The sequence below is a fragment of the Mobula birostris genome, chromosome 8 (genome assembly GCF_030028105.1).
Source record: "Mobula birostris isolate sMobBir1 chromosome 8, sMobBir1.hap1, whole genome shotgun sequence".
Taxonomy (NCBI): Eukaryota; Metazoa; Chordata; class Chondrichthyes; order Myliobatiformes; family Myliobatidae; genus Mobula; species Mobula birostris.
The window spans coordinates 70,504,178-70,627,356 of NC_092377.1; the positions used below are offsets into that span (position 1 = coordinate 70,504,178).

Consider the following 123,179-nt stretch of genomic DNA (forward strand, 5'->3'; position numbering starts at 1 on the left):
GAAGAAATAAAGGCATAGACTATTTTCTAACCGGAGAGAAAATTCACAAAATCTGAAGTGCAAAGGGACTTGGGAGTCCTTGTGCAGGATTCCCTAAAAGTTAATTTGCAGGTTGAGTTAATGGTGAGGAAGACCAATGCAATCTTACTATTTGTTTTGAGAGGACTAGAACATAAAAGCAAGGATGTAATCTTGAGCCTTTATAAGCCAGTTTTGGGCCCCTTATCGAAGAAAGAGTGTGCTGACATTGGAGAGGATTCAAAGGAGGTTCACAAAGATGATCCTGGGATTGAAAGGCTTATCATACGAGAAGGTTTTGATGGCTCTACGACAGTACTCAATGGGATTCAGAAGAATGAGTGAGGATCTCACTGAACCCTCTTGAATGTTGAAAGACCTCAGTAGAGTGTATGTGGAGAGGATGTTTCCTATGGCGAGGGAGTCTAGGACCAGAGGACACAGCCTCAAAATACAGGAATGTCCATTTAGAACAGATATGACAAGGGAGTTCTTTAGCCAGAGAGTGGTGAATCTGTGGAATTTGTTGCCACAGACAGCTGTGGAAGCCAAGCCACTGGCAGAGGTTGATAAATTCTTGACTAATCAGAGCATGAAGGGATACGAGGAGAGGGCAGGAGATTGGGGCTGAGAGGGAAAATGGATCAGCCATGGTGAAATGATGGAGCAGACTCGATGGGCCAAATGGCTGAATTCTGCTCCTTTATCTTATGGACTTAGTTTATCCTGTTCTGATTGCATTCTTTCTTATATAATTTTAATTTATATTTTCCTTATAAACATTATATCTTCAATGCTTGTGATGCTCTTGTAAGTTTTTTATTGTGCTGGTGTATATGTGCATGGCATGTGAAAATAAACTTGACTTTGACCTGTGTTTTTGCCTTCAGGTCAAAGGGACATGTACACCAAGTCCCTTTGTTTTTCAATACTTAGGGTCCTAGCATTTATTGTGCATATTCTAGCCCTACTATTTGTCCAAAATGCATGTCCTCACATTATTTAGAATTAAACCGCATCTGCCATTGCTGCCTATTTTACCAACTCATTAATATCATTATGTATTGAAAGACTACCCTCCTCAGCTTCAACAGTGCCATCAAGTTTTATGCCATCTGCAAACTTACGAACTATACCTGTTGCATTAACATTCAGAATGTTAAGACATAAAATAGAAAGGTCTCTTCATTAATCCCTGCCTCTAATCACCAAGCCAGAGTCAGATCTAATTTAGCAATTGACCTTGATCCCATGGGTACTAAACTTTTTAATCATTGTCAAAAGCCTGGCTGAAGTCCATGTAGATTACCTCAACTGCAGCATATACATTAACAAGCTTAGTTTCCTCTTCCAAAAAAATCAGTAGTGTATCACTAGGTATGTATATACTGTATATTGTCAGAGTGCGTGAAGGAAGAGTATGTGGAAATTGTTTTACTTAATGTAAATGTAGGTCACCTACAAATTAATATTTTCTTTACCAGACTGCAATGGTTTTTCCAGTGTCACTATTTGTCCTTCAATAGTGGCTTTTGAGAAAAGCATTAGTCAAAGATATGAAGAATTGTTACAAATTCATAACTATAGAACCTAAATTGTAACATTACTACATGCATTATTTTCATTCTATCTAACGATTGTAAGCAAGAAGGAATCTGGTGAATGTGAAAAATCTAAAGCTGTTTTCAAATCTTATAACAAAATGCAAAGAAAATATAATGAGGAAATTCAATTATTGATAGGCTCATTTCAGAAGAATGCTTTTCAACCATAGAAGAGTCTATATCTCAAACGATTCCTAATGAGAGCGTGAGTGGAATTTCCAAGGAAAATTCAGTCCAGTGCTTAATACAATACTCGGCACCCTTTATCCTGTCAATACACCCAGTCTTTGATCAAATAACTAATCACTGCCCATTGACTTGACACATTTTTCAGTAATTTAGAGGTGTTGGGACTTTGGGAGTAATTAGGTGTCTTTCTCTCTGTAGGGGGAATGCTTACATCTCTTAAAAGACTGCTATAATTTTTGATTTTCTGCATTTTGCTTTTTTTTTAATCAGCATTAGTTTTGGTTAAAGGCACAGTTCATACATTTAATTAACAAAATGTTGTGGTGCTTTTTTCTTTATTAACAAAAATGCAATTAAGTAACACTTTAGGTGGCACAGTAGTTCAGGTAGCAGAGCTTCTAGCTCACAGCATCAAGGACATGGGTTGAACCCTGACCCGTGGTGGAGTTTGAACTTCCTCTCTAAGATGCTGTGGATTTGAGGGTCTGTAGATCCGCCTGTATCACCTGTGGATGCCAGGTACTCCACTTTCCTCTTACCCCAAAGACTTGTGGTTTGGGATGTTGATAGCAACTCTGTGTGTAGGTGAGTGATAGAATCTGGGGGGAGGGGTCAATGGGATTGTGAAGAGAATAGTATAGGATAGTGTAAATGGGTGCTCCATAGCCAACATAGTCCTGTGACTAGAGAGGTCCTTTCTCTGGAAGGTCTCGATCTTAAACAATGACAGTCCAATTTCCCTCCACAGAGATGCTGCCTGACCCAATTTCTCCAGCATGTGCAGTTTCTTACAGCATCCATTTCTCCAGCCTGTGTATGTCTCCTTGGAGTTTATTACCAATTTTCTTATAATTTATTGCAGCTCCAGGTTTTGAATCATCTGCAAACTCGAGAATTGTGTCCTGTACACCCAACTCTCGGTTTGTTTTAAACCTAATTTACAAGGATGTTGCCTGGATTGGGGGACATGTCTTATGAGAATAGGTTGAGTGAACTCGGCCTTTTCTCCTTGGAGCGCCGGAGGATGAGAGGTGACCTGATAGGGATGTATAAGATGATGAGAGGCATTGGTCGTGTGGATAGTTAGAGGCTTTTTTCCCCAGGACTGAAATGGCTAACACGAGAGGGCACAGTTTTAAGGTGCTTGGAAGTAGGTGCAGAGGAGATGTCAGGGGTTAAGTTTTTTTACGCAGCGAGTGGCGAGTGCGTGGAATGGGCTGCCGGCGACGGTGGTGGAGGCAGAAACGATAGAGTCTTATAGGTACATGGAGCTTAGAAAAATAGAGGGCTTTGGGTAAGCCTAGGTAATTTCTAAAGTACGTATGTGTTCCGCACAACATTGTGGGCCGAAGGGCCTGTATTGTGCTGTAGGTTTTCTATGTAATGTCCATGTATGGACACTGGGGAATCCCACTGCACACTGCAGTCCAATTTTATCTTTCGCTCTCTATTGTCCCTTCGCTTATCTTCCGACCCTTCTGCTGTAGATTTTTTTTATTTCTCAGGCTTCAGTCATGGTGATAAATCCAATAAGCGGCACCTTATCAAGCGCATGTGTCCACTGATTTCCGGCAAGGACAGATGCTGGATCAGTTACGTCTGGTGTACTTGGTTTACTAACAACCAAGACCAGCCCCTGGCCTTCACGTGTGATTTAGAGAGCAACCGTTTCTACTGATAGGAGAAAGGGCAAAGGTGGGTTACTGGCGCCTTAGAAGAGTCGCTTCAGGCAGATGGGGCTCGTCAGCCGTGGTTGGCAGCTCATTTGGGAGAAGGAAAACTCTGATCTCAAACCTCGGCTGCCTTGCGGCTATTTCCACTTACGGGGAAGGTTTCGAGGGTCAACCCCACTAAAACTCCGGGGCTGGAGTCCCTTTGAGTTCCACGCAGACTGGCAGCTCCTGTCACGCCGCTGGTGCCGGACGGTCTCTGCCGTTCATTCGGATTTATCGGCTGCATGCTCTCCATATCGAACTGCCCTAGCTGGAGTGTCACGTCGACCCCGACATAACTCGCTCACAGACTCTGCTACAACCACCCTCCGGTCGGAATGAGCATGCGCCAACGAGCCCTCACCCTGAAAGGGTCGCGGCGCAACAGTTTGAAGCGAGTGCTCTGATTGGCCGTTACCATGACCCGCTTTCTGCACTCCAATTGGTTGAAACTTGTGCTCGGCCCACCTCCTGCTCTTTGTTACATTTTGCTCGAGCGGCCGGGGCTGGCCCGGAAGCGATCGGGGCACCGGAGCCCAGCCGGGTGGGTGGGGACCGAAGACCAGCGCCCTGAGCACTGGACAGCGGCGATGCACTGGGGAAATTGGAGGGACTGACCATCAGACCAACGGAGCACTAGATCGTTACACCGGAAAGCCCAGTATCAGGATTGGCCTCCATTTGTGTGGGTGAGTACGGATCACAGTTTTCACCAGAGCGGTATGTAAATCGTGGTGAAAACTCCGTCTCTGTAAAATGCATGAACCTTCCTCTTTTTATATTTATGTTTTACTTTTTATCGCTGCTATTTTGTGTATGGAGGTGAGATTTAATGGTTCATACTTCTTGTTTTGATTGCTACGAACACAACCACTGTACTTACGTTGCACCTAATTTGAAAAGAGAATAGTTCAGACTGGACATCTAGATTGATGTATTTTTTCTATTCCTTGACTTGTAAACTTGACTTCCTCCATAGTCATTCAAATGAAACATACTTAAAAGATCTGAACTGTGATTTAAGTTTGGACTTTGGGTTTCTGAGGTACTTATGGAGATAAACTTTTCTTCTTTAGTTTTCTGCAAAGGGAAAAGTTGTCCAGTAATTTAATGTAAATGCCACTTAGAGTTCAGAACATTTGCAGCCACTGGCAGGAATATATGATGTTTTATAGCAGCCCATTATGTCTTGTTGAGCTAATGGTTTGAAAACAGATGATTGTTTCTGAATCATGTTAACTGTAACTAACTGATTTAAATAGCCCTTTTTTAATGGAATGAAGTATTTCCAGGATCTGATTGAATATTGTCTAACTAATTGGCCTCTTTCCACTCAAGGTGCTTTTTTTGGACAGAGACTGGAAGCTTGATCAAGAAGTTAGGCTGTATGAAACAGCTAGAGAGTGGAGACAGGAAACTAGAGGGTTGAGGAGAAAATTCCAGAACTTGGAGCTTAAGTAGCAATGATTAAATAGCAACAAAAAAGCAATTCTGGGTTTGGTGTTGCTCAGTGAACCAGATTTAATTAGGGAGCTTAAGGTAAAGGAACCCCCTAGGAGCCAGTGAGTGATCATAATATGATAGAATCCACAATCTATTCAGCCACCTCTTTCACAGTTCCAGGGTGTAGTCCATAATTTTTTATTCTTGCCTTTATATTCTTTGTTGTCAAATCCCTGCTGACCCCCTATGAATTCCTCTCATCTCTTCTGGTCCTACAAATTCCAGGATATCTGCACTCTGAGGAGTGGTCAGTGGTGTCTTGATTTAAGTTGCTGTGTTATTGACAGTGGTGCCTTCACCTAAGGTTCAAGGTCTGGAGTTTTCTGAACTTCAGTCACTATTTCATATATATGTGTTGCACAGTGTTGGATTTTTGCCTTCATATATAAATCTTTATGTATAAATGTTACTCTAATGCACAAATGCTGAGGAGACTCTCCCTGAATGGAGAATATAGAATGCCAGTTTTCAGTCTCACCTCTTTGGAACGCTGGGTGGTGGTGTGGAGGAGGTAAAGTTCCTTTCCAAGTTGTTGCAAAGCTTCTTTCCAAGAAAACAGTGGGAGCTTGGGAAGAGAATGCTGATGTTTTACCAGCAGCTGCCCACTTTGAGGCTCGAATGCAGACCCTTAGTAAAATTGACACACAATGAGTCTGAGTGAGGCAGCCAACCAAAAGGTCTTACATTTATGGACAGGCAGTGATGGAAATTAAGTCACAATGAAGGAGGACTTTGAGTAAAGACCATTAACCAGGTTACCCACAAGTCTTTTCTGTGGTTTCCCCCACTTGAGTGGAACAGTGGAAAAGCAGGTTGCCACTTTGCTGACTGTGACCAGTTGCCCTGTTCACCACGGTGACTGTAGTCAGCCTTTTTGCCCAAGGCCAGAATTCTGACTGCCAGGAATGGTTTTGCCACATCACCATTAATATGCAGTGTGGGATCTGTACTTGCTGCACTGAAGGGTGCTCTGACGTGGACTAACGGCACTATGGTTCTCTCTGTATATGCAGGGTGCGTGCCAGTCATTCTTATCAGGTAGGAATGACCACACTGACAGACAGGAACACAAGGAAGTGTGTTGTCTTTTTTTAAAGTTGTGCATTTGATTTAAATTGTATTTGTTTAAAAAAAAACATGGAGGAGCTTTCCATCTGTGTGTAGCCCTGTACTTCATCTGCTGAAAGAAATCGCCTAAGGAAAGTTTATAAGATGCTGATGTTTATGGGAGTCCTCTGGAAGTTCAAAGTTTTTGATAAGTAACTCAAGTATAAGAAGAGCCAATATATAGTCAATGGATAAGAATGCAGTTTCAGTAGGCACCTAAGATCGATCAGACTAACTTTGTAACCATTTTCTCAATGAAATTTCTTCAGGGAAAGGTAAGTGATGCAGATGCTGGAATCTGGAGCAACAATGAGCTGCAGGTCAACACACACAAAATGCTGGAAGAACTCAGCTGGTCATGCAGCATCTGCGGAAATGAATAGACAGTCGCCATTTCAGGCCGTGATCCTTTGTCAGGATCGATAGGCTGGAGGTGCTGCCTGGCTTGCTGACTTCCTCCAGTATATTGTTTGCTGTTTCATCATCCTTGTCTGTCTGGCCTTTGATTACATTTCCTTTGCCTATAAACTAGTCACTTATTTAAAGTGCCTGCTGATTTTCTTCAAGGCAAAAGCCTACCGGTGAAGTAGTCCTATTTTCTTTGAGTAAAATGGGAGCCAGCAGTTCATTGTACTGTTTCAATCTGTATGCAGCAGAGTGGACCCCTTCATTGGGTGCAAATGAGTGTGATGATATAGTCAAGGAGGTCAACATTTTGCAGAACCTTTTGAAGTTGGGAAAGAGGTATAACTAGATGGAGACATTGTGAATTCCTGTGGGATGTTATTTGGAAAGGAGAGACGAGCGTGACATTTTTCTGAGTTGTTTGGTATGATGGGAGAAAGAGTTGAGGGAGAGCTTTAAGGGCAGGAGGGAAAACCAATCTGGAGGTGACAAAAGAGTCAGTGTGAAGCTTTCAGTGGCCATAATGGCAAAGAGGGAGATGGGTGAAGTTAGAGGTGAAAGTTGTTGAACTTCTGGCCCAGCACTATTTCGTGTACTAAAATAATGCTCTCTTGGACAACACTGTAACTTCCACCATCCCAAAGTCTGCAGTTTGTAACTTAACTTGCATCTAAATCCTCTGCCTATCACCATTTGTACTCATTGGAAGGTTTTATCCTTTTGTTTCAAATCCCTCATTGGTTTCTTATCTCTATCCCCAAAAGCAAAAGATTTTTGCTCATGCAAACTCTGATTTCTTGTGTTTCTGTGACTTCCATTGCCAATTTAGCTACTTGGCCATTGTATTGGGATTCTCAGATTCTCCACCTGTAACATTGCCTGTGGGCAAACCTTTAATTGTCTGGTCCGATATCTTTAGAAACTTTGTATATGACTACTCCAGGGAGTTGCTTTAGATTTTCTTTTTGCTTAAGTGAAAGTGATTGTGTGCAACCTGTGGAATTTGGGTTAATTCTGAAAGGATTCGTGCCTGTAATTGAGCCGAGGAAATCAATAATCCTAGAGCCAAATGGGGATCAGTAATCCTAGAGCTAAAAGCATATTGATGAGAGTGTAAAACAGTATGGTTAGTAGGATTTGTGATAACACTCCATTGTTGGGGAACATGTCACTGCATGTTTCCACTGGCACTGGGTGAGTGAAATTGTCCTTAAATAATTCATCTAAGAGGCAGGAAAATGGACGTTTGACGAGAGAATTCTTCTTCTCATTTTGTACAAATCATTACCCAGCTGGTGACGATGCTGGGAAATGGGGCTACCCATTGTGGTTGGATGTATATCTGGAGCTGTCAATGTAAGATCTGTTCCTGTTATTTCCCCTTTCATTGGATTCCTGACATGCCCAGACTGGCATGTAGCTTATCCATGTCCATTTTCTGTTCCTTAACAAATTGGAAGTGTTCTGATGGGTCAGACTGAGTCATAGGGTTATACAGTATGGAAACAGGCCCTTCAGCCCGACTCAGCAATGCTGACCCAGTTGCCTGCCTGAGCTAATCTTATTTTACCCATACCCCTCTAAATATTCTCCATTTCTGTACTGTCTAAATGTCTCTAAAGGCTGTAATTTTATATCTGCCTCCAACACTTCCATCAGCAGCTCATTCCACATACGTTGCCCTCTGTAGGAAATGTTGAACTTCCAGCACGGCTTTGTGAGGGTCAGCTCGTGCCTCATGAGCCTGATTGAATTTGTTGAAGAAGTGACAAGACAAATTGATGAAGGTGGAGTGGTGAATCTGGTGTATATCGGTTTCAGTAAGCCGTTTGACAAGGTTCCTCATGGTATGCTCATTCAGGAGGTTTGGAGGCATGGGATCTAGGGAAACCTGGTTGCCTGGATTCAGAATTGGCATGCCCTCAGAAAGCAGAGGTTGTAGTAGATGGAGGTATTCTGCCTGGAGGTTGATAACCCATGGTATTCCATAGGGATCTGTTCTGGGACCCCTGCTCTTTGTGATTCTTACTCATGATTTGGATGATGTAGTGGTAAGGTGAGGTAGTAAGTTTGCAGGTTACACAAAGGTTGATGGTGCTGTGGATAGTGTAGAAAGTTGTCGTAGGTTGCAGTGGTACCTTCATAGGATGCAGAGCTGGGCTGAGAGGTGGCAGATGGAGCTCAAACTGGAAATGTGTGAGGTGATACACTGTGGAAGGTGAAGCTTGAAGGCAGAGTTCGAGGTTGATGGTAGGGTTCTTATCTGTGTGGAGGAACAGAGGGATCTTGGGGTTCATGTCCATTGATCCCTCAGAGTTGCTGTGCAAGTTGACAGGGTGGTTAAAAAGGCCTGTGGTGTTGTGGCTTTCATGAGTCAGGGGATTGAGTTCAAGAGCCACGAGGTGACGTTGCAGCTCTGTAAAACCCTAGCTCGACTACACTTGGAATATTGTGTTCATTTCTGGTCTCTTCGTTATTGGAAGGATGTGGAAGTTTTCAGTTGGGTGCAGAGGAGATTTGCCAGGATGCTGCCTGCATTAGAGAGCATGTCTTACAAGATAGATTTAGCAAACTGGGGCTTTTCTCTTTGGAGCGAATTAGGATGAGGGGTGACTTCATAGAGGTGTTTAAAATGATAAGAGGCATAGATAGAGTGGACAGCTGAAGACCTTTTCCTGTGATGGAAATGGCTAATATGAGGGGGCTTAGTTTAGGGTGATTGAAGGAAAGCATACGAGGATATCTGAGGTAGTTTTTCTTTAGAGTGTGCAGGACGAGCTGCCAGAAGTGTTATTAGAGGTATTTAAAAGACTCTTAGATAGGTACATGGATGAAAGAAAAAATGGAGGGCTATTTAGGAGGGAAATGTTAGACTGATCTTAGTAGGTTAATAGGTCAGCACAACATTGTGGGCCTAAGGTCCTGTACTGTGCTCCACTGTTTTTTGTTCTATATTTGTTTCAGGTCATCTGTAAATCTTTTCCCTTTCACCTTAAATCTATGCCCTCTGGTTTTGTACTCCCCTACTCGAAAAAGTGTGACCTTTCACCTTCTCTCTGTCCTTTCCTCTATATCAGGTCATTACTCGGCCTCCTCTGCCGCAGGGAGAATAATCCCGTTCTATCTTGCCTCTCCTTAAATCATGAGCCCCCTGGTCCTGGTATCCTTGTGAATTTTTTTTCTGCTCTCTTTCCAATTTAAGGACATCCTCTAGCTGGATGTCCACAACAGTGTACAATTTTCCAAGTGTGTTGTTACCAATGACGTACAGTTGTAATGTGATATCACAACTCCTGTAATCAGTTCCCTGACTAATGAAGGGACACATGCCTCACACCACCTTCAATGTCCTGTCTATTTCTGCCACTACATAGGAACTATGTACCTGTATCCCTAGGTTTCTCTGACCTGCAACACTCTCCAGGGCCCAGCCACTTATTGAGTAAATGATTTAACTTTCCAAAGTGCAACATTTCACATCTGTACAAGCTAAATTCTGTCTGCCATTCCTTTGTCCACTATATCACCAGTTTTGGTGTCATCCACAAATACTAACCATGCCGACTATATTCCCATCCAAATTGTTAATATGAATTAGAAACAGTGGACCCCGCACCAATACCTGTGACAACACTGCACACAGGCCTGCAATCTGAACAACACCACCCCACCACCACACTCTGACTCCCACCAGCTAGCCAGTTTTGTGTCCAATTGTCTAGCTCATTCTGGATTCCATGTGATCTGATCTTCCAGACATGCAGGACTTTAGTCTCTAAGCTCTGCTCTCATTAATCTTCTTGGTCTCCTCTTCAAAACAAGCCCCTTAATCAAATTTGTGAGATGTGTTTTTCCAAACACAAAGCAATGCTGACTGCCCCTAATCAGTCTTTGCCTTTTCAAATACAGGTAGATTCTTCTAAACTCCAGTGAGTACAGGCCTGGAGCCATTAAATCCTCCTCATACGTTAACGCTTTCATTCCCAGAATCATTATCGTGAACCTCCTCTGGACCCGCTTGAAGGCTATCTTTTCTTAGCTAAGGGGCCCAAAACTGCTCCCATTACTGCAAGTGAGGACTGACCAATACCTCATAAAACCTCACCATAGCATAGCATCCTTGCTTTTGTATTCTAGTTCTTTCAAAATGAGTGCTAATATTGCATTTGGCTTCCTTACTACCAACTCAACCTGCATGTTAACCTTTAGGGAATCCTGCAGAAGGATTCCCAAGTCCCTTTGCACCTCTGATTTTTGAATTTTCTCCCTGTTTAGAAAATTGTCTGCACTTTTTACTACTTCAACCAAAATGCATTACCACACACTATATTCCAATTGCCATTTCGCCCATTCTCCCAATCTGTCCATGTCGTTCTGCAGACTCTCTGCTTCCTCAACACTACCTACTCCTCCACCTCCCTTTGCATTGTCTGCAAAATTGGCCACAAAACCATCAATTCTGTCATCCAAATCATTATATTGACATATAACATGAAACGTGGTCTCAATACTGCCCTCTGCAGAAAACCGCTGATCACCGGCGGCCATCCAGAATTTAATGGCAGTCTAGCAAGGACCCTTCATTTTCAGTATTGTTCATGGGTAAATTTCATACAATGAAGTAATGGTTTGAGGTTCTCAGGGTCAAGTAATTTGAGAGTAGGATTAGCCTCTGCTTGATGGACTTGGTGACTATTTTACCATCGTTGTCTTGGGCAGATGTCAACTGACGAGTGAAAATTAAACTTTTAATCTTTACTTGGATGAGGCGTGGTTTGCTTTGGTCTTTATTTCAGGACATTATTGAACGTTGCACTACTTAAATCGATATATGATCAACACGGCCTGTTACTGGCCTCGCTCACCTGGCTGCTGGCATTCTGAGAATTCTTGATGTTTCTCAGTGGTCACCCTGAATGGTGGCAGGCGAGTCTCAACTTGTTCTAGAAGGATCCCTGCAAAGGAAAAGTCATTGTCCTGCTGTTGCGAAAAGAAAATCTTTTGTGACCACTGGTATTCACATAAGCATTAGAACTTTTTTCTTTGCCGATTTAAGAGCACAACAGTTCTTTCTGCTAAAGCTGAAGAAAATATATATGGAACTGCTTTGGCATGTGGCTGCTTGGCAACAGAATCCTCCGTAACACAACAGCTTTGTGTCTTGCCAGTAGCCTACCAATTTATCTGCAGGTTTCTATGCCTTCCTCCTCTAAGTCAACAGTTGGGGTTGACTCTGAGCTATCTCAGTTCATGGGCTGCACACACAAAATGCTGCAGGAACTCAGCAGGCAACGTGGCATCTGTGGAAATGGAGAGATAGTCAATGTTTCGGGCTGAGACACCTCATCAGGACTGGAAAGGAAGGGGGAAGATGCCAGAGTAAGGAGTTGGGGTGGGGAAAGAGTACAAGCTGGAAGGTGATAGGTGAAGCCAAGTGGGTGGGGGGGGGAATGAAGCTGGGAGATGATAGGTGGAAAAGATAAAGGGCTGGTGAGGAAGGAATCTGCTAGGAAAGGAGAGTTCCCCATGGGAGAAAGGGAAGGGGGGGTACTAACAGGAAGTGATAGGCAGGTGAGGAGAAGAGGGAAAAAGTCAGAGTGGGGAATTGAAGAAGAGGGAAGGGGAGGGAAAATTACTAGAATTTGGAGAAATCGATGTTCATGCGGTCAGGTTGGAGGCTACCTAGATAGAATATGACATGTTGCTCCTCCAACCTAGGGAGTGGTGTCACCGTGGCAGAAGAGGAGGCCACGGACTGACATGTCAGAACAGGAATGGGGATTAGAATTAAAATGGTTGACCATTGGGAAATCCCGCTTGATGCAGGTGTCACCAATGTAGATGAGGCTGCTTCGGGAGCACAGGATACAGTAGACCACCCAGCAGATTTGCAGATGAAGTGTGGCCTTGCCTGGAAGGTCTGTTTGGGGCCCTGAACGCAGGTAAATGGGCAGGTGTAGCATTTCTGTTGCTTGCAGGGATGTGTGCCAGGAGGGAGGATAGTGGAGAATGGACAAGGGAATCACGGAGGGAACGATCCCTGCTATTGTGTATTTAATATTTCAGTAGTATTTGAGTAAATGTATTGTTTGATTAAGCATTCTTAATTTAAATAATTAATTACAGGGTCATATTTTAAAAATATGTGAATTGCATACATCATGACGCTACCATGTCATACACGTGCACCTTGCTTTAAAGTTATAAAACAAAACTCAGACCAGTTACCTCCAGGCTCCTGTCTTTTACTTTCAATTAAGTTTGTTTTGGAGTTACAAAAAATAACAGTGGTGACGGATAAGTTTTAAACAAGCCCAAGATGGCTACCTATGTGTTGAAGCTCAGCAAGGCGTTCAAGTTTTTAAAAAAGAAAGAGCAGCACATGTTTCTTGAGAAAAGGAGGTCGGAGATGACCAAGGTTTATTTTCAAAAAAGCAGAAATTGGACAAATTCATGAGTTCATAAACAGTGAGTACTGAGTGATGATAATCATTAAAAAAAAGAGCAGGAAAGATTGGCGTGTTCAGTTGCACAACAGAAAACTGGAATTTGTGTACTGAGTAAATTGAGCAAGTGAAATAGCCAATGAGAAATGAGTAGCAGTTTGAGTGCATTGGATTTAAAGGCATACAGTTTGCTTAGAAGTTTAAATGCTTCAACTAAACAAGCGAAAATCAATCCTGCCGAAGGGTTTCGGCCCAAAACATCGACTGTACTCTTTTCCATGGATGCTGCCTGGCCTGCTGAGTTTCTCCAGCATTTTGTGTGTGTTGCTCAGAGTTCCAGCATCTGCAAATTTTCTCTTGTTTGAAGTTAGCTTTGTTAATATTGTGAAAATAATGCAGGAGCATTTAGAACTGAAACCATTGTTGATTGCAGAACTCTTTTGGTTTCATAAGCAGAATCTAAAGGAAAGGGAATCCATTTCAGTGTAGATGGTTGAAATGAAGAGATTGACCCTGGGCATTGTCAGTTCAGTAATGGACTTAATGATACACTGAGAGATCATTTCGTTTGTGGAATCTTAAAAGAAAGCATTCAAAAATGGCACCTAACTGAAGCACAACTTGCAGTTAAAAGAGATGTGTTGGGTGCAGAGCATCATGGGGTGCTTGATGAGGACAAGAACAACTTTATCCCTGTTATGGTGGCGAGAAGATGGAATAAGTGCAGATGTCCAGGAAACGGGTGGGATCAGCGTCAATAGTGGAGGAAAGAAGACCCCATCCTTTGAGTATCTTCAATGTCCTGGAAAGGAAAGACTTATCCTGGGAACAGATATGGCAGAGATAAAGGAACTGAGAAAAGGGAATGGTATTTTTACACGAGACAAGGTGTGAAGAGCTATAGTCAAGATGGCCATTGGAACCAGCAGGTTTATGAAAGATGTAAGTAGACAGCTTTTCTCCAGAGATGAGGACAGAGATAGAGAAAGGAGAGAGGAGTGTCAGAAATGGACCACATGAACTTAAGGGCAGGGTGGAAGTTAGAGGCAGAGTTAATGAAAGTGACAAGCTCAGCATAGGAGCATGAAGCAGCACCAATGCAGTCTTCAGTGTAGTGCAGGAAGTTAGGGAACATTATCAGGGAAGGCTTGGAACGTGGACTGTGCACGTATCCAACTAAAAGGCAGGCATAGGTGGGGTCGAGGTGGGTGCCCATGAGTTTGGAGAAAGTGGGAGGAGCTGAAAGAGAAATTGTTGAGGGTGAGGACCTGTTCTGCCAGACGGAGGAGAGGGCTGGTGGAGGGGTATTGGTTAAGTCTGCTGTTGAGAAAGAAGCAGAGAGCTTTAAGGCATTTTTGATGGGGGATAGAAGTGTGTAGGGACTGGACATGGTAAAAATGAAGCGATCAGGGCCATCGAATGGAGTGTTATTGAGGAGAGCAAGTGCGTGTGCAGTGTGGTGGATGTAGGTGGGAAGGGACTGAACCAAGCGGGATAAAGTGGAGTCGAGGTGTACAGACACGAGCTCAGCGGGGCAGGAGCAAGAAGGAGCAATGGGCTTTCCCAGACAGTCAGGTTCTTGGATCTTGGAGTAGGAAGTAGAGACGAGCAGTGTGGGATAAGGGAATTATGAGGTTGGTGGCAGTGGATGGGTGATCTCCAAAGTCTTGGTTGGTAATGGTGAGGGAAACAATAGCCTCATGGTCCTTTTCAAGGGCTGAGTAAGAGGAGATATCTGTGAGATGCTGCCTGGCCTCAGCGAGGTAGAGGTCAGCCCACACCCCTTTCGTCTGCGGGTTGGGTTGGTGAGGTTGGAATTGGTATGGAGAAAGTTGAGGTCAGTGCATTCAGAGGTGGTAAGCTTCGAAGAGGAACATTCAAACATTACTCCGAGCATCTGCAGAATCTCTTGTGTTCAGTTCACGGGCTGTTGGGAACAGACAGTAAATTACTAGTGATGTCTTGTGCAGTAAAGTTGGGCTGGGTAATGCTGATTGGAGTGGAAGGCCTGTGAAAGTTATTCCACAGATCACAGTCCAAAGCAGGCAAATGGCCTATAATGTGTTTCCTGTGAATGACAGCATTATTTGAACTGGCATCTGAGGAGGGAGTATTTGAGACAGGAATCGAAACTAAGCAAGCCTTCTCATTGTTACACTCCTTCAACCTCTGTCAGTAACACAGAAGCACACAAGATTCTTGGATCATAATACAATGTATTGTTGCATATCAGTAAAAGAAATTCTTATGAGATACTAATTCACTGCCATACATTAAGTATTACGTGTTTTAAAAATAAGCTCTCTCAGTCATCCTGGAGAATATTTATCTCTTGGTCTATGGTAGCAGTTTTAACATTTCATCCAGATGTCATCGCCTCGGTCTATCTCCAGTGTCTCAGTACTGGAGATGTCTGCTTAGGCTTTGTGCTGGCAGTGAAATCACTGTGATGTTTATAATTCCTTCATGAAGTAGGACAGGATATGGTGCTGGATTGGGTACAAAGCTATGAGATGGTGCACCAGGCAGCGTTACGGATAACTCTGGACACCACATTAAGGATATTTTATCTTTGGAGAGTCAGTAAGAACGTAGAAAGAATTTTTTGAAGTGATGTGGGGTTAGTGTACATGGTTTGTGTTGATGGTTGCTGTGGACTTGATGAGCCAAATTGCCTATTTCTGTGCCGTATCTCTATATGACTTTGAAATCAAAGTTCAAAGTACATTTATTGTCAACGTATTTATACTATCTGCAACCTTGAAATCCCTCTCCTTACAGGCAGCCAGAAAAATAAAGAAACGCAATAGAACCCATTGAACCCGTGGGAACCCATGAGCCCAATATAACCCATTTAAAAAGGACTGTCGGGCACCCAATGTGCGGGGAAAAAAGAACACATTGTGGCAACAATAAAAGTGTATGCCCCTCTAGAAACAGTCAAATTTAAACACCAGTGAATTCCCTTGGGTCTTGGCATAAAATGTGGGGGAGGGGTGGAATAGACATTGTATCACGCACATCAAAATGCATGCATCTCAGAACTTCAAGCAGTTGCAAATCATTGCACTTTCCAAACAGTGTCTCGGTGTAGTATGTTACGATGACAGAATTGTCAGCTTGTATTATCTAGTTCATGGGCAGTTCCAGCTCCTCAGAAGAGTATGGCAATCTTGGGTCTGTGCCCTAGTCTTAAGGGCTTGCTTAGACCTTGCATCCAGAAGTCCTTTACTTGTTCCAGCTGGAAAATTGACCTCTGAATGGGATCACAGCTTCTGTCTTTCCCAGATCCAATGGCAGGCGTCACGTTGCTCTGATCAGCTCCAATCAGTGGCTGCTCAGCAATGAGACAGAGACTTGTGTTGCAGAAGGAAATATGAAGCCTGTTTGATAAAAGGGAAAGAATGGCCTATCACTGATCCGTTGTATTGTTCAGTCAAAGTTTCACAGTCATTTTGTTACCCTGTTTAGTTTCCTGGCAACCAAAGCAAATGAGCCCTGTTAAAGTTCAGAAATTTTGCTCCTGGGGTTGTGTATGGATTCTTACCAATGTTGCTTAGCGAGCTTATGGTCCTTGCACTGGCTTTCTTTGAAATAATAATGCGTAAGTGAGTAATGGGATAGCTGGAAGGATATTCTGGCTTCTAATGTTCTATGGCATGGATACTCTGGAATTTTCTAATCAGGAGGATTGTGGAGGCTTGATTGCTGGAGATATTTTAGAAGAGAGGTCAATTTTTGTGTGATTAGGGAACTGGCACAGAAGAGGAGCTGAGCCTTTGAGCACATCAATCATCATATTGAGTGATGGGACAGGCTTGATGGGCTGAGTAGCCTACTTCTGTTTTGATGGTTACAAAACACAGCGATCATTTGCACAATCCTTTCCAATTTCACAGTATTTGCTTAGGACGGTGAGATCTCGGCTTCTGATCAGTGACTCCAATATTAATTTAGAATTTTGTTTCTACCTCTTCAGAAGTGTTGGTCATTTTTGCTGGAAAGGTCTCTTCATGACCTCAGTCTTTGAACATTGCTGTCCACTCTCTTCTCTTTCTGCTAGGATGATTGCAAACTGAGGAATTTTGCTCTGAATTAATCTTGCCTTTGTCCAAGTCTGCTTCCCTTGTCTGTCTTTTCATCCATCACGGTTTGAATCTTTCCCCCGTATCTCAGAGTTGATTAGTGCTTCTAGTCTGTTCCAGATGTTGCTTTGGTTTTACATGACAGTTTTTGACTTGATTCCCCCAGATGACAATTAAAATGTGTTTCTTTTAATTTAGCGGTGTCAACCTCCAAATAAAGTATTAAGTTTGGCCCTGTCTTCCCTCCTGGTGAACATGGAGGATTCCATAGCATGGATTTGAAGAGAAGAGGGCCATTTCTGGCATCCTGGCCAATATCTATCCCTCAGTCACATCAAACAAAGCCTTGGTCAAATTTCCTGTTGCATTGCTATTTGTGGGAGCTTGCTGCACAGTGATAGGCTGCACTGTTCCAGTAACGACTTGGATGTGAAAGTGCTGGACAAAAGCAGAATTTGTTTTCGTTTATTGATTTGCTTCTTCCAAGTCCTGCCTGCCTCATATTTGCTGTGTCCACTAGATCCCAAATCTGTGACCTTCCACTTCTGCCCACATCTCAAATATGATAACAAGTAGTTCCCTTTCAAGTAGCTGTATTGAATGCTAAAACACTTTTGATGGAGCAATCCGTGACTAATCTCTGTGATGGGCATTTCCCCCATTAACCCCCCTCTCCCCCCACGTGGGTCATATTCCAGCTTTCAATATCTTTCTCTGGGGGAGGGGAGTCTTTCAAGCTCTGTATTGAAAATTATTTATTAATGTCCCCATACCACTGACATATTATGAGAAAATAGTTCCTCTTCACTACTTAAAATCTTTCATTGTTTCAAAAAAGAGATCCTATTAAAAGTTCAAAATAAATTTATTGTCCAAGTATCACCATATACTACCCTGAGATTCATTTTCTTGCAGGCATTCACGTAGAATGAGGAAATACAATAGAAACAACTAAAAACCAAACATAAGGACTGACAACCAGTGTGCAAAAGAAGACAATCAGTGCAAATATTTTTTTTAAAAGTAAATTAATAATACTGAGGACGTGAGTTGTAGAGTTCTTGAAAGTGAGTTTCATAGGTTGTGGAATCAGTTCTGAGTTGAGGTGAGTGGAGTTATTCAGGAGCCTGAAATTGGTGGTGTGGAACCTAAGGCTTCTGTATCACCACCTTGGTGACCGCAGTGAGAAGAGAGCATGGCCTGGATGGTGGGTGTCCTTGATGAATGCTGCTTTCTTATGGCAGTGTTCCTTGTAGATATGCTCAGTGGTGGGTCAAGCTTTTCCTGCGGTGGACTGGGCTGGTCAGTGAAATTTCTTCTCCACTGCTGCAGGAAGAAGCTTCAGTTTGTGCTATTTCACTCTGACTCTGACTTCTCAAGCATAGGTTTTTAAGTGCCTGTTACTCAAGCCCCTGCTCCCTCTTTTCTGTGATCAGTAACTTCTGCATTGTGTCCCCCTACTTCAAGTTCCAGTGATCTCCAGCTCAGTTCGATTTCTTGTTGTTCTGATTTAGTCCTAATTGGTGCTATATCTAGTATTTCTCAAACTAAATCCATCTATTGGGAATATACGTTTCCTTGCTGTCAGCTATGTAATATGTCCCAAGTTATATCCTTAAGTTTAAAAGAAAGCTTTGTCATTTTATCTTGTATAACTTGTTTATGTTCGAGCTTAACGTAACAATTAGACAACTTGATACCTTAATTTTGCTCCTCAGTTTAGATCATTTGGCCCATCGAATCTGCTCTACCATTTCAACATGGCTGATTCATTTTCCCTCTCAACCCCAGTCTCCTGCCTTCTCCTATCCTTTCATGCTCTGACAAATCAGGAGTCTGTCACTTCTGCCTTAACTATACCCAATGACTTGGCCTCCACAAGCACCTGTGGCAACAAATTCCACGGATCCACTCATCTCTGGCTAAAGAAATTCCTCATCATCTCCATTCTAAAAGGGTGCCCCTCTATTCTGAGGCTGTGTCCTCTTGGTCTTAGACTCCCCCAAAATAGGAAACATCCTCTCCACATCCACTCTACTGAGGTCTTCCAACATTCGATAGGTTTCAGTGAGGTCACCCCTCATCCTTCTGAGTTCCTGTGAGTAGATTAAATCATTGCTGATATTTTGCTCAATAGATACTTTACTCTGCCTTTGTCTTGTGATTCCATTAATATTTAAAAATCTGTCAATCTGTTACAAATAGACTCAGTGACTCAGCCTTCACAATTGTTTTTGGTAGAGAATTCCAAGAATTCCCCACCCTCTGGATGAGTTAATTTCTTCTCTCTCGACCCTGAAAAACCAGCTCCTTATTTTGAGGGGACAGCCTGGTTTCTGGAATCCACCACCAAGCTAAATGTCATTATTGTGCTCATTATTCACTCAGAATGTGGAGAAGCTTAAACCATTTGGGGAGAATGGCTCAGCTAGGTGCTGTAAACTTGTTAGTTTACAAATTGTGCTCTTCAGAAATATTCCTGACTTGTATACATATTTGTTTAATGAGTTCATGGGTTGAAAGTTTCAGATTTTTTTCCCCTCTGACAATTAGGCCAGAAATATAGTAGATGGAATTGTACTGGGTGGGAAGAAGATTGCACAGAATTAATTTATTGGAGCTGTCTGTGACTGTTTTGACTGTGACAACCTTGATTCATCCCAAAGGAAAGCATTAAATGCTTCAATCTCACCAACAGGCACCAGGACCTCGCCTGGCTGGCGGTGAGAGGGGCCCTCCCAGTCAGATCTCTCCTGTACGCCCGGAACGTCGTCTCCGCACCCCACTGCCCACGGGAGGACTGCAGTGAGGAGGAGTCTGTGACCCACCTCTTTGCACACTGTCAGTTCGCAGAGAGGGTGTGGAGGAGGATGGACGGGCTGGTGTCACGTTTCATCCCCAGCAGCTGCGTAACAGAGGACTCTCTGATCTACGGGCTGTTCCCGGGGACGCACACGAAGACCAGCATCCGGTGCTGCTGGCAAATCATCAACTCGGTGAAAGACGCTCTTTGGTCGGTCCGAAACTTAATGATCTACCAGCACATGGAGATGTCCGTGGGAGAATGCTGCCGACTGGCACATTCTCGGCTGCAGGAGTACGTGCTGAGGGACGCACTGAAACTCGGTGCAGCCACCGCAAGGGCCCGGTGGGGAAGGACCATGGTATAGGTTTTCTCCACCCGCGGGAATGGGGGGGATCGGGTGGCGGGGAGTATACCCCTCAACAATGATGTGGTAAGGTGAACAACTGGAGTGCCACGTGGGTGGCCATAAATATGGATATGTACTGACTATAATGGAAACTTATGTAAAGGATGGAAAGCTGTTGAATGGTTTATTGTATATAATTTTATTTTTGAATAAAGTATATTTTGAAATTTAAAAAACAACTGTGAAAGATAGCAGAAGCTACCAGTACTTAAATGATGGGACGTTGGAGCAAATCTGAAAGAAAGATGTCTGAATTGCATTTGCTCACAAAAAAAATATGTCTAGGACAAATCTGCAGATGATCAAAACATGTCTGTCGGCCAATGGCAGGTGCCCAATCAGTTTAGGAGCCACAGTTTAACCTCGAGATCTGAATGGGTGAGAAATATGAAGGTTGTATAAATTAACTGTTGTGCTACAGTGGTGCTTAAACTTGTTATTAAATTCAATATAGGACAAGTCAAGGGGGCTTATTGACTGTCTAAAGATCAAAATCCCACATTAACTTGCTGCTGTTTAATTTCAAAAAGTTTTGTTTTAATGAAGTGTTCCATGTACCATTCAGAACATCTCAGAGCAGTTTGTAGCCACTGTTTGAAATCACTATGCTTATGTGAATCTCTCTGTCTCTGTCTCTCCTCATTTGTTTCTTTTTTCCTCGTGTTCACTTTGTTTTTAAATGGCCAAAAATGCTTGTTATCTTTTAACCCTTGTTGCTCTTCCATTGCCTCCCTCCCCAGCATGTTTCTTTTGTGTTCATGATGTTCCTTAAGAAAACTGTGATTCAATGAACAATATGAGACTTTATTTCTTTTTTGGCAGTCTGTATTTAATAACTATTTCAACATTTCAGTTTGTTGACATGCAGGAGAAGAATAGAAGATATTCCATTCCAGCCTCTGGTAACCTGTCCAAAGTGCTACAGCCACAAAGACTGAATGCCAGAGGAGCCGACTCCCTGGCTAATGAGCCAGTCCGGCCTTTCTTGCCATCTTCAGTTTCTCAAACGAACGGACCTACGGCTAAGTTTGATCTGCCGGTGACGAGACACAACTTTGTAGCCATGCCACTTCCCAAGAGCAATGAGAATGAAGGACTGAACAGAGGAAGGGACCTGTCCACACCAAAATACCATACTCGTTTGGATACTTCCACTCTCTCTCGATATATGCCAAAAACAAAGATCGCATTGAGCACTGAAGATGTACAATTGTACAAACATGCTTCATCAGACCAACTTTCTAATGGATGCCACACCTCTACTGACCTTAATACTGAACCACTACATGGAAAAGAAATGTTGCCTTGCATATCAGAAAGCTGGGAATCCAGAATTCCTGATTATTTTAAAACATTTAGAGATCGGACTTTGCCAGATTGGGATCCTGATGAGGAATATCAGGCCTTGCTTGACTTCACCTATCCCTTAAGACCATTGAATTTTACCTCGAAGGACTTGTCAGATGGTGAGGATCTGTCTAGTGGGTCATATTTTAAGGATTCTGGCATTATAATTGATGGTCCTTTGCTGCCCACTGACAATACGCTAACGTCAAAGAGTACGTTGCCATTTCCTGCTTACCAGACAAGCAGAAGCGATGCTGCTAATCGAAGCCGAGCTGACAGCAACCTCGGAGAATCTATTGCAGCCCCTCGACGTTCCTCCAGTCCTTTGCCTTCGTATAACCAGCCTTCCTATTTGACATCAGCTCCGGCCTTAAAAGCACAACCATCTCCCAGATCTTTCACTGAGCAGTCCAGAATCAATAAAGGACAACTTTCAGACAGTTTGATCAACAGTACAATCACATCTGATTGCATGCTGACGAGTTCTATTACCGATTCTGGTTTTCTGTCCAAGAATTCAAGCGAAGACATTGTCGACCACTTAATATCTGGAGATGATGCAAGCAGCTTCTTATCCACGGCACAGATTCTTCCCCTGAGTCAAGAGTGGGAAAGTGATGAAGAATACCTGAGGCTTCCACATAAGCTAAAAGAGCTGGAAGATTTAGCTCGGCAACTGGAGAATCTCACTGCTCGCTTGGGTGAGTCTGCTGATATGTCGGAAGGAAATGTAGTGACCACGAGTGATCTGGACATTCTTGATGGAGGCGTTCAAGACAGCTTCCCGAATTTTGGTAGCAGCTGTGACTTCCCTCATTTGCATTGCCAACAAGGAAGCGAGCTCATTAACACCCTCGACTCTACAGAGAGTGAAGATGTAATCATGGAATTGAGAAAGGTCACTGAATTTATAAGGAAGCTTAGCCTGTGCCCTGGTTCACAGTTAACTAATCAGCAGTTCCCAGAGGTCACAGAGGAGAATCAGAACAGTGACTGCCTTCTCGCTCAGATACAGGTAAAACTTTACACTTTTCAACAGCTTCGTACTTTGGTCACCAGCTGACAAAGGTTACTTTGTACTTAGGTGTCCTCAAAGTTATTCATGGCCTTAAATATGGAATGAATATAAAGCTTGAACAGAGGGTCTGGAACAGTTTGAATGCTTCTGATACAGGGGTTCTACATAAAATGTTGAAGATCCCTTTTCCCACTACCACCCCCCCGCCCGCCCCCACCACCACCACATGGATACTGCTCAACCTGCAGATTGTTGGTTTTGATGGGCAGAGTCGAACATATGGACCAACAGTGGTCTAACAGGGATCTAACTGGCAAGTATTGCTTTGGTGCACAATTTTGCTCTGTCAAAGGGCTGAATAGGTTTATGAAAGGGAGGCTTTAGCAGAATATAGCTACTTCTGAGTGAAACTTTGATACCATGGGTTTTATTTTTAACCATTGAAATTGATTCTAATAATTTTAAACTCGCCTTGGTTTACCCTTTCCTCTTTTAAGTTATAGCTCTTTTTCAGAGTGTTATTACTTTTGCTGCTTATTCCATTCAATAATTTGCACTAGTTATTAACACAGCATTGGCATTGCACCCTCTTTTGTGAAGACAGCTCTAAAGAACCTTGCTGACATCCTGTGGGTTGCATGTCTTCAATCCGTTACCCCTGCTTGTCCTCATGACATGTCTCATCCATGAGCGGTCGGACTCTGAGGTGGACCACGCTGATGCCAGCTGAAGCTCTGCAAATTGAGTTTGGTCTTATCCAGCTCATGAAGTTGCTCCTGTGGTTGTGCAGGCCTTGGGGAATACCCTAAAGTTCCCAAGTGTCACACGACCTGCTTTCCAGGACACTCTCTGTCATCATGTTAGATTCACTCTGTAAGCAGAATGAAGCGCCAGGGCAACACCTCTTCCTCTTGCTGCAATGACTCTCCCCGACCCCTCACCAAAACCCCAGATTTCTCAATGTGTGGAGCCAGACTTCATGTTGTTTGTATTGGCGGGCTGTCCTGCAGTTGTACTAACAGGCATTCCAAATAAATGAGTTAGCCCCTGCTGGCACTTACCTGGAAAGCATTTCATGCCAAGCAGCTCATTAATTACAAGCACTTGTTTACCACTGGTCAACAATGTGAACATAGCTATGTGCTAAATACTGCAGAATGAAACATCTCCACTGAACAAAGTCGCGAAAGCTACTAATAAATCCAGTGAAGTATTAAGAAGCAATACAATTGGAATGGAGAACTCACTGCCACAACAGTCTTGATGCAGATAGCTTGGTCAGCGACCTGCAACGTTCGTTCTTTCTCTCTCTCTGCAGACTGTGTCTGATGTACTGTGTATCTCCAGCATTTTGTTTATTCAGAATTACAATGTGCAGTTTTTTTTGTCAGTTCTCGATATACATCTTCTGATGTTTGTTCAAGCAGAACTTCAGCAACAAACTGGAAGAAATGGTGCAGTGGCTGCTTAAGGTGGCGGAGACCACGGACAACTGGATCCCACCACAGCCGGAGGTGGAAAGCATAAAGTTCTCTCTAGGTGTGTGTATGGTAAGTATGTCCTTGATAGTAGCTTTTACTGTTGAAAGCTAGTTTTCTAAACTTCACCCTAAATCAATACTTGTGTCTTGAGCAGTTCAGTTTGTCTTCATTGGCTGTAGATCTTGGGGTAGTTCTTTGTGTCTGCTCTGCTATTCAACACAATTTCGGCTGATCATCGTCTTCCTTTGTTCCTTTGTAATAAATCTGTCTACCACCTTGAATGTATTTACTGTATTGGCCTCCACTGTCTCTTCAGTGGGAGAAATGTCCTCTCAGTGAAGACATTTCTTCTACTTTAGTTCTGAAAGGTATGCCCCATATTCTGAGGCTGTGATACCTGTTGTTGGATTGTCCAACCATCAGAAACATTCTCACTACATCTACTCTATTTGCATTTCATAGGTTTGTTTTAAACGATATGCCCCCTTGTATTACCCTTCGATATTCTGGTCCTACTGATGTTAGTCATACATCAGTCCCACCATCCCAGGACTGGTCTTGCAAACTTCTGTTGCATTCTCTCCAAACAGTAATGTTTTTCCTCAGATAAGCAAAGCGAAGTGTCAGAGTTCCAGATGGGATGTTGCAAGTGCTGGACAGCACGGGTGCAGATCCCATTGTGATGACCAGCAATGGGTGCTTTCAGCAGATGGGCTACAAGCACTGATTATTTGCAGCTTTTCTTGCCAATTTTGTGTCATAGTCATTAAGTGAAACAGCACAGAAACGGGTTCTTCATGCTAACCTTCCCCACCCCCCTGCCATCTACACGAATCCTATTTGCCCACACTAGGCCTGAATCCTTCTGCGCATTGCTTATTAAGTGTACGCCTGAATGTCTCTTAAACATGAGCGATGGTATGTGATTCCAGTGCCCACTCTGAGAGCAAGTTCCAGATATAAGCCACTTTCTCTGTGTGTGTCTTTAAAACAAAGACGATCCCATTAAATCCCTCCTTAAGCTTGTGTCTTGTTGTGGATGCCCCCTTCAATGGTTATAAGATCCTCTCAACACACTTGTACATCTATCAAGTTGCTATTCAGTTTCCTTTGCTTCACGGATAATGAGCCTGTTTTGTCTTTAGAGCTAATAGTATCTCCAGAATGCTATGATGCCAGAGACATTTAAAATTTTATTAATACATACATTAAAGTAAGTACCAGAACTTAATTTTAAAAAAAGCAAAGTAAATAATAGTCGATTGCCACCTACCCCAATGAGTTCAGAATCAAGATCAGTAATCCCTTTGAAATGAATATGCTAGTATTACTTGCTACTGGCATGAATGGTTCCTGGGTGTCAATATCTCTGAGGCTCTATCCTGGGCCCAACATATTGATGTAATTACGAAGAAGGTACAACCGTGGCTATATTTAGTTAGAAGTTTAAGGAGAATTGTTATGTCACCAAAGACACTTGGAAATTTCTACAGATGTACTGTGAAGCGCATTCTACATGTCTGCATCACTGTCTGGTATGGAGGGGCCGCTGCACAGGATGGGAAAAAGCTGCAGAAAGTTGCGAACTCCGCCAATTCCATCTTGGGCCCGAGCCTCCCCAGCATAGAGGACACCTTCAAAAGTCAATGCCATAAAAAGGTGGCATTCATCATTAACAATCCCCTTCGCCTATGCTCTCTTCTCATTGCTTCCATTAAGGGGGAGGTACAGGAGCTTGAAGAAACACACACTGTTTCAGGAATAGCTTCTTCCCCGGAATGGACAATGAACCCATGAATACTACCTCACTATTTTCCCTCTCCTTTTGCACCACTTATTTAATTTGATATTTTTCATATGTATACTTAACTAATGTATATTTTTACTATTATGTGTTGCAATGTCTTGCTGTTGCAAAACAATGCATTTCATGACATATGCCAGTGACATTAAACCTAGTTTTGATACTGGTGTAAAATGGATTGGAGTGTACCTGGTCCCTGAATTCTGTGTATCTGAGCACACGTGGCAATCTGTATAGATTTCTGCCATTAAAATTGTGGATGGCTGCAAGGCAGCAGAAAATAATGATAGCATTATAAGCCATAAGGGGTTCGGATGCAGAGGATGGGGGGAGTTAAAGGGGCATACAGGTGGTTGGAGATACTCACCTTGGATCCAGAGTCTGCAAAGATTCAGACAGGCCGGGATGGAAATTGCCAAGGGAACAGATTTGGATTGCTTCAGAGTGATAAGTTGATATGCTGCCTTTTGTTAAGTCATAATTTTGAGTTTCTTGTCTATGCTGTTCTCAGAATGTATGTTTTTGGGGTTTTCTGTTTGCAGGCTTTTAAGAATGATATTAATGATCACAGAGAGCTGACCGAATCCGTGTTAAACTCTGGAGAAATTCTGCTCAAGTCAGTGATCGATACCACCCCAGGTATAATTATGAGTACATTATTTATTGCTTTGCCTTTAACTGCATCCTGTATTCATGGAACAATCACTTGTGTTTGACTTCTGTCAAATGTGTTAATTACTTTTCTCTCTTGGGGAAATACAAATTACTTTTATCACTCTTGTTACTGCTGTTGCCCATTGGTTCAAATTGTGTAGAGGGCAGGCAAGGCTGATCAGCATCTTTGGCCTATACTGCTGTTAAAAGCAGTTTATTTTGTAAACCTAGTTGAGAACTATCTCCAGAACTGGCAGACTCGGGACTCCAGAGTACCCATGGAACGAGTGCAGCAGCTGGAAACATGGCTGCCGGACAGGACTACAGGTTGTACTGAAGGACAGGACCCCAAACCTTCTCTCCTCCCTGCCATCCTCCTGGCTAAGGTACAATCTCTGGAAAATAAAATTGAAGACCTCTGAGCAAGATTGCAGTACCAGAGGGAGACCTGGGTCTGTTGTATACTCTTAGATATGTCTCACCTCCAACAATTTGGACTCGGTGCTCCAGTCTGAGGGCTTCACCTTACTTAGCTTGGACTGGACAGTGACATTGGATAAAGGCAGATACGGTGATGTTTACTTCACGATTAACTAACTCATCTTGGTGCACAGAACCAGAGGAGCTGACAATTGATCACTGTTACAACACAGTCAAAAACACCTACCATACCATCCCACACCTTTGGCAAGTCCAATCGCCTGGCTGTACTTCTCCTGGCATATATGCAGTGACTGAGCACCACAGTGATTGTGGGCTGCAGAGCTTTGGTCAAGGGGGGCAGAGAAGCGTTTTCAGGTGGACTGGGCAATGTTTACAAATTCATCTTTGAAAGTAAATAAATGTACCGTGCCTGTCACTGACTTCACGCTAGATGAGTGTCTGCCTTCAACAACGTACCACGTTTTCCGAAACTAGAAACTCTGGATGAATCAGGCGTCTCACAGTTACTAAGGGCTCAGTCTGTGGTATTCAAGGCTGCCGATTCACAGGAGTACAAGGAGTCCAGGTACAACCTACAGGAAGTCATTATGAGAGTGACAAGGCAATTCCGTGTGAAATTAGATACACTCGATGCACTGCAGCAGTGGCAGGGTCTGCATGCCAGTACTTCTAAAGTGAAACCTAACAGTTTGAATGGCTCTGATTTGGTCAAAGCATTTTATACATGCTTTGAAAGGGAGAATAACACTACACCTGTGTAAACCCTGTGTCCATTGTCTTGAGGCAGACATCAGAACTCTTGCAAGGCTTTGGCCCACAATGGTGGATCTGGCTGACTACTGAAACCCTGCGCTGGAGTGTTCAAGGGCATATTCAGCTGCTGTGCTCTGTGGCCCCCACCTGCTTTAAAATGACCCGTAGTCATATTGGTGCCCAAAAAGAGCGGGATGAGCTGTTTCAATGACTAATAACCAGTAGCACTCGCATCTATTGTGATGAAGTACTTTGAAAGTTTGGTTATGGCTAGAATTACCTTCTGCCTGAGCAAGGACCTGGATCCACTGTAGTTAGCCGATGGTCACACCAGGTATTCAGCGGACACAATCTCACTAGCTGTCCACTCTGCTTTGGGGCATCTGAACAATAACAAAACATGCGTCAAACTGTTTATCAATAGCACTTATCCCTGCAGTATTAATCACTAAACTCCTAAACCTGAACATCTGTACCTCCCTCTGCACTGGATCCTCGCCTTCCTCACTGGGAGCCCATTGGAGGTAAGGACACTGACAAAAGGCAACTAAAATGCTGCAGGAAAGAAAAAGATGAAACATGAGGGCAAACTGGCCGATAATATAAAGCAGGATACCAGAAGATTTTTCAGTTATATAAAGCGTGAGGTGAGAGTTGATATTGGACCGCTGGAAAATGATGTTGGTGAGGTAGTAATGGGGGACAAAGAAATGGCACAGATCAACTTAATAAATATTTTGTTTCAGTCTGTATTGTGGAAGACACTAGCTGTATGCCAGAGGTTGGTGAGTGTCAGGGAGCAGGAGTGAGTGCCATTGCTATTACAAAGGGAAAAGTGCTAGGCAAACTGAAAGGTCTTAAGGTGGATAAGTCTGGGACTACATCACAGATTCCTAAGAGAGGTTGCTGAAGAGATAACAGATGCATTGGTCATGATCTTTCATGAATCAGTTGATTCTGGCATGGTCCTGGAGGACTAGAAATTTACAAATATCACTCTGCTCTTTTAAGAAGGGAGGAAGACAAAAGAGAGGAAATTATAGGCCAGTTAGCCTAACCTCAATGGTTGGGAAAGTGTTCTTTTCTTTTTCAATCTTTTTATTAATTTCAAAATATAGAAACAAAACATAGCAATAATACAGATAATATGAGATGCATTGTTACATTTAAAAAAGAGTAATTGCAAAACCAAATAGTGAAAATTACCAAAACTCCCATACATGTAGAACTGATCACGGATAATATAAAGCAAAAAAAAAGGAAAAAGAAAGAAAAAGAGAAAAAAAAACAAGGAAAAAAAAAACAACTAAACTAAACTAAAAGACTTGGGCAAAACTAACAACTTAAAAATGGAAAAGGAGTAAACCTCAGTGTCGACGATTCCATTTCCCTCCAACAACAGTACAGGGAAATAAAACAAGTTTGGAAATGATCAAATTACATCAAATGAAAATGCTGAATAAATGGCCTCCAAATTTTTTCAAACTTAATAGAAGGGTCATAAACTGCACTTCTAATTTTCTCCAGATTCAAACACACCATAGTTTGTGAAAACCAATGAAATACAGTAGGAGGGTTGATCTCTTTCCAATTCAACAAAATGGACCTTCTAGCTATTAAAGTAAGAAATGCAATCATCCTTTGTGATAAAGAGGTTAAATTATTTAAGTCTATCATTGGTAGTCCAAAGATAGCAGTAATTGGATGAGGTTGTAAGTCTATATTTAGGACCGTTGAAATAATATCAAAAATATCTTTCCAATATCTCTCCAACAAGGGACATGACCAAAACACGTGAGTTAAAGAAGCAATCTCAGACTGGCATCTGTCACAGGGAAAGTGTTGAAGTCTATTATTAAGGATGAAGTTTCGGGTACTTGGAGACTAATGATAAAATAAGTCAAAGTCAGCATGGTTTCTGAAAAGGAAGAATCTTGCCTGACAAATCTGTTGGAAACCTTCAAAGTAGTAGCAAGCAGGGTGGACAAAGGAGAGGCAGTGGATATTATTTACTTAGATTTTCAGAAGTCATTTGTTAAGGTGCTTTACATGAGGCTACTTAGCAAGATAAAATCCTATGGTGTTACAGAAAAGATACTGGCATGGATAGAGGAATGGTTGACAGACAGGAATCAGCAAGTGGGAATAAAGGGGGCCTTTTCTGGCAGGCTGTCAGTGACTAGTGGTGTTCCTTGAGTCAAGTATTGGGATCGCTGCTTTTCACATTGTTAGTCAATAATTTAGATAGCAGAATTGATGGCTTTGTGCCAACATTTATGGATTATAGGAAGATAGGTGAAGGGATGGGTAGTGCTGAGGAAGCAATGTGATTGCAGCAGGACTTAGAAAAATTGGAAGAATGGGCAAAAGGGTGGCAGATGGAATACAGTGTTGGGAAATGTATGATGATGCATTTTTGGTAATATGACAATAGTGCAAACTATTGTTTAAATGGAGAGAAAATTCAGGCATCAGAACTGCAGGGGGACTTGGGAGTCCTTGTGCAAGACACTCAGAAGGTTAGTTTATACGTTGAATCTGTGGTAAAGAAGGCAAATGCAATGTTAGTATTAATTTCAAGGGGGATAGAATAGAAAAAACAAGGAGATAATGGTGAACCTTATAAGACACTAGACAATACTCCCAAGTGTGGCCTTACAACAGTTTTGGGCCCCTTATTTAAGAAAAGATGTATTATCATTGGAGAGAGTCCCGAGGAGGTTCACGAGGATGATTCCAGGAATGAAGGGATTAACATATGAGGAGCGTTTGGCAGCTTTGGACCTGTGTTCATTGGAATTTAGAAGAATGCATGGGGATCTCTTTGAAACCTAGTAAATGTTGAAAGGACTGGATATGATGGATGTGGAGAGGATGTTTCCTATGGTGGGGGTGTCCAGAACTAGAGGGCACAGCCTCAAAATTGAGGGGTGACCTTTTAGAACAAAAATGAGGATTTTTTTTAGCCAAAGAGTGGTGAACCTGTGAAATGCTCAGCCACAGACTATGGTGGAGACCAAGTCTGTGGGTATATTTAAAATGGAGGTTGATAAATTGGTCGGGGCATTGAGGGATATGGTGAGGGCAGGTGTATGGGGTTGAGTGGGAAAGGGGATCAGCTATCAGAAATGGTGGACTTGATTGGCTGAATGCTCTAATTCTGCTCCTGTGTCCTATGGTCCTTATTGACAGTCAACACAAGTGTGCCTCAAGGATGCTGGCTTAGCCCATTACTCTACTCTGTCCATAGACCATAAGATGCAAGAGCGGAATTGGGCTATTAGGCCAGTTGAGTCTGCTCTGCCATTTAGTCATGGCTGATTTATTTTCCTCCAACCCGACTCTCCTGCTTTCTCCATGTTATTATTTGATGTCCTCACTACTCAAAAACATATTGACCTTTACTTTAAGTATACCTAATGACTTGGCCTCCACAGCTGTCTGTGGTATTGAATTCCACAAATTCTCCTCCCTGGTTTTAAAAAAAATTACTCTTCATCTCTAGTCTAAAGGGACATCCTTTTTTCTGAGGCTGTGACTTCTGGTCATAGACTGCCCTAGCCAACCTTAGCAAATAATATAAAAGAGAATAACAATTCTAGGCCTTTCAATATTTGTTATGTTTCAGTGCAATTTTTTCCCCCTTCATTTTTCTTAATTCCAGGTACAGGCCCAGACCATCAAATGTACCTCATATGTACTCCTTTCATTCCTGGATTAATTCTCGTAAACCTCCTCTGGAGCCTCTCCAATGCCAGCACATCTTTTCTTAGATATGGGGCCCAAAACTGCTCAGAATACTCCCAACAGGGTCTAACCAATGCCTTTTAGACCCTCAACATAACATCCTCGCATTTAAACTCTAATCCTCTTGAAATGAATGCTAACGTTGTATTTTCTTATTTACTACAACTCAAGCTGCTAGTTAACTTTTAGGGAATTCTTCACTAGGATTCCCAAGTCCCTTTGCACCTCCAATGTCTGAATTCTCTCTCTGTTTAGAAAGTAGTCTACACCTTTATTCCTTCTGCTAAAGTACATGACCATACACTTCCCAACACTGCATTCCACCTGCCACTTCCTTCCCCATTTCCATAGCACAAACAAGAAAAAATCTGCAGATGCTGGGAATCTGAGCAACACACACAAAAAGCTGGAGGAACTCAGCAGGCCAGGCAGCATCTAGGAAAAGAATACAGTCGATGTTTCAGGCCGAAGCATCGACTGTACTCTTTTCTTAGATGCTGACCAGCCTGCTGAGTTCCTCCAGCATTTCTGTGCGTTGCTCCCATTCCCCTCAATCTGCCCAAGTGCTTCTGCAGAATCTCTGCTTCCTTAACACTACATACCCCTACACCTATCCTCAATTCTGTCATCCAGATCATTAACATATACGTGAAAAGTAGTGGACCCAACACCAGCCCTTGTGGAACACCACTAGACACCACAGCCAAACGGAAAAGGCCCTGTTTATTCCCATACTCTGCCTTCTACCAGTCAGGCAATCTGCCCGTGCTAGTATATTTCCTGTAATACCGTGGACTCTTATCTTGTTCAGCAGCCTCATGTGGTACCTTGTCAAAGGCCTCTTAAAAAATCTAAGTAAACAACATCCAGTGGCTCTCCTTTGTGTATTCTGCCTGGTATTTCCACAGAGAATTCCAACAGATTTGTCAGCAAGATTTCCCCTTAAGGAAACATTGCTAACTTGTAGATTTTATCATGTGCCTCTAAGTACCCTGAAATCTCATCCTTTATAATGGACTGCAATATCTTGCCAACCACTGAAGTCAGGCTGACTGGTCTATAGTTCTGACTTTTGCTCCTTCGCTTCTTAAAGCATCGTCCAAAATCTACTCTTCCCTCTCTTCTACACTTTGTATATCTGAAAAACACTTTTGGTATCTTCTTTGATATCATTGGCTAGCTTGTCTTCTTATTTTATCTTTTCTCTTCTTATTGCATTTTTGGTTGCCTTCCGTTTTTAAAAGTTGCAAGAATTCTTCATCTTCCCATTAATTTTTGCTATATTGTGTGCCCTCTCTTTTGCTTTTATGCTATCATTGACTTCTCTTGTCCACCACGGTTGCCTCATGCTGCCTTTTAGAATTCTTCTGAATTACTCCCAAAAACCTCGGCCTTTGTCATCATCCCTGCTAGTGTCCCCTTCCAATCAACATTGGCCAGCTCCTCTCTTGGGCATCTGTAGTTCCCTTTACTACACTTTAATACCAATACATCAACTTTTACCTTCTCACTCTCAAACTGCTAGGTGAATCCTATTGCAGCTCAAAGGCCATCTCTCAATTTGCAGATGACACTACTGTTGATTAAATCTCAGATGGTGACGAGGAGTAGTAAAGGAATGAGATAGCTCGGCTGGTTGAGTGGTGTTGCAACAACAACCTCGCACTCAATATCAGCAAGACCAAGGAATTGATTTTGGACTCCAGAAAGGGAAACTCAGAAGAACGGACACCCGTCTACATTGAGGGGACTGCGGTAGAAAGGGCAAGCAGCTTTAAGATTCCTGGGCATCAGCATCTTGGAGGATGTGTGCTGGGTTGTAACACATCGATGCAATCATGAAGGCATGCCAGTGCTTCTACTTCATTAGAAGTTGAGGAGATTTGGTACGTCACCAAATACTCATGCAGATTTCTGTCCGTGTATGGTGGAGAGTTGACTGGTTGCACCTCCGCCTGGTATAGAGCCTCTAACGTTCAGGAGCAACGAGGCTGCAAGGAATTGCAGACTCAGCCAGCTTCATCACGGATACACCCCTCCCCACCATCGAGGACGCCTCCCCGCCGTCGAGGACGTCTTCAAGAGGCGGTGCCTCAAGAAATCAGCATCCTTTGTTCAGAACCCTTCTCATCTGCGATATACCCTCTTCTCGTTGCTAACATCAGGGAAGGAGAAACAGGAACCTGAAGACCCAAACTCAATCAGAAATGGCTTCTTCCCCTCTGCCATCTGATTTTTGAATGGCCTATAAATAATACCTCTCTATTCCTTTTTTGTACAATTTATTTTGTAATTTATAGCAATTTATGTACGAGGGGTGATTGATAAGTTCGTGGCCTCGGGTAGAAGGAGTCAATTTTAGAAACCTAGCACATTTGTTTTTCAACATAGTCCCCTCCTACATGTACACACTTAGTCCAGCGGTCGTGAAGCATATAGGTCCTTCTTTGTAGAAGTGGTCCACAGCAGGGGTGATTGATAAGTTTGTGGCCTAAGGTAGAAGGAGATGAGTTATTAACTTCAAATTTTCTGCATTATCATTCAAAAGAGTTGAACTGCACGTGCATGTAAGAAGAGCATCTTGGACCTCCAGGTGGTCCACAGCAGGGGTGATACGAGGGGTAATTGATAAGTCTGTGGCCTAAGGTAGAAGGAGATGAGTTATACAGCTCTCGTTAGGTGCATGTGGAGTTCAACTCTGAGTGAAAATGCAGAAAGTTTGAATATAATAACTCATCCCCTTCTACCTGAGGCCACAAACTTATCAATTACCCCTGCCGTGGGCCACTTCTGGAGGTCCAAGACACTGACTCCTACAAAGAAGGGATCCGTATGCTCCACGACCGCTGGACTAAGTGTGTAAATGTAGGAAAAATAAATGTGCCAGGTTTTCTAAAATTGACTCCTTCTACCGTATGCCACAAACTTATCAATCACCCCTCGTATTTGCACTACTGCTGCGACAAAGCAGTACACTTCAGGCATGAGAAAATCTGCAGATGCTGGAAATCCAAAGCAACACACACAAAATGCTGGAGGAACTCAGCAGGCCAGGAAAAGAGTAAACAGTCGACGTTTTGGGCTGAGACCCTTCATCAGGACTAGGAAGGAAGGAGAAGTCAGACCAAGAAGTTGGGAGTGGGGAGGGGAGGAAGAAGTACAAAATGGTAAATGATAGGTGAAACCAAGAGAGGGCGAGGAAATGAAGTAAAGAGCTGGGAACAACACACATCAAAGTTGCTGGTGAACGCAGCAGGCCAGGCAGCATCTCTAGGCAGAGGTGCAGTCGACGTTTCAGGCCGAGACCCTTCGTCAGGTCTGAAGGGTCTCGGCCTGAAACGTCGACTGCACCTCTTCCTAAAGATGCTGCCTGGCCTGCTGCGTTCACCAGCAACTTTGATGTGTGTTGCTTGAATTTCCAGCATCTGCAGAATTCCTGTTGTAAAGAGCTGGGAAGTTGATTGGTGACGGAGATACAGGGCTGCAGGAGGGGGAATCTGATAGGAAAAGACAAAAGACCATGGAAGAAAGGGAAGGGGAAGGAGCACCAGAGGGAGATGATGGGTAGATGAGGAGATGAGGTGAGAAAGGGAAACAGGAATGGGGAATGGTGAAGGAGAGGAGGTGTTCATGCCATCAGGTTGGAAGCTACCCAGATGGAATATAAGGTATTGCACCTCCAGCCTGAGTGTGGCCTCATCCTGGCAGTTGAGGAGGCAAGGACTGACAAGTTGGAATGGGAAGTAGAATTGCAATGGGTGGCCACTAGGAGATTCTGCTTTTTCTGGCAAACAGCATGAAGGTGCTTGGCGAAGTGGTCTCCCAAACTTCTCACTGGTATACAGGAGGCCACACCGGGAGTACTGGATATAGTAAATGACCGCAACAGACTCACAGGTGAAGTGTCACCTCATCTGGAAGGACTGTTTGGGGCCCTGAATGGTAGTGAGGGAGGTGATGTAGGGGCAGGTGAAGCACTTGTTCTGCTTGCAAGGATAAGTACCAGGAGGGAGATCAGTGGTGAGGGACGAGTAGACAAAGGAGTTGAATAGGGAGTGATCTGTGTGGAAATCAGAAAGTGGGGAGAGGGACGTGTTTGATGGTGGGATCCCACTGGAGATGGCCGAAGTTACAGAGGATTCTGTGCTGGACACAGAGGGTAGTGGGGTGGCAGGTGAGGTCCAAAAGAACTCTGTCCTTGGGTTGGTGGGGTGAGGGCAGACGTGTGTGAAATGGAAAAGATGTAGGTGATGTCAGTGTTGATGGTGGAGGAGGGGAAGCCCCTTTTTTTTGAAGAAGGAGGACATCTTAGTTCTGGGATGAAAAGCTTGTCCTGAGAGCAGATGCAGTGGAGGCAGAAGAACTGAGAGAAAGAGATGGCATTTTTATAAGTGACAGGGTGGGAAGAGGTATAATCCAGATAGCTCTGAGAGTCAGTGGGTTTAAAAAAGATTTCAATAGATAGACTATCTCCAGAGATGGAAACAGATCGAGAAAGGGGAGAGAGGTGTTGGAAATGGACCAAGTAAATTCGAGGAAAGGTTGGAAGTAAGAGGCAAAGTTGATGAAATTGATGAGCTCAGCATGGGTGCAGAAAGCAGCTCCAGTGCAGTCGTCAGTGTAGCGTAGGAAGAGTTGGGGAGCGATACCAACATAGACTGTTCCACGTAGCTGACAAAAGGCAGGCAGAGCTGGGACCAATGTGGCTACACCTTTTGATTGAAGGACATCGGCAGAGCTGGAGGAGAAATTATTGAGGGTGAGGACAAGTTCCACCAGATGGAGGAGAGTGGTTCTGGTTCGGCCTGTTGTCCAGACACATTTCCAGTTAGAAGATGGTATTAATAAACCTGATTCTGAAAGCTAAGAGATGTAGAGGGCTTTGCACAAGAATGCGGAGTCAGTATTTCCTCTTGTGAGAGAATGTAGAATTTGCTGAGAGGATGTCAACCATGTAAAAGATTTTTGTTGTTGTGAACTTTTGGAAAAGTCTTCCTGATAGGGCAGTGGAAGCAGAGCCGTTACTGTTTTTCGGACCGGTAGATAAATTCTAGATGAGCAAGAGTGAGTTGTTGTGAGGGTTTGATGGGAATATTGAAGTTGCTTTTGGATAACCCATGATCATATCGAATGACAGAGCAGGTTTAGTGGGCCTTTTCCTTCCTCAGTAGGATCATGGTTGGTATATATTCTAACTCCATTCACCTGGCACAGATTTGTAAACTTAGCATTACGTCCACTGTGTACAATTGTGCAAAGATTGAGATAGAGTCAAATCCTTTTTGAGGGAGTGATATTACAGTAGGATCTTGCTGGCAGAGATTTTGAAATCCTGAAAATATGATGAATGGAAAAATTGGGAAAAATGGCCAGATTTTTACTCTTTAGTAACAAATCCATTTGAAAGCTAGTGGAATTCACTGACCTCTGCCCCAAAATAATGCACTTTAATGTGTCAATACATTCCATGGTACTTCAAAAGCATAATTAAGTGCAGTGAACTCTGAAGCAAATAGGAAGTGTTAAACTAAAAATATTTTCAGAAGGATCTTTAGGCAAGCTGGTGTTATGAGAGAGACTGCAAAATGAACAGTTTTTGGGGAGATACAGGGAATGAAGTGGTAAAATATTTTGTTAGCTCTTTGTATCCTGAAGTTTAGACCATAAGACAAAGGAGCAGAAGTCGGTCATTCGACCCATTGAGTCTGCTCCGCCATTTTATCATGAGCTGATCCATTCTCCCATTTAGTCCCACTCCCCCGCCTTCTCACCATAACCTTTGATGCCCTGAGGCTACTCAGATACCTATCAATCTCTGCCTTAAATACATTCAATGACTTGACCTCCACTGCCGCCCATGCCAACAAATTCCATAGATTCACCACCCTCTGACTAAAAAAATTTCTTCACATCTCTGTTCTGAATGGGTGCTCTTCAATCCTTAAGTCATGCCCTCTCATACTAGACTCCCCCATCATGGGAAACACTTTGCCACATCCATTCTGTCCATCCCTTTCAACATTCGAAATGTTTCTATGAGGTCCCCCCCCATTCTTCTAAACTCTAAGTAGTGCAGTCCAAGAGCAGTCAGATGTTCCTCATATGTTAACCCTTTCATTCCCAGAATCATTCTAGTGAATCTTCTCCTTTCTTAAATAAGGAGACCAAAACTGCCCACAGTACTCCAACTGAGGTCTTACCAGCACCTTATAGAGCCTCAACACCACACCCCTGCTCCTATACTCTATTCCTCTAGAGACGAATGCCAACATTGCATTCGCCTTCTTCACTACCGACTCAACCTGGAGGTTAACTTTAAGGGAATCCTGTACGAGGACTCCCAAGTCCCGTTGCATCTCAGAACTTTGAATTCTCTCCCCATTTAAATAATAGTCTGCCAGTTTATTTCTTCTGCCAAAGTGCATAACCATACACTTTCCAACATTGTATTTTGTTTACCACTTCTGTGCCCATTCTCCCAATCTATCCAAGTCTCTCTGCAGACTCTGTTTCCTCAGCACTACCGGCCCCTCCACCTATTTTTGTATCATCAGCAAACTTAGCCACAAAGCCATCTATTCCATAATCCAAATCGTTGATGTACAAAGTAAAAAGAAGCAGCCCCAACAGGGAGCCCTGTGGAACACCACTGGTAACCAGAAGCCAACCAGAATAGGATCCCTTTATTCCCACTCTCTGTTTCCTGTCAATCAGCCAACGCTGTATCCACGTATGTAACTTTCCCGTAATTCCATGGGCTCTTATCTTGTTTAGCAGCCTCATGTGCGGCACCTTGTCAAAGGCTTTCTGAAAATCCAAATACACAACATCCACTGCATCTCCCTTGTCTAGCCTACTTGTAATTTCCTCAAAAAATTGCAATAGGTTTGTCAGGCAGGATTTTCCTTTAAGGAATCCATGCTGAGTTCTGCCTAACTTGTCATATGCCTCCAGGTACTCTGTAACCTCATCCTTGAAAATCGACTCCAACAACTTCCCAACCACCGATGTCAAGCTAACAGGTCTATAATTTCCTTTTTGCTTCCTTGCCCCCTTCTTAAATAGCGGAGTGACATTTGCAATCTTCCAGTCCTCCGGAACCATGCCAGAATCTATCGACTTTTGAAAGATGCCTCTGCAATCTCCACAGCTAATTCCTTCAGAACATGAGGGTGCATTCCATCTGGTCTGGGAGATTTATCTACCCTTAGACTATTCAGCTTCCTGAGTACTTTCTCTGTCGTAATTGTGACTGCGCACACTTCTCTTCCCTGCCACCCTTGAGTGTCCGGTGTACTGCTGATGTCTTCCTCAGTGAAGACTGATGCAAAATACTCATTCAGTTCCTCTGCCATCTCCTTATCTCCCATTACAATTTCTCCAGCATCATTTTCTGTTGGTCCTATATCTACTCTCACCTGTCTTTTACTCTTTATAAAAGCTGTTAGTTTCCTCTTTGATATTATTTGCTAGCTTCATTACAGCCAATGGAATACTTTTGAACTAAAATACTGTTGCAGTCGGGAGGCATTGCAATCAATTACATTACAGTATTGTTTTTAATTGATGGTGTTATAATCTGCATAATATTTTTCCATGTAATTAAATAATCCCCAAAAAATGTGCTGGGTATTTGGAGTCTAGTAGCTATTCCAACATGCACATTTTAACATTGTTTTATAGCAATAAGGGCTATTATTTTACCCCTGATCATTCTGCTGTCATTTTAGTTCTTAAGGACACACTCGAATTGATAGCAGGACAATCCAAGCAACTCAATGGACATGCTGCACGTCTGTACTCATCTGTTCTCACAGCCATGAATATGGTCAAAGATGACTTGGAGACCAAGCAACATGATCTTGAAGCTGCTGGCTTGGAGAGGCAGTTGTTAATGGTAAGGAAATGTCTAACTACAATTTGAAAGTTGTCCCATATATTGTGGGATTGTGGCAAATCTCTTTTATAATGTCAGTGTATCAGTTGAGCTGAAGTCCCTAGGAGAAAAGTTGAGGACTAGGATATATGCATTTTAAAATACAATATTTTGGATTAGAGATGTAAGAATCTGGGGAATTAGCTTAACTTTAAAGAGGTATTTTTTTTATTTATGTTTGTCTCCTGATGATGCGTTTGTAATGCTTTGTAACTTATAATTCCTTTGGTGATTGGATTGCATTTCTGGGAAGTTCATGCAATGAGTATGTTTGAGATTGAGATTTTTGGATAGAGTATCAGAAAATGTGGATGGGTTGCATATGTTGAATCAATGCAGCTAATGATCTGCCTTGAAGGGTTGTTGGCTAACTTCTACTCTGGCTGTGTTGGTGACTAGACTTTTCAAGTGGAGGAAAATGAGCTCTTATTACAAACAGTGCTGTGCGCTTTATGGCTAGTCCACATCACAGCTTGTAACGTGCACTGAATGTACCCAGTGAATGGGGAACATCTATCAATTTTGTCTCTAGGACATCTTGGTATTTTTCTGTCGTGAGGAGTCACTGAAGAGTGCAAAGCTGCACTGAGCTTTGCTCAGAAGCAGAAAATCCTGAAAATAATTAAGACAACCACAACCCACTGCAATTTGCCTGCAGCCAAAAGGGGTTTGGGGTGGATGCCATCTCCCTGGACCTACACTTCTTTCTGGACTACCCGGCCCTTGTGGCTACGGGGGTCAGGGGGTATGGAGGGAAGGCTGGGGCAGTGTTCTGAGTTGGATGATCAGCCATGATCATAATAAATGGCGGTGCAGGCTCGAAGGGCCGAATGGCCTACTCCTGCACCTATTTTCTATGTTTCTATGTTTCTAAAGGCACCTTCTTCAAACTTTTGACTATGTTTCTGCCGTCAATGCTGTTACTCCAAGCAAGTTTATCACCAAATCCCAGACTCTGGGAGTTACTGCCTCCCTCTGCAACTGGATCCTTGACTTTTTGACTTCCTGACTGATGGATGGATGGATTTATTTATAATTTTATTTTCTTCTATATCATGTATTGCGTTGAACTACTGCTGCTGCTAAACATAGAAAACCTACAGCACAATACAGGCCCTTCAGCCCACAAAGCTGTGCCGAACATGTCCTTACCTTAGAGATTACCTAGGGTTACCCACAGCCCTCTATTTTTCTAAGCTTCATCTACCTATCCAGGAGTCTCTTAAAAGATCCTATCGGTTCCGCCTCCACCATCATCGCCGGCAGCCCATTCCACGCACTCATCACTCTCTGCATAAAAACTTACCCCTGACATCTCCTCTGTACCTACCTCCAAGCACCTTAAAACTGTGCCCTCTCGTGCTAGCCATTTCAGCCCTGGGAAAAAGCCTCTGATATCTACACAATCAATGCCTCTCATCATCTTATACACCTCTCTTAGGCCACCTCTCATCCTCTGTCGCTCCAAGGAGAAAAGGCCGAGTTCACTCAGTCTATTCTCATAAGATATGCTCCCCAAACCAGGCAACTTCCTTGTAAATCTCCTCTGCACCCTTTCTATGGTTTCCACATCCTTTCTGTAGTGAGGAGACCAGAACTGAGCACAGTACTCCAAGTGGGGTCTGACCAGGGCCCTATATAGCTGCAACATTACCTCTCGGCTCTTAAACTCAATCCCACAATTGATGAAGGCCAATGCACCGTATGTCTTCTTAACCACAGAGTCAACCTGCGTAGCAGCTTTGAGTGTCCTATGGACTTGGACCCCAAGATCCCTCTGATCCTCCACACTGCCGAGAGTCTTACCATTAATACTATATTCTGCCATCATATTTGACCTTCCAAAATGAACCACCTCACACTTATCTGGGTTGAACTCCATCTGTCACTCCTCAGCCCAGTTTTGCATCCTGCTGTAAACTCTGACAGCCCTCCAAACTATCCACAACACCCCCAACTTTTGTGTCATCAGCAAATTTACTATCCCAACCCTCCACTTCCTCATCCAGGTCATTTATAAAAATCACGAAGAGTAGGGGTCTCAGAACAGATCCCTGAGGCAGACCACTGATCACCAGTTTCCATGCAGAATATGACCTGTCTACAACCACTCTTTGCCTTGTGTGGGTATGCCAGTTCTGGGTCCACAAAGCAGTGTCCCCTTGGATCACATGCCTTCTTACTTTCTCTCATGCATGGGGTACCTTATCACTGCCTTGCTGAAATCCATATACACTGCATCTACTGCTCTACCTTCATCAATGTGCTTAGTCACATCCTCACAAAATTCAATCAGGCTCGTAAGGCATGACCTGCCCTTGACAAAGCCATGCTGACTATTCCTAATCATATTATACCTCTCCAAATGTTCATAAATCCTGCCTCTCAGGATGTTCTCCATCAACTTACCAACCACTGAAGTGAGACTCACTGGTCTATAATTTCCTGGGCTATCTCTACTCCCTTTCTGGAATAAGGGAACAACATCTGCAACCCTCCAATCCTCTGGAACCTCTCCCGTCCTCATTGATGATTCAAAGATCATCGCCAGAGGCTCAGCAATCTCCTCCCTTGCCTCCCACAGTAGCCTGGGGTACATCTTGTCCGGTCCAGGTGACTTATCCAACTTACGCTTTCCAAAAGCTCCAGCACATCCTCTTCCTTAATACAGGTTTCCCCCGCCATCCGAAGGTAGAGCATTCCTACGAAACGGTTCGTAAGCCAGAATAATGTACTAAATCATGCCAAATAACACATAAAATCTAAAATAACAAACATATAGTAAAAGCAGGAATGATATAATGAATACACAGCCTATATAAAGTAGAAATACTTTTCCGCAATCATTGCCGCACTGTTCTCCATAGCAAAAATCTCACGCAAGTGCTCTCGGCAAAAACACAGCGCAAGTGCCGTCAGCAAAAACACAGCGCCAGCGCTCTCCAGTAACCTTTAAGCTATGAAGCTGCCAAATCATACCAAGTAACACGTAAAAATACACAGCCTATATAAAGTAGAAATAATGTATGTACAGTGTAGTATCACTTACCGGAATCGGGAAGACAGCACTGAGCACACTGATGATGGTGTGTTAGGCTGAGTTGTCGCAGGTTGGGGTGGTGCAGTGGCCCCCACCCTCCAGGCAGCGAACCAATCCCGATCCATGAAGCATGCAGGGGTACAGCAGTAGCCGGGAGGCACACAGCACATCTTCAAGAAAAAAGCCGAAATAAACATGCTAATTAATTACGTGCCGGGCGGCACCTAATTAATGTTTATTTCGGCTTTTTTCTTAAAGATGTGCTGAGTGCCTCCCAGCTATTGCTGCATTCTCCGCGAATCGGTATCTGTCCGCGGTCTGGGAGTTGGGGTGGTGGGACACCGGGGTGTCATCTCATCGTCATCTGTTTCCATTGGGGCAGGCAGCTCATCTTCTCCTATGACTGCCCACCTTGATGTCGAAGGCCGAGGTTCGTCGTCTGATGTGGAAGGCTTGAAAAACGACAGTACAGTATGCTTGACTGCTGAGCCTCGCGCACTTTTAGATCATACAGTTCTTTGTAAGGACTCAAACCATCTTGCAAATATGCCCTAAACTGACGTACCCTTTCAAAATTAAAGTCGTACTTTATTAATACTCATTCGATTTAGATTGTTATCCTTCCCTCTTCCAATTGCATCAGCTCTTCATCTATCAGTGATTGGTCATGGGATGCCAAAATCTCTTCAACATCATCTTCGTCAACTTCCACAAGCCAAACTCACTTTGTCCTTACTTCGTTCAGCACAATCAAAACGCTTAATTATGTCTAGTTTTATGCAAAGTGTAACACCCTTACAAGCTCTTTTAGGCTTTTCCGATACCTTAGAACTCATCTCGCAAACGGCTGCTCACAGGCACGTGTTTAAGCAATGCCGGTGAGAATGCCGTTCCGAATCCGGGGGAGAGCGGCTGCTCGGGGCGTGCGCTGATTTTTTTCACGCGCTGCTTTTTCCACGCACTGCCTTTTACCGTAACAGTGAAAACACTTTCTGTTAGCGAAAACAGGGAACTAATCTTTTGTAACAGTGAGGTTTCGTAAAGTGAACATTCGAAAAGCAGGGGACACCTGTATCTACATGCTCAAGCTTTTCAGTCTGCTGTAAGTCATCCCTACAATCGCCAAGATCCTTCTCCATAGTGAATACTCAGTAAAGTACTCATTAAGTACTTCTGCTATCCTCTGGATCCATTCACACTTTGCCACTGTCACACTTGATTCGTCCTATTCTCTCACATCTTATCCTCTTGCTCTTCACATACATGTAGAATGCCTTAGGGTTTTCCTTAATCCTGTCCGCCAAAGCCTTCTCGTGGCCCCTTCTGGCTCACCTAATTTCTTTTTTAAGCGCCTTCCTGCTACCCTTATAACCTTCTAGATCTCTATCATTACTTAGTTTTTTGAACCTTTCATAAGCTTTTCTTCTTGACTAGACTTACAACAGCCTGTGTACACCATGGTACCTGTGCCCTACCATCCTTTCCCTGTCTCATTGGAACGTACCTATGCAGAACTCCATGCAAATATCCCCTGAACATTTGCCACATTTCTTCCGTACGTTTCCCTGAGAACATCTGTTTCCAATTTATGCTTCCAAGTTCCTGCCTGATAGCCTCTTATTTCCCCTTACTCCAATTAGACACTTTCCTAACTTGTCTGTTCCTATCCCTCTCCAAAGCTATGGTAAAGGAGATAGAATTGTGATCACAGGTTAACAAATTTCACGACACATAGAAACATAGAAAATAGGTGCAGGAGTAGGCCATTCAGTATGATCATGGCTGATCATCCAACTCAGAACCCTGTACCAGCCTTCCCTCCATACCCCCGATCCCTTTAGCCACAAGGGCCATATCTAACTCCCTCTTAAATATAGCCAATGAACTGGCCTCAACTGTTTCCTGTGGCAGAGAATTCCACAGATTCACCACTCTCTGTGTGAAGAAGTTTTCCCTAATCTCCATCCTAAAAGGTTTCCCCTTTATCCTCAAACTGTGACCCCTCGTTCTGGACTTTCCCAACATCGGGAACAATCTTCCTGCATCTAGCCTGTCCAATCCCTTTAGGATTTTATACGTTTCAATAAGATCCCCCCTCAGTCTTCTCAATTCCAATGAGTATAAGCCTAGTTGATCCAGTCTTTCATCATATGAAAGTCCTACCATCCCAGGAATCAATCTGGTGAACCTTCTTTGTACTCCCTCTATGGCAAGGATGTCTTTCCTCAGATTAGGGGACCAAAACTGCACACAATACTCCAGGTGTGGTCTCACCAAGGCCTTGTACAACTGCAGTAGTACCTCCCTGCTCCTGTACTCGAATCCTCTGGCTGTAAGTGCCAGCATACCATTCGCCTTTTTCACCGCCTGCTGTACCTGCATGCCCACTTTCAATGACTGTTGTATAATGACACCCAGGTCTCGTTGCACCTCCCCTTTTCCTAATCGGCCACCATTCAGATAATAATCTGTTTTCCTGTTTTTGCCACCAAAGTGGATAACCTCACATTTATCCACATTAAATTGCATCTGCCATGAATTTGCCCACTCACTTAACCTATCCAAGTCACCCTGCATCCTCTTAGCATCCTCCTCACAGCTAACACTGCCGCCCAGCTTCGTGTCATCCACAAACTTGGACACATGCCAGTGATAATAAACCTGATTCTGATTCTGACAAACAGATCACAATCAGTAAGGAGAGGCATCGACGACTCCACCATGATTATTGTAAACACTGGTGATCCATAAAGCTGAGTCCTCAGCCCCCTACTCTACTCCCTGCACATTCATGGCTGCATGGCCAGATTCTGCTCTAACCATTTACAAGTTTGTAGTGGCCTGCATCTTAAATAACAATGAGCTGGACTAACACACACACAATTCTGGAGGAACTCAGCAGGTCAGGCAACATCTATGGAAATGAATAAACAGTCGATGTTTCGGGCTGAGACCCTTCTTCAGGACTGAGAAGGGAGGGAAAAACACCAGAATAATAGCTGAAAGTTGAGAGGTGGAGCCAGGTGGGTGGGAAAAATCAAGAGCTGGAGAAGAAGGAATCTGAAAGGAGAGGAGAGTGGACCATAAGGGAAAGGGAAGGAGGGGATCCAGGGATAGTGAAAGGTAGGTGAGAAGAGGTTAAGAAGTCAGTGGGGAATAGGGGAAGACGGGGGAACCTTTCTACCGAAAGGGGAATTTAATATTTATGCCATCTGTTTGGAGGCTACCCAGATAGAATATAAAGTGTAGCTCCCCCCACACTGAGGGTGGCACAATAGGAGGCCATGGACCAACGTGTCGGAATGGGAATCGGAATTAAAATGTTTTGGCCACTGGGAAGTTCCGCTTGTGGCGGATGGAGCAGAGGTGCTCGATGAAGCAGTCCCCCAATTTAGGATCTCACCAATGGAGAGGAGGCCACATCAGGAGCACTGGACACAATAGACAACTCCAGCTGATTCATGAGTGAAGTGTTGCCTCATCTGAAAGGACTGTTTGAGGCCCTGAATGGAGGTGAGGGAGGAGGTGTAAGGGCAGGTGTAGCACTTGGGGATAAGTGCCTGGAGGAAGACTAGTAGGGAAGGACGAATGGACAAGGGAATCACAGAATGAGCAATCCCTACAGAAAACAGAGAGGGATGGGGAGGTAAGGTTGTATTTGGTGGTGGGATCCCTTCGGAGATGGTGTAAGTTGTGGAGAGTGGTGTGTTGGATGCGGAGGCCGAAAGGGTGGTAGGTAAGGACAAGTGGAACTGTTTCCCTGTTAAGGCAGTGGAAAGTTGGGGGTGAGCTTGTATGTTTGGGAAATGGAGGAGATGTGGGTGAGGGCAGCATCAATAGTGGAGGGATGGAAACCCCGTTTTTTGAAGGAGGACATCTCTCGTATCCTGGAATGGAAAGCCACGTGCAGTGGAAGCTAAGGAACTGAGAAAAGGGAATAGGAATTTTACAGGAGATTGGTTGGGGACCAGCTGGCTGTCTATAGATTCTGTCTACACTTCTTGCCCTTAGTAAAGCAGCTAGCGTAATCAAAGGCTCCAGTCACCCAGGACATTCCTTTGCCCCTCTCCCACTGGGCAGAAGCTAAAAAACCTGAAAGCACTTGCCACCAGGTTCAAACAGTGTTTCTCCCACTGTTATCAGACTCTTGTAAACAGATCTCTTGTACTGTAAGATGGACTCTTGGCTTCACAACCTACTTCGTTAGAATCTTGCTGTTTATCATTTACCTGCCCTGTACTCTTTCAGTAGCTTTTACCCGATTTTTGATGTTTTATGCTATTATAGCTCAATGCACTGTGGAATGATTTGATCTGTAAAAACAGTATGCAAAACATATATCCTGGTTAACCAATAACGAACCAATACTAAATAGTCATTGGTTAGCTAACTTTCATGGAAAGAGGAATGGTTGATAAAGACCTATCAACAAATGTCTTGATTAAAAATTTTTGACCAACAGCCTTAATGGAAAGAGAGGCTACCCTTGATTGTGTCCAAGATTTTGTTTGTTTTTCATTTGATTTTCCTCTTTTGCCTTGGTTTATGATGTACACTGTCTGTTTCCTTTAAGAAATCAAAACCTCCATATAGATTGATCTGGCTTTGCATTATTATGTTGATAGTGACATTATGCAAAACCTCCAGATGAGCTGGTATAGTTTTGCATTGTCATTAGATCTAAAGCAAGTAAGTTCTACAATTGCAGTGGCAACTTAAAAATTTTGAATACAGAACATTAAAGCACAGTACAGCCCCTTCAGCCCACAATGTTATACTAACCTTTTAACCCACTCTAAAATCAGTCTAACCCTTCTCTCCTCCATAACCCTCCATTTTTCTGTCATCCATGTTGTACCTATGGCTTTATTTTAGTTTTGGGTTTACAAGTTTTCACCTGTCTTCCTTCAGTGTAAAATTCACCACAAGGTGGCTGCTTTGATAATGGAGTCAAATTCCACGATGTTGATTATAAACTGAAATGATGATTCAGCTGGTTGTAGCTTGCTTACTGTGTGTTATTACTGGAATGCTTCTCCCTGCTGCCTTCTCTGGGAAGTAGGGAGGTAGAACATACTACAATAATAATCAGTAGGAAAGCTACAACAAAGAAAATCAGGCAGGTCAAAATAATTGAGATAACAACATTAATCCCTTTGATTTTTACTTAAACTCTGTGCAGTGCATGTGCATGTGGTTAGGAAAGGATATCCTGTTTGCTCAAAAAGGAAAGAGCACACTTCCATTGTGACTTCCAAACTAACATCCAAGTGAAAGCCCCAAAGGGTCTCAGCCCAAATCATCAACTGATAATTTCCCTCCATAGATGCTGCCTGCCATGGAGTGCCTCCAGCATTTTGTGTGTTGCTAGATAAAGCCCTAGCCTGCTTCTCAGCAAATCCTTGTAATGAAAATGCATTTCAAATTTGATGTCATTGAATCCCCTTGGTTAAAGAACGAGTGGACAAATAATTCTTCGGAACTCCTGCCTCAGTAAGGACCTGGACCCATTGCAATTTGCCTGTCGTCACAATAGGTCAACGGCAGACAGAATCTCCATGGTTGCTTCGCACAGCTTTAGATCACCTAGACAACACAATCACCTATGTCAGGATGCTGTTCATTGACTGTAGCTCAGCATTTAATACCATCATTCCCACAATCCTGATTGAGAAGTTGCAGAACTTGGGCCTCTGTACCTCCCTCTGCAATTGGATCCTTGACTTCCTAACCGGAAGACCACAATCTGTGTGGATTGGTGATAACATATCCTCCTCACTGACAATCAACACTGGCGCACCTTAGGGGTGTCTGCTTAGCCCACTGCTGCACTCTCGGTATACACATGACTGTGTGTCTGGGCATGGCTCAAATACCATTTACAAATTTGCTAACGATACAACCATTGTTGGTAGAATCTCAAGTGGTGACAAGAGGGTGTACAGGAGTGAGATATGCCAACTGGTGGAGTGGCGCTGCAGCAACAACCTGGCACTCAACGTCAGTAAGACGAAAGAGCTGATTGTGGACTTCAGGAAGGGTAAGATGAAGGAACACATACCAATCCTCATAGAGGGATCAGAAGTGCAGAGAGTGAGCAGGTTCAAGTTCCTGGGTGTCAAGATCTCTGAGGATCTAACCTGGTCCCAACATATTGATGTAGTCATAAAGAAGGCAAGACAGCAGCTATACTCCATTAGGCATGTCAACAAATACACTCAAAAACTTCTATAGTTGTACTGTGGAGAGCATTCTGACAGGCTGCATCACTGTCTGGTATGGAGGGGCTACTGTACAGGACCAAAAGAAGCTGCAGAAGGTTGTAAATCTAGTCAGCTCCAAAGTACCCAGGACATCTTTAGGGAGCGGTGTCTCAGAAAGGCGGCATCTATTATTAAAGACCTCCAGCACCCAGTGAATGCCCTTTTCTCACTGTTACCATCAGGTAGGAGCTACAGAAGCCTGAAGGCACACACTCAGCAATTTAGGAACAGCTTCTTCCACTCTGCCATCCCATTCCTAAATGGACTTTGAAGATTTGGATACTACCTCACTTTTTTAATATACAGTATTTGTTTTTGCACATTTTTAATAATCTATTCAATATATGTAATTGATCCACTCGTTTATTTATTGTCTTATTTATTATTACCTTTCTCCCTGCTATATTATGTATTGCATTGAACTGCTGCTGCTAAGTTAACAAATTTCACGTCATGATAATAAACCTGATTCTGAAAGGAATTCCACTGGAGGGCAGCATAGAGTACAAGTCTATGATTCACAAACTTTTTTCACCTTCCTTGAAAACCTAGATAGAATGCTTTTGGCAATTGAAAAGCTCTATTCAATAGTGCCTTGGGGCATTAAATAATTTTACGATATAGTAAATTACTTTTCTGACGTACTCAATTTGCTAAAAGATTTTTTTAAAAAATTAGTTTTGAAGATTCTCCAAAACATTGAAAAAACATCAGTATATTTGCTTCTATTCTGAAGCAATATGATAACCTATATGAACTGCTTCATTCCACAGCAAAACAGTTTAACATTTCTAAACTTGTAATTCAACAAGACTGGGGATTCAGAACTTTAATTACTGAATAATTTAAACTTTTTTTTGGCTTAAATGATGGTGTGTTTGAAATTGCAATCTATAAGAGTGGTGTGTCTGAATAGCTTCATTGGAACTAGATTTTTTTTTACAGCTGTTGTACCAGTGGAAAAGCAAGATGTTGAGATCAGTTTACCAACATTCCCTTTTGCTATTCATTTCATCATGTGAATTAATGTTTATCATTTTCAAAGCCTCATTGCCAGTGTATTTATAGATGTGTACTTCATTTCAGACTGGTTTATGTTTTTACTTTCTATGACAAATGGAATACTATGCCAGAGTGATTATTGGTCTTTAAATTATGATTCATTTACAGGATATGCTATCAGTCACTAAATTAGGTATAATTTTATTTTTCAGACTGAAGATTGCAAGTGGCCTTGAGGAATATTATGTCTGAAATCACATGAACTTAGATCATCCAAATTAAAATCGTGAGCAATGGAATGTTGAAGCTCAAGTTTGAGATGTTTTGCATTTATACATAACACTTCCTGCAATTAACTTCCGCTTTTTATGCAGGCAAGTGCTCTGTTAACTATCAATGCTATAATTTTATTTAAAACTTCTGAAATTTGTCAAATTCATGTTGACCAGAGGTAAAACATTAAAAAATTAAGTCATTTAAGTACTAACAGTAACACATCCTATTGGTAGCCAACACTATGTAAAACAGAGTGAATTTCTAGATGCTTGCTACTGCGAATTCCATATGATGCACCACCCCCTATTTGTTCTGAAAAGTTTTCTGTTGGAAACTTAAAAATCAATAGTGTTCAGTAAGTCTGGTTTACATAAGTTTAAAAACCAGTTCTCCTCTGCCAGAATTCCACGGGAGATGGACAAGAATGAAAGTGGCAAAGGATTGCTGCTTGTCTTTGCTTCAAACCTTTTTCCTACAAAGAAAAATCTATGGCATGGTTATCAGATCACTGTTTGATGCAGTAACCAAATAACACCATTTTTCACCACAAAGTGGAAGGTGTTGACAGTTTGCGGTAACTTTAATATTTGATCTTGTACAATTTCCTGCAGCATCCACATTTTCTGCATTTGTTTCAACACAATTTGCAACTTCAGTTTTGTATGGTTATGCAGGTAGTCTTTTTTTTAAATGATCAGTTTGCTATGTAGTGTGGTTCATTGTAACATTTAAATTTGCAGTGCTGTTTATTAAAATATTTTCTTTCTAATCCAATAGTCTGAATAGATTTTAAAAGGAAGAGAACATATATTTCCATCTTTATGAAACAAAGAAAAACTAATGGAACTACATGAAGTTGGTTTTCCCCAAATAGATTTCTATAATGATTTAGCAATTTAGAATTAAGCAGTGAAGTCTTGACATTCTCTAAAGACATCTACCTATCAAAAGAATCAGAATAAGATTAGTACAGCAAACTACAAGAGTAGTTATTTTCCTAAAGTGATAAAGCAGGTTGGAGAGAGCGAGTGGTTTATTATTTTGGTAATGTTACCTATAATCTCCAAAAATGAGCTGAACCTGGACCTGTGTACAAACTTAACATGGGAATTGTGAAAGTGGTTTAGTACAAAATAAGATGTAAAGTAGGCACTTGTAGGTGAGTGAACGAGCAGATCTTAGGCTTAATGCACTCAGTTAGTTATCCCTACTATTAGGGAAACGGTTGCAGTTCAAAGATTTTTTTAGCAGCTTCCTTGTGTTTCTATCATGTAAATGTTTCCAACTGCAAATACAAGTAGAAAATGTATGGAATCAAAGATGAACACCTACCAAGGTTTACAACAAATGTTTACAAATAAATCCAGAAATATAGAAGAAAGTGCCATTATGCATTTTATTTAGAATGAGTAAAAATAAATTTGAATTAAATCACCCTTCACCATGCTTAAAATATTTTAAATTATATGGGTCCCTAAACTAGTTCTAAAATGAAATGGTTAACATGCCTGATACAGTAACTTCCTGCAGAAAACCTAGTATCCAGATAGTTTCCAAAATTGCACAAGATTAAATGAAATTCACTTGTAAAGTGTGATCTGGTTGGAGCACCTTTTCAATGAGCAAATGTCCCAATGCTCACAATGCCATTTATAAATACAAGCCATTTTTCAAGGCAAATGGGAATCATAACCAGTGATCTACAGACCAAAAACTATCATCCACAACCAAAAATCTACAGTGAGATACAAATGAAATATGCAGAATAAATTAAGACAGTTAAAGCTCTGCAGCAATTGAGCTCATTGTCTTGCAGATCTTGAAGCTTTGTGGACCATTCTATGCCACCACGTTAGTTCTAAATTAAGTATAAGTACAATATTATTAAACATTTCAGTTGTTTAATGTTATACATGTGCAACAAATTACAATATCCTGCAGCCACAAGTTATATGCAGAGAATATGAAGGTAATGCAGTGTAATTTTTGTATCTCTACAGAAAGTACTAGCAAAAATCAGATCTGACATTACATTACTAAATTTTATTGATGGCAATAAGACAAAAACACTGTGCTGCTTGATGAGCAATGGCTAAACTTCATCTTCAGAGATCCATCCAATGCTGACATTTAAAACATGCCATTATAAACAAAATCATTTTTTATAATATAAACCAACTGCATGAAAATCTGCTAACATGAGATTTATGCACATTATTTATTAATGACCTGCACACTTTAAAGTTTAAAACAGTTCTGAAAATGAAGTTAGACTTGAGTTGGAAATTCCAGCCAATACTGGCTTCTCAGTGCCTGATTGTGTGTCTTGAGAGGGAGCAGGGAAGAGGAAAGGGAGCAAGTCTGCAGTAGTGTGGCTACATACAGTACAATTCAGGCAATATTTCTTACTTTTGGGCCTTTTACATCAAATTTGGAGATTGTGAAAATTCTTAGCAGCAACCCCCGCTAGACGACTTGACTGGTGTGCTTTGGATATTTACGTTTGACTTTTCAGAACCACCAGATGTAGCTCCAGGCCCCATTCGTTTTTTAATCTCAGCAGCCATCGTCATGAAGGCTTGTTCTACATTTGTTGCATTCTTTGCGCTGGTTTCCAAAAATGGGATCCCAAGGGAGTCTGCAAATTCCTGTTAACCAAGGGAAGAGATCCATAAATTTACTATTAAGTTTGTCTATTTCACCACTGCTGAGTTGATCAAATTAATTTTGTGACTTAATTTTGTTAGCATGCCTCTTTTCACAGCATTAATAACCATGTACTAACATACAAAACAGCCAGATTTTACTTTTACATTTCCAAGGCGTACTCACCAGGCAACATTTCACAATACAAATTTACTCCATTTGATAATGCCAAACAACAGTGTGGGTTCTTTGGTGAGCTACTGCAATATACCAATGTGGCTATTTCATAAATTATGCCTTGCTTCTATAAAATGGATGTAATGCTCAATGGGAACAGTGGATGTTTCAATAGATGTCAGTCACAAGGTGCTTTCAATATAAAAGACATCCCACTCACAGGGGCTTTAACAATCTTGATATTTGTGGTACTGGAGGACTACCTCAGGTAAATAATGCAAATTGAAGGCAAGTTTTAAGGAACAGCCTGAAGTAAAGAGGTGGAAAGTTCATGAGATTTGAGAAAATGCCAGAGTGGGCCAAATAACTAGCTTCAAATAGGACAGCAATTAAGATCATTTTGTGCTTCACGGATCAGGGAAGGTTTAGACTAGGAAAGTCCGAGAAAGATTCTATGTGAGATGATTGAGAATGGATAGTTGACTGCAAGTTAACATATGACAGTTTTAGATTAATTCAAGTGCTTACATTGGACTATTCCATGAATCATCCTATTAAACACTAATGCAGAAGTAATCATTAAATTACTAGAATCATATTTCTGCATTTAATTGACTGTATTTAAGCACATTAGTTACTCATCCAGAACATTTTTGCAAGGGGAAAAATAAATACTTTAGTTTGAGAGCAAATTATTCTGCCCCCCCCAATCAAATTAAATGGTATGTATGTTATGTTTCCAGAGGATACTTTCTACACTTTTCAAAAAAAAACTCTTTTCTCTTGCCTGTAATTCTCAGTAAGTCAGGGTAGTTTTAACTGTTGCAGAAACATTAGTACTTGTTTAACTAAGCACCTTCTATCTGAAGGCAGATAAGTATTTTCACAGGTTTATATAGAGATAGAGAAGTGTTTTTTTTATTTTTAAAAAAACATTCAAGGCCCAAAGGACAAATGCTACAACACAGATCACTCTGCAAATAATCTGCAAGTCTCCCTGCATACATGCACAGAGCAGTAGTCTAGTTAGTTATCAAAGTGTGAAAAGAGTCGTGGTCATACAGCACAGAAACATGTTCTTTGACCCGCTGAGTAAACAATGGGCAACATCTATTTATGCTGATCCTATAGTTACCTCATTTTGTTCCTGCCATGTTCCCACCATCTCCTGAGATTTCCCCACTATCCTATACACTGGGGGAATTTATATTGGAACCAGTAAGCCCATCAATCAGCATATTGGAAGCAGAGAAAATCCCATGCAGTTACAGGGAGACCTAAAAACTCTACAGGAGCATCACAGGAGGTCAGCACTGAACCCAAGTTGGCATATCTCACTAACTTCAAAAAGTCAATAAGCTACCCTATTCATATTTAAATTTAGCAATGTACTGCCATTTAATTCTCCAAGATACAATGTGGAGAAAAAATCTTGAGCATATTTATATTCTCAGGCATTCAAGTTAGATTCTCAGGTGCAGCTGCAGCTTGTGAATTCTCCATTTTTCCCCTTAACCTTTAACATGAATTTCTTCAACATATTTAAATAGACAATGCTGGAAACAATGTAAAATTGGAAAGCAAGGTTGGTTTTACAATCATATCAGAGATTAACTTTACACAACATACCTTTGCTGTTGTATAATCCACCACCTTTTTTGTTGTCAGATCGCATTTGTTTCCTACCAATAACTTGTTAACATTTTCACTGGCATAACGATCTATTTCCTGAAGCCATTGTTTTACATTGTTAAAAGACTCCTATAAAACAAAGGAACAAGATCACTGAAACTGCAATATTGATTCTTGGGCACAATGATAGACCAAAGCATCCTCTCACCTCTCTCAGGTAATCACAAAAGTTTCTGAACAGCAGAGTAACTATATTCTGGTTAATATTTCTTCAAGCAGAATGACTAAAAGCAGGTTATTAAATTGTTAGCTGTGAAGTGTCCTGTACGCAAAATAATGATGCAATTCCACATAGAATACATATGGGCTACTGGAGAGCACAACAGATATGTTTAGATATGAACACTTATGCGATCCGTTTTGGCAAGATGGAATGTGCCACCTGTTTTTCCTTCTAATCCAGAAAATTACACTGCAGGGATCCAGGCCAATTTGGTAATTTGCATTCCAATTAGGCTTCCCCATAGATGTGTGAGGGTAGTGGTGGAAGGGTGATTCTCTGTGACAGGTGCTGCTCTTCAGGAATGGATATTAGGAGGACCTATTGTTTGTGATACACATACATGGAAGGTGGGCGGTTAGTAAGCTTGCAGGTTATGGAAGAAAATATTGGAGTTGTGGACAATGTAGAAGGCAAAGGTTACAGCAAAATATAGATTAGTTACAGATATGGGCAGAGAAGTCACAGATGGAGTTTAATTTGTACAAATTTGATCAAATGTAAGTGGACAGTATACAGAAAAAGGTAGGACACTTAATAGAATTGATCTTGAGGTCTGTATTCATAGCTCACTGAAAGTGGCTATGTGAGTCAATGGTGTATGGAATGCTGCCTTCACTGGTTGAAGCATTGAGTATAAAAGTAAAGGAGTTATGCTGCAGCTATATAAACATCCAGCTGCACATGGAGCACTGTGTGCAGTTCTGGTCACCCTATTACAGCAATGATGGCACAGCTTTGGAAAAGGTATAGCAGAGGTTTACCAGGATGCTGCCTGGATTAGAGGGTATGAACTGTAAGGAAAGGTTAGACAAATTTTCTCTGAATTGGAGGCTAACGGGAGGACTGACAGAGGTTTATAAAGTAGTGAAGTGAGAGGTACAGATAGGGTACACGGTCAGAGTCCTTTAACCAAGGTTGCAATGTCACGTACTGGAGGACATGCATTTAAGGTGAGAGTAGAAAGTTCAAAGAAGATGAAATGGCATTTTTTATTTAACTATGCAGTGGGTGTTGCCAGAATTAGTTGTTGGAATATGATGTGAAGGTAGTGCTCAAGAGGCAGTTATTCATGTGCATCTTAAAAGGGTATGTAGCTATGTGGATCACATTAATGTAGAAGAGATTTGGTTTAACTTGGCAGTTTTGTGCTGACATAACCAAATAAAAGAAGTGCTTAAAACTTCAACTATATTATACCCAATTCCTCAAGTGGAATTTAAATGCACAACATTGGATTGAAAATACATCATCAAGAAGCCAAGCTGACATTTACTCCTGTAGTGGTTCTCAAGTAGCAAGTGGATGTCTGCAACTGAAGCCACAAATCTGCTGGAAATTGGGCTTCATTCACAACTACTAGTGATTAAAATGAGAAATATTAAAACATCTACCAAGAATATAAATCTGCCTGTATATATTTGTACAGCCGGCCAATTTATCATCTGACTCCAAGATTATTTGCTCAAAATGATACTGATTTTGCAGAGGTATTTTCTGTTCACTATGCTGAAAGTTTTCAGACTATTCTACAGTGGTATTGTTATTTATTCTAACAAATTATCAACAGCAAGACTTAGTTTAGCACATGTTCCCGATCAAATTTTACAGTTCTGATGAATACATTTACACTTAGAAACTACATTACTTTAACTCGTCAATTTGTAATTTCACACCCCAGTGTGTCCCTTCGTTTTAAAACTCCCAGTTCAACCTATGCTCTAAAAACCTATATGAACCAAAAAGGTAATGAAAATGGACTTAAATTATTACATTTCATAGAGTACAGCAGTTAAATTTCAGGAACAACATAATCACAACCCAAATTGGGCAATTAAATATATGGGAAGGGTGGTGGAAGAAAAATGGGAGAAGTTTGTTTCTACTTTTCCATCAACACCTATTGAGATTTCAGAACAGAAATAACACATTTTAGCACCAAAAAAGGTCTGGAACTGTATTTGCCACCTTAATTATGTTTGTTCTTTAAATCATTAGTTACACTGTACCTGGTCTGTAACATCATACACAACTATGATGCCATGTGCCCCTCTGTAGTAACTGGATGTGATTGTTCGAAACCGCTCCTGACCAGCTGTGTCCCACTAGAAGCAACGGAGGAAAAAAATTCACTTCAACTTTGGGTAGTGGCTTGTACACTCTACAAATTTCATTAACATTGGTTATTTTGAAACAATCTATAACAAAAACAAGAAGTTTATTGTATGTATCAGTTGGCATCTTTAAGCTGAATCCTCAGATCTTACCCATCATTTGACTAACTATGTGAGCTAAAACATGTGGATCTGTGTTTCCAAAGTTGGCATATTTGAACCAGTGTTTATATTAATTTACAGCAGGCAAGTTCCTAAATTATTTTAATAAAGATAGTAAAACAATAAAGCCCATGCATCTTAGAAATATCTAGTCTTTTTAATTTATGCCTGAGTATTTCAATGCTCCAATAGGTAAAATTACTTACAATTTGAAGTTTGATGGTCTTGCCGTCTAACTCTATTGTTCTGATTTTAAAGTCCACACCAATTGTACTGATATAACTTTCTGTGTATGTATCATCCTGTAAATGAACACAATATTCAATACAAAAACTATTGCAATTTTAAGTACACTACTTCCAGAATACAACAATTTACTTTTGAAATCTCCATTTAGCTATTAATTTCTTTTGTGATTTGGTGCTTGTATTATTTTTCTAGGTGAAGACATTTTAGAGTACAATTTTCATTTCTTGAAATGTGTAATAACAAGGACTTTGACCCTGTCCCTGAGAATATTCAACAGCAATGCTTAGCTGAATACAAGTCAGTGAACACTGGAGAGGAAACAATTTTGATAATGTTCATTTAAAGGAAAGATTTTTCTTGATGTTCAAATTTAAAATACATATTTTTGTAGGGAGATAAATAATTGATCAAGAATTGAGATTAAGGTTCATTTTCAAGGTACAATCAATGTACCAGTTATTATCAATATACCAGAAATGTCCCTATGCTTATGTTGAAAATAGTTAATAATCATATGTAAACAAAATACAGACTTCACATCATTCACTCCATTTGTAAAACCACTACCATTATAGAAACACAAACACACACACACCACCAAAAGCTTTTGCTGTTCTACTGCTTTAAATTTCTATAGCGTATTATACAAGACCATGAGGCAGTGGAGAAGTGATCTGTGGAGGTAGAAAGAATGTACATTGGAGAAAAGGGGGTTCAAAGTTACAAATTTCAGTTTATAAACAATACCCTATGAGGCCTACCTTACAGAAGCACGAGTTTTAACTGCTCATACATTTGAATACAGGCCATTCAATGCTGAGGCTAAGAAAGCTGAATGTAATTTCTGAAAATGCACTCAGTGGCTACTTTAAGGTACTCTCCTACTCCTTGTTAATGCAAATATCTAATTAGCCTATCATGTGGCAGCAACTCAATGCATGAAAACATGCAGACATGGTTAAGAGGTTCCAGTGTTGTTCAGACCAAAGGAATGTGATCTAAGTGACTTTGACTGTGGAATGACTAATGGTACCAGAAGGGATGGTTTGGAGTATCTCAGAAACTGCCAACCTCCTGGGATTTTCATGCACAACAATCTTTAAAGTTTATGGAGAATGATGCAAAAAAATCAAAAAAAATCCAGTGAGTGACAGTTCTGTGGACGAAAATGCCTTGTTAATGAGAGAGATCAGAGAAGAATGCCCAGACTTGTTCAAGCTGACAGGAAGGCGAGAATAACTAAAAGTAACCATGCATTACCACAGTGGTGTGCAAAAGAGCATCACTGAACACACAACACATCAAATCTTGAAGTGAATAGGCTACAGCAGCTGAAGACCCACAGCAGGTTCCACTCCTCTACCTAATAAAGTGGCCACTGAGTGTATTTCTTCATTTCCATCCATTGGGAAGACAATATATAAGCAATAAATAATTAGCACAGTGAAGGGTTATCACTTATCAAGTGCTTCACAAAATTAAGTGGAGACACCAACCCATTCTGAACCAGCTACTCTCAGATTGAGCAGCTTTATGGAAGGAAATAAAGTCAACAGCACGTAAAACACAACTATAGAAATTGTTGCTAGATTGGGTTGGGGGGGAACGGGCAAGAGGAGGCAATAACTGCATTTGGTTTCTGTGAGTTTGCTTGAGAGCAGATGATACCTGTTTCCACAAGCCAAAACAAATAGTGCAGATACTTTTGGATGTAGACTTTAGCAACAAGGTTTGGTCATGCAAAGTTATTTATCACTTATGCTTTTTGGTATTTAATGCAATTGCACACACTATTTTGAGACTTTAAGGTACATTTGAATACTGTTTTCTAAATAAATTCAGCCAACTGTATTCAGTAATAATGTTCTTCAATTGACATACTACTGTTGATTGCAGAATGAATTTCTCTGAAACTATTTTGCAGATATGGGATCTCTTCCCCAGTCTGTCTGTTGGGTTTATTCTATCAAATTGATTGAAATCAGCTTCTGTGTTGGGAATCTCTGGCACTTCTGGGTGAGTGTGGCTGAAAATGTCTTTACCACTCAAATGCTAGCTAGGAATGGACATTTCATTAGTGCCTTTTACTTCCCGTTAAATGTGTCTGCCAGCATTCATCACTTGGTATAGCAGGCCTGAGCAACTGACCGTGGGATCACTTTGCTCCATCATTTGTGCAGTTTTTGCTGCTTGGTTTTCTGTAGCAGTGCTGCTTTAGGCATGTCCTTCTACACTCTGAGCTCCTGGCTTAGACCGAGGGAAATGCTGGACAATGAGGTTACTGATTATATAGCGCTTCGATTTCAACTTCTGCTGATGATCCTTAACACCTGATGAATACCCAGGTTTGAACTGACAGATCTGTTCAGAGTTTATCCTTTTTGGCACAATGGTCATGTCACAGAATAGAATGGAGGTTGTCCTCATTGCAAAGATGACTGTGCGGTGCTCAGTCCTACCAATGTTGTGATAGACAAATGAATCTGTAACAACGAGATTAGTGAAGACAATGTCAGGTAGATATTCCTTTGTGCTGCTTCCTTCACACCTGCGGCAGATGAAGTCTGAAAACCATGCCCTTCAAGATTCAACCAGCTCAGTCACTGCTCATGCTACCAAACTACTCACTGCAATCATCTTGACACCCCTCACCACACAACATTCTATGCCTATGTTGCATTCAGTTAATCTTCCAGTTGTCTGAAGTGGAGCAGCGAGCACTAGTTCATAAACAGAGGGAGAATGGAAAGTAGTAATCAGGACATGCTTTCCTTGCCCATCATTGGCCTTGTTCTCTGAGGGATTGGGTAAACAAGTCTGCTTCCTTTAACATGCATATAACCACCTGTGCTGAGTCTGCTCTCCCAGTGTTCTGGACAACAGGACTCAGGGTACTGAACAAATTAGGCCACTTATAAAGACAGCTCTACAAATTTCTGATTTAGCAGCAATTCCACTGTATCCAGATTTGGTGCCTCTAATCTCCAGTATTATCCTCTGTTTTAACATGGTAGTAATGATACAACTGAATAGTTTGCTGAATTATTTCATGGGATAGTTAAACATTACATTTTGGATCTTAAGTCACATACAGGACAGGCCACAATGGCAAATTTCTCCTCCAAAAGACATCAGTGGATTTTTGAAGGCATCTTCATCATTTTACCGAATTCCATATTACAACTAAATTTAAATTCTATTGCTGCTCTGGAATTTCAACTCACTTCTCTGGCCTATCAGTACTGTAACAACCATCCTGTCACTGTTACGTCCAAATATTTTGGTCATTAAACAGACAAGTATTTACTTATTTAGTGATACAGTGTAGAGTAGGCCCTTCTGGCCCTATGAGTAGCGCTGTCCCAGCAAACCCCCCCCCCCCCCAGACAACCCCAGTTTAACCTTAGCCTAATCACCAGACCAGGTCATTGGGTGTATTTAAGGCAGAGATGATAGATTCTTGATTGGACATGGCATCAAAGGTTTTGGGGAGAAGGCCAGGAAATGGGGTTGAGAAGGAGATTTTAAAAAAGGATCAGCCGTGATTGAACGGTGGAGCAGACTCGATAGGCTAGATACCCTAATTCTGCTCCTATGTCCTATGGTCTAATCATAGGACAATTTACAAGGGCCAATTAACGTAGCTGGTATGCCTTTAGACTGTGGAAGGAAACCTGAGCACCCAGGAAAAACCCATGCATTCCACAGGGAGGACGTGAGACTCCTGACAGAGGACACCAAGATTGAACTCTGAAGCCCCAATCTGTAATAGTATCGTGCGAACGGCAATGCTACCGTGGTGCCCATTATCAGATGATAACCACCTCCAACAAGACAGCATAATAACCTACCCTTGCATTCATAGAAACATAGAAAATAGGTGCAGGAGCAGGCCATTCGGCCCTTCGAGCTGCACCGCCATTTATTATGATCATGGCTGATCATCCAACTCAGAACCCTGCACCAGCCTTCCCTCCATACCCCCGATCCCCATAGCCACAAGGGCCATATCTAACTCCCTCTTAAATATAGCCAATGAACTGGCCTCAACTGTTTCCTGTGGCAGAGAATTCCACAGATTCACCAAAAGGCTTCCCCCTTATCCTCAAACTGTGACCCCTCGTTCTGGACTTCCCCAACATCGGGAACAATCTTCCTGCATCTAGCCTGTCCAATCCTTTTAGGATTTTATACGTTTCAATCAGATCCCCCCTCAATTTTCTAAATTCCAACGAGTACAAGCCTAGTTCATCCAGTCTTTCTTCATATGAAAGTCCTGCCATCCCAGGAATCAATCTGGTGAACCTTCTTTGTACTCCCTCTATGGCAAGGATGTCTTTCCTCAGATTAGGGGACCAAAACTGCACACAATAGCATTTCCATCACTGAGTGCTCTATCAATAAGCTAGGAGTCACCACTGAATAGAAACTCCACTGGACAACCCATATAAATACTAAGAGTCTTAAGTACAGATCAAAGATTTAGATATACCGCAGCAAGTCATTTAACTGGCACTCTGAAGTTTCAGGCAGCTTCCTTTATTCTGTATCAAAGCTGGGTCCACCTGCTATGGGCTGTTCTTCTGTAATATTAAGCAAGTTTTTCTTCTCATTACTGAGAATTTCTGATCTGCTGGGATTTCAGTGAGCCATAGAAATAGGAAGGAAACAGACCCTTCAGCCCACCATCTCCATCAGTCATTACATCCCCCTATGTGGGGGGGGGGTAATTACAGTGGCTAATTAATCTACTACTGAGCAAGTTTTTGGGACTTGGAGAACCATGGCACATGGAAGAAACCAAATTAGTCACAGAAAGGAAGTGCAAACTGCATTAAGACAACACTGAGCCAGGAATGAAGCTGGGTCTCTGGCAGGTGAGACAACTGCTTTACTAGCTGCACCATCTGCAGTTCAGTGCCTTGTTTGTTTTCTCTCTTCTTTTCTCTAACTGTTCCCAATAACCTATCAAACAGATGGCTTCACCAGCAGTTAATCATCATGACAATCCTAGCCCCAATCTGTCTGATATTCTCCGTCTTTTCTGCTCCTCCCCTTACCCTTCACAACTTTTTTTCCCTTTTTTGTAGTTCTGATGTTGCAAGTCTTCAACCTACAACATTAACTCCATTTCTCTTTCCACCAATGCTGCCTAATCTGCTGTGTATTTTCCTGCATTTTTTATTTTATCCCAAAGCTTTACCATTATCTACACACACAAGTGAGAAGCATGGAGTTCTCGCTATTTGTCTGGATGAGTACAGGTTTAACAATGCTGAAGGACCTCAACAATCCAGGATAAAGCAGTCTGCTTTACTGACACCACTCTGTCAACCTATGCATTCCTCCCTTCCACTACTGGTGCACCGTGTATACAACATGTCACTTCTACAAAACAGACTGCAGACACTCAGCTTCGCTAATACACCACCACCTCCAAAATCCATAACTTCTGCCATGAAGAATGAGACAAGAAGCTCATGAGAACTCTGCTATCTGTAGATTCAAGAAGCACACCATCTCAACTTGGAAATATATTGAGATCATAGTCTTTGGGTCCATACCCTGGAATGCTGCTCAGAATAAAACTACAGGAGAACTTTTGTCGGAAGGACTGCAGAAGTTCACAACAGTGGCTCACCATCATCATCTTCATGATAATTGAGATGGACAATATATATTGGTTATAGCTCGCAATGCCCAAATACTGAAAAATGAATAAAAGCATAACAGCACATGCATATGTGGGCACCAACCACAAATTCTCTAATGAATTTGTTTATTTTATTCAGGGAGATACAGCATAGAACAGGCCCTTTTGAGCTGCACTGCCCAGCAACCCCCAATTTAACCCTAGCCTAATCATGGGACAATTTACAATGACCAATTAACCCCACGTAGCGGTACATCTTTGGACTGTTGCAGGAAACCAGAGGACCCGGAGGAAGCCCACGCATCTCACAGGGAGAACACACAGACTCCTTACAGATGACGTCAGAATTAAACTCTGAACGCTGACACTGTAATAGTGTCGCACCAACCATATTTCCAGTGAAATCAGAATTCAGTGAGAGCACTTGGTCACAAGTGCAACCCTTACACAAAAGCATTGCTATGGTTATCAGAATTAATATTTTAAATTTACCCTAACAACCAAAATATACAATTCTTAGATTCATGCATTATAAGAAGTGAATAGGTTCACCTTCTCCATATCAAACAGCAACAAAAACAGTAAAATAACGACACTTTCATAGAACTATAGTCTACTGAAATTAATTTGCTTAGTCGTATGGTGAAGGTTCTTACACAGGATTTGTAAGTCATCCAACCATTCATGACTATTTAAATTTGAGTAGAAGTGGCTGACCCTTGTATGAAACTAAGTAACATGATTGTGCAATATTCGGAAATAACTCTCTGCCATCATTTTGAAATGAGAGGCAAAGTTTCCTGTTTTGAAAAGCAAATTGAACACACATGAAATCTTTTGATTAAATTCAAAAATATGCAAAATAAAACTAGCAGGAATAAGTAAATAATAAATGAACACACTAAAATGAAAATAAACTGTAATTCAGTAGTGCCTGAGAGAGGAGTCAGGGGGTGGGGCTAAGGAGAAAGAGTTAGAAAAAGAACAAGGAGGTTATCTAGAGTAGAGTATACCATTTAAGAATAGAAGGTATTCAAATAAACCTGGAATTTACTTTGACCACATTACAAAACCACAGTATACCATTCACAAATTTGGTAATTCATGAATTACCAAATCATTTTAATATCCTCCAGGTTCTAGTTCCAGCTTCTATCCTCCAGTCTAATAGCTTTTCTGAATAACATTATGAAACTCAACGCACCAGGACATCGTTGTGCTAACCTAGGGCCATGTGGTTGTGGATATTCAGGCTGTATTCTCTACGGAGGCTGAATTCATCAAAGACAGCAGTTTATGATTTGCAGTGATAAGATGTTCTGGGCATATTCTTATCCAAACCCTAGAGAAGAGATTTCAGGAGGGCAAGTAAAGTGGTTCATTCATCATATGCATACTACCAAGATCCTTGAATGAAGTACATTTACACTCCAAGTGAGAAAGTAGGAATTCTCTCAGCAAAATATTGTTCCTAGGCTTAATCAACATACAAGCTCCAGTAAGACGATGCACTTTATAATTACTTTTTTTTTTAACCATTTTTCCTTTTTGGTGGTAAAATGCCACATTAAATTAATTAGTCAGTTTTTTTTTATAGAGCTTATATAAAACCTAGAGCGTGGTCAACATGCTAACTGAAAATTACTTACTGCAAATCTGAGGAGGAGGCAAGATTTTCCAACACCAGAGTCTCCAATCAGCAGCAGCTTGAATAAATAGTCACTAGGATAGATAAATGCAAAAAAAAATTATTCAAAGACTGTATCGTACACTTAACATTTGTTACTAACATTGAACAAGGTTAAATTAATGTAATTATGGTAATATAAAATATAGCTGCATGAACATATTGCATGCTTCCGTGGACACCAGCAAGCCACTATTACTTAAGGTGACTATATTTCACATGAAAACCTGGAAACTTGTGTGAATTGCTTTCACTTGAAATGCTACTGGATGTACTGAAATAACTGTGTTTGAAACCTGTCTGAAGCATTCAAGTCAATTCTGTAATAGGGAGAATGCACAATGGCTGACTAAAACTGGGAACAAATTAGATGCCAAAGTTGCAAACTGTCTCGTTCAACAGGAAAGTGACCAGAAGCACAAATAAAACTGAAGGCAATACTTAAAAAGAAAACTTCCCATTGGCTGGAATCAAACCTCACACAATAGAAGATGGCTGTGGATATGGAAGTCAATCTCAGCCTTAAGACACATCTCCGTCCAGAAGATCCTAGAGGGTTCGTACATTATGCCCAACCATCTTCAACCATTGCAAGACCTACCCTCCATCATAAGGTCAGAAATACAAAGTATACCAAACAATGCAATGTTAAAGTTCATTCACAACTCGTGAGTAAAAGCACCTGCAGCTACATGGAGCAAGACCTAGACAGCATTCAGGCAAAGCCGGCTAGGTGTCAGTCAATGGACATCCCCAACAGAGAAAACTGTTTACTCTTGTCATTTACACAGCATCACTGATAACACTCAATACCCAAAAATCAACATCATAGAAATCATCATTGACCAGAAACTAATTAGACCAAGTATATAATAAAGTGGTTTCAAGACAAATCAAACCTAGAAATCCTGCAGTGTGACTCTTTCTTTAAAAAAACTACAGGTCAGGTGTATGGTGGAAATTCTACTTGCCTCCAACAACAACCAAAAACCTCAACACCACCCAGGAGAAACAAATCATTGATAGACACCTCATCTCACACTATAGTATCACACTGCCATACCTTATCTGCAATGTGTATCATTTAAAAAATAACTTTGTCTTTTTAACAGCTACTGTCAAACCTACAACCCTCACTACCTGAAAGGGAAGAAGACACACAGCAATGCCATCACATTCAAGTTCTCACCAAACTACATATCAGTCTGACCTAGAAATATATTCATCATTGCTATATCTAAATTCTGGAATTCCCCATCAAATAGCACCACATGGGAGCAACTACAACAGGCAGACTGCAATATCTCAAAGTAACAACTCAAGGGCAGTTGGAGATCAGCAATAAATCCTGGCATTGGCATATCCCGCAAATGAACAGAATCCACCTGATAGAAGTTTAGCACCCTCTGTAAATGAAGACTGATACCATTGATCAGTTATTAGTTTTAAATCAAAGATTGAAAGATGCTAATCAAAGGCATTAAAAGACAAACTTGGGGCATATTGATCCCATCAAATGGCAGTACAGAGTCAGTGAATGGGATGACAATCATAATCATTTTTAGTCCTGCCCTAAGCTCTATTCCTTAGTAAATAACTGTTCTTTCCTGTTTCAGGAGAAGAAGCAGATCATAATCTGGTGACCTATTAGAATAACCTGAATTTCTGATTTCATCACAATGATTGCTTACTTTCAGTTCCAAAACATCAGCAGTCTCAATGTTGCCTCGGCTCACCGAGTGCCAAAACCCTCATACATGGGTACCACGGTAGTGTTGCAGTTAGTGCTATTACAGCTCAGGGCGTCCTGGAGTTCCCCGTTCAATTCTGGCACTGTTCTGCAAGGAGTCTTTGTGGTCCTCCCCAAGGAATGTATGGGTTTTCCCTGGGTACTCTGGTTTCCTCCCACAGTCCAAAGACATACCAGTAAGTTAATTGGTCATTGTAAATTAACCCATGGGACAATCGAGTTTGTCAGAGGTTGCTGGAGCAGCAAAGCTCAGAGGGCCAGAAGAGCCTACTTCATGCTGTATCGCTAAACAAAATAAATGCACTTGTTATATCTGGACTTTGTTATACTCTCCTGGCCCCTTCAAGTTGGTTTTTATACCTCAGTACTTTTATAGTTTACATTATTAAATATTGCCTTATTTCCTAAGCTGGAACGTCACAAATTTCCTTTGAGGCATTTCTTGCATATTCGGCTTTATGGAAAAATAAAATCAGCAACTGAGTTACTTAAGCGTATTATCTGAATAATGAGGCACCAACGTCAAAAATGAAAAGAATCAAAAAATATTTTGAAAGCCTCATTGTAGAACTGTATTTTGTCTCCCAAGTTTTATCACTGTTAAAATGTCCTATAACTGCATTTGAATCAATATTCTTTTGGGCTTGGTATATCACTGCTCAGATTATCAAGAAAAATGCTTCAGTATTATATCGTTGATAATTCATACATCAGTTTCGTTTTGTTTGCGAATCATTCTCACAGATCTTCAACAGCCTTGTATTTCCCTTCCTAATATTTTATCTGCTAATGCTTGGCATCAATGTCAAAAATGGGCTGCCACTTGATACAATGGATGTGGAGAGGACGTTGCATCTTGTGGTGAATCTACAACTAGGACCATTGTTTAAAAATAAGGGCTTGTTACTTCAGGCAGAGTTGAGGCAATTATCTGCACTAGGGTGCTAATTGTGTTTATTTACAGTCAGTCAAAAGAACACAGCAGTGTGTTGGTTGTCTATCATATCTGACGATGACAGTGAAACCTGGTCAGGAGAGTTTTTAAAGTGGAAAAGCTGTTGCACTGTGACAGTTTCACTCTCTCAACCTCGGAAGTCCGTGTCCAGTGAAACAAGTAGTTGTCACAGTCTGTAGTCTTCCTTGATTGCAGTGGATAACCATGGCACCTTCTGTGCCTCGTCATGCCCTTCGCTTTCCACAAAGCATTGCAGAACTACATGCTTGGCTGTTGGATCTCACTGTAGATCACATCTGCTCAGTGACTTCTCACACTAGGACAGTAACATCCCAATTTCACTGGGGCGTGAGGCCTACCAGCTACCTTCAGTTGGTTTAGCCCGCCTGTCAAAGCAGTGTACAGGGTTGTGGCCGCTGTCACATGCAAGCAGCTACTTGGAGCCACAGGTGAGCCAAGTGTCTAGTGGAGACCAAAGGTGAGTGAGCTGTCCCAAAATGGGCACAATAAGCCTTTCAGAGGTACTAACTGTCACTGGTCTCCCCTTACACAGCAGCGTACATTGGACGAATTACTCCGTCAATAACGATTAGGAACTAATACCGTTTCACAGTACTGTTGTAGTATTGGTAGTGTTCTAATTTGTTTAAGTTCATGGTTTGTTACTCAGTTAAATGGTAGTTTGTCTTTTTTAATATCTTGTAACCATTTTCATATAACTTCGGCTAATTGGGATAGCTCTTTAATTAGGTCAAAATTTACTGATCTCAATGTGTCCTAATTAACCAAAATCCACTGTATTTGATTATACCCCTGATTGGTATCTTGCAGATAATGGAAGCCTTTGTATAGCTGGAAGGTGGAGAATTTGCCAAAGATTAACTGGTCTCGGTTGTTTCAATTAAACCTCCAGTCAGTGCCTTCTTCTAAGGGTGAACTTGGGATCGATGCCGAGAAATAGACACCAGAAATAACCTCCATACTTCAGATCCAGGGAAGCTAAAACAGAAGTTATTTTTTGTTTCTATTGCAAACTGTTAATTCTACCGTCAGCCATTGGTGGTGATACGATGACAGGCTCTGGTGTGCAATCCCCATTCCTTGAGCTGTTCATATTTGTTGTCAGAAGAATAGGGACTGGAATAGATGGAGTCTCATGCAGACGTTAGGAGAGGGTGAAATTGGAGTTGGAAGGAGATCAGCAGTTTGCACTTACCTCAGTGAAGTTTACCTGCAGTAACTCAATTTAATGGACATAAGGACGCACAAGAAAGTTCATGGCAGGACATTTCCTAATGTATCCCTTGTCTATAGAACCACTGAATAGTTATCCTGTTTAAAGTAGGAAAGATCTATGATTTGCTGTTAAATTTGTACATGTATTATTCAGTTTTCTGTATGAAAAAATACATTCTCGATACTGTATACTTGTGTATGGTCTGGATCAAGAAAGTATGCAATGTAATACTTCAAGATGTTTGTGAAATTGGTATTCTGTTAATCTATATACTAAAACTCTCATGCTCTGTCTGTCTGTTTGTGACCTCCAATTAGTGCAAATGGTGCATTACAGTGGCACTTTTTTTGGCTGAATCAAATTAAAATGCACTAACTTACAAAATGCAGGCAAAGTTCAGGGTTATATATTCGTATAAAATTGCTCATTCGCCAAAATCAACAGGCTCGCTTTCACCTGGACCCGATTGGCCATCATGGAAATCGGGACCCGACAGCCCGACACATGCGCACGGCCAGCCTCAGCAGCAACACCTACTGGAACAAAAGGGCAGGGCAACTCTATTTTGAGGTGTCACGTTCTGCTAATCACCATCAGCAAGTGCAGGATTGGGACAGATCTAACTCCCACCCATCAATAAGAGATAATTAAAACTTATTGTAATGATGTACTTCGAGACACCCATAAAACCCTTTGCTGCAGTCAAAGGACAGCAGTGTCTATATCACGTCCATTAAGGAGAGTGCCAACCACATCATCAAGAATAATCAGCATCCTTTGGTGTTACTGCTTCGTATCTTCTATCTAGCATTTGGGTAAAAAAAAAAGGTCAGCCTAATTATGCCACATGGAAACGGAAGGGGGACATTATGGTCAAGAGTTGATACCAAACGTTGTCGGGAAGCGGTAAGGAGAGGGAGAGAACAAGAATCAGATGCTGCACGACTCCAGAATCAGACAGACCGGACGAAAAAGATGAGAGAAGAAGAGACAGAGGAGGAGAGGCATGCACGTCTCCAGAATGACAATGAGAGGCACAAGAGTGGCAGGTAAACCAGAAATGACGCCATCAAAAGTTTCCTTCGTTAAACGAAGAGGAGCTATATTTGCTTTGCCACGCGTCGTTCTTCTTTAATAAACTGAGATTTTCTACTTCAGTTTCCAAAGCAAAGCGATACCAATAGCATTCAGGAAAACTTAATGTTCATTCTGGTCACATCAGACTGCACTACCCTTCTCTCAAAGGGTGCCCCAACGGGTCACCCCCGTTGTCTAGTAGTATCTTAATCCTTGGCTCTGGTGATGAATCTGTGATGTTAGCCACTGTATTTTTGTGCCTCAATCCGTGTGAATTCGAGATTAGCTGGCATGGTATCATTCTAAATGTGTTTCTGTGAAAGGCAACAAAATGGTTCTCTTAGAAAAATAGAGGGCAATGGGTAGCCCTAGGTAATTTCTAAGGTAAGGACACATTAGGCACAGCTTTGTGGGCCTAAGGGCTGTATTGTGCTGTAGGTTTTCTATGTTTCCAAATCCTACATGAGGACTATGAGTCTTAAGAACTCTATTCCTCCAAACACAGTAGAGGCAAAGTCTTTGAATAATCTTCAAATCAGATTCTCGAAAAAGCGAAGGGGTAAAAGGTTATTGGTATAAGACAAATGACCTTCCCAAGCACTTAATTCACACATGTGTATATAATTATTAACAACTAAATAACAAACTGTAGATATCCAGAACTCGCTATTACCTCCTTCATATACTGTGCTGTTGCAAGGTCCACAGATGCAGCCAATGCAGAAACAACGAGAACTTTATTGTTTTAATCTACCGTTCTTGTTAAACTAGATTGGATAAGGTTTTATTGAGTAACTAAACCACACTAAATATATGATCACTTACTTTGGCCCTGAAATGCTAAATGAGGTGAGAAAGTGTGTTACTAGAACAAATTATACACCTTCAGGTAACTCATTTTCATCACCTTTATCCATACTAGCCAGCCCATCTGTAAAACTGGCTGAGTTTTTTTTCTATTAGCACAGACTGGGCACTTTCTACAGCTATGGACTGATAAATCTGAGTTCCACTTCGGAATTGTCCTAAATTTCATAATTTATATTCCTTTGTATTGTTCAGATTCCCTCTAACAACTCCCATTAACCCATAGATCAGATTACTTAAGCAAAACACACAAGATGCTGGAGGAATTTAGCAGGCCAGGCAGCATTGTGTGTATGTTGCTTGGATTCCAGCATCTGCAGATTTTCTCTTGTTTGTGATCAGATTACCTATATTACAGATTACTCAGAAAGCAGCCTGACTATTTATTGTCTTAGAAATTCTGTCTATCCCTCCAATTTTTCTGCAACTTAATCATTCCAATGTTTTTTATTTCACATTTATAACATCTACAGTTTTTCTTTTATCTTCAGAAAACCTATTTCTACTGACCTATGGAATGTAAAATCAGGATAGTCAGGCTAGCTCTGCCCAGGTAGCAGGGTAATGGAACAGCAGCCCTCATCAGATTGGGAATGAAGATTTCCAATGACGTTAAGTGTATTATTTTTCAGTCAAACATTTCAAAGTATAATGCTTTCAAAGCATATTTTTATTTTTTCTTTAAAAACCTGCACAGTTTGTACTTTTACTTTCATTTCCCACTTAAATTCTATTTACAAAGAATTTAAAAGATGAAAGAAAATTTGTATCTTAAATTACAAAATTTTCCCCTCCACCATCAGATTTCTGAATGGTCCTTGAACTTTCTATGCCTTGAACTTTGCTGCCACAAAACAACAAATTTCATTACCTATGTCGGTGATAACAAACCTGATTCTGATTCGTTATGAACTTTCCATGTGATTGGCAAACTAGTTTGATGGCATTACTATACCAGGATTTATATGAGCTATTGCAGAACTACAAGCAAAATCAGAAGAAGGGAACTTCACAGCTCAGATCTCACTATGTCCTTGCTGACAATCTTCTTCAAGCTAATATATTGGAATCTACTTGAGCAAATACAATATGCAGCAGGAGTAGTAAAGATACACCAAACCCTAAGTCTAGAAATAGGATCGGAGTAGTCACCTAGGTCCTCAGGCCTGTCCATTAACACAATCATGGCTGATCTGTCCCAGGCCTCATCTCCTTCACTATGCCAGTTCTACAAAGACCTCAATTTTCCAATCTTTCAAAACAAAATATCCACCTCTTTAAATATGTATAGTGATCTAGCCTTCATAAACCTCCAGGATAGAGACTTCTAGACACCTCAGTTTTACATGACTGTCACCCTGCCTTAAAGCTCACAAGTGTAAACAACTCCAGATCTACCCTGTAATGCCTTTATAGAATCTTTCAATAAGAATAGTCCTCATTCTTAAGTTAAAAGAACATAAATCTACCTTTTTTTTAAATGCTATTTGTGACAGGACAACACTCTCATCCCAAGAATTGGTCTAGTGAATATCTTCTGAAATGCCTTCAGTCCTTTCTTAAAGAGATCACAACTATACATAGTACTCTATACCTGCTGCTCGTGCAGCTACATTTCATCTTAATGTTTTATTTCTAAACTTTACCATCCCTTATAATAAGGATTAATATGCTAATAAGGAATAGATTTCAAAGTCTAGAAATAGAATCTGTTGAAGATGATAACAATCATGTAGAAATGAAGTTTAACTCTCTAAAGGATGCCCTGGTAGAATCAGCAAAGTCAGTGATTCCTAAAAAAGCAAAAAGCACAAAGAATAAATGGATGACAGATGAAATCAAAAATCTAATGGAAGAAAGGAGACGGAAGAAAGCAAAGCCTATAGAATACAAGTCCTTAGATAAAAATGTTAAAAGCTTATGTCAAAAAGCCAAAGAAGAATGGTTAAACCAGGAATGTGAACAAGTAGAAAGAATCCCTATTACTGATCCAAAAAGGTTACATCAACAAATCAAGAATATCACTGGTAAAAAGCCCCTGTTCTTCAGGTGGATGTTTGAAAGCAAAGGACAGTACCATTATCATGGAAAAAGATGAGATTACGAACAGATGGACTGAGTATATTCAGGAATTGTTTGAAGACGATCGAGGCGAAAAACCAGAAATTAAGAACATGGAAGGTCCAAGTATTTTAAAATCTAAAGTTCGTAGTGCAATAAATAAGATGAAGAAAGGAAAGGCAGCAGGTCCTAATGAATTAGTAATAGAACAAATTATCGTCCTTGAAGATTATGGAATTGAAAAACTTACCGATTTAATCAATGATATTTATGAGACTGGAATAATACCAGAAGAGATGAAAAAAAATCAGTATTTATCACTCTTCTTAAGAAACCCGGAGCAACAGAATGTGAATTACATAGGGCCGAAAGTTTAATGTCATATCACCAAGATACTTCTAAGAATTTTGTTGACAAGAGCTAAAAGTAAGATACAGGCTGAAATAGGTAAAGAACAACGTGGTTTTGTGAAAGACAAAGGTACAAGAAATGCATTATTGATGTTAAGGGTACTATCAGAACAAGCTATTCAAGTGCAAAAAGATTTGTTTGTTTTATTGACTACACAAAAGCATTTGATAAAGTAAAGCACAAATAAGTTATTTGAAATATTACAGGAAACTCAAGATCTAGATTCCAAAGACCTCCGCCTAATCAGGAATCTGTGCTGGGAACAAACTGCCGCTGTAAGAATAGATGGAGAAGTGAGTCAGTTTACGAAAATCAAGAGAGGCATTAGACAAGGGTGTGTTTTCTCCCCTGATTTGTTTAATGTGTACAGTGAAACAATATTACAAAAAAATCAGAGACATCTTGGGAATCAAAGTTGGCGGTGAAAACATCAATAATTTCAGATATGCGGATGACACTGTGTTAATTGCAAGTACGGAGGAAGCACTACAAAACTTAATTGATATAGTTGTTGAAGAAAGTGCAAAAATGGGTCTATCTATCAATTGCAAAAAGACAGAATGTATGGTGATATCCAAAAAGAAGGAGAATCCTATCTGCAGGCTCAGAATAAACGGTACAGAACTTTTGCTACTTAGGAAGCTGGGTGACATCAGATGGCAGGTGCAACGTGGACATCAAACGAAGAATAGGGATGGCAAAAGACACCTTTACTGACCAACACTAAACTAGGCATGACAACCCACCTTAGAGTACTGAAATGTTCTGTTTATCCAGTTATGTTACATGGCTCAGAATGTTGGACAATATCTAGTAACATGAGGAAACGAATTGAAGCAACAGAGATGCGGTTTTTGAGGAGGATGCAAAGAATATCATGGACAAAATGAATACCTAACAAGGATGTCATGAACAGAGCAAGCACAAAAAGAGAAATAATGTATAAGATCATGAAAAGGCAACGTGACTTCATTGGACATGTGATTAGGAAAGAGGAGTTAGAATGCACAGTAATTATGGGAAAAATTGAAGGGAAGAAAGCAAGAGGAAGGCAAGGACAAGTGATGAACTGGAAATGAATACCAATGAATTGATCCACTTGACCTGAAACAGGAGTGTGTGGGCCATGGCAGTCAAAGCTCAAACTGGGCACGGCACCTGATCAGGATGATGCTATTTGCCATGCTAAATACTTGCTGCACCTGCATGTTAACTGCCTGGGACATTGTCCTACCTAACTCTCATCTCCGAATCATAATTTTCAAAAATGTATCAATTTCAACTTAATTGAAGTATTTAATTCAAGTTATTTTCATATTCACATTCAATTACTTCTGCAGAAGGTAGTTCAACACCAAATGTACTAAACATTTTTAAATGGCACAGAATTTATATTTCAGTCATTTCCAGTGCTTTTTAAATTTTCATAAATACATAGTGTTTGTACTTCCCAGTAAAAAAAATCTTCACTTTACCAGCTAACTTCAATCTAACATTTTTTAAAATTCTATTACATATGCCTAAGATTAGTAGTTTTCCACAACAGGCCATTCTAATAAATTCCAACAAATTAGCTTTGTCTTCGAGACACAACTAATATTTGCAAAATTAAACAAATAATCTGACATTCCTGAACAAGGAACTTGTAACATACATTGAAATGTTAACAGCTGCACAAGACCAAACATCAAAATAGTATTTTTCTGCTAATACATTCTTTGTGCCATTTGTTTCTGATTTAGTACTTCTCACTCGCCATAGGTTTCAAGATTCAAAATTAAACTTTCAGATAATAGAAGCATCCAGAAATCTAGCAAATACATCTGAACAGTTTGTTTTGTCTAAAGAACAAAATTATGACAATATATCCCAGAAGAACTCTTGAAAACACTTTACAACGTAATTAGATTTAATGCCAATTTTGTTGTACTTAATCACAAACTTGTAAGTTAATTGAATAGCATGTACAGCACATGACAACAATTTCACACGATGTTTCAATACCAGTGGAAGAGCAAGGCATTCATTAGTTGAAAGGAAAGTAAAAATGCAATAGTAGCCAATTAGGCCACTCATGTCTGTGTCACTATTCTGTAAGAATATGGTAGCTCTTGTGACTCAAGCCCACGTTCCCATCTGATTGCCCCATTTCCCTGATATCCAAGTAGGTATTCTCAAAAATCAATCACTAGCCTTTATGTGATTTGTGTATGGAAAGGATTATATTCCTCTCTACAAAGAAATCACTTATCTCAGTCCTAAATTACTGCATCCTCATACTAAGACAATACCCATAGATCTTTATGTTTTATGGAGAGTAAACTGCCTCTCTGTACTAATTGGTCAATTTTTTCTTACAATCATATATGGTTCTCCAAATGTGGTATCAACAAAAATCCCGCAAAATCTTAGCAAAAATTGCTTCATTTATTGACTTCAATTTCCTTGCAATAAAGGCCCATAGACTCTACCTTTCCAACGTTTGCATGCTTACTTTGTTTCCTGAATCAACACACCCATATCAGTGTACAAAAGGTAACCAGTTACTTGACATTTAAAAATTTGCTGAGACACAAGAAATTATGTAGGTGCCGGATATCTTCAGCAAAACAGAGTCCTGATGAATGCTATCAGAGCAAAACATTGACTGTTCACTTTTCTCCATGAATGCTGCCTGACCTACTGAGTTCCTTTGCATACGTGTGTTGCAAAATTTATTCTGCCTTTTTAATCTTGTCACAACCTCATATTTCCCACTGCATACTCCTCCTGCCCATCTGGTTAACCCATCCTCATTATTTGCAGCTTTTGTACATTTTCCTCACTTTAATTGAGCAGGAAATTTGAATATGTTACACCGTTACTTTATCCAAATCATTAATTGCAAATAACCAACAAACAAGTTCTTACCCTGATAGCACCACACAAATAAGACCATGTCAATATGAAAGAGGCTGTTAATTCCTTCTCTTTCTTTACTGTCCTCTAAGCAATCCTTTATTAATAAAATATTTTACCCCATGGGCTCTCGCTTTATCTAGAGTATCTTATCAAATGTCATTTGAAAATCCTGATCTGCTACATTGACTCAATTATCCTGCAAGTAATCCTTTAAAATCTAATAAATTTGTTAAACAGGAAATCATGCCAACATCATGAATTGAGATTTTTAAATGCCCAATTTGTGACAGACTACAAAAACAGCAAGGTCTTGTTATAAATATAGCAAGCAATGATGAGGACACATTTGGAGCACAGCATAAAGTCTCAAGCTGGTTATTTCAGGAAAGATATACTTAGATGTGCAGAGGAGTTGTCCAATGAGGGAAGAATAAACTCACACATTTTGGAGGTGAAATAAAGTCAGTCACTACAATCTTACTGAAAGGCAGAGGAGGCTCAAGGGGCCAAATGAACAACTCTTGTTCCTAATTTCAGCAATTCTCAGACACTTAATTATCCATGATTCTGTATTTTGCTTCTACCTCTTTTCTTCAGCAGCAATATTACCTTTGTTACCACAAATTCCACTGGAATTTATCCAGAATTAAAGCAAATAAAAGGAGACAACCAATGTAAGGACTTCTAGACAGGTGTGTGAGTAAAGCATGTAAAATAGGTTCCAAGTCCCCATCTGAGCTACAGAAGATGAAAACCTTATTTAGATTCTTAAGATGACAGGATGCGGCCACGTAATTATCTTTCAGCTTCTTTGTAATTGGCACGCAACAAGCTAAATACATTGCATTTCCAGTTGTTAAAAAGTAATACTGCTGAACATTGCAAAATATACACTGAACCAGGTGAAACCTGGGGTAGAAAATAAAAATAAGTTGCTGTCAGAAAGGGTTTGGGAAATTCATGCAGGCAAGTCAATATCTTAGGAGTTACCAACCTTGAGAGTGATTACTAAGGACAAGCATCACTTACAACCTGCAGAATTCAAAGAATATGCTTCATTGAAGTAAATAGATGAATGAAAAACTTAAGTGATGACAGATTTGGTATTTGCTTTTTGACAGCTCAGGTCCATCCAATGTACTGTATAGTTTAGGTTCACAAGGATACAGAAAGCAAATGCAAAAGGAAAAGGCAAAGAAAACAGATCAAATGTAGGCAAGGTCCTCAATGAATAGCTCTCTATATGCACCAAGAAGATGGAGTTCAGAGAGGGGTACATGGCTACTCTGGAGCAAATCAGTATTAATGAGGTGTTAGGTATCAATAAGCATTGATAAATCCCTAGCATCACGAGATCTATCCCAAGTTGCACTGGGAAGCAAGAACCACTACAGCCCTGATCAAAACGTTTGCGTCTTTATTACCCTTAGTTGAGGTGCCAAAAGACTCAAGAGCTAATGCTATACCTTTATTTAACAAATACAGCTTGGATAAAACACTTACAAGTGAGCCGAGATTGAGAATCAGAGATAGGTAAGTTATTGGAGAAAACCCTAATGGGTTGAGTTTATGCATATTTGGAAAGGCAGGGAGGGATAAGGAATAGTCAGCATGCCTTGTGAAGGGGAAATTCTAATTTGACCTCTTTTTAGCTAACCAAGAAGCCTAGTAAAGGTGGGGCAGAGATATAGACTTTGATAAGACATTTGCCAACATCACATGTGTTAAGTTGGTCCAAAAGTTTTAGGCACAAGGGACCCAAGGCAAACTGTCAAATTCAATCCAAAACTAGCTTAAAATAGGACATGAAGGATGGTATTGTAAGGATGATTTTTTGATTACAAGTCTGTTGCCAGTGGTGTACCACAGGGATCTATGCTGGCTTCTTTGTTGTTTGTGATATATCAATATTTTGGGTGAGAAATGCAGAAGGTATTTTGAACAAGTTTATGACAAGTTTTTGGATAGTGAGGAAGGTTGCCTAAAGCTAAAGCAAGATATAGATCAGATGGAAAGGTGGGCAGAAGGAATTTGTTCCTAACACAAACAAGGAAGTAAAAAGAAGAGGACATACACACTGACTGTCTCATCAACAATAGGACTTTGGGGTTCAGGTCCCTATTTCCCTGAAAACAACACGGTTAGGGTAAAATAGAAAATAACATCACAGGATTAGATCCTTTGGCCGTGGTCTCTGTGCGAATGTGATGACAGATTAGTCTAAATGTATCTGCCTGCAAATGACTCATATCCCTCTACTCCATGCATGTTCATGTACCTGTCTAAGCGCCTCTTTAACCTAAGTTTTATATAGCTGAAACACTACTTCCTAACTCTTACATTCAATTCCCTGACAGATGAAGACAAGCATACCATATGCCTCTGGGTGGCAAAGGCAGTATATGGCATGGCTGTTTGCATGGAATGGAAAAGTTGTCAGTGGTCAGATCCCTCTTGTGCCATACAACAGAAAGGATGTGACTGGACTGCAGAGAGGGCACAGGAGGTATTTCCACAGCCTCTTAAATATTCCACATGTAGAAGGATATGAACCTGGTGCAAGAAAATGGGATTAATGTCCAGATGGGCAAAAAGGATTGCACTGACTTGGTGGGCTAAAAGACTCATTTCTGTGCAGCACAAGTTCAAGTTTGTCATGTGACTGTACATATATAACCAAACGAAACGACATTCTTCCAGACCGCAGTGCACCCACAAAACATATAACACACACAGCATATAAACCACAATATTGGAAAAATTAAGTTAATAAAATAGATTTCAAAATACATGCAGCACAGGTAAACAGTAAGAAGGACAGTATACAGTAAACAGTATGCTGACCTCGTACTGAGATCCAGTGGTGGCAGGGTATTCATTAATCTCACAGCCTGAGGGAATAAACTAACCCAGTCGGGCAGTCCTAGTCTTGATGGCTATGAATTCTATGATTACAATTCTCAATCTATTAGGGATTTTAGACAGACATGAAACCAACTGCCTTTCTGCTTTTCTCAAAACAAAGCACCACTTTTCAACAGAAAGAAATAAGGAAATGTACCTTGACTCGATTCAAGAGATATTTATCCTAAGTGTGAGAATAAAGTTCCAACATAGTTAATCTTAAAGCAACAAACAATACCAGTTATCTGTGAACCAAGAGAATGAATAAAAATTTCCTTCAATATTAACTAAGTTGAAACAATTCCAGTTCTTAACTACGTAATCTAACTCATGGAAACAATTTACCAACTTAGTAAAAATGGAAATATAATTCTTATTTCTGTCCATTCTGAAGGGAGCCATTTTCTGCTTCCAATTTCAGGTTATGCAATTGTGTAATTCAATAACCTGCTCAAACATTAGATTGCACTTTATTCTGGTTACAATCCATTCATCCATATCGCTTTAAGTTCCAGTTTTAAAACTAAGTCACATATTCATTTGCTTGCTTGAACCCATAGCAATGCCATTTGGAAGTGCAATGTTCAAAATAGTTCAAATACTGCCTGTTGGTACACAGTTAAAACAAATTGGTTTAAACTCATCAAATATCCTTGCTCTCCATCCAAGCAACTGATACATTCAGTCAACATTTTTGCCTGACATTGTCAAAAGACATTGATCTAGTGTGCAGAGGTTTCAAATGCCTTTATTATAATAACACTCAATCCTGACAGCTCCCCCCCAGTTCGAAATAAAGTTATATCCACTCATCCTCTTGGAGAAGGTGGATCTTACAAACAATCTAACAAAGTCACAAGGACGCGCTGTGAAAGAAATTTTAAAAAATATATAGGAGTCAGTGTCATGAGTTAATATTACATCATCTCCCAGATCCAAGGTTTTACTTCAAGCAGGAAAACACATTCAATTTTAGAAGACAAACTAGTATTAATTCCTACAAGATTATATAGCAATGATTACTCCAATTACATACTGTACAATGTCACATCAGCTGTATTGTTTTCACCTTAAATAAAAAAATCTGCAACCTACATACCAAACATAAACAAATCCAAAAGTGACCCCATATTCTTGAGTATTTGCCGTACAGCATTTACACAAATTATACTTAAAGTTGTAAGGTGTTCCAAGTAATTACCATGGGATATGATCTGAAAAATAAAGACACTAACCAAATGTCAACCCAAAAAGAGGCAATTTTTCAGGAGCATTAAAAACATTTCAAAGAATATTGGAAAGATGTAGGATGATGTCTCCAAAGTTAAGGCCTAGACAATCAAACTCACAAATAATGAACAATGGGGAAGAATAGGAAGATGTACAAGTGACCAGATCTGAAGTGCAAACTTCTGAGACTTGCAGTGTAACAAGAGGTTAATGAAAATAAAAAGGAAGATTGGGGTGGGGGGAGGTTAAAAATGAGGGTGAGGATTTTAAAACTGAGGCATTGTAGTTTCTAATGGTGTTTAATAATTAGGTGAATAACATTTGTTTCAGATTAGATTACACAGCTTCGGTACACTCTTTCAATGGTGACCATTCAGTAACCATCTATGTAAAAAAAAAGTCAAAAATTATAGATAATGGAAATCAAAAATAAAATTAATAACTGCTTGAAATAACCAGGAGGTCAAGCAGCATCTGTGGGAAGAGAAACAGAGTTAAATGTTCCTTCCCTCAGATGCACCCTGAGCTGCTGAGTATTTACAGAATTATTTGCTTTTCTTTTAGTTCCATTCACACTAATCTCGAGTACCAGGACTTGATTTAGAACCAGCAATTCAAGTGCTCTAGATACAGCTTACATGTTGTAAGGGTACCTACCTCCAACACTCACTTATGCAGTGTGTGCCAGATTCCAATCACCCACTATGTGCAGAACATACTTGCTCAGACCTCTTCTAAGTCTTTCCTCTCTAGCTTTAGATACTCCTGCTCTGCAGAAAAGATTCCTATTCTTTACTCCACTCTCTCCAGTGCATCAGGTTCCTCCGATATTGTGACTTTTGAACCGAAGAACGTGGAGTGAGAAATGAGAAGCCAAGTGAACACAGGAATATTTCAATCTGGAAGTAACATAGGGTGGCAGCTGCACCAACCTGGTTACACTGAAGTTAGTGTAAAACCTTTCATAACTTCCATCCAAATGCATGTCAAATTTACCGCCAAAAGTTTCCATACTTCCAAATGTGAGAGGAGGCCATGTAGTCCCCTGAACATATGCTGAGACTCAGAGCAAACATCCATTTTTTCTCTCTTCCATACGCAATAACAACCTCCTGAATTACCCCCAGTGCACGTGTAACGTTTATTTAATCCCAGGAACCAATCTGGAAAACTTTCACTGCACTCTCTGTGGCGAATATATTAAACGCCCTATGGAAATGCAATAAGGCATCTTTACTTCTGTGTGAAAATCTGTTTGAAAGATCAAGGTGCTTCTAGCTTTCCAAATTACTTGCTGCACCTGCAAGCTGGCTTCTAGGGACTTGTACACACGGACACACAGGTCCATTAGAAAATTAACAATGACAGAACAGGAAATGTTAATAAATACTCTGTTCCAAATGACTCCTTTCAAGGAACCTCCAAAAGTTAAATGAAGGAGTCATTCTAAACAAGCCTTGACATGAAGCAACTAAATTGCCATTAGAAGGAAGGCAGAGATGAGCCAACTTCTTGCCATCACTTCATGTAAATTTGCAATGTTTATCACTCCACAAATTTGCAACATTAATAAAAGTGACAAATTTTAATTGACTGATAATTAACAGTTTGACAAGTTCTTAGTTATTCAACTACCGTATTCCTGTTCAATTCCACCTGACCTGATTGCTCAATTTGAACTGAGCATGTGATTTACACCCGACATCCTGTGTGGATCAAATTGAAGTGGGCCAGGAAGAACAAGCCAAAAACATTCAAGGATCTCATACAAGTGTGCATGTAGAAAAAAGATACTCTGTTAATTACAGTAATCAACTGCTATGCAATTATACAGTTTCTCAGACTGCAGCTCTATCTTTGTACCTTGGAAAATTTTCTAAATAAACTTAGATTTTACCATTCATTTCATTCAGGGGTACAATTAAATTACATTTATTCACTTATTTTTTTTTACTTATATATGTAAGTAATTTTCACTAAAAATTACTTTGCACTTCAATTCCTTTTCATTTTCCACTAAAGCAGTAAATTTATGATGGCCCATTCAGAAACTCCTGTGGCTCCCAGTTTCTTGTTTTTTACTTCTGGCCCTTATAAAATCCGGTAAGAGCCCACATTGAGAACCACTGCATTAACACACTCTTAAAGTAACTGTACTTCACAAAGGAAAACAAAGAATTTAAAATGTACTATACTAGCTTTAACTCAGCCCTGAGTATCTGGAGGTAACTTTAGCTAAACAAATACATAACAATTCAGCATTAGCAACTATTTTCATTACTTTTTTTCTTTTACAAACTGTACAGAATCATTAGGAATCAATTTTAAACATAAAAAGCTCTGGAACAGAATTTACACAGAATCTGGATCTATGTGGCAAAAAGCATGGCAGCTGGATCCACACGAGCCCTGACCACAACAGAAGGAAGTCAGCAGCTAACAAACAGATAAAGTTACAATATGATCTTAAGAAGGACAGAAAATACTGTCCCATTCCAAGTGTATGTTCTGAGAGAAAATGGGGGTGGGGTGCCACTCAGCCCTGGTTAAAAAGGAAACCGGCGGGAGAACCCAGTCAAATTAACGAGTTGTGGGCTGGGAGGGGCAGTTACAGTGAACAGAATGGGGGGGGGGGGTTACAGCCCCAGTCAACAGGATGGGGGGTGGGGTGGAGCTCATAATCCCAGTCTACAGGATGTATGGGGGGGGGGCTTCGCAGTCTATCAACACGGTGGGGGTTACAGCCCCGGTCAACACAACAAGGGTAGGTCACTCAGCACCAGTCTACAGGATGGGGGGGGGGGGGTCACAGCACCAGTCTACAGGATGGGGGGGGGTCACAGCACCAGTCTACAGGATGGGGGCGGTGTCACAGCACCAGTCTACAGGATGGGGGGAGTCACAGCACCAGTCTACAGGATGGGGGCGGTGTCACAGCACCAGTCCACAGGATGGAGGTGGTGGGGGGTGAGAAGTTCTCATTTTACATGGAAGGGTGGGTAAAGGTAAAGAGTGGAGGAGGAGGCCATTCAGCCTCTGTATTTTGTTCTTTCAAAGCTCGGCTGCTCGGCATATTAACTCCATCCAGCATCTTGGTTCGACGTCCTTTTAAGAAACAGAATGATGTCACACTCAATATTGAAACTTTCACGCTTACCAACCGGCATCCAGCCGATTTCACACACCCCACTCCTCTCCATCACAATTACCTCCAGGTCGAAAAGCTTCCAGAGGCAGAGCTGCTGATTTCTATCTATCTTTCTGAGAAAGTCTTCTTCCTGACATCAGACCCAAGTGCCCAGGCTCTAATTTGATGCCAATGTGTCCCTGTTCTGGGCTCTCTTAGCGAGTGTCACCGGCAACTGGGACAAGGCCTACAGCCACCTTGCATTTCCCTTGGCAGTCCAGCCTCTGATTAGACTCTAGAGATTAGCGAACACGTAATTACCCCTTTGGGCCTTAAAAGTCCAACTCTACTCTATCTAACCAGGTTCATTCCTGGGTGGATTTCACTCGCGGAGAGAAAGAAGAAAGAAACTCTTACTTACTATTCGGGATTCATGGTTGACATCTCACTTTCAACACCTGATTTTTTTGTTCAGCGTATATTCAAACAGCTTCTTGATCTAACCGTCGAAATAATAATTAAAAAGATATCTAGGTGACAACGAAGATACAAGACGAGAGCCAAGTCTGTCACAGCCCAAAATGGCGGCCCCTCCAACCAGGAAATAACAAGCCGCTGCCAGAGCCCCATGGTATGCTGGGAATTGAAGGAAAATGACGTAACCTTACCCCTTTGTAGAGCGGCTGCCTCCGCAGTTGGACTACAATCCCCAGGCAGCATTTCGCTTTCCTCCGTATACGGAGTGACGTCCTGAACGCCCTATGACGCATGCGTCCTCCGCATCCTCTTCTTCCCCAACCAACACCCTCTCATTTCGCCACACTTGCCAGTGAGTGAGTGTTGAACACGTGGCAAGTATTGCTGAGTGTTAGCAGTGGTGAGGGAGGTGCGATTGAGTAATGAAACAGAGTGTTCCCGGAAAGTCAAAGGTTGAGCTGGTGTGGTTTTGTTCTAATTGAGCATTTCATATCTGTTAAAACAAAATACTACAAACAAATGTAAATGTTGAAAATAGTTGTGGGTACGATAACATCTTGCTACAGGTGCTACCTGCGTGGACTGAAAATTACTATCAACAAGCTTGTTTTTAATGGAATTATTGTAAATGGCATGTTTATAATTCCAGTATACTTATTAAGCCTCAAAAGAAGGCTTAAATATCTAAATGGAACATTTGGCTGGGTCTGTGTGAAAACAGTAGGGGTAGTGGGACTAATTAACTAAACCTCTCAAAGTCAAGTCAAGTCACCTCAAGTACAACTCTTTGATAGTTCTGTGGGTACTTCTCTCACTGTTCTCCCATGTTTCTATTGCTGACCTGCTGAGCTCCTCCAGCATTTTGTGTGTGTTACTCTATTTATAACTTTCCTTGGTCTGTGCTATGAATGTGGAACTATACTGGGTATTCCTTAGTCTGCATGGAAAAGTTAGATTGTAATGCACTAAATTTTTCTGAAGTAGGTCCACTGTCAAGACTTGCCATTTGCATGTGAAATTGTTCCTCACTGAAGGCCAACTGAACAGACCCTCTATATTTAGAAGGTATTACAGGAGGGAGCTGACAACTCCCTACTGCACATCAACAGCTCCTCCATGGGGAGAAGTAGGAGTACATCACAGATGATCTCACCAGGTTTCTTAAAACCACTTTAGTCAAGGAAGCACAGCAGCACTTCCACTTCCTGAGGAGACTGAGGTGAGCAAGGCCCCTGCCACCATTCTAACCACAATCTACTGGAGCACATCAAGAGTCTCCTGACCAGCTGTATCACTGTCTGGTATGGGAATTGCAAGGCATCTGACCACAAGGCCATGAAGTGAATTGTGAGGAATGCTGAGAGTATCATCAGGGTCTCTCTACTCCCCTCCTGAACATATACCAGAAGTGGAGTGTTTTTGCAGAGCCCTCAACATTGCTAAGGACCCCTCCCATTCCAAAATCTCATTGAACTCCCAATGTCAGGCAGAAGGTACCACGGAATAAGAACAAGGATTGTTAGGCTGTGAGAGTTCTGAATGCCTTGCTACCACCCAGTATGCATTTGTTATGACAGCTCCACAACTACGTCATATGTGTACTTTATGTCAACTTCTACATCTATGGAATATCTTAATATGTTAATATTATTAAACGTACTCTGTGTGATGTATGTACTGTGTGTTGTACCTTGGTCCCAGAGGAACATTGTTTCATTTCGCTGTATACATGCATACAGCTGAATGACAATAAACAAACTTGAATTTGAAGAAGAATGGGCTTCAAAGTTGATAAATACAGGCACTGAATACTGAGCCCTCCCCCCACTATCGCACCCCGATGGCCTGACAGTTCGGTACTCTGAAAGGTTTTTGGAAATATTTTCATGAGGCTGATTGGAGACATTTAAACATGGTTCAAATAAATGTATTAGAATATGATTACAAATAACGACAAATGTTAAGAACATTAATTGAGTAAACCTTTTGAGGTTGGCAATGACCATCAAAACATGGAGGAACCATCACAAACTCCCACAGCCCCTGATGACTCGTGATTTCAGTCTCTGAGGTTGATGTGAGAGCATTCTTTGGGGGGGGGGGGTGAACCCGCAGAAAGCATCTGGCTTAGATGATCGAGTAATAACTGGCTCGAGTGTTCACTGAGATCTTTTAACTTCTTGTCCTGGCAGAGGGCCCACAAGCTTCAATTATGTCAGTGCCTGAGAAGAACATGGTAACCTGTCTCAAAGATTATTGTCCAGTAGCACTTACATCCACCGTGATGAAGTGTTTTGAGAGCTTGGTGATGAAACACATCAACTCCTATCTGAGAAGTGACTTAGATCTGCTCCCATTCACCTACTAGCACAACAGGTCCACAGAAGATATAATTTAATTTGCCTCTTCACTTAACTGTGGAATATTTAGACAGCAAAGAAGCATAGTTCAGGATGCTCTAATTTATGGACTATAGTTCATTCCCTCAAGACTGATTAATAAGCTTCAAGACCTTGGCCCCAATACCTCCTTGTGCAATTGGATCTCCTCACTTGCATATCCCAGTCAGTTTGAATTGGTAAGAACATCTCCACAACTTGTATCAGCACAGGTGCACCAAAAGGCTCTGTGCTTAGCCCCCTGTTCTACTCACTTTATACTTACGATTATGTAGCTAAGCTCAACTCCAATGCCATATTTAAGTTTGCTGATGGCACCACTGTCAATAGGCCGAATCAAAGTTGGTGATGTTTCAGCATATCGGAGGGGGATTGAAGATCTAACTGAGTAATGCCATAACACCAACCTCCAAGGAGTTGATTATTGATTTCAGGAGGCAGAAATCAGAGGTCCTCCTCGGGGGATCAGAGGTAGAGAGGGTCAGCAACTTTAAATTCCTCTGTCTTAACGTTTCAGAGGACCTCTCCTGGGCCTAACGTGTAAATGGAATTACGAAGAAAGCACGGCAGCCCTTCTACTTCCTTAGAAGTTTGCAAAGCTTCAGCATGACATCTAAAACTGGGACAAACTTCTATAGATGTGTGGTGGAGAGTGTATTGACTGGCTGCATCACAGCCTGGTATGGAAACACCAATGACCATGAACAGAAAATCCTACAAAAAAATAGTGGATACGGCTCAGTCCATCATGGGTAAAGCCCTCCCCAGCATCGAGCATAGCGACACAGCATATTGAGCAAGAAAGTGGCATCCACCATCAGAGACCCTTACTACCCAGGTGCTGCTCTCTTCTTGCTGCTGCCATCAGGAAGAAGGTATAAGAGTGTCAGGACTCACACCACCAGATTCAGGAACTGTTATTATCCCTCAACCATCAGGCTCTTGAATCAGAGGGGATAATTTCAGATCAACCATACTTAACCCATCACTGAACTGTTCCCATCACTTTCAAGGACTCTTTATTTCATGCACTCGATATTTATTGATGGTTTATTTATTCTTTTTTTATTTGCAAAGTTTGTTGTCTCTTGCACAGTGGTTGTCCACCCTCTTGGTGCAGTCTTTCATTGATTCGAATATGGTTATTGGATTAATTGAGTATGCCTGCAAGAAAATGAATCTGAGGGTTGTATATGGTGACATACAAGTACTCTGAAAATAAATTTACTTTGAACTTTATTCATGTGTGTGAGTCTATGATTCTTAAAGTAGTCATTTGTGACATCCATATCATAATGGGAAAGTCTAAGACATGCACAACAGCAAATTGCATACAACGGGCAGGTCCCATTGAAACAAAAAATTGGAATAGTGTTTCAAGTGTTATGTGCAGAGGCAAAGAGGTATAAGTGGAACTTCACAGGCTTTGAGCATTTTTCCTGGGCCCAATCAAATCGGGAGCGAGGGGGGAGGCAATTCACAGGTCAGTAAGTGAAATTTATAGAAGGAGCATTTGCAGGCTTTTGGTGTTTTCCGGTGGCTCAATCAAATAGCGATTCATTAGCAAGAGCAAATAAAAATAAGGCAGGGACAAGTGGAGTGGCCTATGTGTGAGTGGACCAGTGGTAGAGTGGGGAGGTTTTGGCTCATCGGGTTTTGGTGAGAACAGGCTTGGACAAGGTACTCACACAAAATGCTAGAAGAACTCAGCAGGCCATGTAGCATCTATGGAATAGAGTAAACAGTCGACATTTTGGGCGGAGCCCCTTCGTCAGGACTGGGAAACAAATGAGGTCAGCATAAGCAGGTTGGGGGAGGAGAGGAAGGAAAACAAAATTGTAGGTGATAGGTGGAACCAGGAGGGGGAGGGGAGGTGAAGTAAAGAGCTGGGAAGTCGATTGGGTTGTAGAAGGGGTAATCTGACAGGACAGAAGGCCATTCAAGAAAGAGAAGGGGGAGGAGCACCAGAGGGAGATGAGGGGCAGCTAAGGAGATAAGGTGAGAGAGGGAGAAATGGGAATGCAGAATGGTGGGGGGGGAGCAATAGCCGAAGTTTGAGAAATCTATGCTCATACCATCAGGTTGGAAGCTACCCAGACAGAATACAAGGTGTTGCTTCTCCGGTCTGTGTGTAGCCTCATCACGGTGGTAGAGGAGGTCATGAACTGACAACTTATCACCTACTACCTTGATTCTCCCTCTCCGACCTCATCTTTTTTTCTCCAATTCTGACGAAGGGTCTTGGCCCAAAATGTCGACTGTTTAATCTTTTCCATAGATGCTGCCTGGCCTGCTGGGTTCCTGCCACAATTTGTGTGTGTTGCTTCGATTTCCAGCATCTGCAGAATTGTTGTTGTTTGTGAATACTGTACGTATCTGGTAAGTCTTCTTCATGTTAGTACATAGTTAGAGCGGGGGGGGGGGGTGGCTCCAGGGGCCGTATTGTGTTCTTTGTGTAAAGAGCCTCCTGGATAACCAGAACACTACCAGATGCCCTAACTGGAGCCAACCGGCCTTCAGCTCATACAGGAAACAGAGGAGGTAATGGATAAGAGCTACAGGGAGGTAATCACTCCTAAGTTGCAGGAGGCAAGCACTGGGGTGTCTGTCAGGAGAGGGAAAGGAAATGGGCAGCCAGTGCAGAACAGACCTGTGGCTGTTCCTCTCAGTAACAGGTATGCCGCTTTGGATACTGTTGTGGGAGGTGACCTACCAAGGGGAATCTGTAGCAACCAGGTCTCTGGCACTGTCACTCAGAGTGGAAGGGGAGAATAGGACTGCAGTATTGCTAAGGGACTCCATAGTTCTGTGGACATGATAAAGACACCTAAAGAGTAGGTTGCCTCCGAGGTGTCAGGTCAGGGACATCTTGGATTGGGTACGTGGCATTCTAAAAGTGGGAGGGTGAGGAACCCGGAATCTTGGTGCATATTGGCATCAATGGCATGGGTAGGAAAAGGGAGGAGGTCCTGAAGAGAGAATTTAGGAAGCTAGGAAGAAAGTTGAAAAGTGGGATCTCGAGAGTAGCCTATGCCATTGCCAGTGAAAATAAGGATGGGATGATTTGGCAGATGAATGCATGGCTGAGGAAATGGTGGAGGGAGCAGTGGGACCATTGCGATCTCTTCTGGGAAGGTATGACCTGTACAGAAGGGACAGGTTACATCTGAACATGAGGGGGACCAATGTCTTTGTGGGCAAGTTTGCTAGAACGGTTGGAGAGGGTTTAAATTAATTTGGCAGGGGGCTAGGAAACTGAGTGATAGGGTTGAGAATGAGGCGTTGGTATACAAGCAGAGGCAGTGTGTAGTGAGACTGTCAGGAAGGACAGGCAGGTGGTAGGGCAAAATTGCAGTCAGTGGGATGAGTTGCAGTGTAACAGGGACAAAATAGAAAAGGATGATGAATACAGGACTGAAGGTGTTAAATTTGAATGCAGGCAGAATATGGAATAGGTAGATGATCTTGTAGCACAGTTAGTGATTGGCAGGTAACATTGTGGGCATTGCTGAGTTGTGGCTGAAAGAAGATTATAGTTGGGAGCTTAACTTCCAAGCATACATATTGTATCGAAAGGATGGGCAGGTAGGCCGAGCGAGTGGCATGGCTGTTGGTAAAATATGACACCAAATCCTTAGAAAGAGGTGACATAGGATCAGAAGATGTAGAGTCGTCATGGGTATATTTAAAGAACTACAAGAACAAAAGGACTGATGGAGTTATATAGCCAGAATGTGGATGCCTACGAGATGGTTTTTTTGGAGCAACTTGTGGTTGAGCCCACGTGGGGATCAGCTGTTCTGGATTGGGTATTGTGTAATGAACCAGATTTGATTAGAGAGCTTAAAATGAAGGAACCCTTAGGAGGTAGTGATCATAATATGGCAGAACAGCAGTGGCTGTCGTTTATGGGAGCAAATCAGAAAGTGTAGGATAGATAAATCTCAAAGACGAAGATATATTCTAAAGGCAGGATAACACAACCATGGCTAACAAAGAGTCAAAGCCAACGTAAAAGCAAAAGAGAAGGCATATAATAATTAGTGGGAAGTTAGAGGATTTCAAAGAGGATACCAAGGTTTTTCAGACATAAAAAGTTAAAGAGAGGTGAGAGTCGATAACAGACCACAGAAAAAGACGCTGGAGAGGAAGTAATGGGGGATAAGGAAATGATGGATGAACTGAAGAAGTATTTGGTGTCAGTCTTCATTGTGGAAGACACTTGAAGTTTGAGGGATTGGACCAGAAGTGAGTGCAGTTGCTATTATTAGGGAGAAGGTGCTTAGGAAGCTGAAAGGTCAAATGGACTACACCCCAGGTTCTGAAAGAGATAGCTGAAGAAATTGTAGAGGCATTAGAAATGATATTTCAAGAATCATTAGACTCTGGAATAGCTCCGGAGGACTGGAAAATTGCAAATGTTATTCCACTTTTCAAGAAGGGAGGAAGGCAGAAGAAAGAAAATTATAGGTCAGTCAGCCTGTCCTCAGTGGTTGGGAAGATGTTGGGAGTCATTTGTTAAGGATATGGTACTTGGAGGCACATGGTAAAATGGGCCAAAGTCAGCATGGTTTCCTCCAGGGAAAATTTCCCCTGACATACCTGTTAGAACTTATTAAGGAAATAACTAGCAGGCTAGACTATGGAGAATCAGTTGATGTTGTGTACCTGGATTTTCAGAAGGCCTTTGACAAGGTGCTATACATAAGGCTGCTTAACAAGACCCCATGGCCTTACTAGCATGGATAGAGAATTGGCTGATTGGCTGCTGGTGATTAATGATGTTCCGCAGGGGTCAGTGTTGGGACTGATTCTTTTTACAATGATATAGATGACAGAATTGATGGCTTTCTGTCCAAGTTTGTGGACGATACAAAGGTAGGTTGAGGCGCAGGTATTGTTGAAGATGCGGGAGTCTGCAAAATGATTTAGACAGATTAGGAGAATGGACAAAGAATTGCAGATGGAATACAGTGTCAGAGAGTGTTGATCATGTACTTTTGCAGAAGGAACAAAATCGTAGACTATTTCCTAAATGGGAAGAAATTTCAAAAATCTGAAGTGGGAAGGGACTTTGGAAGTCATCATGCAGGATTCTCCAAAGGTTAACTTGGAGGTTGAGTCTGTGGTAAGGAAAGCAAATGCAATGTTAGCATTCAATTTGAGAGGATTAGAACAGAAGTGCAAGGATGTCATGCTGAGCCTTTATAAGGCACTGGTGAGGCCTCACTTGCAGTATTGTGAGTGGTTTGGGGCCCCTTGTCTAAGAAAGGATGTGTTGACACTTTGAAGTTAATAACTCATCAGAGGTGATTGATAAATTCATGGCCTAAGGTAGAAGGAGATGAGTTATTAACTTCAAACTTCCGGCATAATCACTCAAAGAGTTGAACTGCACGTGCATGTAATGAGAGCTGTATAACTCATCTCCTTCTACCTTAGGCCACAAACTTATCAATCACCCATCTGTGGACACTTCCTGGAGGTCCAAGATCCGTATGCTCCATGACCGCTGGACTAAGTGTGTAAATGTAGGAGGGGACTATGTTGGAAAATAAATATGCTAGGTTTTCTAAAATTGACTCCTTCTACCTTAGGCCACAAACATATCAATCACCCCTTGTAGAGTGGTTGTGGAAAGGATTTTTCCTGTAGTGGGGGAACTAAGGCCATAAAGCACAGCTTCAGAATAGAGGGACGTCCATTTAGAACGGAGATGAGGAACTTCTTTAGCCAGAGTGTGGTAGATCTAGAATTCTTTGCTACAGATGGCTATGGAGGCCAGGTCATTAGGTGTATTTAAGACAGATTTCCTGATGTCAAGGTGTGAGATGTTACGGGGAGAAGGCAGGAGACTGGGGTTAAGAAGGAAATGAATCAACCATGGCGGAACAAACTCGATTGTCTGAATGGCCTAATTCTGCTCCAGTGTCTTATAGTCTTATCGACATTTTGGTTCGAGCTTCTGCATTGAAATTGAGAGGGAAGAGGAAAAAATGCCAATATAAAACAATAAAAGACAGGGAGAGGAGTGCTTGGATGAAGAACTCACTCTAATGGGAAGTGTTGGGTGGAACTAGATAAGGAGGATTGATGGGCAAATGAAGCTCCCAACTGGGGAGAGCTGGTTTTGATTGGAAAACTGAACAGGGAGGAGAATAAAAAAACTAGGTGCATAGGTATGTGTGGCATGAGAACATCGGGGGTGTGGGTTAACTGATGACACCACTATGGGACTGGTTGCTTAAAATAAGATTAATTCCAAACCTTTGAGAAATTCTTGAGTCAAACTGCATATACTGTAGTATGTACAATACTACAGATAATGAAATTAGTGATAAACCTTGAAGGTTTATAGGTTGGTTTTTAAGGCTTCTGTTGTCAATTTCTAAATGACATATGGTAGGGGTATGTTACCTTCAAGAGGACCACAACCTCGTCATAGAGTTTGGAAGCTTGTGTCTGCAATAATCCAGAGAGCTATGTATTTTGGCTGGGGTCAGGGCCTTGTGCATTGGTTGTTGGTACTGTGACACATGACAAACAGGTCAAAAGGTAGAGGCCAGACTAAAAATGATCCACCAGTACTGCAGGTTTGGGGATTCAGCTCAGGGCTAACAACCCTGACTGGTCAAAAAGGAATTGTTATGGAAACGGCAATGAAGAATCCTTCCATATCTGGGTGTGACTGAGGATCCTGAACCCCACGTGTGGCACAATAGAGAAGATGGCCAAAGACAGACAGAGACAGAGGAACTTTATTGGTGCTCTAAACACCAGTGGCATAACGGGCAGTAAGTAAGATAGAGGTACAGAAACAAGGTTGACAGTTTACCAGTTCTTAAATGAATAACTATCTCGATAGGATGCCTAGTGACAACAACGGTCAGTTTTAATTTCCTAGTTGTTTCACTGTTGAAAGGCAGTGTGGAACAATTCACTACATTTCCATGTAAACCGCCTCCCACACATCACAAAGTTCCAGTAAAGTACATAGTCTTCTCATATTGGAGTGTTATTATACCTCTCATTCATCCCCCTGCCAACCCGATGTCGGCGTGTAACCTCATTTACACCGTCATAGCCAGATTACAAACCCAGCACCTGACTGCCCTCATTACCATCTCGGGTGACTTCAACCAGGTTACCATGGCTAGAAAACTGCCCAACTTCATGCAGTATGTGAGCTGTACAACCAGAGGGGAGAGGACTCTGGATTTGATGTATGCTAACGTCAAGGATGCATAGAGCTCCTCTCCCCTCCCCCCACTGGGAAGGTCAGATCACAACTTGGTGCATCTAAAACCCTGTTACGTGCCTCTGGTGAAGAGTAAACCTGCAACCTCGAGGACAGTGAGGAAATGGTCGGAGGAGGCTTATGAGGCGCTCCAGGGTTATTTTGAGGTGACAGACTGGCAGGCACTCTGTGAACTACATGGAGAGGATATTGATGGGCTCACAGAATGCATCACTGATTACATCAACTTCTGTGTGGACTGCAATGTTCCGACAAGAACTGTCCTTTGTTATTCAAATCACAAGCCATGGGTGACAAAGGACATTAAGGACATCCTGAACGCTAAAAAGAGGGCGTTTAGAGATGGAAGTAGGGAGGAGCTGAGGGCAATACAGAGGGACCTGAAAGCCAGGATCAGGGAGGCTAAAGACAGGTATAGGAGGAAGCTTGAGTGGAAACTCCAGCAGAACAACATGAGAGAGGTCTGGAGTGGGATGAGGACCATCACTAGGTTCCGGCAAACTAGCAACAGAGGAGCTGAAGGCAGTGTGGACAGGGCCAACGAACTTAACCTGTTCTTTAACAGGTTTGACATTGTGGCCCCTGCCCATCCCCCACATGAGTCATCTGTTGTCGGCCCCCAACCAACACATATTCCACTCTCCCCTCCTACCCCTCCTCACAGTCCCCCACCCTGCTCTCATGACTATACCCCTTCCCCACACGAAACCACCATGGTGGGCTTCACAGCTCCACAGGTGAGAAGACAGCTGAAACGTCTCAACCCAAGCAAGGCTGCAGGACCAGATGGTGTCAGTACCAGGGTGCTCAAAGCCTGTGCCCCTCCGCTATGTGGAGTACTCCGCCATGTCTTCAACCTGAGCCTGAGGCTCCGGAGGGTTCCTGTGCTGTAGAAGATGTCCTGCCTCGTCCCTGTGCCGAAGACGCCACGCCCCAGTGGCCTCAATGACTACAGACCGGTGGCATTGACCTCCCACATCATGAAGACCCTGGAGAGACTTGTTCTGGAGCTGCTCCGGCCTATGGTCAGGCCACACTTAGATCCCCTCCAGTTCACCTACCAGCCCCGACTAGGAGTTGAGGATGCCATCGTCTACCTGCTGAACCATGTCTATGCCCACCTGGACAAGCCAGCGAGCACTGTGAGGGTCATGCTTTTTGACTTCTCCAGTGTGTTCAACACCATCCGCCCTGCTCTGCTGGGGGAGAAGCTGACAGCGATGCAGGTGGATGCTTTCCTGGTGTCATGGATTCTTGATTACCTGACTGGCAGACCACAGTACGTGTGCTTGCAACACTGTGTGTCTGACAGAGTGATCAGCAGCACTGGGGCTCCACAGGGGACTGTCTTGTCTCCTTTTCTCTTCACCATTTACACCTCGGACTTTAACTACTGCACAGAGTCTTGTCATCTTCAGAAGTTTTCTGATGACTCTGCCATAGTTGGATGCATCAGCAAGGGAGATGAGGCTGAGTACAGGGCTACAGTAGGAAACTTTGTCACATGGTGTGAGCAGAATTATCTGCAGCTTAATGTGAAAAAGACTAAGGAGCTGGTGGTAGACCTGAGGAGAGCTAAGGCATCGGTGAACCCTGTTTTCATCCAGAGCGTCCGTGTGGACATGGTGGAGGATTACAATTACCTGGGGATACAAATTGACAATAAACTGGACTGGTCAAAGAACACTGAGGTTGTCTACAAGAAGGGTCAGATCCATCTCTATTTCCTGAGGAGACTGAGGTCCTTTAACATCTATCAGATGATGCTGAGGATGTTCTATGAGTCTGTGGTGGTCAGTGCGATCATGTTTGCTGTTGTGTGCTGGGGCAGCAGGCTGAGGGTAGCAGACACCAACAAAATCAACAAACTCATTCGTAAGGCCAGTGATGTTGTGGGGATGGAACTGGACTCTCTGTCGGTGGTGTCTAAAAAGAGGGTGCTGTCCAAGTTGCATGCCATCTTGGACAATGTCTCTCATCCACTACATAATGTACTGGTTGGGCACAGGCGTACATTCAGCCAGAGACTCATTCGACCGAGATGTAACACAGAGTGTCATAGGAAGTCATTCCTGCCTGTGGCCATCAAACTTTACAACTCCTCCCTTGGAGGGTCAGACACCCTGAGCCAATAGGCTGGTCCTGGACTTATTTCATAATTTACTGGCATAACTTACATATTACTATTTAACTATTTATGGTTTTATGACGAATTAATTATTTATGGTGCAACTGTAACGAAAACCAATTCCCCGGGATCAATAAAGTATGACTATGACTATGACTATTATAATCTTTTTCAGGGGGTAAATGATGTGGAATATCAAGATCTACTCAGTCACAGAAACTCAACAAAAGTAAACAATAGATTTAAAAAGACAACAAATTTAATTCAATGTTGACATAAAATACTTCCAGGCCTGCCAACATTTCCTTTGAATTTTAAAAATGCCATCCCTGCATAATATTTTGGTCCCCATTCAGGGGTTAATGGTGGAAAGAGTGAGCAGCTTCATGTTCCTGGGTGCCAGCATCTCCGAGGATCTGTCCAGGGCCCCGCAGACTGATGCTAGCATGAAGAAGGCACACCAGTGCTTTACTTCATTAGCAGTTGAGGTGATTGGTATGTCACCAAAGACTCCAACAAACATCTACAGATGGATGGTGTCGAACATTCTGAGTGAATGCATCACGGCCTGACGTAGAGTCTCCAATGCACGGAACTGCAAGACTTTGTTGACTCCTCCAGTCCAATCATGGGCGCAACCCTCTCCCTGCCATTGAGGACCATCTTAAAGAGACAATGCCTCAAGAAAAGTGGCATCCAGCATTAACATCTGGGACATGGCCTCTGTAGGGCCGGAGATACAGGATAATACATTTATATGTATTATGAATTTGCTGCTGGTGTGGCATGCAACAAAAAAAATTCAACAATTATAAAGAATTACATAAAATAATGTTAGTATGGATATGGAATAAAATGTGTATAAATACATATGTAATTACAATGTAAACAACATTAGCAGGAGCCTGGAGACTCTCATTCAGTGTTTTATGAACAGCTTTTTCCGCTCTGCAGTCAGATTTCTGAACGGTACACGAACACCATCTTGTTACTTGTCTTTTGCATTATTTACTTACCTTTGTAACTTATCATGACTTTTAAGTCTTGCACTATACTGCTGCCACGAAACATCAGATTTCACAATGTGTCAGTGATAATAAAGCTGATTCGCTTCTGAGATTAAATGTTGTAAAATTGTATAAGTCAGCATTCTGTAACAGTGACATTCCATGGTAAGAACTGAAGGAATATGTGATCTGTGCTGCTAGCAGGACTGTTTCTATTCCTTGACTTTCCCCTCACTGGATGAAGATTTCTGACAGTTGGCAGCACATTGGCAAGAATGGCTGACACATGGAACTGATGTAGGAATGGGCCCTTTGTCGTGCTCCGTCATTCATAACATCAAAACTTTTACCTCAGTGCCTCTTCTCTGCTTGATTCAAATCTAAAATAAATCACCAATCTTTGTCTTGAGTATACTCAGACACGAAATCTCCACGGCATTCTGGGTAGAGAATTCCATTAGTTTCCTTGCCTGAATGAAGATATTCCTGAATGTTATTTTGAGACTGACTGACTGACTGTTCTGGACAACTAGCCAGATTAAACATAATCTGCACATCAAGCCCTTTTAGAATTTTGTGCATTTCAATGTGAGCACCCATCATTTTCTAAACTCAGGAGTATGGATCCAATTGGCTTCATCATTTGTCATCCACCAAGGGCCTTCCCAGAAAAAAATCCACAGAACCTTTTCCACACTCTCTACATCGTAAGTACAACCTTCCTTGATACCTTCATTCAAATCACTGCAGTAGGATTTGAAGAGCTACTCGCTGTTCTCCCGAACTGACTCATTTATTCCTACTTTCTGTTTTCATTCCATTAACAAACTCCCGGTTCTCATGTGACCATAAGATATAGGAGCAGAATTAGGCCATTTGGCCCATCGAGTCCGCTCTGCCATTTCATCATGGCTGATCCAGTTTTCCTCTCAGCCCCAATGTCCTGCCTTCTCTGTATATCCCTTCATGCCCTGACCAATCAAGAATCTGTCAACCTCTGCATTAAATATACATAAAGACTTGGCCTCCACAGCTGCCTGTGGCAAAGAATTCCACAGATTCACCACTCTCTGGCTAAAGAAATTCCTCCTCATCATTCTAAAAGGATGCCCCTCTGGCTATGTCCTCTCACTGTAAGAAACAACTCTCCACATCCACTCTATCAAGGCCTTTCACCATTTGATAGGTTTCAATGAATACAGGCCCGGAGCCATTAAACACTCTTCATATGACAAGCCATTCAATCCTGGAATCATTTTCATGAACCTCCTTTGAACCTCTCCAGTTTCAGCACATCCTTTCTAAGATAAGGGGCCCAAACCTGCTCACTATATTCCAAGTGAGGCCTCCCCAGTGCTTTATAAAGTTTCAACATTACATCCTTGCTTTTATATTCTAGTCCTCTTGAAATGAATGCTAACATTGCACTTGCCTTCCTCATGACAGACTCAACCTGCAAATCAACCTTTAGGAAATCCTGCACAGGGACTCCCAAGTCCGTCTGTGCCTCAGTTTTTTGTATTTTCTCTCCATTTAGAAAATAGTCAACCTTTTCATTTCTTCTACCAAAGTGCATGACCTTACACTTCCCAACACTGTATTCCCTCTGCCATTTCTTTGCCTATTCCCCTCATCTGTCCTGTAACCTCTCTGCCTTCTCAAAACTACCTGCTTCTTCACCTTTCATATCACCTGCAAACTTTGCAACAAAGCCATCAATTCCATCATCCAAACAATTGATATATAACGTAAAAAGAATCTGTCCTAACAGACCCCTGTGGAATACCATTAGTCACCAGCAGCCAGCCAGAAGAGGCTTCCTTTATTGCCACCCTTTGCCTCCTGCCAATCAGCCACTGCTTTATCCATGCGAGAATCTTTCCTGTAATACCATGGGCTCATGTGTGGCACCTTGTCAAAGGCCTTCTGAAAATCCAAGTACACAACATAACCGATTCTCCTTTGTCTGTCCTGCTTGTTATTTCTTTAAAGAATTCCAACAGATTTGTCAGGCAAGATTTTCCCTTGAGGGAACCATATTGACTACAGCTTATTATCATGTGTCTTCAAATACCCTGAGACCTCATCCTTAATAATTGACTCCAATACCATTCCAACCACTGACGTCAGACTAACTAACCTATAGTTTCCTTTCTTCTACCTCTCCCTCTTCTTGAAGAGTGGTGTGACTTTTGTGATTTTCCAGTCTTCCGGAACCATTCCAGAATCTAGTGATTCTTGAAAGATCATTGCTAATGCTTCCACCATCTATTCAGCCACCTCTTTCAGACTCTGGGGTGTAGACCATCTGATCTAGGTGACTTATCTACCTTCAGACATTTCAGTTTCCCAAGAACCTTCTCTCTAGTTATGGTAATGCCACACACTTCAAGACCCCTGAGACCTGGAACTTCCACCACACTGTTAGTGTCTTCCCCAGTGAAGACTGATGCAAAATATTTATTCAATTTATCTGCCATTATGTTGTCCCCCTATTACTACCACGCCAGCATCATTTTCCAGCAGTCTGATATACACTCTCGCCTCTCTTTTACACCCTATGTATATGAAGAAACTTTTGGTATCCTCTTTAATATTATTGGCTACCTTACTTTTATGTTCCATCTTTACCTTCTTAGTTGCCTTCTGTTGGTTTTTAAAAGCTTCCCAATCTCCTAACTTCCCACTAATTTTTTGCTCTATTATATGCCCTCTCTTTGGCTTTTATGTTGGCCTTGACTTCTCTTGTTAGCCATGGTTGTGTCATCTTTCTTTTAGAATACTTGTTTCTCTTTGGGATGTATATATCCTGTGCCTTCCGAATTACTTCCAGAAATTCTAGTCATGCTGCTCTGTTGTCATCCATGCCAGTGTTCTTTTCCAAACAATTCTGGTCAACTCCTCTCTCGTGCCTCTCTAATTCCCCTTACTCCACTGTAATACTGATACATTTGACTTTAGCTTCTCCTTTTCAAATTTCAGGGTGAATTTGATCATATTATGATCACTTTTCCGGTGGCTTTCTTTTACCTTAAGCTCTCTGATCAATTCTGGTTCATTGCACAACACCCAATCCAGAATAGCTGATCCTTTTGTGGGCTCAACCATGAGCTGCTCTAAAAAACCATCTTGTAGGCACTCTTGAAATCCCCCTCCTGTAATCCAGCACCAACCTAACTTTCCCAATCTACCTGCATTTTGAAGTCCCCCTTGACTATTGTAGCATTGCTCCTTTGGCACGTATTTTCTATCTCCCATTGTAATCTGTAGGCCACATCCTTACTAATATTTGGGGATCTGTGTACAACTCCCATCAGGGTCTTTTTACCCTTGCAGTTTCTTAGCTCTATCCAATGATTCAACATCTTTTGACCCTATGTCACCTCCTTTAATGGTTTGTTTTCGTTTTTTACCAACAGAGCAACACCGCCCCCTCTGCCTTCCTGCCTCTCCTTTCAATACAATGTGCATCCTTGGACATTAAGCTCCCAGCTATTATCTTTCAGCCATGATTCAGTGATGCCTACCATATCATCCCTACCAATCTGTAACTATGCTGCAAGTTCATCTACGTTATTCCATATACTGCACGCATTCAGATACAACATCTTCAGTCCTGTATTCACCCTTTTTGATTTTGTCCACCTTTTACGTTGCAACTCATTCTGTTGACTGCAATTTTGCCCTGTCATCAGGCTCTCCTCACTACACGTTGCCTGTTTGTAAACCAGGTACCTCATCTTCAGCTCTATTATCCATCTTTCTTACAATACTTCTTGCATTGAAGTATAGGCAGCTCAGGACACTAGTTGCACCATGCTCAGCCTTTTGATTCCTGACTGCCTGAGGTCTTAACATCTGCCTCCACAAACTTTCCACTAACTGTTCTGGCACCTGGTTCCCATTCCCCTGCAACTCCAGTTTAAATCCCTCCGCACAGTATTAACAAACTTTCCTGATAGGATATTGGTCCCCCTCCACTTCAGGTACAAACCATCCGTTCTGTACAGGTCCCAACCTTACCTGGAAGAGAGCCAATGATCCAAAATTCTAATACCCTCCCTCTTACACCAACTCCTTAGCCATGTATTAAACTGTATAATCTTCCTAGTTCTAGCCTCACTAGCACGTGACACGGGTAGCAATCCTGAGATGAAAACCCTCATCCTGAGATGAGGTCCTGCCCTTTAACTTAGCACCAAACTCCATGAACTCCCTATGCAGAAGCTCATCACATGTCCTACCCGCGTCATTGGTACCTACATGGACTTCTGGTTGTTCACCCTCCTATAGTCATAGTCATACTTTATTGATCCCGGGGGAAATTGGTTTTCGTTACAATTGCACCATAAATAATAAATAGTAATAAAACCATAAATAGTTAAATAGTAATATGTAAATTATGCCAGTAAATTATGAAATAAGTCCAGGACCAGCCTATTGGCTCAGGGAGTCTGACCCTCCAGGGGAGGAGTTGTAAAGTTTGATGGCCACAGGCAGGAATGACTTCCTATAACGCGCTGTGTTGCATCTCGGTGGAATGAGTCTCTGGCTGAATGTACTCCTGTGCCCACCCAGTACATTATGTTGTGGATGGGAGACTTTGTCCAAGATGGCATGCAACTTGGACAGCATCCTCTTTTCAGACACCACCATCAGAGAGTCCAGTTCCATCCCCACAACATCACTGGCCTTACGAATGAGTTTGTTGATTCTGTTGGTGTCTGCTACCCTCAGCCTGCTGCCCAGCACACAACAGCAAACATGATAGCACTGGCCACCACAGACTCGTAGAATGTCCTCAGCATCGTCCGGCAGATGGTAAAGGACCTCAGTCTCCTCAGGAAATAGAGACGGCTCTGACCCTTCTTGTAGACAGCCTCAGTGTTCTTTGACCAGTCCAGTTTATTGTCAATTCATATCCCCAGGTATTTGTAATCCTCCACCATGTCCACACTGACCCCCTGGATGGAAACAGGGGTCACCGGTACCTTAGCTCTCCTCAGGTCTACCACCAGCTCCTTAGTCTTTTTCACATTAAGCTGCAGATAATTCTGCTCACACCATGTAACAAGGTTTCCTACCATAGCCCTGTACTCAGCCTCATCTCCCTTGCTGATGCATCCAACTATGGCAGAGTCATCAGAAAACTTCTGAAGATGACAAGACTCTGTGCAGTAGTTGAAGTGCACTACTTAAGAATGCTGCAGATGTGATCTGAGATATCCCAGACCTTGGCACCTGGGAGGTAAAATACCATCTGGGAATCTTGTTCTTGCCTTCAGGCAAATCGAAAGGCAGTTTGGTCAGCACAGACAAGTCGGGCCAGAGGGCCTCTTTCTGCGTTCTCTATTTCTGCGAATATGCACTATGGCCGTATCTGGTTCTAATGGAATCTAGGTCAGTTCATTCCCTTTGGAGAAAGGGTTACTGTAACTTCCATCAACCTAATTGTTTAATTGTGAACAGAGCTTAGTGTCAGAAACTAGGCAGTTATTCTCGTTTAGTGTTGGCACGAGGCCAAGTGGTTAAGGCGTTCATCTAGTGATCTGAAGGTTGCTAGTTTTAGCCTTGGCTGAGGCAGCGTGTTGTATCCTTGAGCAAGGCACTTAACCACACGTTGCTCTGCGACGACACCAGTGCCAAGCTGTATGGGTCCTAGTGCCCTTCCCTTGGACAACATTGGTGGGGTGGAGAGGGGAGACTTGCAGCATGGGCAACTGCTGGTCTTCCATACAACCTTGCCCAGGCTTGTGCCCTGGAAACCTTCCAAGACGCAAATCCATGGTCTCACGTGACTAACGGATGCCTATATATATTCTTGTTTATGGCCTTCAGTATATCCTCAAACTGCTTTTCAGTCAGTATACTAATGTATGGTTCCCACATTTGCTTTCTTAAAATCGAGAGGTGGAAACCTAGGTCTATTTGATGTATATGGGTTAGGAATTTATAAACAGGCCTGCCTGGATTAAAGAGGGAAAACCGAGCAACTCACACAAAATGCCGGAGGAGCTCAGCAGGCCAGGCAGCATCTATCGAAAAAAGTACAGTCGACTTCTTGGGCCGAAACCCTCCGGCAGGACAGGAGAAAAAAAAAAGGCTGAGGAGTAGATTTGAAAGGTAAGGAGAGGGGAGCGAGAAAGGCCAGGTGATAGAATTCCACTTTTCATTAATTCACCTTCTTTACTCTAACTTTATGAACTGACATCCAACAATAAGACTTTCATTACCAAGATTGAAGCTTTCGCTTCAGCTGCTCCTGGAACTTCACTCCTTCCTCAGGACCACCGAGCTTTTCTTTACCATAACCTTGACCTAATCTTTTCACTTTCTCTTCCATTATATCCTCTGAGCTAATTTTGTCCGTCAGACCCATTCCACATTCCTTTGTTTTCATTCTCAATAAACCACAGGATTTCGTTCTAACAGAAATTGGGAAGATTGTTGGAATCAAATGTTGCAACGCCCAGGCATGTTTTGTTTGCTGATTGAGATTCAAGGAAAGTAGCCAATCATCTGAAAAAGGTGGGAGATAATGAAAGCAAGAAAGTGAAGAATGAAGGTTGTACTGCAATATAGCACAAAGGAAGATGATCCTGTCACTGCTCACACAATCTCCGCCAGATTCCTTATTCATGGTCCAATATTCAGGAAGGGGTTTCTGGCACAGACATCTCTCCAACCCCTTATGACTCTCTTGTCCACTATTCAATATATGGACTTTAACACTGACCATCTCAATATGAAACCCAATTTATAAAACATGGAATGGTCATTATTCCAAAACTTTAGAAGTTCTTAATGTTTTTCAGCAAATATGTTCAAGACTCCGATTAAGAGAACCTATTGGTCCTCCTTTAGGCACTTTTGTTATAAATGTGGCTTTATCGTCCCATTCATAATATAAAATAGATAACTCTATCTAAGTATGTAATAGCCACTCTCCTGGATGAGTGCAGCTCCATTAACACTCAAGAAGCTTGACACCATCCAGTACAAGGCAGCCCACTCGATTGGTACCCCTTCCACAAGTGTCCAATCCCTCCACCATCGACGGACAGTTGCAGCAGTGGGTACTCTCTACAAGATGCACTGCAACAACACACCAAAGTTCCTAAAGCAGCACCTTCCAGACTCATAACCAGTACCACCCAGAAGGACGAGAACAGCAGATTCCTGGGAACATCGCCAGTTGGAAATCCCCCTCCAAGTCGCTCACCATCCTGACTTGGAAGCATATCACCGTTCCTTCGTTGTTGCTGGGTCAAAATCATGGAATTCCCTCCCTAACAGCACTGTGGGTATACCTACACCTCAGGGTCTGCAGCGGTTCAAGAAGGCAGCTCAACACCACCTTCTCAAGGGCAACTGGGGATGGGCAATACACGCTGGCTTAGCTGATGACGCCCACATCCCGTAAGTGAATAAATAAAAAAAAAAGATTCCTTGTAATTTTTTATGAGGGTGAATCCTTGCAGGCATCACGCCCAATGGCATGCCTGACAGGATACTGAAAATCTGTTGATCACTTGGCTGGAGTGTTCAAGGACATCTACAGCATGTCACTGCTGCAGTCGGAGGTTTCCACCTCTTCAAAAGGGAATGAATCATACTGGTGCCGAAGAAGAGCAAGGTGAACTGCCTGAACAGCTATTTCCTGGGTGCCCTCAAATCTTCCTGTGAGATGGGGGCAGGTTTGATCGCAGCTGCTACTATAGGGTCAATCAAAGGTGGTGTCATCTTTTTAAAATGTACTTTTAACAATTGTGACCCTGCTGGACACTAAGAACCTGAAGTACTTCAGACCTACTCCACCAGTGAGACCAAGCAACACACATCAAAGTTACTGGTGAACGCAGCAGGCCAGGCAGCATCTCTAGGAAGAGGTACAGTCGACGTTTCAGGCCGAGACCCTTTGTCAGGACTAACGTAAGGAAGAGCTAGTAAGAGATTTGAAAATGGGAGGGGGAAGGGAGATCCAAAATGATAGAAGACAGGAGGGGGAGGGATGGAGCCAAAAGCTGGACAGGTGATTGGCAAAAGGGATACGAGAGGATCATGGGACAGGAGGCCCAGGGAGAAGGAAAGGGGGGAGGGGGGGAAACCCAGAGGATGGGCAAGGGGTATAGTCAGAGGGACAGAGGGAGAAAAAGGAGAGAGAGAGAGAAAGAATGTGTGTATATAAATAAATAACGGATGGGGTACGAGGGGGAGGTGGGGCCTTAGCGGAAGTTAGAGAAGTCAATGTTCATGCCATCAGGTTGGAGGCTACCCAGACGGAATATAAGGTGTTGTTCCTCCAACCTGAGTGTGGCTTCATCTTTACAGTAGAGGAAGCCGTGGATAGACATGTCAGAATGGGAATGGGATGTGGAATTAAAATGTGTGGCCACTGGAAGATCCTGCTTTCTCTGGTGGGCAGAGCGTAGGTGTTCAGCAAAACGATCTCCCAGTCTGCGTCGGGTCTCGCCAATATATAGAAGGCCACATCGGGAGCACCGGACGCAGTATATCACCCCAGCCGACTCACAGGTGAAGTGTTGCCTCACCTGGAAGGACTGAATTTCCAAAGCTTGAATTTCCAGCATCTGCAGAATTCCTCGTGTTTACCATCAGTGAGATGCTCATTGGAGGAGAAACTGAAGGAGCTGGATTTGGTGGGGATCGTGCTACTGCCTGCGTCAGAGAGGCTTTGAAGGAGTCGGTGCGCTAAGGAGGTGTGCAGTCTAACAGCAAATGACCATCTTAGTCGCTTTTCTTGTGATCGCAAGACCCTGTCGGACATTGTAAATGTGGAACACTGCAAGTCCGGTTCACTGAGTTATTGGCAGATGGAGGGGGAGCTGCGTGGCCTCAGTTGTAGCAAGGTCTAGGCCTCAAGCCACAGTGTTGCCTGTTTATAGCCACCCAAGAGAGAGGTGTCGGAGTCAGTGCACCTCACCAGAGGCAGTGTGGCAGAGCTGGAGTCAGTGCTGCCCCCCAGTGTTCGCTCAGCAGAAGACAAACTGTATTGTGGTCAACTGCAGATTTCTGCAACATTCATGGACTCAGGGTTTGGACTATATTTTTTGTGTGTGACTGTTTCAAGTTTCAAAGTACATTTATTATCAAAGAATGTATAAAGTATATAACCTCAAGATTTGTTGTCTTACAGGCTGTTGTGTTCTTTATACGTACCTTGGGTTACTAATAATGAACCATATTCTGGAAGAATAGAACTAGAGCTTTTATTTACAGCAACAAAACAAAACCACGTTTTTACCAAGCCATGCTCTGGATCATTCTAACATTTCTGCGCATGCTCAGAACTCTCTCCAATCACGTTCTTACATGTGACATTACCACATCTTCCTTTCCTTAAAAAGAAAAACAATTCGCAACATTAACCAGAACAAATGCATAATTTACCATGTCTCTCTCAGTCTCTCTGGGGGTTTACAAACACTTAGACCTTCTAAGTGGTTCACACAGTTCTTGTGTTTCATTGTTATTTCCATGTTTTGTCTGGTCTGCATCAGTTAACTGAAACTCTGAAGTTGGCTCTTTCTTGAGGTCTTTACCATTTCTTCTTAACACTGCTCTTTCTTCTGTTTGGACCATGTATGATCTGGGTTGTACTTCTTCAAGTGCTGTAGCTTTCTTAATACTTTCACTTCCATTTGTAATGAAATACGAATCTTCTTTTCTTCATCTAATTCATTCATTCACTGTGTAATCTCTTTTTTATGCTGAGACTTCATCATTTCAATAAAACTTCTCAATTCTTTCACTTGTGCTTTTACTTCTTCAATTGGATCCTGATTCTTGTCACTCTTTGGCTTCAGATCAGTATAGTACTGTACCGGCAAGTTTGGCCTCTGTCCTCCTGCAGTGGTGAGATTGTGATGGAATGCATGGCCCATTGATGCATGTGCGTTACTTCCAGAGGGCAAAATTGCAACTCCTGGTTTTGGTGGCAATGCTTTGTCAGATGCTAGTAACAAAGGGATGGGTCTGGGAGCTTCCTTTATGACTTATAGCCATTCCATTCTGTCACTGTATTCTGATTCTGTGTCATTGTTCAGGACTAAGACTCTTTTCACCAAATTCAGTCTCTCACAGGCAGATAAACCCAGTATTGACTGTACATTCCCTGGCACCACCACAAATGAAAGCGTGTGCACAATATTTTTGTGTGATACTTTTGCCACACATGTTCCTTTAACTGCACCTCAATACCCAGTCACTTTAATATGTGTCTTATGTAACTTTGGTCTTGGCTTTAATGCATTAAACTCAGATTCTGCAAGAACATTTACATTATCAAGTTTAAACTGAATATTGTTTTGGTTCACTTGCAATGGAATAGTCCAGTCATTCTTACTTTGTTTGTTTTCACAAAGCACATCTATATAAAACTCCTCAAGTTCATTTTCAAGCACTGCATTTACTTGTTTTATTTTCTTTGTACTTCTGCAACAGCGTGAAAAATGATTACTCTTACCGTAGTCGTTGCGCATTTTCCCATATGCTGGACACTGTTTTGGTCGATGCTGCCACCCACAGCGATCACACATCTTTTTTATCTCAGATGACGTCTTGCTCCCTGTCGGTTTCGTTGTCGCTTCATTATTTTTTCTAATATGTTCGCACGCATAGCGTGTACGTTGCAGTTCTCAATAAAAAGCTCTTTAGCTTGTGACATCACGGTTTCCGAAGCTTTGCAGAGCAATAAAGCTTTCTCCAAATTTAAATCTTGTTCTCTTAACAGTCTTTCTCTCAGACCATTATCCAGAATACCGCAAACAATTCTGTCTTTAATGAGAGAGTCTGTCAGCTCTGCAAACTCGCATGTTTTACTGCAGTGTCTCAACTCCATAACAAATTGATCAATCGTTTGACCAGCTTTCTGCTTACAAGTATAAAATTTGTATCATTCATACATCACATTATGCTTTGGTATACAAAATGCTTCAAATTTATCCATTATCGCTTTTAGGTTCAAATTATCTCCATTTTCAGAAGTAAAATGGTTATATACCTCAATTGCATCGTCAGCTATTATGTGGAATAGAATCGCAGCTTTCGTTTTTTCTGATTTTTTATCTGCTCTGATCACCGATAAATAGATTTCAAAATGCTGCTTGAAGTTCCTCCAGTTCTCAGCTACATTCTCAGGGAAATGAAGTGACGGTGGTGGTTGCAGACCTTCCATTTGTAAAACTGTCAGCAAGCACCAAAACAGTTCACGCTCTTTTTTCGGAAACTTATCTTTGCTTCTCCCATGTTAGCAAACGTATTATTCTTCCAGACCAACTTCTGACATCATATTGTCTTCCAGACACACTTCTGACAATATGTTGTGTTCTTTATACATACCGTGGGTTACTAATAATGAACCATATTCTGGAAGAATAGAACTAGAACTTTTATTTACAGCAACAAAACCAAACCACGTTTTTACCAAGCCATGTTCTGGATCATTCTAACATTTCTGCACATGCTCAGAACTCTGTCCAATCACATTCTTACACGTGATATCACCACCCAGGCAGCCACAAAACAAGAAACCAGAAAGAAGCCAATTAAAAAAAAGACTAACACCGGATGCTCAGAGAAGGGGTTAAAAAAACCCACAAATTATGCAAACAATAAAAGTGACCAACAACATTCTGAACCAAAATGAGTCCTTAGATCTGAAGCTCAGAGTGGGCCCAAGCCTTGGTTTCACTCCATCATATTAGTGGGTGTGGAGCACCGCAGCCAGGGTCAGTTTTCAGTGCCATGGAGAGAGGAGTCACCATCATGGGAGAGAGAGTGAAATCGGCTCTCGTCTCCGATCCTGACACTCTGTCTTTCCAGTATATCCTTTAAATTGCCCAAACAGCATGCTGTACCTTGCACTAGGACCCGGGCACTGATCCAGTGAACGGATCCAGGCCTCGAACTCATCACCCAGCGACTTGCTGCAGGGCCAGGTATCACCACCCAGACTGAATCCGAATCTCAATTTCTCCAAATCGGTGCGGTGCCCAGAGCGATCCAACTTTGCATCTGTGCCAGTTGTATGGGTATTGGAACTCCTCTGCCTCAACTTCTCCTCTCCGAACGGCTCACTCCTTCTGCGTCAATTCTGCAACTTACCAGCATGAATCGTCCCTTAAATCCACTTTGCCTTCACTCGCCTCTTCATTTTTTGTGGTGATAATTTACAATTTACTTCAGAAAATGTGTTATCAGTAATATTTTTTAGTCAAATTTCTTGGCTTTTGAACTACCAGTGAGCTTGTTGCACGCATTCAGTAGTGCCATCTTAAACAAGAAGTATACTGATATCTTATCTGTGCTGGTTTTCTTAAATGTTCTTGCTGTCTTATATGTGCAATGTGTGACTCTTGGTACTGTGTTTTGCACCTTGGCCCTAGCGTAACACTGTTTCGTTTGGCTGTATTCGTGGGTATTTATGTATGGTTGAATAACAATTAAACTTGAACCTGCTGTGATGAAATGCTTTAGAGGTTAACCATAGCTAGAATTAACTGCTGCCCGAGAAAGGATATAGACCCACTGCAGTTTGCCTACTGCCACAACAGGTCTATAGCAGATGCAATCTCACTGATTGTCCACTGGCTTTTGGCCCACCTGAATAACAGCAATATCCACATTAGGCTGCTCTTTATTGATTAAACTCGGTGTTTGACACCATCATCATCTCAGTATTAATTAATAAGCTTCAAAACCTGGGCCTTTCTATCTCCCTCTGCATTTGGATTTTTGACTTCCTCATCAGGAAACCAGTCAGTATGGATTGGTGATAACATCTCCTCATTGACAATCAACACAGACGCACCTCAAGGATGCATGCTTAGCCCAGTGATCTATGCTCTCTACATGCATGATTGTGTGGCTAAGCACGGCTTAAACACCATCTACAAATTTGTTGATGACACCCCTGTTGTTGGCAAGATCACAGAAGGTGATGAGGAGACATACAGGAGCAAAATAGACCAACTGGATGAGTGCTGTTACAACAACCTTGTACTCAATGTTAGCAAGTCCAAGGAATTGATTGTGGACTTCAGGAAAGGGAACTTGAAGGAACACACATGAATCCTCATTGAGGGGTCAGCGGTGGAAGGAGTCAGCAATTTCAAGTTCCTGGGCATCAACATCTTGGAAGATCTCTCCTGGGTCCACCATATTGATGCAATCACGACGAAGGCATACCGGAGACTATACTTTATTAGGAGCTTCACATTTGGTATGTCACCAAATTTCTACAGATGTACCGTGGAGAGCATTCTGACTGGTTGCATCACCATCTAGTATGGAGGGGCCAATGCACAGGATTGTAAGGAGGCCTCAGAGGGTTATAGACTCAACCATTTCCGTCATGGGCACAAGCCTCCCCACCATTGAGAACATTTTGAGAAGGCGGTGCCTCAAGAAGATGGCATCCATCATTAAGGGCCCTCACCATCCTGAACATGACCTCAATGATTTTATTTATTGTTTATTTATTTTATTTGTTGTTTTATAGCATTGAGTATTAGAATTGCAAACTCATTTTTGCCGTATTGGTGCATGACAAATTGTACTATGCAATGACAATAAAGATATTTCATTTCATCCTTACTACCATCAAGGAGGAGGTACAAGAACCTAAAAACCCACACTCAATGTTTAAGCAATAGTTCCTTTCCCTCTGTCATCAGACTTCCGAATGGTCCATGAACATAACCTTGCCATTCCCCTTTTGCGCTATTTATTTTTAAAATTCTAAGTTATAGTCATTTGTTATGCCTGCTGCCACAAAACAACAAATGTCGTGACAATAAACCTGATTCTGATCTGAAGTTTCAGTGGTCAATAAGTCAGCCACCTAGCACTTAGCTTTGGTTAATGAGATGGTAACTTGCGAAAGACCATCAGTGTTCCGCAGTTTTGTAATAAGTACTGTTTTTTTGAAGCTGTGTAGTGCTATTAGTCAATTTGATGGTTTATAACAGGACTATTCTAGCTCTTCCAATGTCCCTATCCCATGAGCCCAGAATGGGGATGAAGCTTTCACTTACCTGTGCACCTTTGCTGAGTGAATACACGTACGGGCTAAAAGCACACTACTGTACAAAGTCCTGAGCTTATGCTGGAAATATGGAACCCTGGGGCATTATCAACAAGGAAAGGAACTTCCTCTGCCCTTTTGAGTAAGCTGCAATATTCACTTTTTTGGGTAAGTGCCCTGAAATGGAAAGCAGAAATGACATCCAATGACTGCTAAAAAAAAACAGTATCAACACTACCAGGCTGCAGACTTTGAGTGTTGCACAACTCTAAATTGTTCACAGATTTCCTTACCTGCTTCTTGTCGGAGTAGAACAGTGACATATGCTGCCTTACAGTTCCAGAAACTTGGGTTTAATCCTGACCTCCAGTGTGTGGAGTTTGTACCACACACTTTGACTGTATGAGTTTCCCAGGGTGTACTCGTTTCTTCCCATAGCCCAAAGATATGTGGACTGGTAGGTAAACAGACCATTGTAAATTCCCTTTGTACATAGATGAGTGTGGAATTTGAGAGGAATTGTTTCATGGTCAGCAGGCACAGGGCCTGTTTCCTTGCTGGATAATTCACTGGCCTAGCAACGTCCACTCACCAATTCCCAAGAGCTATTGGGGAAAATGAAATATTTCAAATACTTGCATCCTTTTTAAAAGTAAAGAAAACATTTCCCCTTTTGGAATGATACTTTTTTATGCAGTGTCTGGTTGGAAGCTGGAATGCACTGCCTGCAGAGGTTGTCGAGACGTCTCCTAATGTGGCAATCATGAGGGAATCAGTTGGTGAAGAAAAGTTTGCAAAGCTACAAGGAAAGAGATAAAGTGTGTGAAACTTGTCTGGTGGAAAGCTGGCAAGAATGTGACAGGCCAAATGGTTTTCCTCCATGCTATAAACATTCTACAATTCTATGTACATACAAGGAAACATTTGGCCCATGCTCTCAATAGTTCAATGATTCGTTTATTATTATCAAGGCATGTGTCCATGTACAACTCTGAAATTTGTCTTCTCCAGATGGCCATGAAACAAATTAAGAACATGAAAGTTGTTCAGAGAGAAACATCAAGCCCTCCCTATACAAAAAAGAACAGCATCCCAATCATCGAACTCCCAAAACCACCCTTCCCCTGCACAAAATGGAACAGGAACATTGACCCTCCCCCCAAAAAAAAACAACCCCCCCCAACACAAAACAGAACAGAAACATCAGCTCCCAAAAAACAACCCCAGCCTGCACAAAAAACTAACAGAACATCAACCCCAAACACCCTCCCCTTGCACAACAAACATGAAAAGAAATGGAAGATTAAAAAACAGAGAAACCGTAAGTCTGAAAAAGTCCACAGCCCATAAGCGCAATAGTCCAATCCATAAGTGCAGAACCAGGATGCCATCCTCCGATATTACCAACATTCATCGAATGAGAGGGACACCAAACGAAACGGAGAGGGCTACACACCGATAGGCCGCTCACAGACGCCTTCTCTGGCACCGACCAAAAGCCAGGTGGTTCACGCTGAAACTTTCACTCGCCTTCTGCATTTACCTCAATGTCTCAGTCTCCCTCAATGCTTTAATTGGTAATTAATGGTCGCTTTAGATGGCAAAATGGAGTCGAACATCGGCTTTAGCCCTGTCTCGAAGTACCTTTGTATGAAGGCCATCCGAGTACATGCTCGCTGACCGGAATCTTCCCAGAGCCAGCAAAGCGCTGGATCACTCAGGCACTCCAAACTGTAAATCACAGGCTCTGCCATTCCCAGAAACATATTTAAGGTGAAAAAGAGAAATAAAAAAAAGTTAAAAAGCTATTTTTGTTTGCTCTCTGGAAAATGTTGACGGAGGGAGCACTGTATGCTTGTGCCATCTTGACAGGAGATGCTTTCTGTTCGGCTTTGAGAAGTTTGTCATTGAGTTTGGTTGCTCAGCTGTTTTGCCATAAGGAATCCATTTAAACTGATACAGCAGGAAGTGTGGAAATGGAAATTTGTTAATACTGTACCAAGTTTACAAGATCTTTGTTGGGAGCTTCACTGTAAACTACATCTTGTGGTCTGGAAAAGCTTCAGACATTTTATTTTCACTCCTGTGATTATTTTTCACATGGAAACCATTAGTAAACCATCTTGGTATAGGAATAATAAAATGAAAGCTGTATTTCTACTTTATTATAACATTTGGAAAGAAGTATGGAAATGACTAAGTTTAATTTTTATCAGCATCAAAAGATATTTTCCTTCCTCCTCCATTCAGAGACTGTTCCTACTTCAGAAATAAAACATTAAACTGACAAAACAGCTGATGGGCTATTTTGTCTGAGATGTGACCTCAACAGTAATTCATTTGATTACACTCAAATATATCAAACTTTCTTCATAGCACGTAATTGAAATACATTTTTGGGTTAATCAACATTTTTGGAAGTGTTCATGGTTTGCAATTTTATAGTTCTGAGTTTTTTTAAATTAGGATCATTTCCTGGGTGATGGCCAGAGTGGGGATTTTAGAAAAGGTACTTCTCACACTTAAGTGGATGAACACTTTTCTGCCTGCTTTTGGTATATGCTTTAAGAAGCATTTTAACCCCGCTATCTGCAGAGGGAGCTATTCTATCTTTACCACCTATAGGTTCAATAATTCCTGCAACAAGAACAGCATAGAGGCCCAACCAAGCAGTTTTTAATTTACATTCAGATTCAAAATTATTGATTACATGTGCATTGAAACATACAGTGAATTGCATCATTTGCGTTAACAACCAACACACCTAGAGATGTGAATGTCCAGTCCCTATATACTTCCATCCCCCATCAGGAAGGCCTCAAAGCTCTCCACTTCTTTTTGGATTCCAGACCTAATCAGTTCCCCTCTACCACCACTCTGCTCCATCTAGCGGAATTAGTTCTTACTCTTAATAATTTCTCCTTTGGCTCCTCCCACTTCCTCCAAACTAAAGGTGTAGCTATGGGCACCCGTATGGGTCCTAGCTATGCCTGCCCTTTTGTTGGCTTTGTGGAACAATCTATGTTCCATGCCTGTTCTGGTATCTGTCCCCCACTTTTCCTTCGCTACATCGACAACTGCATTGGCGCTGCTTCCTGCACGCATGCTGAGCTCGTTAACTTTATTAACTTTGCCTCCAACTTTCACCCTGCCCTCAAGTTTACCTGGTCCATTTCCGACACCTCCCTCCCCTTTCTAGATCTTTCTGTCTCTATCTCTGGAGACAGCTTATCCACTGATGTCTACTATAAGCCTACTGACTCTCACAACTATCTGGACTATTCCTCTTCTCACCCTGTCTCTTGCAAAAATGCCATCCCCTTCTCACAATTCCTCCATCTCCGCCGCATCTGCTCTCAGGATGAGGCTTTCATTCCAGGACGAGGGACATGTCTTCCTTTTTCAAAGAAAGGGGCTTCCTTTCCTCCACCATCAACTCTGCTCTCAAATGCATCTCCCCCATTTCACGCACATCTGCTCTCACTCCATCCTCCCGCCACCCCACTAGGAATAGGGTTCCCCTGGTCCTCACCTACCACCCCACCAGCCTCCGGGTCCAACATATTATTCTCCGTAACTTCCGCCACCTCCAACGGGATCCCACCACTAAGCACATCTTTCCCTCCCGCCCCCCTGCTTTCCGCAGGGATCGCTCCCTATGCAACTCCCTTGTCCATTTGACCCCTCCATCCCTCCCCACTGATCTCCCTCCTGGCACTTATCCTTGTAAGCGGAACAAGTGCTACACATGCCCTTACACTTCCTCCCTTACCACCATTCAGGGCCCCAGACAGTCCATCCAGGTGAGGCGACACTTCACCTGTGAGTTGGCTGGGGTGATATACTGCGTCCGGTGCTCCCGATGTGGCCTTCTATATATTGGCGAGACCCGACACAGACTGAGAGATCGTTTCGCTGAACACCTACGCTCTGTCCGCCAGAGAAAGCAGGATCTCCCAGTGGCCGCACATTTTAATTCCACATCCCATTCCCATTCTGACATGTCTATCCACGGCCTCCTCTACTGTAAAGATGAAGCCACACTCAGGTTGGAGGAACAACACCTTATATTCCGTCTGGGTAGCCTCCAACCTGATGGCATGAACATTGACTTCTCTAACTTCCGCTAATGCCCCACCTCCCCCTCATACCCCATCCGTTATCTTTTTTATTTGCACATTCTTTCTCTCTCTCCTTTTTCTCCCTCTGTCTATACCCCTTGCCCATCCTCTGGGTTCCCCCCCGCCTTGTCTTTCTCCCCGGACCTCCTGTCCCATGATCCTCTCGTATCCCCTTTGCCAATCACCTGTCTAGCTCTTGGCTCCATCCCTCCCCCTCCTGTCTTCTCCTATCATTTCGGATCTCCCCCTCCCCCTCCCACTTTCAAATCTCTTACTAACTCTTCCTTCAGTTAGTCCTGACGAAGGGTCTCGGCCTGAAACGTCGACTGTACCTCTTCCTACAGATGCTGCCTGGCCTGCTGCGTTCACCAGCAACTTTGATGTGTGTTGTACCTAGAGTTCTGCTGGGGGCAGACTGCAAGCGTTGTCGCACATTTCGGTACCAACATAGCATGCCCACAATGTATGGCAGAATAACTCAGAAAACAAGATTCAACAAAACAACAGCAAAACGAGCCCCTTTCGTCTCTACCCCTAATTCCCCTACCCCACTCCCCATACACACACAGACTATCCTCCAACTCTGGGGCAGACCTCCAGCTCTCCAGTCTCCAGGCTTTGGCCATTGGATTCTGTCAATTTTGCAGCATTGTACTCTGCGTTGTACTCAGTTTTGGAATCAATAACTATTGATAACCTTCACTTTGATTAGCTTCTCTGTTGTATGGTGTTTAGAGAAGTTTGATCCAGTTTACGCCAACACTCTCATCGGCCATTTATCGGTTCATCACAGCTGTGACAAATTCATTTTTTTCTAGTATTTCCTCTCCCAGATGGGACACATCCTTGGTACAGCTTGTCAGCAGCACAGTGACCAAACTGGGCACATTGAAATTTCTCACAGTCCTATAACATACTTCTATGTAGTATTGAAAAATAAACTGTATAAATTTTATACACAATGCATTTGGTGAAAGAAAGAATGGTGTAACACACACAAAATGCTGCCTGGCCTGCTGCATTCCACCAGCATTTTGTGTGTGCTGCTTGAATTTCCAGCATCTGCAGATTTCCTCGTGTTTGCGAAAGAATGGTGTTCTGGATGTAAAGGACATTGTTTACACAGTAAAGCACAAAGTAACATTCAGAAGCATACAGCATGAGCAATATCAATGGGACTATTGATCTTAACAGTCTGGAAAATGTAAGAACCTGTATGATATGTATCGTTAATCCACCCCATAGAAAGTTTTGGATTGAACAAAGAAGAATTTGGAACTGAGTGGTCTGATCAAAATATGATAATGAAGTAGGGCAAACAAATTCTCCGTGAAGATTGGCAGCAGCAAACCAACAAATAAAAATGCTCCAAAATGTCAAGAAATACTTTTTTTTAAAACTATTCCTCCAATTGGTTTATGTTTTCCAACCTCAGTATATTAATCAGTTTGGCTTCATATACTTAGAAAATTTGGCCTGTTTTATGAGAACAACATGAAATATTGAAAACACGAGATTTTGCAGATGCTGTAAATATAGTTGATTTGACAAATATATTTCAAACTGAAGGAATGAGACAGATGAAGCACCTTCAATAATTCCAAAAGACTGAAGTAGGGTAAATAATGGAAGACTTTTATTCGCAGTAAAACGTGACCTCCATGCTGAGTGTCTGCACCCGGACTGAGGAGGAGGGGCAAGGCAAAATCGTCTTTATTCAGGGCCCTGTGGGAGGAGACAAAGGGGCAGTCAGCAGAGGGGCATGTCCAGACAGTTAACCCAGTTACAACATATACCACATTCACCCCTCCTTTTTTTAAAAAGAGTCCCGCGGGGTGAAGTGACTGACAATATTTACAAGTATATTTACAGGTCAAGTCTATCAGGCGGTCGAGTCCGTCACTGTGATCTACGTAGCACCGGTGGTGATTGCACCGGCGACGGCGGTTGAGCTGGCTCCGGCCTGACTTGAGGTGCCAGCACGTTAGGCGTCGGTAATCCCTCGTGTATGTGCGTCACGCCCGGTATGGGAGTGTCATGTGGTATCCGTGTAGGGCTTGGAGTGCGCGGTGTCTGGTGGGTATATATATCGGTGGGTACAGGGTTAATAGTCACCGCGGAGTGTTCAGGGTAGGGGCCCGGTGCTCCTGCGGGCGCCAGGTCACGGATGGAGACCATGTCCTCCCGCTCATCAGGTAAAACCACGTAGGCATACTGGGGGTTCGCATGGAGTAAGTGAACCTTCTCGACCATCGGGGAGTATTTATTGCTCCTTGCATGTTTCCAGAGCAGCACTGGCCCTGGGGACGTCAGACAAGTTGGTAGGGTGGTCCCAGTGGTCGACCGTCTGGGAAAAGAAAAGAGCCACTCATGAGGGGTGGCATTGGTGGCCGTGCATAACAGGGAACGGATGGAGTGGAGTGCCTTCAGAAAGACCTCCTGCCAGCGGGAGACCGGCAGTCCCTTTGACCTGAGGGCTAAGAGAGTGGCTTTCCACACCGTGGCATTCTCCTTCGCCACCTGTCCATTCCCCCGAGGATTATAGCTCGTGGTCCTACTGGTTGCAATTCCCCTAGCCAGTAGATATTGGCGCAGCTCGTCACTCATAAACGAGGACTCACTGTCACTGTGGATATAGCATGGGTATCCGAACAGAGTGAAGAGCTTGCGCAGGGCTTTTATAACTGACGTAGTAGTGGTGTCGGGGCAGGGAATGGCGAGGGGAACCGCAAGTACTCGTCGATAACGTTAAGAAAGTATACATTGCGGTCGGTGGAGAGAAAGGGGCCCTTAAAGTCAACACACAGTCACTCAAAGGGGCGGGTGGCCTTGATGAGTTGTGCCTTTTTGGGTCGGTAAAAGTGCGGTTTGCACTCTGCGCAGACTTGGCAGTCCCTGGTCATCGTCCTGCTCTCCTCAAGGGAGTAAGGCAGGTTCCGGGCTTTCATGAAGTGGAAAAGCCGGGTGACCCCTGGGTGGCAAAGATCTACATGTAGGGCGTATAGCCGGTCGATCTGCGCGCTGGCACATGTTCCCCGGGATAGGGCATCGGAGGGCTCGTTGAGCTTCCCAGGCCTGTACATGATGTCATAGTTGAAGGTGGAGAGTTCGATTCTCCACCTCAGAATTTATCATTTTTGATTTTGCCCCGCTGTTGGTTATTAAACACGAATACAACTGAGTGCTGGTCAGTTAGCAGGGTGAACTTTTTGCTGGCGAGATAGTGCCTCCAGTGCCTAATAGCTTCCACTATGGCCTGGGCCTCTTTCTCCACTGCGGAGTGCTGAATTTCAGGGCCTTGAAGGGTACGGAAGAAGAACGCCACCGGTCTTCCCACATGGTTGAGGGTAGCAGCCAGTGCAAAGTCGGAGGCGTCACTCTCTACTTGGAAGGGAATGGCCTCATCCACCACATGCATTGCTGCTTTGGCAATATCCCCTTTTATGCGACTGAAGGCTGCGTGGGCCTCGGCAGAGAGGAGGAATGTGGTGGACTTGACCAGGGGGCGGGCCTTGTCTGCGTAGTTAGAGACCCATTGGGCGTAATATGAAAAGAAGCCCAGGCACCTTTTGAGGGCTCTGAGGGTGTTGGGAAAAGGGAGTTCCAACAGGGGGCTCATACAGTCGGGGTCAGGGCCAATGACTCCATTCTCCACGACACACCCAAGGATAGCAGGTCGGGTGGTCCCGAACACACACTTGTCCTTGTTATAGGTGAGATTGAAAGCTTTGGCCGCTTGGTGAAATTTTTGGAGGTTGTTGTCATGATCCTGCCGGTCGTGACCGCAGTTGGTGATGTTATCCAGATATGGGAACGTGGCCTTCAGTTGGCACTGGTCCACCATCCGGTCCATTGCCCTCTGGAAGACAGATACATCACTCGTGACGCCAAAGGGGATGCGCAGGAATTGATAAAGCCTGCCGTCCGCCTCGAAGGCGGTGTAAGGGCGGTCCTCCTGGCAGATGGGGAGCTGACGGTAAGCGGATTTTAGGTCTATGGTCGAGTACACCTTGTACTGTGCTATCTGATTGACCATATCCGCGATGCGGGGTAGAGGGTACGCGTCGAGCTGCGTGAACCTATTGATGGTCTGGCTATAGTCCACGACCATTCTATTCTTCTCCCCGTTCCGAACAACCACCACCTGCGCACTCCAAGGACTTGTGCTTGCCTCAATGACCCCCTCCCTGAGCAGCCACTGCACCTCCGACTTAATGAAAGCTCTGTCCCCCACGCTGTACCTCCTGCTTTCAAGTTTTCACAGGTTTACAGTCGGGGGTCAGGTTGGCGAACAGCGGTGGGGGAGGGATGCTGAGGGTGGACAGGCCGCAAGTGGTGTCGGTAGTGTGGCAGTTGGCATGGTGTTGGGTGGGATGTGCGGGTCGGTGTGTGTGTGTGGTCAGTAGCGGGGTACGTGACGTATCCCTACAAAACTGGGGGTTTATGACAGTAATTGGTGGGAGGGGCCCATCAAACTCCGTTGTCATGCTTTTCAGGTGGCTCTGGAAGTCGAGCCTCAATAGCACAGGGGCACACAGTTGAGGCATGACCAGTAACGTAAAGTCTCGATATTCTGTGCCCTGCACCACTAGCGTCGCGACACAACACCTCCGGATGTCTGTTGTGTGCAACCCGGAAGCCATGGTGACCCTCTGACTTAGGGGCCGTATCATGAGTCCGCAATGCTGCACCGTGTCCGGGTGGATAAAACTCTCCGTGCTGCCTGTGTCAAACAGGCAGCTTGTCCTGCGCCCCTCCACCAGGATGTCCATCATTGACCTTGTGAGCTAGTGGGGAGCACTTTGGTCGAGGGTCATGAAGGCCAGGGTTGAGTTGCTGTCTTGGCCCGGCGCAGTGGGGTGCCCCATGAGCACCCGTTGGTTGTAGGCGGTGGGAGGTGGCACCGACCAAGATGGCCGCCCCCATGTCTCGCACATGGTGGCGGCGTGCAGGGAAGATGGCGGCAGGCAAGATGGCGACCCCCCATGTCTCGCACGCGGCGCTGCTCGATCCCGCTCGCGGTTTGGACTTACAGACCTTAGCGAAGTGGCCCTTCTTTCCACAGCTGGAGCAGGTAGCTTGTCGAGCCGGGCAGTATTTCCGGGGGTGCTTCTCGAGTCCGCAGAAGTAGCACTTTGTGGACTCACGACTGACAGCGGCCGAAGTTGATTTGCTGGCGGGTCGCAGGGTCGGCGGCGCCCATGAGGCCATCGGGGGACCGAATGACTGGAGAGCCTCAGTGTTGTGCAGAGCGGCCTCCAGCATGTCGGCCAGCTCGATTGCCGAACTTAAGGTGAGATCAGCTTTTTCCAACAGCCGCTGGCGCACATACTGACCTGGTCCCCGTGACGAAGGCGTCTCTCACTAGGAGCTCTGCATGCTGTACTGCCGTCAGTTCTTGACAATTGCAGGCTCGCACGAGCGTCTGTAGTGCCCGGACAAACTCAGCACTTGATTCCACTGGCCGCTGGTTTCGAGTTGCTAAACGATGTCGCGTGTAGACAGTGTTTACCGGCCGCATTGTCCTTTGAGTGCGCTCATCGCACCATCGTAGCTGGGCTGGTCTCTGATCAGCGAATAGACATGTGGACTGACCCTGGAGAGTAGAACACTGCGTTTCGCTATGGGGTCGGTCGCTTTAATCTCCTCTAGGTACGATTCGAAGCAGTCCAGCCAGAGTTCGAAAGCGTTTCCAGCTTCAGGTGTCTGCGAATTGAGATCTAACTTGTCGGGTCTCAGGGCGTGTTCCATGCTTTAAAATTTACTGCGAATAAAATTGAAGCACCTTCAATAATTCCAAAAGACTGAAGTAGGGTAAATACTGATAGGCTTTTATTCATAGTAAAACGTGACCTCCATGCTGAGTGTCTGCCCCGGTCTGAGGAGGAGGAGTAGGGTGAAATTGCCTTTATTTAGGGACCTGTGGGAGGAGCCACAGGGGCAGTCAGCAGAGGGGCATGTCCAGACAGGTAACCCAGTTACAACATATATATATATGGTTTACCACAACAGAGTCAAGGGATTGACTTTTCCCTGGGGTTAACAAGGGAATAAAGTCACAAAATTTGAATTAGCAAATCAGGGGCAGAATGCAAGAGAAAGATGTTTTTTGAATAGGATTGTTGGTCCCTAGAACACCCTTTCAGAGTTTGAGAGGTAGAGACCATATGCATATGTGCTTGATGGCATTGAGATGGGTATTCACAAGAGATGACTAATTTTTTTTCTGAGGTTTCAGCCCTAAATGTCGACTGTACTCTTTTCCATAGATGCTGCTTGGCCTGCTGGGTTCTTCCAGTGTTTTGTGTGTGTTGATTAGATGACTAATACTTGTGTGATAGTGGAGCTGACTGGGCCAAAAGAATTGCTAGTGTGATATAATTGGTCATTCTTATACCTTTGAATAAAAACATAGTACGTTCTCAGCCAATGGTTGACTACATAATCTCAACTGCAACTTAATGTTGCATTATTAAAATCAGAGTCAGATTTATGGCATGTGTTGTGATATTTGTTATCTTAGCAAAAGCAGTACAATGCAATAAATGATAACACAGAAAGAAAAAATAAATAAGTAAATCAATTACAATAAGTATATATATGTATATTGAATAGATTAAAGAGTGTATTAAAAAAAGTAAGGTAGTGTTTTTGGGTTCAATGTCCATTTAGAAATCAGATGGCAGAAGGGAAAAAGCTGTTCTTGAATCACTGAGTGTGTACCTTTAGGCTTCTGTACCTCCTTCCTGATGGTAACACTGAGAAGAGGGCATGCCCTGGGTGATGGGAGTCCTTAATGATCGACATCACCTTTCTGAGGCACAGCTCCCTGAAGATGTCTTGGATACAACGGAGGCTGGTACCCAAGATAGAGCTGACTGCTTTCTGTAGCTTCTTTCAGTCCTGTGCAGTAACCTGCCACCACCCCTCCCCCATGCCGGACAGTGATGCAGCCTGTCAGAATGCTCTCCACAGTACATCTATCGTAGTTTTTGATGTTTTAGTTGACAAACCAAATCCCTTCAAACTCCTAATGAAATATCAAAGGTTTCAAAGGTACATTTAATGTCGGAGAAATGTATACAATATACATCCTGAAATGCTTTTTCTTCGCAACCATCCACAAAAACAGTGGAGTGCCCCCAAAGAATGAATGACAGTTAAATGTTAGAACCCCACAGCACCCCCCCAGCTCCCCTCCCTCCCATAGTAAGCAACGATAGCAGCATAGCAACGATCCACCCTCCCCCACCAGCAAAAAAAAAGCATCGGCACCCACCACCGAGCACTCAAGCATGCAGCAAGCAACAGCAAATATAACTGCTAGTCTTGCCTTTTTTTATGTTGGGGCCAGGTTATATCCTCAGAGATCTTGACACCAAGGAACTGTTCACTCTCTCCACTTCTGATCCCTCTATGAGGACTGGTTCATGTTCCCTTGTCTTACTCTTCCTGAAGTCTACTATCAGCTCTTTGCTCTTACTGACATTAAGTGCAATGTTGTTGCTGCGACAGCACTCAACTAGTCGGTATACCTCACTCCTGTACACGCTCTCATCTCCATCTGAGATTCTGCAACAATGGTTGTATCATCAGCAAATTTATAGAAGGTTTTTGAGCTATGCCTAGCCACACAGTCATGTCACTTTTTACCTAAGATATTAATAGTGGTACTTTTCATATGAGATATTAATACAGGTACTTTCTACATGTTCAAAGATCCCTTGGTGTGTTTTGAAAAGAACATTTATGAGGTAACACACGTATTATCTTGACTTTTATTTCATTGTAGTTAGAAGTACCTCTCATTCTTCTAAATGACAACCATTCCACATATCAATCCCGTCTGCCAAAAAAGCAACCTGGAAAAAATATTTTCTTAGCAGCCTCCAATATAAATATATTCTTTTGTAACTCTACAAAGTAATTTTGTACAGTAACCGTTCATGGCTACTCTCAAAGTTGTATAATGTATGCATACTCAGATAATATACTTTGAACTATCTACCTATCTGCTTAATATGGTTGCATTAAAAGATTGCTGGGGTATAAAATTAATAAGTGACCTAAACCTGGTCAATGCACTTTAGATTTTTTTTACGGGTTGGTCTGTCATTAGGAAATAAATAGTTAACATCGAAAAGTGCAAAGATTTACTAGGATGCTGCCAGAACTCAGAGTCTGAGTTTTAAGGACTGGTTGAGCGGTCTTAGTCTTTCTTCCTTGGAATGGAGATTGAGGGGTAACCTGACAGAGCCATATGAAATCATGAAGGGTATAGATAGGGTGAATGCATAAGGTCATTTTCCGGGGGAAGGAGAACTGCAAATTTGAGGGCATAGGTTTAAGGTGAGAGATGAAAGATTTAAAAGGGACCTGAGAGGCAACTTCACTTACAGGGTGGAATGCATATGGAATAAGCTGCCAGAAAGTTAGTTGGAGCAGGTACGATAAAAACATTTAAAAGATATTTGGATAAGTACGAGCAGGAGGGGTTTGGAGGGAATGTGGGCCAAATGCACGTGGTATAGAAGATCTTGTGACACAGTTAGAGATTGGCACGTATGATGTGGGCA

The 123,179-nt window shown here is 42.3% G+C and overlaps 2 protein-coding genes across 3 annotated transcripts; one reads left to right on the forward strand and one right to left on the reverse strand.

Annotated features, from left to right (window-relative positions):
* Positions 1-3,996: 3,996 nt before the first annotated feature.
* cep68 (centrosomal protein 68) lies at positions 3,997-68,813 on the forward strand. Of its 2 annotated transcripts, XR_011886851.1 has the most exons (7): positions 3,997-4,212; positions 21,135-22,643; positions 24,074-24,196; positions 26,474-26,570; positions 39,260-39,426; positions 49,983-50,144; positions 68,183-68,813. XR_011886851.1 is itself a non-coding variant. In XM_072265432.1 (6 exons), the coding sequence occupies exons 2-6, from the start codon at positions 21,144-21,146 to the stop codon at positions 50,004-50,006; spliced, it is 1,911 nt and encodes a 636-aa protein (XP_072121533.1). In that variant the 5' UTR covers positions 3,997-4,212; positions 21,135-21,143; the 3' UTR covers positions 50,007-57,184. The 2 variants fall into 2 exon arrangements, 1 of the variants encoding a protein (XP_072121533.1); XM_072265432.1 differs by lacking the exon at positions 68,183-68,813 and having other exon boundaries at positions 49,983-57,184.
* Positions 51,417-83,777, reverse strand: LOC140201392 (ras-related protein ORAB-1). Its single transcript, XM_072265433.1, has 6 exons — positions 83,588-83,777; positions 64,609-64,681; positions 57,264-57,359; positions 56,791-56,886; positions 54,499-54,630; positions 51,417-52,694 (listed from the first exon to the last, which is right to left on the reverse strand). Exons 1-6 carry the CDS (start codon positions 83,608-83,610, stop codon positions 52,497-52,499), a joined length of 618 nt encoding a protein of 205 aa, XP_072121534.1. The 5' UTR covers positions 83,611-83,777; the 3' UTR covers positions 51,417-52,496.
* Between the last annotated feature and the right edge of the window lie 39,402 nt (positions 83,778-123,179).

Coding starts and splice junctions, on each gene's coding strand:
- cep68 (XM_072265432.1), top strand. CDS start 21,144: ATGCAGGAGAAGAATAGAAGATATTCCATTCCAGCCTCTGGTAACCTG. Junction 24,197..26,473: donor TCTCTCTAGGTGTGTGTATG/GTAAGTATGTCC, acceptor TTCTGTTTGCAG/GCTTTTAAGAATGATATTAA. Junction 26,571..39,259: donor AGTGATCGATACCACCCCAG/GTATAATTATGA, acceptor CTGTCATTTTAG/TTCTTAAGGACACACTCGAA.
- LOC140201392 (XM_072265433.1), bottom strand. CDS start 83,610: ATGTCAACCATGAATCCCGAATA. Junction 64,682..83,587: donor TCAACCATGAATCCCGAATA/GTAAGTAAGAGT, acceptor TATCTATCCTAG/TGACTATTTATTCAAGCTGC. Junction 52,695..54,498: donor TGGATTATACAACAGCAAAG/GTATGTTGTGTA, acceptor CTTGGTTAACAG/GAATTTGCAGACTCCCTTGG.